At 41.2% G+C, this 137,426-nt stretch overlaps 3 protein-coding genes across 6 annotated transcripts; 2 read left to right on the forward strand and 1 right to left on the reverse strand.

Moving 5' to 3' along the window:
• The first annotated feature begins 429 nt into the window (after nt 1–429).
• On the forward strand, nt 430–45,488 carry LOC117518398 (G-protein-signaling modulator 2-like). Of its 2 annotated transcripts, none has more exons than XM_034179507.1 (15): nt 430–583; nt 17,097–17,318; nt 17,538–17,673; nt 18,148–18,287; nt 19,363–19,486; nt 20,172–20,287; nt 23,411–23,566; nt 23,986–24,094; nt 24,717–24,876; nt 28,772–28,869; nt 31,961–32,152; nt 32,801–32,963; nt 34,638–34,823; nt 34,914–35,029; nt 44,620–45,488. In XM_034179507.1, exons 2-15 carry the CDS (start codon nt 17,098–17,100, stop codon nt 44,785–44,787), a joined length of 2,085 nt encoding a protein of 694 aa, XP_034035398.1. In that variant the 5' UTR covers nt 430–583; nt 17,097; the 3' UTR covers nt 44,788–45,488. The 2 variants fall into 2 exon arrangements, with proteins under 2 accessions (XP_034035398.1, XP_034035399.1); XM_034179508.1 differs by having other exon boundaries at nt 31,964–32,152.
• Nucleotides 45,473–65,246, reverse strand: mcoln3b (mucolipin 3b). Of its 3 annotated transcripts, XM_034179511.1 has the most exons (15): nt 65,051–65,246; nt 61,640–61,757; nt 60,404–60,630; nt 60,149–60,316; nt 55,639–55,792; nt 52,454–52,529; nt 52,040–52,136; nt 49,303–49,402; nt 48,734–48,846; nt 48,136–48,282; nt 47,930–48,031; nt 47,725–47,847; nt 47,383–47,589; nt 47,077–47,207; nt 45,473–45,883 (listed from the first exon to the last, which is right to left on the reverse strand). In XM_034179511.1, the coding sequence occupies exons 3-15, from the start codon at nt 60,626–60,628 to the stop codon at nt 45,844–45,846; spliced, it is 1,683 nt and encodes a 560-aa protein (XP_034035402.1). In that variant the 5' UTR covers nt 60,629–60,630; nt 61,640–61,757; nt 65,051–65,246; the 3' UTR covers nt 45,473–45,843. The 3 variants fall into 3 exon arrangements, with proteins under 3 accessions (XP_034035402.1, XP_034035401.1, XP_034035400.1); XM_034179510.1 differs by lacking the exon at nt 61,640–61,757 and having other exon boundaries at nt 65,051–65,245; XM_034179509.1 differs by lacking the exons at nt 61,640–61,757; nt 65,051–65,246 and adding an exon at nt 64,903–65,026.
• A 1,044-nt stretch (nt 65,247–66,290) lies between these two features.
• Nucleotides 66,291–113,597, forward strand: wdr63 (WD repeat domain 63). Its single transcript, XM_034180799.1, has 21 exons — nt 66,291–66,351; nt 70,263–70,447; nt 70,670–70,774; nt 73,175–73,300; nt 74,466–74,665; nt 74,964–75,080; nt 75,999–76,192; nt 76,517–76,641; nt 77,169–77,258; nt 77,597–77,689; nt 84,310–84,429; nt 87,455–87,528; nt 91,448–91,592; nt 92,101–92,170; nt 97,636–97,760; nt 101,295–101,355; nt 101,430–101,560; nt 102,012–102,219; nt 102,899–102,990; nt 104,638–104,754; nt 113,427–113,597. The coding sequence occupies exons 1-21, from the start codon at nt 66,291–66,293 to the stop codon at nt 113,562–113,564; spliced, it is 2,577 nt and encodes an 858-aa protein (XP_034036690.1). The 3' UTR covers nt 113,565–113,597.
• The last annotated feature ends 23,829 nt before the right edge of the window (nt 113,598–137,426 follow it).

Genomic DNA, 137,426 nt, shown 5'->3' on the forward strand with positions numbered 1-137,426 from the left:
CCGTAAAAATCAACTCGATTCATTTTGGTTACTGGCACATGTTGATGGTCTAAACCTGTTTATCCATTCTTAACCAGCTGCAGGCAAAACCTGTAATCAGTCACAGCCTTATTAGTACTTCACATTTCTTCACACTGCAACATTTATGTTTATGTACATACGTTGTGCCTTGAATGTATCACGACTGACTGTACAAACCCTGAAAGGTTTGGTTTTAATTTTTCGTCCAAGTAGTTTCCTTTCAACACAGATAAACTGTAGCTTGAAGTTTTAGCACTCGTTCTTTTATCGTGGTCCACCAAGCATTTTTTGTGAATGCTACACGAGATAAGTAGTTTGTGTTGAAGTTATGATATGTTAATTTCCGATGACACGTGAATGCAGCAGTGTTGTCCTAATTGGAGTCAGATTTTTGTGAGGAGTGGCCTCTTCTTCTTCTTCTTCTTCTGCTTCTTCTGCTTCTTCAACACTCTGATGGAAAACAAGCTGCAGTTATGATCATAAAACAGCATTTAGACTTTTTAAATACATTTTTAGGACATTGAAATCGTGTTTGCGGCGTATTCAATGACTTCACGTTAAGGTAAGTTTATTAATTAATTCGCTGGGAAACGGTTAATGTCACTGTTATTCACTGCTAAATTCATCGTCTTTTAACCTAGCTTATTTTGGTAACTGGGAAATCCGTGTTTTATTATTGTTATTTCTAACTTAAAAACTTTTATTTTTCTTCAGTTTGTCTTCATGTAACCATAGCGTTAAGTGTCTTTTTATTTTCTACCTTCCAGTTCAGTAGCGAGCATGTGATGACATGTTGAGTGTAAACTGACTCATTTCCAACTTTGCGTTATTTCCCAGCAGATGAACCAGACAGACTTCTCTTTTTCACCTTAAAAGTAACTACATATTTATTACATACACACATATATGTATATATATAAAGGCCTTCCCACTATCCTCGCAAGCGAGGAAACTGCCAACAACAACAAATATATATATATATATATATATTAAGTCAAGCAATATAAATCAATAGTTGTATGAGCTTAGGCGATGCTTTCATTACAATAATATACAGTACCATGCAAAGCATTTAGGCTATTTTCATGTGTCTAAAAGTAGTCGCTAGATGTTAATTATACCTATATAAAAGCAAAATGTGTCTGTGTTTTTTTTTTCGTTTTTTTGTTTTAGTCTTACCTTTTGAAAATTACAGAATTTCTTTACGGTCATACATGCCCTAATCATAATTTATATAAGATGACTTTGGCAGACACTTATTTATCACACACACACACACACACACACACACACACACACACACACACACACACACACACACATATATATATATATATATATATATATATATATATATATATATATATATATATATATATATATCGTTTTTTTAAGTCAGGCAGTATAAATATAATATACAATAATATACAGTACCATGCAAAGCATTTAGGCTATTTTCATGTGCCTAAAAGTAGTCGCTAGATGTTAATTATACCTATATAAAAGCAAAATGTGAGGTTTTTTTTTTTTTTTTTTGTCTTACCTTTTGAAAAGTACATAATTTATTTTCGGTCAAACATCCACTAATCATAACTTATAGTAAGATGAATTTGGCAGACACTGAAACCCTAGGAAATCAAAAAATTAACAAGTGCAACACATGTACTTTTTAGATCCACTCAGAAACAACAACAAGCAGGATATGATTCCAGATCCTTCAGTTGGAAGGCAACCAGTCTAACCACTCTGCTATATCCATAACTCACAGCTAAACCACTATCAGTACTGTTTGAACAGTACAGCCAGAAAGTCTGACATGACCTTTAAATACTTTATAAATGGTATTATTGAGTGGTCAGCAGTGTTATTTGTGTTATTAAGTGTGCACCTGTGTTGTCATTTCTGGACAATGCAATTGCAAATACTTTTTTTAGTAAGTCGTCATTTTTAAGTGACTTGAAACTTGATAATTGTTTATTTTATTTTATTGAATAGGAAAAATAATTGTTTAGGGTTTTTTTATAGGAACACTTGAACTCAAATGAGCTTTTTTGTTGTATCAGTGATGAAGGAAAAAACATTAAACATAGTTCTTTGAAAAGCACCATGCTGCAGCAGTAGGTCATTTACTGACTTTTTATGTTGCAGAATCATCTTTTAGCTGTTTATGGTGGAACTCTGTTCTTACCTTGCTTGTATACACATTTATCTGTTGTTTTTAATAACTCATCTGTAAAAATGTTTTATGTAATGTCACACTTGACTATAGTGCATGTGGGGCACGTCCATTTTGTCATGACATTACAATGTTATAAAGATGAAATCAAGTTTAAACAAGACTATTTATACAGCCCTAAATCACAGCATAAGTCAACCAAAGGTGCTTCACATGAGTAAGATCTTACCTCACCAGCCTCCTTAGCAAGCAAGGAAAACCTTCCTGAAGGCATTTTTTGAGAACAGAAGAAATGTCAAGCGGACAAGACTCATTGGGGTGATCATCTGTTTTGCCCATATTCATGATGAAGTAACAAAACATGACATTGAAATGTCACACATGCAAAGACAGAATTTTTGCAGCTGAGCAACCATACATGTATCGAGTCCAGTGGCATCAACCACGATTGCTTAAAGGGCATCCAGATGATGAAGAGCAGCATCTCTGTAAGTCCCCTTTCAGACTGAGATTGGGGCTGAAATAGTTTTTGGTTTTTTGGGGGGTTTTTTTGGGGGGGGGGGGGGGGGGGGGTTTCTGAAAGTGAATGCCACAAATGAGATTTAAGTCAGACTGTTTTCGGGATTTGCCGAGGTCCGGGATCATCAAACTTCCTCACAACGTTTGTGCACCCACAGCATCCTCCACTGTGGCGGCATTCAGTGCAGCTGCAAGGGTGAGGACTGCAAACAACTTTCTTCTTTTCTGCACCTTCTTGCCAAGAAAATATGCTGGGTGTGTTCCTTTTCTATGTGTCACACACGCCAGATCTTACAAATTCCTGCACTCTCACTTCCAGACACATCTCTTTTGGCCTGAGTCCGATTGAGTTTCGCCGAGTGTCTGAACGCTATATACGGCTAGACATTTCCAGACTGAATCCAGCTCAACCCGGATTGCCAAGCCTTCTCTGAACAGGACCTAAATGACTGCATTTGGCAAGTTGATGATCAAAGGCATATCACTCATAGAAGGAACATTCTCCAGAATTAGTTCATATGATGCTTCCAGAATTCCTCAGCACGCCCCAGATTTCCAAACACACAAACAAATGACAGTCCCTGTGGTGTAAAAGCTTTTTGTTCTGGAGCCAGTTTATCAGCAGAAGCCCCCAGGATGTTTCTAGGAAAAATAAAAATTGTCAGTGGGGGAGGTTACAAGAAACGTCAACAAGTACACCAAAACAATTGACTCGGTATGTGTTGAAGAGAGATTTCAGCCAGATAAGTTACAGCGGGCGACTGACAGATTACAATGGGCTCACACTCAGTAAAATAGTAATGAATGGAATGTTGCTGGTCTGAATCACCATTTCTCAGGTGACAGCATTGCCAGAATTTGGTGTAAATAACATAGTAGTAGTGTTCAGAATAATAGTAGTGCTATGTGACTAAAAAGATTAATCCAGGTTTTGAGTATATTTCTTATTGTTACATGGGAAACAAGGTACCAGTAGATTCAGTAGATTGTCACAAATCCAACAAGACCAAACATTCATGATATGCACACTCTTAAGGCTATGAAATTTGGCTTGTTCAGTCAGTGAGTTTGTCAATTTTGTGGAACAAACAGGTGTGAATCAGGTGCCCCTATTAAGGATGAAGCCAGCACCTGTTGAACATGCCTTTCTCTTTGAAAGCCTGAGGAAAATGGGACGTTCAAGACATTGTTCAGAAGAACAGCGTAGTTTGATTAAAAAGTTCATTGGAGAGGGGAAAACCTATATGCAGGTGCAAAAAATTATAGGCTGTTCATCTACAATGATCTCCAATGCTTTAAAATGGACAAAAAACCAAAGATGTGTGGAAGAAAATGAAAACAACCATCAAAATGGATAGAAAAATAACCAGAATGGCAAAGGCTCACCCATTGATCAGCTCCAGGATGATCAAAGACAGTCTGGAGTTACCTGTAAGTGCTGTGACAGTTAGAAGACGCCTGTGTGAAGCTAATTTATTTGCAAGAATCCCCTGCAAAGTCCCTCTGTTAAATAAAAGACATGTGCAGAAGAGGTTATAATTTGCCAAATAACACATCAACTGGCCTAAAGAGAAATTGAGGAATATTTTGTGGACTGATGAGAGTAAAATTGTTCTTTTTGGGTCCAAGGGCTGCAGACAGTTTATGAGATGACCCCCAAACTCTGAATTCAAGCCACAGTTCACAGTGAAGACAGTCTTGCAAGCATCATGATATGGGCATGTTTCTCCTACTATGGTGTTGGGCCTATATATTGCATTCCAGGTATCATGGATCAGTTTGGATATGTCAAAATACGTGAAAAGGTCATGTTGCCTTATGCTGAAGAGGACATGCCCTTGAAATGGGTGTTTCAACAAGACAATGACCCCAAGCACACTAGTAAACGGGCAAAATCTTGGTTCCAAACCAACAAAATTAATGCCTCACAGATGTGAAGAAATCGTGAAAAACTGTGGTTATACAACTAAATACTAGTTTAGTGATTCACAGGATTGCTAAAAAAGCAGTTTGAACATAATAGTTTTGAGTTTGTAGCGTCAACAGCAGATGCTACTATTATTGTGAACAACCCCTTTTCTACTTTTTTTTTTTTACTAATAGCCCAATTTCATAGCCTTAAGAGTGTGCATATCATGAATGCTTGGTCTTGTTGGATTTGTGAGAATCTACTGAATCTACTGGTACCTTGTTTCCCATGTAGCAATAAGAAATATACTCAAAACCTGGATTAATCTTTTTAGTCACACAGCACTACTATTATTCTGAACACTACTGTATATTAACAGCAGACCATGCTTTAATAGAAAATAAAATAAAATATTGCTGATGAGGGCGCATTTCATTTTTTATGACCACAGTCAGCTCTCGTCAAATAGATGATTCTGTCAAATTAATGCTGGATCATATCGTAATCACAGTATCTTATTTACTGTTAAAATTCCATGATTTTATTCCCTGAATAAAGATGGACACTGACATCACATCTAGTTAAAAAGTTATAACAATGTGAGCAGCAGTGAATAAAATTAAATAGAAAAGGCTTTGTTAATTTTCTGTGTGTTCTCATCTCCTCATTACAGTTGCACTTAGATGCACTCACATGACACGGAGCATCTGCGAGCGTTTACTTCCCTGCTTCAGTTTCCAGATGAGCGCAGGGCTCGAGACCGTCTCATTGAGTACATCCTGATAATTTCCTTTTCCTTTTATTTCTTTTCAGTTGGCCTTTTTTTTTGTTTTTGTCGTCATCCTGCAGTTGTCAGGGATACACCGTGTTTTCGTCCACATTCTTTTTAGATCTACTGGATTATTTTGAGCACAGTCATGTATGACAGTATTTCTCTGCACTTTGCACTGGACAGAGAACACTTACTTCATGCCCGACACAGGTAATACCTGTATGTATTTAAAAATTTACATATTCGTGTGACCAGGTAGTATGTAGGTCTCTAATCATTTTGCTGTTTCTGTCGCAAGTAATATGAGATGTTATTGGCTGAGTGAGGACTCAGACTAGATGCAGAGTAGACTACAGGAGGTCTTCACTGACTACAACATAAATATTTCATGGGACAACTGAAGCCTTGGTGAGAATAATAATAAGGTAGTAAATCCTAGTGTGATCCAGATTTTTCTCCTGTAATACAATAGCAGAAACTCAGGGTGTTGACTGATATTGTTTGTTTAAAAAAAACAAATAGACCTGTTTTTCTGCAGCATTTGAAATGACCTCTTGCTGTTTAAGCGTGCCTTGGGCCAAACTACAGTGAGAGCTGTGTTGTTACACAACCTGCCCAGTGCTTAGATTGTCTCTTTCCTTACAGGAGACATTACTTTTTTACTTTATTAGTGGCTCCACGCATATGCAGCTATTTTTGTTAGCTGCATATGCCTGGCTAGAAGCTATGGAGAAATAATTCTAATCTTCTGTTTCTGGGTTCTACATTTGTATTTGTTGGCACATTACAGTGATGTCTCCAAGTCGGCATGAGGACTTTATTCGGACATTCCATTGTTAACGGACATTTTGTAATGAAAGAACGTGCGGGCAGAGTCGCATGTCGGGCCGGACCCGACCGCGGGGGGTCGCGACAGGAAAAACACCTCCGTTGGAAACCTTAACAGGCAAGTTGGAACATGCCCAAGCTGTTAAACAATTTCTCAGTTACTCACTTGTTGAAAGCCATCAAAAGCCGCCTGAATTTTACAAATGGTTTTCAACACGGAGGTGTTTTTCCTGTCGCGGCGCACACAGATTCGCCGAGTCGTCACGGAAACGACTTGGCGAATTTGCGCGCACGTCTTTCATTACAAAATGTCCTTAAACAGTGGAATGTCCGCATAAAGTCCTCATGCCGGCCTCTTCTGAATCTTCTCTGTTCTCTCACGACGTCCTGGGTGAATTAAGCCTTAAATTAGGATGTTTTCAGCTCGAAACAGGCCGACGACGGCGCCTGGAAGCGCTGCGCGACGTCCCGCTGCGTGGGAAGTCCTTACAGAGACAGAAACACCCCATAATCTCTCATCAGCCGTTAAACTTTTCACCGAAAACCAGCTAAATTTCTCGAATAGTGTCCACTCGGATATTCCTCACAGGTCCAGAAAAAATGTTGATAAAGCAACGCGCGCCGTCTCAAGCAGCGTGTGAAACAAAGGAATTCAGCCGAGAGGGCTGGACTACATCTCACTCAAGGCCTGCCCACAGGGAAATGACATCACCGACGCGTGAAAAAACTCACGCATGCGCATGAGGGTTCAAGCATGATTGGTGTAATCGCACGTCATTCAAAACCATATAGTTAAAAAAAATAATAAAAGTGTTGGTTTCTTATCTAATACACCTCGTATAAAAAAAAAACCCAAACCAAACCGTGGGGCTGCCTTTACTCTCTGTAGTTTCTCTACCGGTGCGGTTCTGACGGCTTGTTCACACCATGTGCGCGTCGTATACTGAATTTATAAGATCATGAGATGAAATAAACGGTCAAATATCCTTAAAAAAATGAGAATATGTAAATGAACTGAGCAAAAATTACACAAAAGCTGTGCAGTGAGGCACAGATCACAAAATAAAGTTATTTTCCAAAGGTATGTATTTGTGCAATCTTGAGCTTAATGTAGTGTTTAAGCACAAAACATGACTGATGAGGAAAAAAAGGATGACTTCATCACACTAAAATGAACTGTAGTCAGAATAAAAATACAAGCTGCTGATTTCTGTTATTTTTCAAAGTTATTAAGCTGTAGCTATATGTTTATTTATTTCAAAGTGAGTTGCCTCTTACTGTATTCTGATTTATTTATACAAAAAAAAAAAAAAAAATGGGGAGTCAAATCAGCCTGCATTGTTCTGTTAAGTTAATGTCAGTTTTCCTGCACATGTCCAGGTATTTTTTCCTTCTTTATAAGAGTTTGGTGTTTGCGTTTGCTCCACAAAGTTTTAAAACACAATAAAATGTTCACACTTTTCTTTATAGCAGTTCTGTAATTTCAGAAATGCAACAGAAACAACTACAAACCACAAAAAGTTGGGACTATATGTAAATGAAGATAAAAATAAAAATGTTACACTATTCCCGGTTTCTCCACTCAGAGAAGCCAAACGTTCTTCCAGAGTTGTGTAATCATATCGCGATAGTAGAATATGAAGAAGGTAAAAAAGAAAAAAATAGACAATATAATCGTCAATCACAATTATTTGCCTGACAATTAATCGTCTCCAGAAATTCCTAATCATGACAGCCCTACCGACAGTCTTTTCAGTCTTGCGCCTTAAATAACTGAGCCGCTGTTCACAGATTATAATAACCTGCGCTGTGCCACTCAGTCACACCACTGACATCATGAATGAAGCTCAGTCAACAAAGGAGAATTGTGTAAAAGTATGCTGTGTCCACACACTACTTTCATCTTAAATACACCTTTTAATTTAACCGTAGCAGCAGAGCAGAATGGGTTCACAGCTAGAGTTACCACAGCGACACTGCATGTCCTTATATGGCAGACATGTACGAGCTGTCTTTAAGAAACGAAACAGTCAGTATTAATCGTGTGTTTAATGTGTGTGTTGTGATGTTTTAATCATAAATCATTTGATTGGTCAAACAAAATAAAAAGTTAACTTAGATCAACTGTTTGCATTATGCTACAAAATCTGAATGGGATGTGAAACTATGACATGATTTTCTTCAAAAATCATAAAATTGTGCTTTTCCATCTGCATCAGACGCTCAGAGCGTTTTTCCAGTTGTGCCTCACATTCACCCATTCACACACACCGATGTCAGGGTGCCACCATGCAAGGTGCTTACTACACACAGGAGTAACAGGGGGATTAAGGACCTGGCCCAAGGGCCCTTAGTGGTCAGTCTGGGGTTTGAACCGAGGATCCTCTAGTCTCAAGCCCAATGTTTAACCACTAGACCATCACGTCCCCTAATAGCTACATTATAGAGCTAAAAGCTAAAGGCTATGTTTGGGCTGCATAAGACAAGCACAAAGCCAGAATTACAGAAAAGTGAAGTCACACTACATTCACATGAAAGCAGAGGATCATGTAAGAAAATGTTTTACTTTACATATATTCAATACAAAATTAAAACATTCCATCATGCTCTAGATTTACAATAAGAATGTTGATTGAATACATGTGCATGATGTGATGATTAATGCTACAATGAGGCTCACCGTCGGAGGCTCTGAGCTTCCGAAAACTTTGAGCCAAGACCTTGGACCAGGAGGATCAGTAACAAAATTGGTGTGATTGGTCCTGACCAGTGGGCTCAAAAAATATTTATCTAACCCTGCAGTCTGTCTTTGTGTTATTTCACTACTAAACAAGGTTTGTATTTCTTTTCTTTTGTTCAACAGTATGACTAAATTGGTGCATTTGCATTTATTTCTGAAGATATTCAAAATAATGACAAGGACTGTTCCACAATTCCCAATCTGTAGTCACATTACACACGATAAAATTAAATTAATAAAAGCTGAAGAAAGAAAGCTAAATATTGAGCCACTCTGATTTCAAGCTGTGACACCTACTATTACATCAACACCCTGCAGTATGAAAATAAAAGAGAGAAAGAAACCGCATTCATAGGATTGTCCATCCTAATTTCTTTTTCACTTTTAAGAAAATGGGATGTATCTAAGATTAACACAAGTCAGTACAGACTGTTTAATTTGTTTGTAGAAATTTTGTGAAATGTCATAATTGTTATCATGAGTGAAACTAACTGCCACGACTCTTTCATGGAGTGTTTAGGAAATCTTCTTAGGATTCACTGGAGCCACTTAAAGTGGCTATAATTACCACTGAGGCTTGGCCTAATTGGAAGTGACACATACCATCAGGTGGCTTGGCAATACAGGTTACCAATGCCACGGTAAAAACGCGACCATCAGCTGAAACTGGCCGACCACAGTCTCTCTGGCTATTTTTTCTCTTTGACAACAAGGTGTTAATCTTTATTCGCCTTAACAAAAGACCTCACACCCCAGCACCTGACCATTAAGGTCGATTTGTGAGTACTGAGCAGATTAAATCCTTTGTTTTGCTACTGCAACGGGTCAGCAAAGCAGTCCAAGACTGCAGTTTTTTCAGATATTTGAACTCTAGAGCTGAGTGCGTTATGTGTATGCACGCGAAGAGAGAGAAGCTAAAGGATGTTATGTTGAAAAAGCTGTACTTGCTACAAAGAGTGACAGAGAAGCTTGAAATGGCCGTCATTTCCAACTGCATTGAATGTATCCGAATGGGGAGAGGCAACAGGTATGTGACTGCATTACTGTCACATCATATCATGTGGCGAGAATGCATTGTCTTTTAATAACACTGTGCATTAAATTTTAAATATCTGGGCAGATTCAGAAATATACACAATTAGGTTTTGTTATTTACCTATGTGTATGTGTACTGACAGGGAAAAGTGAGCCAGAGAAGAGCACAACGTTGCTGGATATTTTCCACTATTATGGATAACAAACCTGGCACTTTTTTTTTTTTTTTTTTTTTTTTTTTGCCAGTTTTTTGTTTTGTAATGATGTTTGAAGCAGAAGACGTGCATTGTTGGGTTTTAAACCTGTTCATCTATTCATCCAGTTATCTGTACCCGCTTGTCTTTTTGTGGATCACAGATGTCTAGAGCCTATGCCTGCACACTTTGGGTGAGAGATGGTGTTCAGCATAGACAGAACCCAATTTTTAACCTCTAAAGAACATAGTTTGTTGGGTGGAGAAGCCAGAACATTGAATTATGTGACCTTCATGCATGTGAGATATGCACTGGGGTTATTACTCAGTATATCTTGATTTAAATTCATTGGTTGCATTCTTTGAATTCTTATTTGGTCCCATGTCCAGTTGACTTGTGTGGAAGTGGCAGGGTCATTGACCTGTACAGTAACCAGGTAGCGAGGTGGCGACTGATGTTTTGCATTCATTTTTAAAAGGTTGTAGAGCGGGTAGCTCAATGGGATATGAAGTTTGGCTACCAATATGTGGGCATAGGTTCAATTTTCAGTCATGCAAGACAGGCAGCATTTGCTCTGTGTCAGTCCACCCAGAGCTCTATAAATGCGTACCGGCCTTACAGAACCCAAAGATAAGTGCGGGAACAATGGGCCTTCATAGGAGTTGCCCATACAGAGTCTGTGTCATTAATGCTGCCATGTTGAGCTACAAATGCAGAAAATATGCCCAGCTTTTCAAGTTGGCATTATGATTTCATGTGGAATTTTCTTACTTTGAACCCATGAATGCATGATTAAAGCCTTGTTAGACTTTGTTGGTTTGGAAAGAGACTGTCTTTCTACCCAGTCTTGAAACAAACGGGTCGAAAACATAACCTCCACCCAGCTTTGTTGGCAGAGGTAATAATAATGACATTATAATAATGTCTTGGTATATTATGATGTGGCAGCTTTTCTAAAAAGTGGTCATGCAAGTTGAGATGGTTTTAAGTTGTTTTGTTTGTTTGTGCACTGAAATTGTAGGAGCAAGTGAAAACGGCAAAAACTGTTGCAGTCATTATTATCAATGCTTTTTGCTATTATTGGTGGAATATTCGATGCCACGCAAAGGTTTAAGAGCACCATTTCCGCAGGGAAAGTTCACAAACACCTTCAGCTGACTCTCTGTTCGTGTGAATCGTAAGGAAGCACATGAGGGGAAACAAAGCCTACGGATCAGAGGACTATTTTGTTTTTTGTGCCATCGCTGGCGGTACCTATCATCCGTTAAACGGAGATCCGTTAGAACGTCCAGGATGCTGCACTCAGCGACCGCAGTGGGTGCTAGAACCTCTCCTCTGTTGGAATTAAAAATGATAATATCCTCTGGTGACCCCTGCACCCAAGCGCCACATGCTCTAAATTTCTGGGGAGACCCCTGTATAGTGAAATTCATTCTTAGCACCTGAAGCTATATGCAGACATGCATGCATTCTTTTCTTTTTTTTTTCCTCCAGAAAAAAATCACCTTTCTTTCCAGAATGAAACCACTAATGATGTCCCCCGCACCCCCAGTCCTAAATGGATTTTGTGCAGTTCAGTCAAGATGTCACTCATGCATGATTGGATTTGTTTGACATTCATGTTGTATAATCTCGCTGATTTGCTTTGAACATTTAAAAAAAAAAGCTCTTGGGTTCTTCATTACGGAGTGTAGGAAGCTGGCAAACATGACTTTGTAAGATGGGTGTGGACGTCATAAGTCACTCATCCTTACCACAAACACATGAGTTTACTCTGTTTTGTGGGTTTATGTAAGGCACACATTTTCATTCCAGGGTACTTTTTAGATTCCATGACTAACAGGAAATGGTTCATCCTATTTTTGTAGTTCTTGTTTTTGTGTTGTCTGACCTTTTCTGCATTTTGCATTTGCTGTCTGTGTCTAAATGAACAGAGTGAGAACAAACCCCCACAGTGAGGCAAAAGAGCAAAACATATATTACATACCATATTACAGTGTAGGCAGCAAGCAACATTTTGTTAATAATCGCCTGCCTCGTTTAGGTGCAGGGTCTGAGCACAGTTTGACAAAAATAAATGCCCAGACTTTTAATCAGGGAAATACGGTATCAGCCAGTGTCAGTGCTGAACTTCATTTCATACCCCTGTTTTGACTAAGCATATTCAGACTGCTTTGTCCGGTACTTGCGAGGGGTTTTAACATCCACACAGATGCTGAGAATGACAGCCTCAACACTGCATTTAATCTATTATTAGACTCTATTGACTTTGCTCAAAAAGTAAATGAGTCCACCCACCACTTTAATCATATCTTAGATCTTGTTCTGACTTATGGTATGGAAATAGAAGACTTAACAATATTCCCTGAAAACTCCCTTCTGTCTGATCATTTCTTAATAACATTTACATTTACTCTGATGGACTACCCAGCAGTGGGGAATAAGTTTCATTACACTAGAAGTCTTTCAGAAAGCGCTGTAACTAGGTTTAAGGATATGATTCCTTCTTTATGTTCTCTAATGCCATATACCAACACAGTGCAGAGTAGCTACCTAAACTCTGTAAGTGAGATAGAGTATCTCGTCAATAGTTTTACATCCTCATTGAAGACAACTTTGGATGCTGTAGCTCCTCTAAAAAAGAGAGCTTTAAATCAGAAGTGCCTGACTCTGTGGTATAACTCACAAACTCGTAGCTTAAAGCAGATAACCCGTAGGTTGGAGAGGAAATGGCGTCTCACTAATTTAGAAGATCTTCACTTAGCCTGGAAAAAGAGTCTGTTGCTCTATAAAAAAGCCCTCCGTAAAGCTAGGACATCTTTCTACTCATCACTAATTGAAGAAAATAAGAACAACCCCAGGTTTCTTTTCAGCACTGTAGCCAGGCTGACAAAGAGTCAGAGCTCTATTGAGCTGAGTATTCCATTAACTTTAACTAGTAATGACTTCATGACTTTCTTTGCTAACAAAATTTTAACTATTAGAGAAAAAATACTCATAACCATCCCAAAGACGTATCGTTATCTTTGGCTGCTTTCAGTGATGCCGGTATTTGGTTAGACTCTTTCTCTCCGATTGTTCTGTCTGAGTTATTTTCATTAGTTACTTCATCCAAACCATCAACATGTTTATTAGACCCCATTCCTACCAGGCTGCTCAAGGAAGCCCTACCATTATTTAATGCTTCGATCTTAAATATGATCAATCTATCTTTGTTAGTTGGCTATGTACCACAGGCTTTTAAGGTGGCAGTAATTAAACCATTACTTAAAAAGCCATCACTTGACCCAGCTATCTTAGCTAATTATAGGCCAATCTGAGGAATGGTCTATTTGAAGAGTTTCAGTCATGTTTTAGAATTCATCATAGTACAGAAACAGCATTAGTGAAGGTTACAAATGATCTTCTTATGGCCTCGGACAGTGGACTCATCTCTGTGCTTGTTCTGTTAGACCTCAGTGCTGCTTTTGATACTGTTGACCATAAAATTTTATTACAGAGATTAGAGCATGCCATAGGTATTAAAGGCACTGCGCTGCGGTGGTTTGAATCATATTTGTCTAATAGATTACAATTTGTTCATGTAAATGGGGAATCTTCTTCACAGACTAAAGTTAATTATGGAGTTCCACAAGGTTCTGTGCTAGGACCAATTTTATTCACTTTATACATGCTTCCCTTAGGCAGTATTATAAGACGGTATTGCTTAAATTTTCATTGTTACGCAGATGATACCCAGCTTTATCTATCCATGAAGCCAGAGGACACACACCAATTAGCTAAACTGCAGGATTGTCTTACAGACATAAAGACATGGATGACCTCTAATTTCCTGCTTTTAAACTCAGATAAAACTGAAGTTATTGTACTTGGCCCCACAAATCTTAGAAACATGGTGTCTAACCAGATCCTTACTCTGGATGGCATTACCCTGACCTCTAGTAATACTGTGAGAAATCTTGGAGTCATTTTTGATCAGGATATGTCATTCAAAGCGCATATTAAACAAATATGTAGGACTGCTTTTTTGCATTTACGCAATATCTCTAAAATCAGAAAGGTCTTGTCTCAGAGTGATGCTGAAAAACTAATTCATGCATTTATTTCCTCTAGGCTGGACTATTGTAATTCATTATTATCAGGTTGTCCTAAAAGTTCCCTAAAAAGCCTTCAGTTAATTCAAAATGCTGCAGCTAGAGTACTGACGGGGACTAGAAGGAGAGAGCATATCTCACCCATATTGGCCTCTCTTCATTGGCTTCCTGTTAATTCTAGAATAGAATTTAAAATTCTTCTTCTTACTTATAAGGTTTTGAATAATCAGGTCCCATCTTATCTTAGGGACCTCGTAGTACCATATCACCCCAATAGAGCGCTTTGCTCTCAGACTGCAGGCTTACTTGTAGTTCCTAGGGTTTGTAAGAGTAGAATGGGAGGCAGAGCCTTCAGCTTTCAGGCTCCTCTCCTGTGGAACCAGCTCCCAATTCAGATCAGGGAGACAGACACCCTCTCTACTTTTAAGATTAGGCTTAAAACTTTCCTTTTTGCTAAAGCTTATAGTTGGGGCTGGATCAGGTGACCCTGAACCATCCCTTAGTTATGCTGCTATAGACGTAGACTGCTGGGGGGTTCCCATGATGCACTGTTTCTTTCTCTTTTTGCTCTGTATGCACCACTCTGCATTTAATCATTAGTGATCGATCTCTGCTCCCCTCCACAGCATGTCTTTTTCCTGGTTCTCTCCCTCAGCCCCAACCAGTCCCAGCAGAAGACTGCCCCTCCCTGAGCCTGGTTCTGCTGGAGGTTTCTTCCTGTTAAAAGGGAGTTTTTCCTTCCCACTGTAGCCAAGTTCTTGCTCACAGGGGGTCGTTTTGACCGTTGGGGTTTTACATAATTATTGTATGGCCTTGCCTTACAATATAAAGCGCCTTGGGGCAACTGTTTGTTGTGATTTGGCGCTATATAAAAAAAATTGATTGGATTGGGTTTTTAATGAAAATGCATTGCGATCGGACAGGACATTCTGTCCGATGTGAGCGAAAATCCGTTTTTTGACTTTTGCTTTTGTCCGGTGAATGCGACTATCCGGTTTATACAACAAGTGTCTAGGTGAGTTTTACTGTATTTATATTTATTTATAAATGTTATTTTCATAAAGTAATCTTGTTGCCACAGATTTTGACAGAAAATAGCAAAGGTTTGTATCATGTCCACTTTATTCTGTTAAAATGTTTAAATTATAGAGCTTAGAGGACAAAATAAGTTGACAAATGCAAAATGTTCCTACATGCCTGAAGTAAAATAAGTCAAGCATCAAGTCAAAACAGTTGAGTCTGTGCTGAGAGTAAAAGGCCTATTGTTGACCTGCATTTATTTAAAAGCCTTGCTTTGTGGACCAATTAGACCTGAGCCATTGAAGATTTGCTGAGGCAGGTGAGCAAGTCATTAAAGTGGTCTAGACATGATCTAATGAAACACAGGAATGGCTTCTTTTTTCTTCTTCTTCTTTCCCAAGTCTTCAGACTAAGCAAACAGGTTTTTGCAATATAACCCCCCTGCCCCTCCCCCAGCCCATCGTGGTATTCAAGTAGTTTTGGCTCGCGTATTGTTTTCATGTGTGGCTGTAAGTACCACACTTTTCACCACAATTTTCACCCAGCTGTATTACTTCGTATCAAATAAACAAATCATAGATATGATATTTTTGTTAAATAGCTGAATATTGTGGCTTCACAAAACATCACGCATCTCGCAATATTTACTTGAATTAATCCTGTGTGGTTTTCCAGATCAAAGAGTGTGGGAATTGGAATCACTCAATGTTGAGGAAAAAATTATGAAATCAGAAAAATCACTTTCTTGCTCCTGTTTGATTTTTTTTTTCCCCCCCCTTATTGAGGGACTTAAATAATTGTTTCCATTATTTCAGTTCACAACTCACTTGTTGGGACTATATTTCTTTTCAGTTTGCCATGTTCAGCAGACATAAGGTCTTCAAGCATGCTTTCATTTTGGAATTGGGGTTTTTGTTTTTGAAATTCAAACTACAAGGTAATTGGGCACCACAGTCTCCTTTAAGGGGGGAGGGGGGGGGGTCGCTAAAGGGTGAAAATAGGATTCATATGATGCGATATTCCTGCATCCTGGGACAGCCCTCGTCTGTCCCCATCAGAAACACGGCACTTTCTCTGAGTTTTTGGGCAAATTACACGGCAAACAAAGTGAAAATGCAAATAAAAAGTGACAATGCGATGGAAAGTGGACATGTGTTGTGGTTTGTTTATGACGCGGAGCTCAAACGTGTCAAAGCAGCTGTGCAAGCAAGAGACCACAGCTACTCTGGCTAGGTGTGTGCATTAAAACATACCAACACATTTGCCTTGTCTTCCCTTCTCCACTGGGAACTGAAAAAAAACTGCACTTTTCGCGACTGCTTTGATGATTGCAGCCAAAAATAAAACACTACACCATCTTTCTATGTGAAGTGATGCTGTGTTTGTGTTGCGCAATGGCAGGTTGTCCCTGGAAGTGATCAAATCCCGCAATATCACACGGGTTCAAATAAGACTGCGCTGCCCAATTCCATCTCTTTTTTTTTTTGGCCTGTACTTGATCTAGAAAACAATATCCCATCAGTTCAAATAAAGAGATTCTGACTGTGGTGATGCAAACCGAAGTAGCCAAAAAATTCACAATTTCTGTGAGGTATATCTCACAAAACCACAATGCTCATCTATTGAACAACTTTTATGTTGTGTCAAATCTGCAACTGGTTATTTGCAATGACATAAGGTGACTCCTCTGCATGTGATTCCATCATTTTTGCCAGGGGTTGTACTTTCAGGATGTTGAACATGTACTTGTTTACGTTGACTTTTCGCATTCAACTCGCTTTCCTGCAGGATGGAGTCGTCGTGTCTGGATCTGGCTTTGGAAGGGGAGCGGCTCTGCAAGACTGGGGACTATCGTGCCGGTGTGTCCTTCTTTGAATCTGCTATTCAGGTTGGAACAGAGGACCTTCAAATACTGAGCGCCATCTACAGCCAACTGGGCAATGCCTACTTTCACCTACAAGAGTACCACAAAGCTCTGGAGTACCATCGGCATGACCTCACTCTTACTCGGTAAAACTCGTGTACCTGGTCATATTAAGTCATACGTACCTCATTCACCATATTTCTGCTGTTATATTTTATATTTGCATCTTGAATTCTTAAACAATTTCTTAATGCGCTAATATTCCAAACTTTTTTGCTTCCTTTGGAAGCTATTTTACTGTCTGAGTGATATTCATTATTATTATTACTATTATTAATATTCATTATTTGGGGCTTGTCTTCCAGAACCATTGGTGATGAACTTGGTGAGGCCAAAGCCAGTGGTAATCTTGGGAACACATTAAAGCTTTTAGGACGTTACGATGAAGCAGCTGTTTGTTGTCAAAGGCATTTGGAGATTACCAGAGCCATGTATGACAAGGTAGGTCATATAATGAACAAAAAGTCATTGACACCTAAGTGTTGGTGTGTAAGTGAAACAGTCCATCAGTTATGTGTAATCATGAGCTGTGAATCCACACCTGCAGAAAAAGTCATTGACCTAAAGCACAATTTGCTTCAGTTAAAATAAAAGGATTTGTATTATTTTAGAACATGCTGCAAGACAAAATCAGCCACCACAGAATACTTTTGGTGTGCACCATGTCTGCTGAGCATGAATGTACAAACATCCAGAATAGATTACCAGCCCACATACCAACACGATGGTGTGGAGGCAGTGTATTTTAAGTGTATAATTACAGCACTGGCCACTCTCCTTTCCGTCTGTGAAAATGTGGTGTGTGTGTGTGTGTGTGTGTGTGTGTGTGTGTGTGTGTGTGTGTGTGTGTGTGTGTGTGTGTGTGTGTGTGTGTGTGTGTGTGTGTGCGTGTGTGTGTGCATGTATGTGCTGTAGGTTGGGCAAGCTCGGGCGCTGTATAATTTCGGGAATGTATACCATGCCAAGGGCAAGAGTATCTGCTGGACTGGGGCAGAGCCAGGAGAGTTCCCAGAGGAAGCTAGGATAGCCCTTAAGAAGGCTACCCAGTATTACGAGTAAGTTTGAATCACTGTTTGTGTTGACGTGTTCACCAGAGTCGCATTAAAACTTGTGTTTAGGGAATCATGCATGTGACCTGACACGTTTGTGTTGCAACATCTTGACATGATTGCCATGTAAGAGGACTAGCTGCTTATTACTGCTGCCTTTAACAAGTGCATCAGAGTTCTATTAAAACTGTCAATTCCTGAACTTGTACCATTTGGTGTGGCCTTTAGCCAACAAGCCTAAACTTACTCAGTTGTAGAACAGTTTTAATAATAAAGTAATGTACACACACTCCTGATGTCACTTCAGGTCCTTCTCCTTTGTACTGTAAATGTTGTACCTTTTTTTTTTTATTTTGTTTTTGGTTTTTCTGTATTATGAACCAGATCAGTATCTGGTCTGTGCCTGTGTAATAGTTAGTTGCTTGATTATTCCATAAGGGTTTTATTAAAATTGCTGAGTTCCAATTGTCCAAAAATATTCCACAGACAATTTGCCAGACAATTTGTTTTTATGACTTAAATCTAAGGAAACAGCTGAGATTGTCTGAACACCGATATGTGGCAGTGGTACATATACAGTATTTGATGTGTCATAACCAAGATGTAAACAAGGTATCCAGGTGATTGCAGTGACTCGCAGCCAGTTAATGACTTTGTTTGACATCATCACATTATGTCATTGACACAAGACGTCTGATACATTTATTAGCCAGAGCAGAGTTCAACACGGAAAGAATCTTATCTATTTCTGAGATGTGGTCGTTAGGTATTTCAGACAGATCTCTGAGTTGACATTACATTTGGGTTGCAAGACAACTGTCCACTGAGTTTATCCACCAAATGTGATTGAAATTGCTCTTTGCATTTTGAAGGTATTGACGCAGACAGACAGACCGACCGACCAACATACATATAGTCTCTTTGCCCTTAACAGCAAGGGTAACCAAACAAAAAAGACAAATAATGTTCCTTAACTTTAGACTGGATTTTCTATTATAGGATGAATAAAATGCCTCAGCATACATGCATATAGATACACAAGTATAAATGTTTCCTTTTGTTTTCCTTTGTGGGGAAAAAGGGCCAACCTGTGCCTGGTGAAGGAGTTAGGTGATCGTGCAGCGCAGGGTCGTACCTACGGTAACCTTGGCAACACATACTATCTGCTGGGTGACTTTGAAGCAGCAGTGGGTGCACATGAAAAGGTAAGTGACAAACTACCAGTGCACTGCAAAAACTATCCCTCTCAGAATAAGACAAATAATCCGAAATCTAGCCAAATTGTCTTGTATTATGCAAAAAAAAAAACATTTACTTGGTTCGAGTTCTCAAAACTATCAAAATGTCTCGGCACTGAATAATCAAAATGTGCCTTAAATCTAGACAGAATTCTTATTTTAAGATTAGCCTCTGTCTTAAAATAAGGAAAACAATCCTGTTCCTTTGCTTGGATTATTTGGATTTGAAACCCATTGCCTTTCCTTGTTACTGGTTAAATACTGCTTGATATGAGCTGGAAAAAAAACTTTAGAAAAAGTGAGATACATTTTCCCAAAATAAGACATTTTTTCTTATATCAAAAATGCTTGACAAGATATTTTTTCTATTTAGACAAAAAGTAAGTCAAATTTTCTTTAAACAAGTCTCTTTTTTTACTTTATTGGATATCAGTTTTTGCAGTGAGAAAGTTGGACTCTTTTAGTGTTCATGTTTAATGATCTGTTTAATAACTTTAGACTTTTTGGACAATTTTGAGTGATAAGTATTTTTATCAAGTGATGAATCTGATTTCAATCTTATTTTACTTTAAAGGTCATGTTTCTTGGTTTGAAAGGACCTAAAACAAAAGTGATGTTAATATACAACTTGGTCTTTGGCATGTTTTCACAGCGGCTTCTCATTGCTAAAGAGTTTGGGGATAAGTCAGCTGAGAGGAGGGCCCATTGTAATCTTGGCAACGCTCACATATTTCTCAGCCAGTTTGAAGTGGCTGCTGGTCATTACAAGTAAGTAAAGCTCAGACCCTCTCTCGCCTCCTGCTGGGTGTTGGCTCTGTATGTGCTCATCTTGTTTGGAATAAGAAACACAGTAATGTGTAATGTTGATCGTAAAATTGTTTTCCTTTCTATTACATGGTTTTAATTGTATTTATGAATGCACAGTTATAGATTTAAAATAGGTAGGGATAATAGTTTGTATTTGCATAAAGTCTCCCCACACTGAAAGCATTTATTTACAAGCGCAAAGAATAAGGTTTGCAGTTTAATTAGAGGAGTCCAAGGACTAAACATGATTTCAGTTATTTGTTTTTGAATGTCCTTCACGGTGTTAATTTAATTCATAAATAAAAATATCAATACAGGTGCAGTACATATGTGTGAGGGGTGTGTATTTCTCCCTTATCTTGAAACGTGGGCTATGATATGGTTCAGGAGCGATACTTGCCAATTCTTTTTCATCAGTCTCTTCCTCCTCCACTTTCCCGGACAGCTTTAATCCACTTTCAAGTCTCTTTGTCTTCCTTCCTCTTTCCAGATGTCACACCCAGTACATTCCTAGCTGTCTCCTTCACCACATCTGTGATACTTTTCCAGTTGTCCAAATTCACTTCAACTTCATTCAGTGCATATTTCACTTCCTCCCTGAATTTCATGCAACAGTCTTTCTCAGTTAGTTTCCACCCTTTGGTCCTTGCTTCAGGTTTCACACTCTTCCTCTTCTTAATCTCTAAAGTCATCCTACAAACCACTACCTGATGCTGTCTAGCTACGCTCACTTCATAGAATGTAGTCCACCTGTGTGCACCTTCATCCATCACCCTTGATGATCCATCCATCATACATCACCCTGCGCCCCTCCTCCGCCTTCTTTAAGTATTCAAGGCAGCCATTTCCATCCTTTCTTCAAACTGCCGCCATCTGTCCTTCCACATTCCTCCCTTTGATATCATATTAATACAATAACATGCTTTTGGAGGGCGGTATCCATTTTCAGAAGGCCTACGTCCATGCCCAGTTGCCCAAAATGACAGATATTCGCCCAAGTTAGTCGAGGGCGAAAATGCATACTGCACGACAACTGCATGTTATTTGCATTATTATCACTTACTGAGATACACAACACGTGGAATCACATTAACAATATTTAATGTCATTTCAAAACACACGACACCCAGCAAACGCATACATAAAAAGTTGGCTAGTACAGCGCTGCTCTCTAAATTCGCCAGTGCGTCCTCAGCTTTGGCTGCTGTTCATTGTCGTACTGTCCATGAGAAAATCATCTGTAATATCCATATTGGGACCAACACACACTTCTCGCCTTTTCATCTTTTCCTCTGCAGACAGTTCTTGTAACTGCACTATTCCACTGGGCTCCCTCTCATTCACACACATGTACTCAGTCTTGCTTCTACTGACTTTCATTGCCCTTCTCTCCAAAGCATACCTCCACCTCTCCAGACTAGACTCAACTTGCTCTTTACTCTCACTACAGATCACAATGTCATCTGCAAACATCATAGTCCATGGGGACTCCTGTCTGATCTCATCTGTCAACCTGTCCATTACCACTGCAAACAAGAAAGGACTCAGAGCTGATCCTTGGTGTAATCCCACCTCCACCGTGAATGAGTCTGTCATTCCGACTGCGCACCTCACCGCTGTCACACTATTCTTGTACATGTCCTGCACTACCCTAACATACTTCTCTGCCACTCCAGACTTCCTCATACAATACCACAGCTCTTCTCTTGGCACCCTATCGTAAGCTTTTTCTAAGTCCACAAACACACAATGTAACTCTTTCTGGCCTTCTCTGTACTTCTCCAACAGTATTCTCAGAGCAAACATTGCATCTGTAGTGCTGTTTCTTGGCATGAAACCATATTGCTGCTCACAAATCTTCACCCGTTTTCAAAGCCTAGCTTCTACTACTCTTTCCCATAACTTCATGCTGTGGCTGATCAACTTTATGCCTCTGTAGTTACTGCAGCTCTGCACATCACCCTTGTTCTTGAAAATAGGAACCAGCACACTTCGTCTCCACTCCTCAGGCATCCTCTCACTTTCTAAGATTTTATTAAACAATCTGGTTAGAAACTCTACTCCCATCTCTTCTAGACATTTCCATGCCTCCACTGGAATGTCATCTGGACCAACTGCCAAACAATAACAATGTCTATAAACCTAGAGAATATATTCACGAGAGTTTTAGGCACAGTATACAAGAGTTTAATGCTGTTGTCCGTGTGCAGCGGTTAACGTACAGCCTCATCAGAGTGTCTCAATGCATTTGTCCTGTCGTGAAATGTTACCCATAATGCACTGCAGCATGTGGTCCAAACACTAAAACCTTCAAAAATTAGTGCATTACTTTAAAACTGAAACATATAGCTGATATTTTCACTTCATAAAACCCAGATGTGACGCTAATTTAAATAACTTGTCTGGAGTTAGTTTGGTAAAAAATTTAACCATAAGTTAAAGTTGTATGCCTGTTGATGACTTGCATGATATGCCAGCAATTCATTATGGTGTAAAGAGAAATTGCCTTTATTTTTCCTTCTCTGTCTTGGTCACTTGGTCTCTTTTGCTGAGAGAAAGCTGATTTGGAATAGAATGTGCAGCATTAACAGTGCATTTGTGTGAATGGAAATAAAAGCTATTTTAAGGATTTTGAGCTATATACATTTTTTTTAAACACACTGCTATTATTTTGAGCACAACTATAGGCTGTGGGGCATACGCAATGATGACATTAATCATCACCAATTCAGTTTCTGTAAAAAAAAAAGCCCACAGTTAATATGGCTAAATAATTTTTTTGTTGTTGTTGTTGTTATTATACTTTTTATATCAGCAGGTTTAATGTTGATATGTTTGTGTATTGTTTTTGTGAGAGCTGTTGGATATCTGAATTTCTCGAAGGGGATGTATAAAGTATTCTCCGTCCATCCATCCACAGACCTATTTTGTCTGTAGTTAAGAGAATCAGGAAGTAAATAAATCTTTAATAATCTTCCATTTACTGGAAATGGAAAGCATTAGAAAATAACAAAGAGATGATTCTTCAGCACCCACCCACAGCATTGTTTGACTTTCTTCCTCCTCTTCTGCGTTTGCTCACAGGAGGACTTTGCAGCTGGCCAGGACACAGAAGGACAAAGCAGTGGAGGCCCAGGCCTGTTACAGTTTGGGAAACACTTACACACTTCTGCAGGACTATGAAAGAGCTATTGATTACCACCTCAAACATCTGCTCATTGCTCAGGACCTCAATGACCGGTATCAGCCTTTAAGTGGCATCTGATATCACCTTACTGCTTCTGTGAACCTTTTTCATTTTGGGTGGCTTCAGAATCAGGCATCATATCTTTGCCTTATTGCTGGAACCCATCAAGCTAAGAACTAACAAGTCAAAGTACTGTATGCGGTTACAGTACTTAGACTTTAAGACCTGATTTCAAAATGTCTCGGCACATGAATAATCCCGACTGCCTGCATCATGAGCTTCTGCTGAGAAGTGAGATTAAATTTTTGGTTAACAACGTAGATGGAACTGATGAGCTGCAGCTTTTTGTTGTGAAATCAGCCCTGGCTGACGTTTTGACTGTCGTCTCAGATAGCTTTGAGGAATGCCCCACCCATTTCTACACACTTCCAACGAAGTTGCTCAGCTTGTTTCCCTCTGCTTTTCGTTGCAGCGTTGGAGAAGGAAGAGCGTATTGGAGTCTAGGAAATGCCCACACTGCCCTGGGGAATCACGTGCAAGCCATGTTCTTTGCAGAGAAACATCTGGAAATTGCCAAAGAGGTGAAGTGTTTGTCTCTGCCTCTATCTACTGTGTCCCGTTACCACCCTCTACTGGTTGTCTGCAGATCATTTAAACAACATTGATCACAGAAGATTGTCACTTGTAGCATTCCTCCTGTTGCACTTAAAATAAATAAATAAATCACATAAGTGCATAATGTGACAGTTATTTATATAATCCTAGAGTACCAGAATTAGAAAAATAATTTTCTAACTGCGCATGTCAGTATCACAGCAGATAGGTTCATTTTATTCTGTCGAGGTTTTGAAATCATCCACAATTTCTTGTGCTCAACATAAAAATAGTCTTTTGAAAAATTACATTCAAGCCATTTGTACTGTAAACAGCTCTCATACAGTACATAAAAATATGAGATCAGATTAACCAAAATAACTGAGCCTGTGCTTCTGGAAATGCACCGTACGACTGAGATTTATGTTATTTTCACTGAGCTTCCAAGGAATGAATTTCATTGAATTGTGTTATTGTTTACTTCACCTGTATATAGTACAGCTTTTGTAATCCATTTTTAATGGATAAAAACAAATCAGTTGCAGAAATGTTCTCATACACTCACATTGATCTTTGTCCTAATGATCTCTGATGTCGTCTGTGTTGCAGACTGGAGATAAAAGTGGCGAGGTGACTGCCAGAATGAACTTGTCAGACCTGCGGCTGGTTGTAAGTCTGAAGTCCAGTTCTAACATCAACTCCAGCTTTTACCAAAACACCAACAGCTCTGCTCTGCCTGCCAGCTGTCAGAGTTACCACAACTTTCCAGGTAAATCTGAGTAAAATCTGCTATTTTACTGCAGAACCCAGCAGATCTGTCACAAATGTGCACGTCCGTCTGGTAAATTTGTCATTGAGCTTTTTGTTGTGAAAAGCACTGTACCTTTTTTCTTCTTCTTCTTCTTCTGTCATCTCTTAAAAGACATTTTTACATACAACCCCTGGCAAAAATTATGGAATCACCGGCCTCGGAGGATGTTCATTCAGTTGTTTAATTTTGTAGAAAAAAAGCAGATCACAGACATGACACAAAACTAAAGTCATTTCAAATGGCAACTTTCTGGCTTTAAGAAACACTATAAGAAATCAAGAAAAAAAGATTGTGGCAGTCAGTAACGGTTACTTTTTTAGACCAAGCAGAGGAAAAAAATATGGAATCACTCAATTCTGAGGAAAAAATTATGGAATCACCCTGTAAATTTTCATCCCCAAAACTAACACCTGCATCATATCAGATCTGCTCGTTAGTCTGCATATAAAAACGAGTGAACACACCTTGGAGAGCTGTTGCACCAAGTGGACTAACATGAATCATGGCTCCAGCACGAGAGATGTCAATTGAAACAAAGGAGAGGATTATCAAACTCTTAAAAGAGAGTAAATCATCACGCAATGTTGCAAAAGATGTTGGTTGTTCACAGTCAGCTGTGTCTAAACTCTGGACCAAATACAAACAACATGGGAAGGTTGTTAAAGGCAAACATACTGGTAGACCAAGGAAGACATCAAAGCGTCAAGACAGAAAACTTAAAGCAATATGTCTCAAAAATCGAAAAATGTACAACAAAACAAATGAGGAACGAATGGGAGGAAACTGGAGTCAACGTCTGTGACCGAACTGTAAGAAACCGCCTAAAGGAAATGGGATTTACATACAGAAAAGCTAAACGAAAGGCATCATTAACACCTAAACAGAAAAAACAAGGTTACAGTGGGCTAAGGAAAAGCAATTGTGGACTGTGGATGACTGGATGAAAGTCATATTCAGTGATGAATCTTGAATCTGCATTGGGCAAGGTGATGATGCTGGAACTTTTGTTTGGTGCCTTTCCAATGAGATTTATAAAGATGACTGCCTGAAGAGAACATGTAAATTTCCACAGTCATTGATGATATGGGGCTGCATGTCAGGTGAAGGCACTGGGGAGATGGCTGTCATTACATCATCAATAAATGCACAAGTTTATGTTGATATTCTGGACAATTGAAAGGATGTTTGGGGATGATGAAATCATTTTTCAAGATGATAATGCATCTTGCCATAAAGCAAAAACTGCAAAAACATTCCTTGCAAAAAGACACATAGGGTCAGTGTCATGGCATAGGGTCAATGTCAATGAGCAGATCTGATTTGATGCAGGTGTTAATTTGGGGGATGAAAATTTACAGGGTGATTCCATAATTTTTTCCTCAGAATTAAGTGATTCCATATTTTTTTCCTCTGCTTGGTCTAAAAAAGTAACCGTTACTGACTGCCACAATCTTTTTTTCTTGATTTCTTACAGTGTTTCTTAAAGCCAGAAAGTTGCCATTTGAAATGACTTTAGTTTTGTGTCATGTCTGTGATCTGCTTTTTTTCTACAAAATTAAACAACTGAATGAACATCCTCCGAGGCCGGTGATTCCATAATTTTTGGCAGGGGTTGTAGTAGGACATGCATTTTAGGAACAAAAATGATGACTAACTAGAAGCACTTGGAGAGCGTAAACCTCCACCAAGGCCATAGGGTCACTGACGTCACATGGAATACCCTTTGGCAAAGAGACTTATTACATGTCGTTTCACACATCTACCAACATGTTTCAGATTCAGTGGTTAACCCTCTGGGATCCGAGGGCATTTTTTGGACAGTTCACGCACCTGGCATACGAGGTCTGTCCATAAAGTATCGTACCTTTTTATTTATTTATTTTTTTAACTATATGGATTTGATTCATATGTTTTCACGTCAGACAAGCTTGAACCCTCGTGCGCATGCGTGAGTTTTTCCACGCCTGTCAGTGACGTCATTCGCCTATGAGCATGCTTGTGGAAGGAGTGGTCCTGCCCCGTCGTCGGATTTTTGTTGTCTGGAAATGGCGGAATGATTTGGGGTTTTTTTCCATCAGAATTTTTTCAGAAGCTGTTAGAAACTGGCACCTGGAAACCATTCGAAAATGGCTGGCTTTTGGTGAAAATTTTACGGGCTTCACAGAGAATAAGGACTATTACTACAGCTTTAAGGACAGGCACGAACCACCGGATTATTTCTAAACAGATGGCTGTGTGGAGCTGGGACCGTCGTGTGCACTTTCTCTGGTTATCACAAGAGCTGGACATCAACCATTTTCCGGCAGATTTCACTTTTAACAAGAGATTTTGTCGTGGAAAGCCGCGCGGAGGCTTTGTGCGTCACGACCGATTCGCTGTTCGAGCGAGACAAAGAACGCCTCCGTTTCGGCATGTCAGAGGACAAGTTGCGACATGCCTATCTTGGCTTTCAATGCTTACCAGTCGAGTGAGTTATAAGAGAAATTGTGGAGAGCTGGGCATGTCCGAACTTGTCCTCACGCATGCGCACGAGGGTTCAAGCTTGTCTGACGTGAAAACACATGAATCAAATCCATATATTTAAAAAAATAAATAAAAAGGTACGATACTTTATGGACAGACCTTGTAAATGTTTTATTATTGCTGTTAACAGCTCTCCCTACATCCCACAATCAAGTTTTATGTCTCTTTTTTTTTCAGGACAACCTGTACTTTCAAAATATATATATGCTATAGTTGTGTTTTATAAGTGTAATAAAGGTTTACAATCAGAAATAAGAAAGGAAAAAGTAAAGCGGAAATAATTTTCCACACACATTTATTCAGAACACAGCAAACTACAATAAACTAGTAACACATCACTCCTAAAAACAATCTGGTGTGTCACGTGAGGTGAATCTGCCCTACGATTGGATTTTGGAAAACCATGCGACGGTGAATCAATTCCGATTGGACACTCACATTGCTCACGTCATCACACAGCTTCTATGAGGAGTACAAAGGTGGTGGACGGTGGCTCGAAAGTCCGCGGAGTTAATTTTTCAGCAAAAAAAAGTAAGTTTCTATCTCATATCATTAAAAATGTATTTATAATTTAGTAAAGCTTGGTCTCAGCTGTCATATACGACGGCGTCGGCCCCAGAGGGTTAAATCCTTAGATCTTCAGCAAATGTATTTATGAAGAGAAACTGCATGAACTACACAAGTTTTTTTTTTTTTTCTAATAACAAGTTTATTCAATGAGGAGAAAGAAATGCTAAATTAATGTTGTGTTGTAACTTAATTTTTGTTCAGCCTTTGTGACCCTTCTTCATGAAGTTAGATGCAAAAATGTTGAAATTGGCCCCATCCTGCAATGATAAAGAATCCGTAAAAAAATGTCTGGATCTGGATCGTGTTCCAGATCATTACCAAAATTTAATGACTTCTAAGTTAGGCCAAGATACACCCCTGGTAAAAATGTTGAGGATTTTTTGAGTAATCCTGCTAACAAACTAACCAACCAACCAACGCGACCAAAAACATAACCTCCTTGGCGGAGGTAACTTGGAAGCATTAATGTGCAGATTTATGTTTTGTTCCAAAACTTTCATAAACTGCAAAAGAAAATAACAGAACACCTTCCAGTCACTCATTTTATAGTCTATCACTGTGTTTTAATCTAAAGTTGTGATTGAAAAATAAATTCCTTCTATTTATGTATATTCTTAGGGACATAAAATTTAGAGCTGTGGACTCTGTGCATAATTTAATCTGTAGAAATCTTGATTGATTTTATAACTGCAAAGGAAATTTATAAAATGTGGGTACGATATAAGATTTATCCACAATTTATTATGCGTCTCAATTTCAGGGGTTAAGTCTCCTTCAAGGACCAAAGGCAGTGCAGAAAACCTGGAACTGACTCCAAGTCCTGACAAAAGTCCCACAAGAGATTCATCTGCACATCCGGTATGCATAAAAGAAAAATATTTCATATGGCAAAAACATGATTAATTCAGACTTTGGTCTTTTAATAATTTCAACATTTCCAAAGCATGTGAACCAAATCTAATGCTTTTTTAATTTATAGCTGGTGTGTGTGTGTGTGTGTGTGTGTGTGTGTGTGTGTGTGTGTGTGTGTGTGTGTGTGTGTGTGTGTGTGTGTACACACTTAACTGATCAGATGTTTAATTTGTCAGCAATTAAATACACTGTCAATACTTTTTCAAACATCTGTATTGTTTGTATATAAAACTGACAAAGAATAGAATAGAATTTATTATTATCATTGTACATGACACCAGAAAAAAATACTGTGCATGACAATGAAATTAAAAATTGGAGAATTTTGGTAAGGTGCTATTAAAAAAAATAATAATAATAAAAAAGTTTATCATCCCCACCTGCATGCCAAAATCGGCAAAATCAATTTTTTATTTTTTATTTTATTTTTTTACGTTTTGTGAATTTCATTGACGGCAGTACAGCTGGTGCAAGAACCGGCATGCCCACTAAGTGGCAAGTATGCTTTGGCCGAAGACAGCCGAAGTTTACTGAACTGGGCCCGGAACTTCTGGCTCGTTGTCATTTACAACCACGCAGTCTGTGTCACACACCCAGCACGCATGTTTGTCACACTACTAGTGTGAATACTGCACACTAGTAGTGTGATAAACATGGACTGTATTCAACATGGAAACAGGAATTATTTTAAAAATATCTGATCTTTTCAGTTCATTCACTTGGTATTCGGGTGCTGTATGCGTTGTTTTTCAGGTTTGAAATGACATTGAATATACCGGTTTCTAAGGGGAAAACATACCTGCCCTCCCTCACCACTTTTTTCTGATGTCAAGGATGATAAACTGTTTTTTTATTTATGGGGTCTAAGTTAAAACTTTTCAATAGAATATTCCTTGGGGGGGTATTGCTCCAACTTCCTTGAAGCTAATCTTATTGAAGAAAACTTACATCTCATCACATCACAGTGTGTCACTTCTGACACATTGTAGCTGCAATTATTTTTAAGAAAATCCTTCTCTGTTCCACTCTATTGTGAAGCTGTGACTGGTTGTGAAACAGACATTTACAAGATAATCACAACAAAAGAGACCAGTAACTCCTCAGAGCTGACATGTGTCTTGGTGGCTTCCCTCACTAGTCTCCATCACTCTGTTTTGAGAACTGCTTACTCCAGACAGATTTACCACAGATTGTATTTCTTTGATGTAAAATCCAAGAGGTGTTCATTGAGTTGAAAAATGTTCATGCATCTATAGTAGTGTTCAGAATAATAGTAGTGCTATGTGACTAAAAAGATTAATCCAGGTTTTGAGTATATTTCTTATTGTTACATGGGAAACAAGGTACCAGTAGATTCAGTAGATTCTCACAGATCCAACAAGACCAAGCATTCATGATATGCACACTCTTAAGGCTATGAAATTGGGCTATTAGTAAAAAAAAAGTAGAAAAGGGGGTGTTCACAATAATAGTAGCATCTGCTGTTGATGCTACAAACTCAAAACTATTATGTTCAAACTGCTTTTTAGCAATGCTGTGAATCACTAAACTAGTATTTAGTTGTATAACCACAGTTTTTCATGATTTCTTCACATCGGCGAGGCATTAATTTTGTTGGTTTGGAACCAAGATTTTGCTCATTTACTAGTGTGCTTGGGGTCATTGTCTTGTTGAAACACCCATTTCAAGGGCATGTCCTCTTCAGCATAAGGCAACATGACCTCAAGTATTTTGACATATCCAAACTGATCCATGATACCTGGTATGCGATATATAGGCCCAACACCATAGTAGGAGAAACATGCCCATATCATGATGCTTGCATCACCATGCTTCACTGTCTTCACTGTGAACTGTGGCTTGAATTCAGAGTTTGGGGGTCGTCTCATAAACTGTCTGCGGCTCTTGGACCCAAAAAGAACAATTTTACTCTCATCAGTCCACAAAATATTCCTCCATTTCTCTTCAGGCCAGTTGATGTGTTCTTTGGCAAATTGTAATCTCTTCTGCACATCTTATTTAACAGAGGGACTTTGCGGGGGATTCTTGCAAATAAATTAGCTTCACACAGGCATCTTCTAACTGTCACAGCACTTACAGGTAACTCCAGACTATCCTTGATCATCCTGGAGCTGATCAGTGGGTGAGCCTTTGCCATTCTGGTTATTCTTCTATCCATTTTGATTGTTGTTTTCCGTTTTCTTCCACGCACCTCTGTTTTTTTTTGTCCATTTTAAAGCATTGGAGATCATTGTAGATGAACAGCCTATAATTTTTTGCACCTGCGTATAAGTTTTCCCCTCTCCAATCAACTTTTTAATCAAACTACGCTGTTCTTCTGAACAATGTCTTGAACGTCCTATTTTCCTCAGGCTTTCAAAGAGAAAAGCATGTTCAACAGGTGCTGGCTTCATCCTTAAATAGGGGACACCTGATTCACACCTGTTTGTTCCACAAAATTGACGAACTCACTGACTGAATTCCACACTACTATTATTGTGAACACCACCTTTTCTACTTTTTTTTTTTACTAATAACCCAATTTCATAGCCTTAAGAGTGTGCATATCATGAATGCTTGGTCTTGCTGGATTTGTGAGAATCTACTGAATCTACTGGTACCTTGTTTCCCATGTAACAATAAGAAATATACTCAAAACCTGGATTAATCTTTTTAGTTACATAGCACTACTATTATTCTGAACACTACTGTACATCCTGGTGTAACAAAACCTGGCTGTCAAGGTGATCACTTGTATGAGTAATAACTTGGTCTGTCCAGTTACTTTTGACCTCTGAAAGAACTGTACAAAAATGGTTAATGGAATATTTTTTGTTAACCCCCTTGGCTGAAAACAGTCTACATGACAAGCACATCTGGTCTGTTTTGTCTCCGCTATTTGTGGTGTACACAGGCAAAATTACAAACTGACTGTTTATACTGGACAGTTCAGTGTTACTATTTGCCTCAAACATTGCAGTTTCATCTTGATTGTATCGCACTTTTTTGAACGTCTGTGCTTCTGTTTTGGCTGCAGCAGGGCTGGGAGGAGGAGGATCCATTCCCCAGGTCTTCAAAAAACAACACAATCATGGCTTCCACCAAAATTTTCCTCTTCCACCGTCTGAAAAGCAGGAAGCAAAAGAACCACAAATCACCACCTAAAAACCAATCTGAGGACAGCATGGAGCAGCCGGATTCTGAGCCGGAACCACCAGCGTTGGTGAAGGTAAATCCAGTAGATGGTGCTGCCTGTGTCACTAAAGTGAACTGTAGGCAAATTAAATGTTGAAAAGCCATTTTTACCTGAGGCCCAAAATATAGCCACCGGGGATTGCGAAGGCCCTGCATCCATCAGGCCGTCTGTCTGTGCTCAGCATAATGCCAGTCCTGTTTACTACCAGGGTATTCAAATTTACAGGGAACATTCTTGGGACACAGAACTTGGACAAGTTCAAAGATGGCTGAACTTGACCCATTTTAAGAGGTCAAAGGGTCACATTTTAGCTTTGTGTTATATTTAACCATGTCTACATTTATGCTTTCCAAATTATACACTTTGATGTTTGGCCTCCTCATGATCTCACACAGCAACACTCACATGGTTTCATTACTTTGAAATATTTTCCATTTTTGTTCTTTTGTTAGGACTTTACACAATAAAAACTACAAATTTACTTTTGTGTATGTATGTGGCCAAACTCTCCCAAATTTAAAGAATAAAAATATGTATAGATAAAAAAACTCAAATTCCTCTACTGTTTGAAGTAGATATTTTGTCATGAAAATATTTAGTTGTTCTGCCTTGTTGATTATTAATCAAGATGACTTGTTTTCTGACCATTCTACCCCTGTCTTTCATTTCTTAACACGCTAGCCTAGATCAGAGGACACAGTTGGGGAGGATGGGTTTTTTGACCTCCTCTCTCGTTTCCAAGGCAGCAGAATGGACGACCAAAGGTGCTCCTTAATAGATGGCCAGAGCCATCTCACTGCCAATTCATCTCCCTCATCCACCCCACCTGTAGCTGAAAAGAAATGTGAGTTAGCTCCTCTGTGTGTGCTAAGCTGTTTTTACACCATATGCAAGGCAAAAAAAAAAAAAAAACAAGTCTTACCCTTGGAGAAACAACATCAATGTTTTTATGGTGTGAAAGCAGCTCGTCTGTAAATGTGAACTTTCTCTAACAGGTGTTTATCATTAATCCTGTGTGTGACATTTCACCCAGCCAGAAGATTATCAACATGTTTAATTCAAAGCTGGCTGTTTTTTTGTTGTTTTGTTTTTTTTTAAGTTTTCAGTGTCTAATCCAACAGAAATCTTATTCAGCAGAGTCGAAGCAGCATTTCATTGTATCATAAGATCTCAGATTGGTTTGATTTCTACTTCCAATAAAAAAAAAACAGCTCTACAATTACCAAATTTCACTTTAAAAAAATATGAAAAGGATCAGCATTAGAACTCTGAGTATATGTGTTCAGTTGTGTTTCACACCATTCACTGACAGACCCTGGGCCAAACAGGTTTTCTGTAGCACTTCAGGGGACTCAACAACATGAAGGCTCAGTACTCTCTGCTCACCCTACCACTTCACCCTTTCCCTTGAAGGGAAGTACTGGGATTGGGCCTTAAAGCCCGGCCTTAGTAGATCATGGCCTACATGCAAGTGTTCGACTGCCATCCCGGGCTGGCAGCTATAGCCAGGAAGGGGTCAGTGGAGGATTATGCAGGACACCAGTCATATTGAAAGGTATGTCACATTATTTGATCATAAAGGTTTCAAAAAGTTATGTTGAAATATACCTGCATGTTATGGGGTAAAATCTGCAAACTTGTGTGACAAATTGGTTGAGCTAACAGTTATAAAAATGAGTAGTTTGTGCCATCTGTTATGTATAGTTGTCACATTACATGGTAATGTGTCATAGACCTTGTTTGACCATTGATTCATTCTATTGCAGGGGTGGCCAAGTTCGGTCCTCAAGAGGCACATTCCTGACACTCTTAGTTGTCTCCCTGCTCTAACACACCTGAATCCAATGAAAGGCTCATTAAAGGTCTGCTAAAGAGTCGTTCATTGGATTCAGGTGTGTTGAAACAGGGAGACAACTAAGAGTGTCTGGAATGTGGCTCTCGAGGACCGAACTTGGCCACCCCTGTTCTATTGGCACAAGCAATTTGCATCACTCAGTTATTACATCTGTCAAGGATGTAATAAAATCATTGGAGTTTATTTGCCTGTCTGTTAGCAGCATTACGTCAAAACTACCGCACAACTCTTGACGAAATTTGCACCACAGATAGATATTAGCCCATGGAAGCCTCCACTGAATTTGGAAGTGATCCGGATCCAAATCTTGGATTGTTTTTTTTGGGGGGGGGGGGGGGGGGGGGGGGGGTTAGGCCATGGTATACTAAGGCTGGATTGCAAGTGTTTAGTCCTTTTAATTGGTACTGATTAGGTCAAAATTTGGTTTCAGACTAATGGACCATGAAGCAAAGCGTGATTTAAAATGCAATAGAACCGTTCTCCCCCAACATCTGTAAATCATTACCTTAAAATTGTAGACTTAAATACATTGTCCCCACTTAATCCTGAATCTATGATGCCTCCATACTTCATTAAATGTTAAAATCCACCACATGGCATTTCTCGCCCACAGTCCTCCCTTTCTTACATAAGTGCCGACTAATGCATTCTCGCTTCTCTTAGCCACACAGAAATGCGAAACGCCATTGCAGGATCCTGGTCATTTCCTGGAGCTGCTGGCCAGCTCCCAGGCCCGCCGTCTGGACGACCAACGAGTCAGCCTGAGCCATTTTCCTGGCTTGCGACTCAGCACCTCCAACCCGCCTTGTACACCCTCCATCTCCAGCACAGATCAAGCCCCCTCACAAGGTGATGATGGACAAACGTACCACACGTTCCTCTCCTATTCACCAATAAATGCTTTTCACAGCTTGACTTGTGCTGGTTTTGTGTCCACAGTCCCCATCTCCAGTACAGATCCACCTCACACACCCTCCCTGTACAGTCGACTCGAAGCCAGCGCTGAGCAGCCCGAGGGGGACGAAGTCTTCTTCGACATGCTCGTCAAGTGCCAGGTTAAAAAAAAAAAAAAAATCTGCATTGTCTCTTATTACACATCATAAATGTTAAGTCCGTCCACTTGCATAAAAAAAAAGTTTCATGCAAGTACAGCACAGGATGTTTTAACTGCCCACGTTATACCAGAATCACTGCCACCTGCTGGTGCAGACATCAAATGATGACATCTAATTATTTTGCAGTGGTGGAAGCAGTTAGCGTATTTGCCTCCCAACAAGAAGGTGACCAGTTCAAAGCCAGTTGTGCTGCTTTCTCCTTGTAGAGTACATCTGGAGGATGTGACAGGAATAACACCTCATGTAAGAGTTGTGTCATGTTAACGTGGATCTATAATGGATCTGCTGTGATGAACTGGAGAAGCTAAAACAAATGAGTTAGCCAGACACACTTCAGATTAATTGAAAGAAATGCTTTTCGGATCCGTCCGACGCGCGGACGGATCCGCGCGTCGGGACGCAGCCGACGCGGTGCGGCGGCACAGGAAATACACCTCCGTGTTGATAACCATTTGTAAAATCCAGGCGGCTTTTGATGGCTTTCAGTGGAGTGAGTATATGAGAAATTGTTTAACAGGCAGGACATGTTCCAACTTGTCCTTAAGGCTTTCAACAGAGGTGTTTTTCCTGTGGCGGAGCGTCGCGGCGGCTGCGTCCCGACGCGCGGACCCGTCCGCACGTCTTTCATTAAAAAAATCTCCTTTAACAGTGGAATATCCGGATAAAATGCTGAAACCGACTTCTTCTGAAACTTCTCTGTTCTCTCACGACGTCCTGGATCAATAGAGCCTGAAATGTGGAGGTTTTCAGCTTGAACAGGCTGACGACGGCGGCTGAGAGCGCTGAGCGACGTCTCGCACCGTGGGAAGTCCTTAAAGCGACAGAATCACCTCAAAATCTCTCATCAGCCGTTAAAATTTTCACTGAAAACCAACTTAATTTTTCGAACCGTGTCCACTTCGATGTGTCTCACAGGTTTAGAAAAAATTTTGATCAAACAACGCGCCAGTCTCTCAGCAACTTCTCAGACAAAGGAATTCCGACGAGGGGCTGGACGACTCCTCCCACAAGGAGTGCTCACAGGCGAATGACGTCACCGACAGGCGTGGAAAAACTCACGCATGCGCACGAGGGTTCAAGCATGTCTGACGTAAAAACATATGAATGAAATCCATATAGTTTTTGAAAAAAATAAAAAGGACCGTTACTTTGACAGCCCTCATATGTCAAAACAGCTGATTGGATCATTTTGAACAACAGATGTATAATCTACAGTGGTGGGCACAGTTCCGCTAATCCGCTAATTATCAAAGAATGTTTTCATTATCGGATTAGCTTGTTAGATAACTTTGAAAACCATCATCAGACTAATTATCTTCCGATAAGTTTTAGTCAGATCATTTTTAGACCGCCAACGTATTTTTGCAGACGTGGTAAACAAAGCTGAATAGTTACAAACATTTATGAAACCTAAAATCAGTTGAGTAACTTACCTGCTAAATGCTTTGTAGCAGATGTGCAGTTCTATCCTCTGTAAACAAAGGAGAGCTGGTTCTAGAAGAAACCACTGTACAGTATTCGCTGCAGGCAAAGGAGAACTGGTCACAAAATGGGGAAAAAAAAAAAAAAATTCTTTTGACCCCATACTGATACGCTGGCAATATCACCCAAGTCATCCAGAGGCATACAGTTTTAACTTATGGTTAAAATTTTAACTAAACTAATTTTGGACAGGTTATTTAAATTAACGTCACGCCTGAAGTTTTATAAAGTGAAAATATCAGATATATGTTTTAGTTTTAAAGTAATGCACAAGGTTTTAATGTGGAGATGCTGTGGCCAGCAGTGCATTATGGGTAATGTCAGTACATTCACGACAGAAGAAATGCATTTGAGACGCTTTGATCAGGCTCCACATGGACAACAGCATTAAAATCTTTGTATATTGTGCCTAAAACTCTCTTGAATGTATTCTCTCTGTTTATAGATGTTATTGTGTTTGAAATATCTGAAATTCAGTTTGCGTTTATTAAATTCCATACATCTTAAACGTAGCAGACACGGATTATCTGGAATTTTGTTTTGGCAAGTTTTCAGAATCACTTTGTCATTACATAATTATTGTATGGCCTTGCCTTACAATATAAAGCGCCTTGGGGCAACTGTTTGTTGTGATTTGGCGCTATATAAAAAAATTGATTGATTGATTGCACAGCAATCAGCACAACGAAATTTGCTTGTGCATCCCCAAAAACAATGACCACCCTCACCCATACTTCAATAAAAATTAAAAAAAAAAAAAAAAAAAAAAAATCAGGACATTTTGGGGAGGCAAGCTCGGAGACAAACATAACTCGTATTGCACTGATCCCACATTGTCTCATATTACACTTATCCCATGCTGCACGTCCCATATTGCACGTATCCCTCTAAAACATCAACTAACATTAAAAATACCCAACTTAATAAAACCCCTTAAATAGCTTAAAAACAGTATTAAATATACCTAAAAATTAAAAATAGTTAAAAACAAATATTGCACATGTCCGCCCTTGTTCTAATTAGAATAATGCAATTGTTACAACTGGAGCTTGGGCGTGTCTTTTCAGTTCTGTAACAGCTCTAGGAAAGAAGCCGTTTTTTGGCCTTGTGGTGTGGGCTTTAAAAGCCTGATAACACCTGCCGGATGGAACCAGAGAAAAAAAGGTGGTGTGAGGGGTGTGTTCCGTCCTGCAGAATACTGCTTGCTCAGCGAAGGCAGCAAGTCCTAAAAACATCATCCAGTGAGGGCAGAGAGACACCAATGATCTTTTCTGCCGTTCTTATGACTCGTCTGATGGATTTCTTGTTTTCAGAGCAGTTTGCAAACCATGCTGTAATGCAATAGGTTAAAACACTCTCGATGGAGCAGTGATAAAAGGCCTTGAGCAGCTGAGCCGACAGATTCTTCTTCAATGCTTGTAGAAAATAAAGCCTCTGATGCGCCTTTTTGACCACAGCAGATGTGTTATCTTCCCATTTAAGATCCTCAGTGATCCAGGTGCCCAGAAATTTAAAACAAGAGACCCTCTCTACTACCTTACCTTTGATGGTTAAGGGAGAGGGGTCATCCTTACGCTTCCTGAAGTCAACTATAATCTCTTTGGTGTTCTTGACATTCTGGGTCAAATTATTTTCTGTGCACCATTCAACTAGCCTTTCAACTTCATCTCTGTAGGCTGCCTCGTTGCCGTTGAAGATCTGTCCCACCACTGTAGTGTCATCAGCAAATTTTATCATATTTGAGGGATGGGTGGGAATGCAGTCATATGTATAGATGGAATAAAGCAACGGACTTAGCACACAGCCTTGTGGTGTGCCAGGTGCTAAGAGAGACTGGAGGATAGATTTGGGCCCAGTCTGACCGCCTGTGGGTGGTCAGACAGGAAATCCTTAATCCATGCACATAAAATATTGCTAAGGCCTAGGTTGAGGAGCTTTGTGGCCAAGTTACTGGGTACAATTGTGTTGAAAGCAGAGCTGTAATCTGTAAAAAGCATTCTTACACTTGCCCCTTTATTGTTGAGGTGCATTAAAGCTGTATGGAGAACTGTGATGATAGCATCGTCTGTGGATCTATTTGCCCTATAGGCATATTGATGCTGGTTCAGATTGAGGGGAAGGACAGATTTTAAATGCTTCAACACCAGCCTCTCAAAGCACTTAGCCACACTAGGAGTAAGGGCCACCGCTCTGTAGTCATTCATGGTTCTGATGTTACTTTGCATGGGCACTGGAATGATGGTGGCTGTTTTGAAGCAAGTTGGTACAGTACCTTTGAAGAGAGATCTGTTGAAAATATCCACACAGACATCTGCCAACTGGCGGGCGCAGTCTTTGACCACCCTTCCTGGAATTCCATCAGGCCCCTCTGCCTTTCTATGTTAGCAGACTTAAAGATGTGCCTCACCTCCTCTGCCGAAACAGTGAGTAGATCGTCTGTGTCGGCAGAGGGGTGGGGAATAGCTCCGTTGTTAAGCCCTTTTGTTTCAAAACGGGCATAAAAGTGATTGAGCTCCTCAGCCAGGGAGACAATGTCTAATGATCTCTGTTGATAAAATGGTCTTCAGTCTTTGCCTTGTATGCAGCTTTAGCCTGCCTAATGCATTTTTTTCAAATTGTACCTTGCTGAGCTGTACCATGCTGTATCACCTGATTTAAAAGCTGCATCTCGGTCTCGCAGTAGAGCGTGAACCTCCATACTCATCCAGGGTTTCCTGTTAGGGAATGTCCAGATGCGTGTATTGATGGCAACATTTTCAACACAGATTCTGATATAGCAGAGCACAGTAGAGACATATTCATTTATATCATCATTAAAAAAACAGAGACCCATCCGTTCAAAACAGTCCTGTAGCTGCATAGATTCGTCCACAGGACACCTCTTAACAGTTCTGATGGTAGGTTTCTGCATTTTAACAAGAAGTCGATATGCGGGAATCAGAAGTAATGACAGATGATCAGACTGGCCCAGATGTGTGAGAACAGAGGCTCTGTATCCCTTTGTGATGTTAGAGTAGACACAGTGCAATGTACAACTATTGGCAATAATTATGGAATCACCGACCTCGGAGGATGTTCTTTCAGTTGTTTAATTTTGTAAAAAAAAAAAAAAAAAAAAGGCAGATCACAGACATGACAAAACTAAAGTCATTTCAAATGGCAACTTTCTGGATTTAAGAAACACTAGAAGAAATCAGGAAAAATTGTGGCAGTCAGTAACGGTTACTTTTTTAGACCAAGCAGAGGGAAAAAAATATGGACTCACTCAATTCTGAGGAATAAATTATGGAATCACTCTGTAAATTTTCGTCCCCAAAACTAACACCTGCATCACATCAGATCTGCTCGTTAGTGTGCATCTAAAAAGGAGTGATCACACCTTGGAGAGCTGTTGCACCAAGTGGACTGACATGAATCATGGCTCCAACACGAGAGATGTCAATTGAAACAAAGGAGAGAATTATCAAACTCTTAAGAGGGTAAATCATCACGCAATGTTGCAAAAGATGTTGGTTGTTCACAGTCAGCTGTGTCTAAACTCTGGACCAAATACAAACATGGGAAGGTTGTTAAAGGCAAACATCCTGGTAGACCAAGGAAGACAAAGCATCAAGACAGAAAACTTAAAGCACTATGTCTCAAAAATCAAAAATGCACAACAAAACAAATGAGGAACGAATGGGAGGAAACGTCTGTGACTGAACTGTAAGAAACCGACTAAAGGAAATGGGATTTACATACAGAAAAGCTAAACGAAAGCCATCATTAACACAAACAGAAAAAAAAAACAAGGTTACAAAGGGCTAAGGAAAAGCAATCGTGGACTGTGTATGACTGGATGAAAGTCATATTCAGTGATGAATCTCGAATCTGCATTGGGCAAGGTGATGATGCTGGAACTTTTGTTTGGTGCTGTTCCAATGAGATTTATAAAGATGACTGCCTGAAGAGAACATGTAAATTTCCACAGTCATTGATGATATGGGGCTGCATGTCAGGTAAAGGCACTGGGGAGATGGCTGTCATTACATCAATAAATGCACAAGTTTACGTTGATATTTTGGACACTTTTCTTATCTCATCAATTGAAAGGATGTTTGGGGATGATGAAATCATTTTTCAAGATAATGCAGCTTGCCATAGAGCAAAAACTGTGAAAACATTCCTTGCAAAAAGACACATAGGGTCAATGTCATGGCCTGCAAATAGTCCGGATCTTAATCCAATTGAAAATCTTTGGTGGAAGTTGAAGAAAATGTCCATGACAAGGCTCCAACCTGCAAAGCTGATCTGGCAACAGCAATCAGAGAAAGTTGGAGCCAGATTGATGAAGAGTATTGTTTGTCACTCATTAAGTCCATGCCTCAGAGACTGCAAGCTGTTATAAAAGCCAGAGGTGGTGCAACACAATACTAGTGATGTGTTGGAGCGTTCTTTTGTTTTTCATGATTCCATAATTTATTCTTCAGAATTGAGTGATTCCATATTTCTTTCCCTCTGCTTGGTCTAAAAAAGTAACCGTTACTGACTGCCACAATTTTTTTCTTGATTTCTTAGTGTTTCTTAAAGCCCGAAAGTTGCCATTTGAAATGACTTTAGTTTTGTGTCATGTCTGATCTGCTTTTTTTTCTACAAAATTAAACAACTGAATGAACATCCTCCGAGGCCGGTGATTCCATAATTTTTGCCAGGGATTGTATTCTTCCCTCATGTTACACATTTGACATGCTGATGAAATCTGGGTAACAGTCTAAGTTCACATGATTAAAATCACCAGCCAGGATGAAATCCCCTCCAGATAAGCAGTCTGCTGTTTTTCTATGGCTGCTAGCATGTAGCTGAGTGCTGATTTAGCATTAGCATCCAGTGGGATATAGACCGCAGTAACCACAACAAAGAATTCCCGTGGCAGATAAAAGGGCCTGCATTTAACTGCTAACAGCAGAATTTGTGCACCAGTTCTTATTAATGTATGTATATAAAGTCTGCCTCTGCGGCTCTTACCAGAGTATTCTGTTCTGTCGCTCCAATAAAGTGAGCGGCCTGCTAGCTCAGTCGCGGCATCCGGTATCCATGGATTTAACCAACTTTCTGTGATAATCATCACAGAAATATCCAGTAAAAAGTCCAGACATCTCTAGTCCACTCATGGACGTTCGTTCACGCGCGCACATGTGAACAATTAAAAGAAAAAAAAAAAAAAAAAAAAGAGTGTGGCTCCAGGCATTAGTTCCTTGTTCTCTGCTCAAACTTTCACATCACAGTTAAAAAAGGGACAAAAAAGGACATAAGTCCTGAGACAGGACATGTTAACATCAAATAGAAATCAGACATCTCCACATTCGCTTGAAGGTTCGTTCGCGCATCTCGCGGTCAAAGGAGGAAAGAAGAAAAAAATTGTCTGCAGGCAGTTAGTTCCTTTCTCTCCTCAAACTCTCTCATCACAGTTAAAAAAGGACATAGGTCCAGGACATGTCAACATCAAGTTGAACTCCAGACATCTCCACATTTGCTTTAAAGGACGGTTCGTGCACGCGCGCATCTCGCAGTCAAAGAAGGAAAGAACAGACAGCAAAAACAGCTCACTACTTCCAAGGGCAGCGACGTGTGTACTGTGTTCAGAAAACAGACGGGATGAGAGGCAGAAAATGAGGCTATTTAAAGTTTAGAGTGAGGGGGAGCACCTGGCAGCCAAACTCGCAGCGCAACGAGACGTCATCGGGCGCAAGCCGACACAGTAATTAACCGGCAATTAACTCCAAACAGCGCGGTTTTTCGGTGTCGTCATGGCGCAGTAGGGAGCAACTGTGAGCAGCCCCAGTGTGAAAGGGGCTTTAATTGTTTCCCTGCTCCAACACACCTGAATCCAATGAAAGGCTCATTAAAAGTCTGCTAACGAGTCTCATTGGATTCAGGTGTGTTGGAGCAGGGAGACAAGTGTCAGGAATGTGGCTCTCGAGGACCGAACTTGGCCACCCCTGATGTACACAAACTGAGCTCAACCAAAAAAAACAAAAAACAATACAATCAACAGCCACACAAAACATTGTTTTTGGGAAAACTGAGCCGCAGCATCTTTGTGCACCGCCATCTTTCTCCGTATCCCCGGTCTCTACTGCCATCTACTGGCCCGTAGTGTTCATGGCAGTATTCGCCCGGCACCAGTAGATCATGGCATTGTTCTATTTATTTTGACACCGGTTATATCAGATGGTTATCTAATTACAATTTGGCTTTTTTTTAATGCCTTTTTTACAAATAAAAAAATGGCATATTTTACAAGCACACATTTGTCTGTAAACACCAACACACCTCACAATGTGTCGGGTTACATCGACTGGATGAGTCAACCAATCATTGTTAGCGGAGGCACATTTTACCCATAATCCTTTGCCATCTGTCTGTGTTTGTTACAAAACTTCAGAATTACTGCATTATTCAACATTAAAATGTTATATTTTAACTTGTACAAATGACAGAATTGACATTAATGGAGTTACTCTGTCAGTATTAAGTTTATTTATTAAACCAAACCATAAGACAGCACTGCTTTATTTTCCAAGACCTCCACCTCATGGTGACACTGTTATTAAGTAGAGAGTTGAGCTTCGCTACTCCTCTCAACTGCTTCACTGCTGCAAGCTATGTATAACAGGAGCGTCCAGCAGTGGGCAGGGTGCACAGAGACGGAAGTGCTGACTCATTGTTTGGGTCTGTAGTCGCCTTTGATGCTACCAGAAGTGATTGTGGTGTTAAAACTCAAAATCAGCTTGTTAGTAGTTGCAAGTGTACTTGAGACAATACAGGAAGTTATTGTTATCTGTAGCTTCTAATACATTTTTGGGTGGTTTATTGGTTTAGCTTTATAAAAGATAACTTTTCAGTTAGCTGATTATCTGTTATCAAAGCTAAATTTTTTTGGTTATCTGTGCCCACCAGTGATAATCTACATGTGACCATTTGTTATAGCCACGTAGTGATGTCCTGATCTGATTGCAGTGATTGGTTTCGGGACTTAAAAGCATTTTGTTATTGATTGGTGTCAGATTTATTTAAACACAAGTCATACAAATTAGTCTGTTTCATCTCGCGCAGCTTCATAAATATAGCTTGCTGAGAGCTTTCTGCTAGTTCACCAGCAGGTCGTGTTTTAAAAACCATATTTTTGCTCTCCACTTTTTTTTTTCTTTTTTTTTTTGAGGGATAAGACGTCCATCTACAGATAAATTTATGCCAAACTATGATGGCCCACTGTAGTCAGTCTTGCAGAATACATAAAGGTGTATAAATTTTAGTTTGAAAATTCGGGTGTTGTCCCTTATTGTATCCCACACGGCCAGCGCCATTTCATTTTCTGCAGGCAAGAGACAGCTGCTTTGTGATTGGGCAAATGTGAACATATATATTAGGTGGCAATAGTTTTACATGCTAGATGCTCCATACATGGATTTTCCCACTTCTATGCTGTTGAGAACTTCAGTGTGTGTTTATTCTGCCTGTAAATCACTTTTTAAACAATCAATGGTAAATCTTCCAATATAGGGAATGTTACAAGAATCAATGCTTTAGTACCAAGTTCTTATTAAAATTATGAAGACATACTGGTTTTTCTACTTTGTTTGTACCGAGAACTCAGGTTTTCAACAACTGCTGTTAAATTTCAAGCATGGAAAAACTGCAGCAGAAACTGCCACAATTCAACTCGTTAACAAGAAAGGAGTTTGACGCCATATTTTCCATTTGAAGCATAACAAGAGTAGTTTACTGTTTCACAAAAGCACTCAGCAAACATGCTATTGTGCATTTCAGACTGTAAGCACCTAAAAGATGGATCTATATCTAAAGAGGAGTTTCAGTTCATGTTAATGTGTTTTGTTAGCCATATACGCTAACCTAATGAAACCACAGCTTTCCGTACCATCCTGACAAACTAAGGACTACATTTCACACACACACACACACACTACAAAATAACCCTATAATTTGATACCAAACAGTTTTTTAGCCGTACTTCGTCAGAAGTATAAACATCAGTTATTTGTCTTTAGGGCTCCAGACTGAATGACCAGAGGTGTGCTGCTCCACCTTCTGAATCTAAAGGACCAACTGTACCAGATGAGGATTTTTTCAGTCTCATCCTTCGCTCCCAGGCCAACAGGATGGAGGAACAGAGAGTGCCATTGCCCCCTGGTGTCACTCAGTCCAAACCAGACTGACACCGCAAAGATGGTCTCCCTGTCTGCTAACACCACAGGAGATGCGCATCTGGTTAGTTATTCCGGAATCACGTCACATAAGACTTCTGGACTTGGTTTTTCCATTATTCTCTCCTCTGAGTAAGTGCCATTGTCTTTGTGGTGCCCCCTAGACTGCTTTTATTGAAGGCCTCGACACCAGTAAAGTTTTTTTCTGCTCTGCAAGCTTGCATCAAGCTTCTTGTGCAAGTGTGGGTTATGGGATTCCCCACCCCACCGAACAGGACTGATGCGATTCAGGGATTATGAAAGACCAGAGACTTTTGATTTGTGGTGGAGAGGTTATGAACTTTGCACACTTCATTTTATAATCGTAAGTGAAGAGGTGCTATTAAAAAAGACATTAGCTCATCTGTGTCTACTTACAAATTCAATAAATCTTTAAGATGGTATGCATTAATGACCAGCAGAATCAAATGATTACTCTCTGGGGAAGCATGACTTGGATGTGCACATTTCAGTCAACTGGTGGAGCCATTTCTCTGTGCTGACATTGTTTTTAGATTTTATTTTATTTTAAGCCTGGAATATACATTTGCAAACTAAATTTTTACTTTTGTAAAAGATTTGAGGGATTGTGTGGGTTTAAAAAAACTCTTTACAGTTTTTAATGTAACTTCTTCCAATGGAGAAATAAAAACCTCAATTTATTTTCCATCCAACTTTATTTAGCCTCAATTCTGTATGTTCACTGTACAACATGAAGATTAGCTCAAGTGCTATGACTTGGAAAGTACATTTTCAAGTGTTTAGCTTTTTTTGTACACTGTTCCTTCACAGTGCATCATTCAGATCAAACCTGCTCTCACCATTAAACAAGTTTGACAAACACAAGCAGGTGTGTTTTTTTTTCCAGCACAAATAAGAAAGCAGAATCACAAAATTTCTTGACAAATATTTGCAAACAAACCAAAAGGACATTTGTGTGTAAGATTACAAATATTCCCCAAAGTGCAGCAGCATAAAGTGCATAAAGCGTCAGAACTCATTTACTGTAGTACCTCTGCAACAAAGGTGCTAGGCCTCAGACACCAGCCTCTCTCGTGTCTTCTTGAACCTAAAGGGAGGGAGAGATAAAAACAGATTTATGAGAAGCAGTCTTGTGACAGCCTCATATTGTCATTCTGTTTACAAGGGTAATTCGTGCCAGTGACCTGATCAGATGAGTGTTGCTAAGTGCTTTCATGCGGCAGCACAGCCAAGTCAGACGGCCTATAATCACAACACGTCTGCTCTTACTTTAGGTCCAGTGTACTAGTGTCCAAATAGATTTGTTTTTGTGCATTTTCCAGAGATAAGTCAGGCTTTATTTTTTTAATAAAGTACTTTGGGACATCCCATGACTTATACTCCAGTGTGACTTGTCCACACAGTCGTGTTCATTTATTTATTTATTTTTATTTGAGGATTTATTTCATTCATTTAAAAGAAAAACAAAAGCAAAATTAACAAAACATTACAAACCACTGAACGAAAAGGAGCAGTTTGGAAGAACAAGTCTTGCATTATTATTGTCATCAACAACGTCAGACTTTCCAGGAATCAAAAACGCTAAACTCCCAAGTGATAGAGCCAATAATAAAGGGGGGAAAAAGACTTACTCTGGCATGACTTGCATATACCCCCCCCCCCCCCAACATGCAAAAGTCCAGAAAATGCAGTATTGCCTTGAAACATTTCACTCTTCTTCAGTAAAGTTAGCTTTTCTTGATGCAATGAAGAGTGAAATGTCTTCAGCCTACTTGGATACCAAGACCTGGATGACTAAGAATCACTGATACCCATACTTATCCCCAGAATCTACAGTGTCGAGCCAGTGAGACTCGACAACAACTCTTGGATAGGATTACAATCTATATGACAGGTTACTTTCCCAGCCAAATCTGGTAGCCACTTACAGCTGGCTGAAGTGAGACGATGCAGATGAAGTGACCGTCTTGTCCAAGGGAAGACAAGACATGACTAGGAATCAAACCTTGGTCTACATCAGGAGTCACCAACCCTGTTCCTGGAGGGGCACCCATCCTGCATGTTCTCCACGTCTACCTACTCAAGTCACACCTAATTTTTTAAAAGTGCTGTTTTTCAGCTCTTGATTGGCTAAGAACACCTGATAAGAGTTAACTGCCTTGGAGTGGAACAGGGAGAGTTAGATAACATGCAGGACAGGTGCCCTCCAGGAACAGGGAAGGTGACCCCTGGTCGGTCCTACCAGTGACATTCTGTCTGGTACACACATTAAAAACTCACCTGTCAAAGCAGCACTTCCAGAAGCAACTTTTGTTCTCCTGGAGTCTGAACACCCCTGAGTTTGGAAGGTCTTTACACTGTGACAGGAAGCGTTGCAGCTCTGTCGTTGTGTTTCCACTCTCCTGCTGATGCTAAATAAAGTCAGAAGGTTAGTATAATGTGGAGAACATTCCAATGTGCTGTGTTGCATGTGTGTGTGTAGACAGAGGAGCAATTGCTAATCATGGTCAAATTACTGAAAATAACTTGCACAGTTGAAACCAGATAGTAGAATTGATAATCTAGAGTAATGTGCAGTGACGTCACCTTGATGGTGTCGTAGGTGTCGGTGATGATGGTGATGAAAAGGCTGAGGATCATGTAGATGAAGAGCGAGACGAAAGTGTAAAGGTAGACTCTGCTGAAGAGCCACACCAGCATGTTCTTCTTCTTCATGTTCTTGAAGGTGGGGAACATGTCGTCTCCATTGATCAGGGAGAACAGGCACTCTGACACAGTGTTCAACGTCCGGAACTAACGAGAGCAGAGCCAGTGCATTTTAAAACACGTGGGATCAGAATAGCCTATGTTACTAATCGCTCAGCTGTCATGCATTAAAATTAAAACCTGGAGTTAAAAATTCTGGCTGGGCTACACAGCGTTCCTTGCCTTCTCGTGGTACGGGCCGAGAACGATCCAGCCACAAAAACAGTAGCTTAGGTAGATTATTCCAGCACAGCAGATGAAACGGATTACATTGGGTAATGCCGCCCTGAGTGTCAGAATGAGAATCTGCAAGTATACACAAAATAAACAAAGCTTAAAAATACACAAATAATGCAATCAAAATAACATCATATGGGGGGGAACTTGCATTATACTTCCTGAAGTAGCCCATGTAGCGAATGACACCAATCCAGACCAGCATGGTGCCTGTTCCAAGGAAAATACTACACACATCATAGCTCGTGAGGACCTTAAAAGAAAGGCAGATTTTTACAAATTTAAATCACAAAGGGGGAAAAAAAAAATATTGAAGTGCACAACAGCAAACAAACTGGAATGTGTGTCAGTGATTACCTTAGTTTGAATCTCTATTTTGAGAATAGAACCAATGATGGTCAAAGTGTCACTGATAATGATCACGATGTACCAGCCGTTGACAAATTCCAGCTTGTCCGACCACGGCACTTCCTTACCGTCATTTCTGCAGTGGAGTGTGTACTCCTGTTGTGGGGAGGTAATGCAAATCTGTCACTGATTTGTTTTTTGATGAGCTCACTTCAGTTTGAGAAGGCTGCAGACACACATCATTTAAGTCTGGGCCAACCAAATAATTACATTTTAATTTATTTTCATTTATATAGCATCAAATCACAAAGTTGCCTCAAGGCGCTTCACACAAGTAAGGTTTAACTTTACCAACCACACCAACAAAATGGCCAATAAGTCGTGGGCCGTTAAAAAAAAAAAAAAAAAAAAAAAAAAAATCACATTAAAGCACAAGTGCTCAATATTAACAACACAGGTATCAGAATTTTCAGGATTTTTCCTGAATTCTGGGTTGTTGGTTTTTTTTAGGACTTTCTGGACAGAGTATTCCTGACTTCCTTCAAACCACAAATACTGAGCAGGTCAGCAAAATGAAGCAGTTCAAGGTTTACTCAAGTTTACTTACAAACTGCAGTTGGATCCCGGTGAACACAGAGCGCGTGCACAATGTGAACGAGGCGATGCACGTTACAATGATCAGGCAGTCGAACAGCACCGTCAGATATATGCTTCTAGCAGCTGGAAGGACATTTTAAGGTACACGGCTCAGTAAATGTATGAAGCAGTTTATACAGCTGTGTGAGAACTTCATCTTTAAAACAATAGAAATTAATTTGCACACACACACACTGAACTTCCAACAACATCATGATGTGATTTTATGGGCATGAAATTCTTGCATATTTAGTGCAGTGTGGTATAGTTTACTGTCAAAGGTGAAAAACAGTTTTCAGATTTGTTTAAAAGGTTCAACTTTACCATCGCTTTCCACAGACAGATTCAGTTTTTGTGTCCTCTAGATTGCGCAGACTAGTACTGAATGAAGACGAAACAATGGGTACTTATTTGAAATTTTAAAAGGATTCACCAATCAAAATCTAACAATGTTTAAAAGCTCTTGTTCTCCACACAAAGAAATCACAATCGCCTACCTGTTCAGTGTGTGTGTGTGTGTTCAGTTTCCAAAACACTTACATGCTCCTGTTACTTTCCAGTCTCTGCATTCATTGATCTCCACATCATTTTCCAGGTCAATCTTCATCCTGCCGCTGTGTGCCTCATTGTTGAAGGTGATCTATTAGCCAGTTAGTTAATAATAAAGTTTGCATTATTACAGGCCAACAGTCACTTAACATAACCTAAAGTCAGTAATCCTAAAGCCCCCACATATAGGTCAGGTTCATAAGTATTTGGTTAGTGACAATTTTATTATCAGTGTGGCTCTGAACAATGGAACTGAAATAAAATAAGATGTGCTTGTGTGGTGGAGATTTTCAACTGTTGTAGCATCATAGTACAGAAACAGCATTAGTGAAGGTTACAAATGATCTTCTTATGGCCTCAGACAGTGGACTCATCTCTGTGCTTGTTCTGTTAGACCTCAGTGCTGCTTCTGATACTGTTGACCATAAAATTTTATTACAGAGATTAGAGCATGCCATAGGTATTAAAGGCACTGCGCCGCGGTGGTTTGAATCATATTTATCTAATAGATTACAATTTTTTCATGTAAATGGGGAATCTTCTTCACAGACTAAGGTTAATTATGGAGTTCCACAAGGTTCTGTGCTAGGACCAATTTTATTCACTTTATACATGCTTCCCTTAGGCAGTATTATTAGACGGCATTGCTTAAATTTTCATTGTTACGCAGATGATACCCAGCTTTATCTATCCATGAAGCCAGAGGACACACACCAATTAGCTAAACTGCAGGATTGTCTTACAAAGACATGGATGACCTCTAATTTCCTGCTTTTAAATTCAGATAAAACTGAAGTTATTGTACTTGGCCCCACAAATCTTAGAAACATGGTGTCTAACCAGATCCTTACTCTGGATGGCATTACCCTGACCTCTAGTAATACTGTGAGAAATCTTGGAGTCATTTTTGATCAGGATATGTCATTCAATGCGCATATTAAACAAATATGTAGGACTGCTTTTTTGCATTTATGCAATATCTCTAAAATTAGAAAGGTCTTGTCTCAGAGTGATACTGAAAAACTAATTCATGCATTTATTTCCTCTAGGCTGGACTACTGTAATTCATTATTATCAGGTTGTCCTAAAAGTTCCCTGAAAAGCCTTCAGTTAATTCAAAATGCTGCAGCTAGAGTACTAACGGGGACTAGAAGGAGAGAGCATATCTCACCCATATTGGCCTCTCTTCATTGGCTTCCTGTTAATTATAGAAAATAATTTAAAATTCTTCTTCTTACTTATAAGGTTTTGAATAATCAGGTCCCATCTTATCTTAGGGACCTCATAGTACCATATCACCCCAATAGAGCACTTCGCTCTCAGACTGCAGGCTTACTTTTAGTTCCTAGGGTTTGTAAGAGTAGAATGGGAGGCAGAGCCTTCAGCTTTCAGGCTCCTCTCCTGTGGAACCAGCTCCCAATTCAGATCAGGGAGACAGACACCCTCTCTACTTTTAAGATTAGGCTTAAAACTTTCCTTTTTGCTAAAGCTTATAGTTAGGGCTGGATCAGGTGACCCTGAACCATCCCTTAGTTATGCTGCTATAGACTTAGACTGCTGGGGGGTTCCCATGATGCACTGTGTTTTTCTCTCTTTTTGCTCTGTATGCACCACTCTGCATTTAATCATTAGTGATTGATCTCTGCTGTCTTCCACAGCATGTCTTTTTCCCGATTCTCTCCCCTCAGCCCCAACCAGTCCCAGCAGAAGACTGCCCCTCCCTGAGCCTGGTTCTGCTGGAGGTTTCTTCCTGTTAAAAGGGAGTTTTTCCTTCCCACTGTAGCCAAGTGCTTGCTCACAGGGGGTCGTTTTGACCGTTGGGGTTTTACATAATTATTGTATGGCCTTGCCTTACAATATAAAGCGCCTTGGGGCAACTGTTTGTTGTGATTTGGCGCTATATAAATAAAATTGATTGATTGAATTGATTGAGGAATTAAACAGCTATTTTGTTATACACCATTTTCAGAGGCTATAAGTATTTGTTCAAACTAAATATAAGGATTATTGTTAACACAAAAGGCACCTTTTACAGCCAGGTATTTTGTTTGTTTTATGGAGAGGTCAGGATGGATGCAAGTCACTGAATGTGTCTTGGACAGTAGGAGAGGAAGTTGTCAAAAATTGCGTGCAGAAGGAGGAAACTAGTGAGGAAAGCCACCACGACACCCATGACAACTCTAAAGGAGTTCTAGGCTTTTCTGTCTGGATGGAGAAGCATTTTCTTTTTGACAATATGAAATTTGAACTACAGATAGTCTCTCCTCACTAGTCTCTTCCTTGTATGCGATTTGTTATCAGTAACACTGAGTTCATCCAAGTACTTATGAACTCTGAAAATGGAGGGTTTTCATAAAGTGGCTATAATTCCAAAATAGTTAATGTCATGTTTTTGTCCAACCCACTGAAATACAGCTGACAGTCTACACCACAAACATCTCATCGTTTCAACTTCACCGTGGCGGTGTTACTGTCCAAATACTTGTGGGCCTGATTGTGAATACATTCTTTTATTCAAGTTTTTTTTACTTTCATGCACTGAGATTTGTTTCCCATCTCTGACAAGCACAAACTGCACATGATCTCATGAGCTCCGCTGTGTTTTGACCTCTAAGGCATGCTGTATGTGGGCGTGGCAGCAGGGACTTGATCACATGTCATATGACTACTGGGACAACATGAGTTATGATGCGAGCCGCCGCTGTTCAAAAAGAATCAGGTGACATACGATGACATTGAAGTCGTAGCAGTCCGGTAACTCTCGATGCCGGACAGTCTGCAAATTTATGGCTTTGAGGACAAATGTGATGGTGACAGAAAGTAGTCTGAAAGAAACAGCAGGTACAAGAACTAATAGAGTTACGACATTACACACAGCACAAAAACTAGCTTTAAGAAATAAATTTGCCATCATGAGACACTGTCACAGGAGTTTCTATTCTACTACTTTAAGCTGCAGCCTTTTGCTTCAAGTTGTAAATGCATTTAATATCTTGCTTCAAATCCATATTTCCATACGTCCAGTTATTCTCATTTGGGGTGTAATTATCAACATATATAGCTGGCTCTTATTGCACAGAAGTTTCTCTCAATTCAGGTTACCTTATGAATGTTGACATGCATTCAACAATTCTTTACAAACCTTTGAAAGGGCAGCTCCAAATGAGGGAGTACGTCTCTCAAAGGCTGCCGATCTGTCGGATACATTGTAAAGCATTCTGTAAACCAGAACGGGAAAAAGTTATCACAAATTTTTGCTGCATAAACTTTGACCTTGATGACTCATCACTACTTACACTCAACAAAAATATAAACGCAACACTTTTGGTTTTGCTCCCATTTTGTATGAGATGAACTCAAAGATCTAAAACTTTTTCCACATACACAATACCATTTCCCTCAAATATTGTTCACAAACCAGTCTAAATCTGTGATAGTGAGCACTTCTTTGCTGAGATAATCCATCCCACCTCACAGGTGTGCCATACCAAGATGCTGATTAGACACCATGATTAGTGCTCAGGTGTGCCTTAGACTGTCCACAATAAAAGGCCACTCTGGAAGGTGCAATTTTGTTTTATTGGGGGGGATACCAGTCAGTATCTGGTGTGACCACCATTTGCCTCATGCAGTGCAACACATCTCCTTTGCATAGAGTTGATCAGGTTGTCAATTGTGGCCTGTGGAATGTTGGTCCACTCTTCTTCAATGGCTGTGCGAAGTTGCTGGACATTGGCAGGAACTGGTACACACTGTCGTATACGCCGGTCCAGAGCATCCCAAACATACTCAATGGGTGACATGTCAAATCAAATCAATTTTATTTATATAGCGCCAAATCACAACAAACAGTTGCCCCAAGGCACTTTATATTGTAAGGCAAGGCCACACAATAATTACGGAAAAACCCCAACGGTCAAAACGACCCCCTGTGAGCAAGCACTTGGCGACAGTGGGAAGGAAAAACTCCCTTTTAACAGGAAGAAACCTCCAGCAGAACCAGGCTCAGGGAGGGGCAGTCTTCTGCAGGGACTGGTTGGGGCTGAGGAAGAGAACCAGGAAAAAGACATGCTGTGGAGGGCAGCAGAGATCAATCACTAATGATTAAATGCAGAGTGGTGAATACAGAGCAAAAAGAGAAAGAAACACTCAGTGCATCATGGGAACCCCCCAGCAGTCTAAGTCTATACCAGCATAACTAAGGGACGGTTCAGGGTCACCTGATCCAGCCCTAACTATAAGCTTTAGCAAAAAGGAAAGTTTTAAGCCTAATCTTAGAAGTAGAGAGGGTGTCTGTCTCCCTGATCTGAATTGGGAGCTGGTTCCACTGGAGAGGAGCCTGAAAGCTGAAGGCTCTGCCTCCCATACTACTCTTACAAACCCTAGGAACTACAAGTAAGCCTGCAGTCTGAGAGCGAAGTGCTCTATTGGGGTGATATGGTACTATGAGGTCCCTAAGATAAGACGGGACCTGATTATTCAAAACCTTATAAGTAAGAAGAAGAATTTTAAATTCTATTCTAGATTTAACAGGAAGCCAATGAAGAGAGGCCAATATGCTCTCTCCTTCTAGTCCCTGTCAGTACTCTAGCTGCAGCATTTTGAATTAACTGAAGGCTTTTCAGGGAACTTTTAGGACAACCTGATAATAATGAATTACAATAGTCCAGCCTAGAGGAAATAAATGCATGAATTAGTTTTTCAGCATCACTCTGAGACAAGACCTTTCTAATTTTAGAGATACTGCGCAAATGCAAAAAAGCAGTCCTACATATTTGTTTAATATGCCCATTGAATGACATATCCTGATCAAAAATGACTCCAAGATTTCTCACAGTATTACTAGAGGTCAGGGTAATGCCATCCAGAGTAAGGATCTGGTTAGACACCAAGTTTCTAAGATTTGTGGGGCCAAGTACAATAACTTCACTTTTATCTGAGTTTAAAAGCAGGAAATTAGAGGTCATCCATGTCTTTATGTCTGTAAGACAATCCTGCAGTTTAGCTAATCGGTGTGTGTCCTCTGGCTTCATGGATAGATAAAGCTGGGTATCATCTGTGTAACAATGAAAATTTAAGCAATGCTGTCTAATAATACTGCCTAAGGGAAACATGTATAAAGTGAATAAAATTGGTCCTAGCACAATGTCCAGTGAGTATGCCGGCCATGCAAGAACTGGGACATTTTCAGCTTTCAAGAATTGTGTACAGATCCTTGCAACATGGGGCCGTGCATTATCCTGCTGCAACATGAGGTGATGTTCTTGGATGTATGGCACAACAATGGGCCTCAGGATCTCGTCACGGTATCTCTGTGCATTCAAAATGCCATCAATAAAATGCACCTGTGTTCTTCGTCCATAACAGACGCCTGCCCATACCATAACCCCACCACCACCATGGGCCACTCGATCCACAACATTGACATCAGAAAACCGCTCACCCACACGACGCCACACACGCTGTCTGCCATCTGCCCTGGACAGTGTGAACCGGGATTCATCCGTGAAGAGAACACCTCTTCAACGTGCCAAACGCCAGCGAATATGAGCATTTGCCCACTCAAGTCGGTTACAACGACGAACTGGAGTCAGGTCGAGACCCCGATGAGGACGACGAGCATGCAGATGAGCTTCCCTGAGACAGTTTCTGACAGTTTGTGCAGAAATTCTTTGGTTATGCAAATCGATTGTTTCAGCAGCTGTCCGAGTGGCTGGTCTCAGACGATCTTGGAGGTGAACATGCTGGATGTGGAGGTCCTGGGCTGGTGTGGTTACACGTGGTCTGCGGTTGTGAGGCTGGTTGGATGTACTGCCAAATTCTCTGAAATGCCTTTGGAGATGGCTTATGGTAGAGAAATGTACATTCAATACACGAGCAACAGCTCTGGTTGACATTCCTGCTGTCAGCATGCCAATTGCACGCTCCCTCAAATCTTGCGATATCTGTGGCATTGTGCTGTGTGATAAAACTGCACCTTTCAAAGTGGCCTTTTATTGTGGGCAGTCTAAGGCACATCTGTGCACTAATCATGGTGTCTAATCAGCATCTTGATATGGCACACCTGTGAGGTGGGATGGATTATCTCAGCAAAGGAGAAGTGCTCACTATCACAGATTTAGACTGGTTTATGAACAATATTTGAGGGAAATGGTGATATTGTGTATGTGGAAAAAGTTTTAGATCTTTGAGTTCATCCCATACAAAATGGGAGCAAAACCAAAAGTGTTGCGTTTATATTTTTGTTGAGTGTATATCTGAGCAAAAACTGAATTCAAATTAGAATTTCTAAATTTCTAAATTGGAGCAAACAAATGTCACATGTACCCCTTTCCACCTGGGCATCAATTTCAAAGGTGTCATTTCCGGGATAGATGGTACCGCTCCTGAAGTACTCTTGACACATCAACAGCGGGGTGTACAGGCCATCGTCTTTATCATATGCGTGATTCCCTATTGTGATGTTACGCAGAAGTCCGTACTGGAGAGAAACAGATAACCTGACATTATGTTTGTACAAGACAATTTACAGCTGACGTATGCACTCAGTCTACAAGACGAAATGGATTCAAACAACATGGGCAGAGTCCAAGTAAGTTTATAAGCTTTTCCGTTAACATCAGCTAAATACACAAACTCCAGCAATGATTTACACTGATGCATGAACAAGGAATAGGGAAGTTAGTCACATCACCAAAACTATAGAGGGCTGAGAAAAAGTGCATCTCTACCCAAGTGACAATAACCCTTGAACAGTATTAACCCATACATCCCCACCCCCAACTAGTTACAAAATAAATGCAACTGTACGCATTAGTTGCTGGGCTGGAAGGGGTGCGGGGGTTGTAATTAAATTACAGTTACTACTTAAATATTGGTGATTACATTTGGAAATAAAAAAAAAAATGAATGTGGAAAATACTCAGGCATGTGTTGCTTTGCATCTTTGTTGTGCATTAATGGCATGTTTCTGTGAAATGGTGCACCAAAAGCCACAGATGAAATTGATTAGCCTTTATTTTGAATTTGCACCACCACATCCTGTCTCAGAATCACCAATTTAACAACTGTCTCTAGATTTAAGGACTTTTTGATCTTTACTAGAGGCTAAAAATCTGATCTAGCAACAGTTCTAGTGACTTTTGTTCCATCCAAAAAGTCAGTTGTGTTGTCGTCTTCTTTGTCTTTCGGCTGTTCCCGTTAGGGGTCGCCACAGCAGATCAATCGTTTCTCACCCTGTCCTCTGTATCTTCCTTTGTCACACCAACCACCTGCATGTCCTCCCTCAGCACATCCATAAACCTCCTCTTTGGCCTCCCTCTTCTCCTCCTGCCTGGTGGCTCCATCCTCAGCATCCTTCTCCCTATATACCCTGGGTCCCTCCTCTGCACATGTCCAAACCATCTCAATCTCGCCTCTCTGACTGTCTCCAAACCGTCCCACCTGAGCTGTCCCTCTGATATGTTCATTCCTAATCTTGTCCATTCTCGTCACTCCCAAAGAGAATCTCAACATCTTCAGCTCTGCCACCTCCAGCTGTGCCTCCTGTCTTTTTGTTAGTGCCACTGTCTAAGCCGTACAACATAGCTGGTCTCACTACTGTCTTGTAAACTTTCCCCTTCACTCTTGCTGATATTGTTCGGTCACAAATCACTCCTGCCACCCTTCTCCATCCACTCCACCCTGCCTGCACTCTCTTCTTCACCTCTTTACCACACTCTCCATTACTTTGAACAGTTGACCCCAAATATTTAAACTCATCTACTTTCACCACTTCTACTCCTTGTAACTGCACTATTCCACTGGGCTCCCTGTCATTCACACACATGTACTCAGTCTTGCTTCTACTGACTTTCATTCCCCTTCTCTCCGAAGCATATCTCCACCTCTCCAGGCTAGACTCAACTTGCTCTCTACTCACTACAGATCACAATGTCATCTGCAAACATCATAGTCCATGGGGACTCCTGTCTGATCTCATCTGTCAACCTGTCCATCACCACTGCAAACAAGAAAGGACTCAGAGCTGATCCTTGGTGTAATCCCACCTCCAACTTGAATGAGTCTCATTCCAACTGCGCATCTCACCGCTGTCACACTATTCTTGTACATGTCCTGCACTACCCTAACATACTTCTCTGCCACTCCAGACTTCCTCATACAATACCACAGCTCTTCTCTTGGCACCCTATCATAAGCTTTTTCTAAGTCCACAAACACACAGTGTAACTCTTTCTGGCCTTCTCTGTACTTCAACAGTATTCTCAGAGCAAACATTGCATCTGTAGTGCTCTTTCTCGGCATGAAACCATATTGCTGCTCACAAATCTTCACCTGTTTTCAAAGCCTAGCTTCTACTACTCTTTCCCATAACTTCATGCTGTGGCTGATCAACTTTATGCCTCTGTCGTTACTGCAGCTCTGCACATCACCCTTGTTCTTGAAAACAGGAACCACCACACTTTGTCTCCACTCCTCAGGCATCCTCTCACTTTCCAAGATTTTATTAAACAATCTGGTTAGAAACTCTACTGCCATCTCTCCTAGACATTTCCATGCCTCCATTGGAATGTCATCTGGACCAACTGCCTTTCCATTCTTCATCCTCTTCATAGCAGCCCTCACTTCTTCCTTACTAATCTCTTGTACTTCCTAATTTACACTCACCACATGATCCAACCTTTTCTCTCGCACTCATTTTCTTTATTCATCAGCTCTTCAAAATATTCCCTCCACCTTCTCAGCACACACTCATTTATCGGCACATTACCATGTGCATCTTTTACCACCCTAACCTGCTGCACATCCTTTCCAGCTCTGTCCCTTTGTCTGGCCAATCGGTACAAGTCCTTTTTGTCCTTCCTTACTATTCAACTGCTTGTACAGCTCGCAATATGCCTTTTCCTTCGCTTTTGCCACTTCTCTTTTCGCCTTACGCCACATCTCCTTGTACTCCTGTCTACATTCTTCATCTCTCCAACTATCCCAGGACTTTTTCGCCAACCTCTTTCTCCTTATGCTTTCCTGGACCTCTTCATTCCACCACCAAGTCTCCTTGTCTTCCTTCCACTGTCCAGATGCCATACCCAGTACTGTCCTAGCTGTCTCCCTCACCACATCTGCAGTGCAAAATGTCAGTTGTGTAACAGTGTTATTGTTTGGGGGAATCTTTTTTTCTTGGGGGACAGAAAAGAGGAAGACACTGGGAGATAAAGGGAGTAGCAGACATTTTCTCCATGTGACTAAGAGTAAATCATTGTTGTGATGAGTCATAAGCCTCACTCTAATAGCTAATAGGACTCTCTGGACACAGAGCCAGAGCCCGTGTTTTGACCTTCGTCCACCTCCCATGCCGGAGATCGTGAGTTTGCGTCCCGAGGGGAGTGAGTGGGAGGACTCAACACAACAACACAGAAGAGAGAGAATAAAGCTGCTATGTACAGTGCATCTGGAAAGTATTCACAACACTTCATTTTTTTTCCCACATTTTATGTTACACCCTTATTCCAAAATGCATGAAATTCATTTTTTTCCTGAAACCTACACACAATACTCCATAATGACAATGTGAAAAAAAGTTGAGATTTTTGCAAATTTAAAATCACATGTACATAAGCATACAGCCTTTGCCATGAAGCTCAAAATTTAGCTCAGGTACATCCTGTTTCCACTGATCATCCTAGAGATGTTTCTACAGCTTAATTGGAGTCCACCTGGGGTAAATTCAGTTGATTGGACATGATCTGGAAAGGCACACACCTGTCTACATATAAGGTCCCACAGTTGACAGTGCATGTCAGGGCACAAGCCAAGCATGAAGTCAAAGGAATTGTCTGTAGACCTCCAAGACAGGATTGTCTCGAGGCACAAATCTGGGGAAGGGTACAGAAACATTTCTGCTGCTTTGAAGGTCCCAATGAGCACAGTGGCCTCCATCATCCATAAATAGAAGAAGTTCAGATCCACCAGGACTCTTCCTAGAGCTGACCGCCCATCTAAACTGAGTAATCAGGAGAGAAGGGCCTTAGTCAGGGAGGTTACCAAGAACCTGATGGTCACTCTGTCAGAGCTCCAGCATTCCTGTGGAGAGGGGAGAACCTTCTGGAACAGAGTTCTCAAACTGATTCCAGAAAGAGCCAAGAAGGTGCAGGTTCTCTCTGTAACCACCCACTCCATCAGGTGATTTCACCAATTAACTGATCCATCTGCTCAAAAAGGATGCTAACCAGTGAAATCACCTGGTATGTGATTTCTTAGTTTTTTTTTTATGAGTTTGCAAACACTTAAAAAAAAATTAATGTCATTATGGGGTGTTGTGAGTAGAATTTTGAGGGAAAAATTAATTCACTCCATTTTGGAATAAGACTGCAACAAAATATGGAAGAAGTGAAGCGCTGTGAATACTTTTCACACACGCACACACAAAATGGGGGAAACGGTACTTGTCCAAGGGATTTCTTGGAAAATTGAACAGCCTCTGACCACAAACCTGTTTCTTTAACATCCAGAGGAGGGGTGGCCATTACGGTCCTACTAAGGGCCAAGGCGGTGCAGATGATCAGAACTTCAAAATGAGGGGGCAACCTCATCAGTACAACCACTTGCTGTGGTCATCAGTCACAAGAAAAACCTGCATCAGCTAGTTGCCTGCCCCTGATCCAAACCATCACCTCTCCCGAAGAGAGCCGAGAAATCACAAGATGATCTCCATCAAGCCATCAAGAAGGGCATGTGGCCAAAGACGACATGAACTGTGGCCCAATTATTCAGAATATACCACTGACCACTTATGCAATAATAAACACTAGCGGAACATAAGAAGCTGACATGCGTTTACCTCTTTAATAATGTAGTCGATGTGATCGTAAACATCTGCCTGTCTGTACACGGCATACGTGTCCATACTCCCATCAATGTAATTCTTCAGAAAGAGATGCTTAAACGTCAGCAGATTTTCTTCCTTGAAAGTGACAACCCTCTGGTTGCTCAGCCCAAAACTCACCAACTGTGGATTTACAGAAATAAAATATTTAATTATCAGATGGCAACACAGCACAGTCAGAATGGTTCAGCTCACATCTGGGATCACTACCTGAACGGTGATGATGGCAATTTTGATGATCTGCAGCATGAGCTTCCAGGGTTTACGGCCACGTGCGTGGTACTTTTCACAGGGGTTCATGAAGTAATATTTGATCTTCCTTCTGAGACACTCCACATTATCCACATCGTCCAGACCCTGCTGTTGGTGATCCACCCAGGAGTAGCTGTTTGACTCATACACGGAGTACAGGTCATGGTCACTGGACTCCTCCATATCTGTCAGAGATTTTATTAAACTAATAGAGCAGCTTTAACCTGTTGTATGAAAGTGATTCAATATGCAGTTAACGTGTGAGACAGCAATGTTCATTTTTTTAAATGCTTATCTGCAGAAACTTCAAACATTAATGCATACAACATAAACAGTTAAATATACTTCTGTATTTTCATGGCTATTTTAACACTTCAGACACCTAATTTACAAGCATAAAGGACAAAAACAGCGGTTTATTAACCAATTACTCAGTTATTCAAATGTCACCGTATTCAATAATAAATAAATTGCATCTTGACAACCAACTGTAGAACTAGTACAGTTAGTTTTGAGTATAGTTTAATCTTTAAAAAAAAAAAAAACATTTCTCAAAGTCTAAAAATAATTCATTTTGACCAAACAGAATACCAAAATCGAAAGCTATAAAATGATTTTTAATATCCAGTTCATAACTGGTTAAAAACTATTAAAATTGCTCATAACATTCCTTAAAAGATATTATCATTAGCTTATCAGTGTAAAACCATTTTAATATAGTTATAACCATGCCAACACAAATTAAGAGACACTACAAACAATCTTTCATTTGGATTAGAAAGATTTGAAGCCATTGCAAAAAAAAATTTAGATCACATTTAAAACATGAAATATCCTTCATGTTTAACCATTTAAAACCAGATATTACATTTATCCTGGTATAATTTTAGAACATCTTATAACTGGTTTAGAACCATTTAAAAATGGCAAATATTCCTGACTAAAACCCTATCATGAGACTCATTTATGCAGTTAAGACCATCCAACTATTAATTGCCATTTTCTGCTGCTTATCTGGGTGGTGGCAGCAGACCAAGCAGCCCATCCCACACTCCCCTATCCTCTGCCAATTACTGTAACTCTTCCCAGGAGATTCCCAATCCCTCAGCGTGTCCTGGGTCTTCCCCGGGGCCTCCTCCCAGTTGATCGTGCCTGGAATTGCTCCCTAGGGAAACGATCAGGGAGCATCCTCACCAGATGCCCGAACCACAGCAGCTGGCTCCTTTCGATTTGAAGAAGCAGCCACTCTACTCAGAGTTCCTCCCCAATAGCCGAGCTTCTCGCCGAGTGCAGGAGTGTAACCCACAGATACCTGAAGGAGAAATCTCATTTCCACCGCTTGTATTCACAATCTTATTCTTTCAGTATATTACCCAAAGTCTGATTATAGGTGAGGATATTTAAAGCAAATTTGCAAAATGTATCTTGCAATTAACCTGCAAACATCAATTAATTTAGAGCAGTTTGAAAACCAGTTTAAGAACATTGGGCCTCATAAAGGCTTTTCTTATCTTATCTCATTCAGCGATATCTTAAGAGTATTCTTAGATTCCTTCTTAAGATGTCCCTAAGAAGTTCTTACGAAAACTCTACGTCAGATTTATCAACATGTTGTTAAACTGCAAAAATTATTTATTTAAATTATATATTCATTTTGTGAATTGTTCTGTAATTTGTGTCTGTAGCATGGCCCAAGCAGAGGGTCACCCCTTTGAGTCTGGTCTGCTTGAGGTTTCTCCCTCAGAGGGAGTTTTTCCCTTAACTGTCACCTGTGTGCTTGCTCTGGGGGTTAGTAAGGTTAGACCTTACTTGCATGAAGCAACTTGAGGCAACTCTGTTGTGTTTTGGCGCTATATAAATGAAAATAAATTAAAATTGAAAATTATTTGCAGCTGTGTTCTTAAGTTGTTGAATCCCATCTCCTTGTAAACTGAAAGTAAATGACTGCATTTATATAGTGCCTTTGCATCTGCATCTGAAGCTCAAAGCGCTTTACAAATAATGCCTCACATTCACCCCAATGCGAGGGTGCTGCCATACAAGGCGCTCACTACACACGGGAGCAATAGGGGATTAAAGACCTTGCCAAAGAGCCCTTAGTGATTTTCCAGTCTGGCTGGGATTTGAACAGAGGATCTTCTGGTCTCAAGCCCAATGCCTTAACCACTAGACCATCACCTCATTACCATGTGCATCTTTTACCACAACTAGTGAAGACAGTGGATAGCTTTAAGTTCAGATTTAGAAAAATATTAACTTGAGTCCAATATTCTAAACTTGATATTACAAGTGGAATAAATAAGAAATAACTTCACTTAACTGAATGGGGCTATTACTGATTATAGCGTACATTTAATTTTTTAATATAAAACATACTCTGTACATTACCTAAAAGTAACATAATAATGAACATAGATATCACAGACATATCACTGTAATATAGTATTTTAATGACCTTCACATAAGTGGACAATGCATCCAGTGTGACAACATGTCAGCACTGAGATGTGTGTAAGAGTACTCTTAAGTGTTCATAGGATTTGTTCTTACCTAAGAACAAATCCTGGATAGGAAAACATTCATGAATGCCACAATCATCGTTAAAAATGTCATAAGCAGGACTTAACAGATTTGTTCATGAAGATGCAGCTTTCAATCAATCTATGGGCAGCATTAATGGACTTATTTCAACTTATGAGTAAATTAAAAGAAATGTGTGTCAACAATCACATAACTTACCTCAACTTATGTCCCACATGTATGTATGAGTCACATGGTAGCATGTGTTGAAAATATTCAGCATGCCCAATTTTTTTTTTTTTTTTTTTTTGAGGTACTTGGCATATTACAATGTATAACAGCCTGCTTTCAACTTACAAAAAACATAACATGTTGGATGTACGCCAGCGTTTAATACGGTCGGCATACACTGGCTAAATCGTCAAGGTGTGACAGGTCCTTTAAGAACGGTTCGTGAATGAGGCCCAGTTATCTCACACTGGATTCCACCCATTTAAATCCATTTCAACCCATTTTGTAATTGTTTAGAACTGTTCAAAGCAAGGGAGCAATTTAGAACTAGAAATTGGGGGGGGACAAAGAACAGTAATTTTAATGTTTTGAGAAGACCATAAAGTGGACACCATTTGACTTATGCAATTTGAAACTGTGGATATAAGTACTTTATTCTGAGAATAGCCAGCATTGATTTTATTAACATTCTGGTGTAAATAAGGTATCACCACATGTGTAGAACTCAAAAAGAATGATAGGTTGAGTTTTCATTTATTAACTATTGCATACTGTATTTTTTTTTCTTAAGATTTGTTTTTGTATAAGTTTGAAAAAAACAACAGATCATAGGTTTAGGATAAATTACTTATCATGAATTTAATTTTTGAAGTGGCACTGATGACAACACTCATACTGAACATAATTTTGCTTGCATAGACTGTTTTTGGAGATCAAGCAATAATTGCAGATGGGCTTTCTGAGGTCCCAGATAGCTTTTCTGATTTCCTTTTCTAACTTTCAGAATTTAGTAAATTAGCATATGGTCCATTGATACTTATGTGTAGACACTAGTCCCTAGAGGCAACTACTTTTGGTTTCAAATCTGGGCAAATGCAGTCCCAGAAAATTCCGAATGTGACAAACAAGAAACACGTGTTGTAAACAAGTCAATGCTGCTAAAAATACAATGTTGCAGAAACAGATATACTATTCTGACATGGTATTGCAGATAAGACTGACATGGTTTGCACATAAGACTGGCATAGCATGTTTCAAGTACACACATATAAGTAAGAAGGTGGGGGGGGACATACCATATTCTGCCCCCCCCCCCCGGTTGAAAAGGTGGGGGGGATATGCCCCCCATCCCCCACCAAATTGCACCCATGGTTCAAAGCCACAAAAACATTCAATATTACATAATAAGCACTTTAAACTAGTCTCAGTGTACAACATTGAGTCCAGTTAAAATATTAGTAACAATTAAGTCAGTTATAAGAAGTTAAACTCAGTTACAAATGTTTACCAACCTATTTCAAGCAGATTTGAAGCAGCAGGTATTCAAACAGCAATAAATCAAGCAGCAAATGCAGATATTTAAGAAACTGGTAACAAAACTAAATCTATTTTTTTCCCTTTTGTTTTGGAATTACTTAAGTGATTTCATATGATTTCTGTTGATTGGCTCATAGATTATTTTCCACTTTTAATGTTTAAATAGACTATAAAATACAGAGAAAGTCAACAGGAAAACCTTGACAAAGCTGTTAATTGCACTGTACGAGTGTGCCTAATATTAAGGCACATATTGGTTCTTGCGCTCTACAGGTTTATTTCGTCTAAAAAAACAAATAAAATAATCGTTTGGGAAAATGACATACTGATTTTCTAACAACTCCAGCAGGACATATGGGACAATGAGGAAATTCTGTTTAACAAAATACCTGAGCTTTGTGGAATAATACGCAGCATCTCACGGTGTGACACATGATCCACCATAGCTTCAAATACCCTTCAGTTCTTAACAAGTACATTTATATCAAGTCGCTCCGAGATCAATTTAGGAATAAAAACTGCGCTCCACACACTTACCGAAATCCGGAAGCAGCTTAATTAACGTCTAATTAAATCCACCTGCCACCTTCGGCAGGCGCTCGGAATTAAAAATATATAAGTAGACAAACAGAAAAATACCGTTCAAAAAATTATTCCAACTGTTTTTATGGAAAGGCTGAAAACTAAATAAAACATTTAAACTTCCCAAGTTTGTTCAGCGAGTTCAACGTTGTAAAAGATGTCGGGTAACCTGCTGTAACAGGATACGTCATTTTATTACTGGATACGATTGGCTGTTGAATCTGTCAGTCAGTTGTATTTATTTTCATCACCGTGGCAACAGCAGACGCAAAGGGGCAGGATAGAAGTCGGACGAAACTTATCGTGTAAAGTAAGACGCCAGTGGAAAAAAAATGAATAAATAAGTACTGTATGTGTGTTTGTATGTATGTGTGTTTTTGTTGTTATTCTCACAGTCTATTAATAAATGTTTTCGCCGTTGACTTGTAAAAGTCTGTGAGTACGTGAGTGGAACAATGGTGTAATTTTTAAATTGAGCATATTCAGTATCATTGAGTGTTGTTTAGGTTCTGCTTGGTAGTTTTACTGTCCGAAATTTCGTTTAAATAATGGCCAGTTTGGAAATGTAATGTAAATTCATTCATGTAAATGCCTTTATGACAAATGTCTTTTGGGTTGTATGCAACAAATAAGGACAGACTTAAATTGCCTTTGCCAAAATTTAGATATATACCAATACTTTGTGGACAGCTAGTGTTACTTGGACCCAAAATGTAATATCTTTATCGTTTATCAGCAGCAATTTGAGTTTTATTCGTTTAATCTCGCTAGGTGGCGGTAATACATCGATAAATTAGTTTGCAAACTGCAATGAATGCAAGAATGTGCTGATTTGTTTTTTAATAATAGTTAACAAAAATTGTAGCATTGAGGCAAACGAGAAAATCAACATACGAGATACTGGCAATTCAGGATGTAATTACTGCTGTTTATGCAGGTAAAATAAAGCGAGAAATGAGAGTGATGCCACTTGTTAGCCACAAGGTGGCGATAAGTGCATTGATAATCTGATTTGTGCAACACTGCCTCTAAACATAAAAAAATCCACACATGCAACTCAAACACGTGTGGATACAGAAGAATGTGTGGTGTTTTGGTTTGAGTCATGTGTCATGTTCTGTTTTCATCCCAAGAAGAAGAAATAAAATCTCGTTCCTGATTATCATTGGTGAAACTTTCCTCAGAGCAATACAGGATGGCCAGTAAAAGACCAAAGAGTGCATTAAGCAGTGCAGACAGTACAAAGAAAAAGAAAGGTAAAGGTGTCTAAAAAGTGTCAGTAATTATTGCATATCTAATGGATGACTGTCAAACTGAATTTATGTCACTTCAAATTCAGGAAAAAAGCTCCAGTCACCTCCACGTCCAGAAGTACCTGGTAAGAGGAGATTATTTTATTCTATTGGTCTTACACATACAAGGAACTTTAGTTTATCTGTCAGTATGGTTTCACTTGCATACATGTAGTGACTCAACTTCTTCCATCAGGGAGCTTATGTTTTGTCATGAACACATTTCATTAATATTTGGTGACGAGGTAGGCCTTTGGTCAAGGATAGAACAGATAGAACCTATTCAATTTTAGTGAGGATCCTTAGATCTGTGATCATTAAGCTTTTATTTTTGACCCTGATTCCTTTAACCTTGATCTTGAATCTGATCTTTGATCTCTGATCTCTGATCTCTGATCGTAACTCCTTTAATCCCAGGAACTAAGAAAATTATCAGGCTCTAAATTCAGCAGTCAGGTCAGGATACACACCTTAATCCTAATTACTGCTTGCAAATTAAAAAAAAATTAGGAAAACATACTTATAGAACAGGAGAAAAACAACACAGCTAGCAACAATTGATAATTGTTCTTTTTTTACTGTTTGTGAATGTTAGAATGTAGTCCTCACATCTGTAGATCCCCACTGGTTCTAATTTAATTGTTTGACAGGGAAACAATCCTTTTTAAAAGACATTCATTCATTTATTCATTCATTCTTTTTTTTTCTTTTCTTTTTTTTGCCACTTATCCAGATTTGTATCATGGTGGCATTAGACCAAACAGCTCATCTCACCCTTCTCTATCCTTAGCCAACTCTTTCCCAATCCACCTGGGGGATATAATCCCTCCAGTGTGTCATTGTCTACTCCAAGGTTTCCTCCCAATTGGACATGATAAATGAATTCCTACTGACACAAATTTTTAACTTCACTGTTGCACATGGTTCTCAAGGACACTTATAAAGTCAGTGATTTGTAATATAAGGCTGGTTCACTAGAATTCTTCACTAATATGAAAACAAGCAGCCAAACTGCTGATACCGCTGAGGAAAATGTCTGGCTACTGCAGCCAGTTTGGCTGTTTGTGATCACGCTATGTTACTGTTGAGCAAGGAGACCATCCCTGCAGATTTCAAATCTTTTGCAATGCAATGTCAAATTACATTCTTCGAAGTACTGCACCTCAAAATTACACCTCACACAGTATGTGTGTCAAGCAAATATTTCCCATGAATGCAAGTATCACTTGCAACATAAATGTGAGGTTGAACTAGAATGACTTTTTGGAAAGCCTAAATGGTGTGAGCAGAAAAGCCTGACACACCCAGGGGGAAGTGGTTACTTCAGTGGTACTTGGGCATTCAACACAGTGTCCCCTCAGCAAAGCTCGCTTGGACACTTTGAAGCGACAAACCTCGAGCAATACGAAAACTATCATTATGGAAAGCCCTGTTTGCTATAGTGTCCACGGGTCTTCGCCTGTCTTTAGATTATGGTGCCGTTCACATTATTGATCTGCCGCTCACACCAGAGAAAACAAAACATGTACATGTCCTGTAAAATATTCACAAAGATTGCATTTCATCCTGTGATATTTCAGGGCAGCACAGCATGCAGGACTCAGCTGTCTACTGTCCCATCTTATGCATTGTGTTAATATCACAGAAGTGAGAGCCAGACTATTCCTACTTTTTCTTATCTTCAGTGTGTCTTTTATTTCTACGAGCATCTATGCTTTCTCTCTACACCAAGGGGAAGGTTCAAGACAGATGATTATAAATACAGGTCATAGCCTCTTTATAGATTCACCATTGCGTGATCAGGGTATTACAGGCATGTGTGCGTGTGTGTGGAAATAAAAATTTAAAAAGCAGCTAGATGGATTTTTTAGCACAATTAGTGTCTCTAGGTCCAGCGAGTAGCCTGTCTCACGCCCTATGACTGCCAGGATAGGCTCCAACCCCCGTGACCCTTCATTGGAATAAGCTGGTACAGAAAATGCATGGATGGATGGTGTCTCTCCATGGTTAACTATGGGAACAGATTGATCAAAGGTCAGGTTCATGCAAAAAATAGCCCAAAAAACACTTTTATCATAACATCTCTGCTACCAATGTGGCTATAGATTTTATCCAAAACTTACATTTATCATTAAAATATTTGAGATTGTTTGATATACAGATGACGGCAAAATTTTCATCCCCTTTAAGAACTGACCTTTTTGTTGAACCACAGCACAAACCACTGTTGTGCAATGATGATGTACTTTAATTTTGTAATTCTCAAAGCTTGTAAAATCAAGTTAAAACTGAGGGTTATTGTCCAATGTACACACAGTATAAATCTTAAGTCAGGGTTTGAGCTGTCACTTGAGAAAGCGTCATGCCAAAAATAAAAGAAATCAGTTTAGATTTGAGAAAAAGAATGGTTGATGCTCACAAAGCAGGAGAAGGAGTTATCAGAGTGTTTCCAAGTGTCAAGAACTGGAGTGAGAAGTATCCACACAATAAAGAACAAGCTTGGCAGATGCAGGAAGTGAAAAATTTTAAAGACTCTGGAAAGAAAATTAGTAAGAAAATGTGTCTAAAGACTTAAGCAAGTCAGGAATTGTAGTCTCAAAAAAGACAATCACTGGAACCCTGGACAAGAATTGACTGCCAGGTTGCAGACGTCTGCAGAAGAGACACCTTCAAAGAAAGAAAACATTAAATATCATAGGGGTCTAATAATTTTGCCCTCATGTGTAAGTTACTTTATGATGTCACAAAGAAGTAGTAATGTGAAGTCATATAGAGAGCACCTCGCTAGAAGAGCGCAAACCTCAGCCAACACTAGTTTGCAATTCCACAAATTTTTTACCTTGGAAACAAATTTTCAAAGTCAAAGTCCTGTTAGAAGTGACATTTCATAAGATAAAATACAGTACAAAATATAGATCCAAAGGGCTTTTCAATGTTAAAATCAAATATCTACTAAATCCGCAATATGGATCAGATGCAGATCAAAGTTAGTCTATTCATTGATAGTGCCAGTTTGCACCTCATTGTCACAAATGAGAGTGATTGAGGCACTTTTGATTGAGATATAATGCAAAATCTATACTAAATGGGCTTTTCGATATTAAATTCAAATGTCCACAAAATCCACAATCCAGATCAGATCCGGATCAAATTTTGCTAGGTGATAGTGAGTGCCAGTCTGTACCTCACTTTCAAATATGAGAGTGATGTGTGGTCCCTCAAATCTCACTGCACGTATTACTGACACTAAGTACTGAAAAATCATAATATTAACATATCTCAGTGCGCAGAGTATGCAGGATATGAATCACTACTCTGATGTATTTCATTTAATTGTCTGTCAGAACATTCAGCATTAAAGTTTGATATCTCATGTTGAACTGAAAGACTGTGTTGAGGAAGAAGAGATTCTGGTCTGCTTGGCCGGTTGTCCCACAGCCAGGACGGTGGTGTAGGGTGATCAGAGAGAGTCTGGGAACTGTGACCATGTCAGCTGGGGTGTTGCGTAGAGGGGAATATGGGATGTCAGGTGTTACAGTATATAGATTGGGGTTTGATTCCAGGTGCATTCTTCAGGCTTCCTGTCTGTGTCTTTGGACAAGACATTTCATCTGCATCATCCCATTCCTCCCAGCTGTAAATGGCTATTAGGCTTGGCTTAGCAAGTAAGTAATACACTCTCATCCGCTCACGCTGCAAGATCCGGGGATAAGCACCACCGCGATCGGCCATAAGGCCAACACAGGAATGCTTAATTTTTCTAGTTCTTTTTCTAGACTTTGTTTTGGTAGTTTCTCTCCGGTTTATCAAGCAGCAGTGCAGTCAAACAAACAAATGAATTAACCAATGAAGCATATTCTCTCTCCTTTGTCCAGATCACCCTGCAGATATCTTCCCCATCGTGTTGACATCGGCCACTCAAGAGCATTTTGGTTGTCGTGCTGATGAGGACGTTACGGGGGAGAACCCTTACAAGCTGCTGAGAAAAGAAGACATCATGGAGGACATTAAGAAAAAAGCAGCACTGTCAGATTTCAGTTCTGTCAAGCAATTTGTAGAGGTGAGATTTTGTTATAAAGACGAAACACTCAGTTGTTCAACACACCAAGAGGGTGCACAGACGTCAAGTTAACAGTAATCAAACTTACTAAATTCCTCTTTCACTACAGCTTTCGGACATATAACAGTGAATATAAAGTTCAGATACAAATCATTTGTATTTGAATATGTATAATTCACAAACTTCACTATAGATCTGATCGCGTTGTCTTGTTGTGGACAGGACTACCCACAGGATGAGCTCCTGCTGGTTTTTGACAGAGACTTCACCTGTGGACAGAGTTTTTATCTGGTGTTGACACTGGACGCCAAGGAAAGAATCTTAAGTGTAAGACAAAATGCAGCTGTGGATAATTTTGATTTTCTGTTTTAGTTTAATGATTCCAAATCTAGTTTGTATTTTTTTATGTATGCTGCTGAAAGAGATACAAAAAATTTGTTCTAAACATATGGCTGTCATACACTGTGGTCTAATGTGTTTGTGATGTAGTGTGAACATATTACTGCTTCTGCTTCACCTCAGGGAGATCTGGTGGCTGCTTATGTACTGGTGTACTGTGAGAGGTTGGCCCAGGTCTGGTGACTCAGCAGAAACTTAAACACCATAGCCCTAGATTCATGTGGGATGTGTGACTACTATGGGGATTTTAAAAATGTATAACCTTTGTTCTGCATTCTTAAAGAATCTTGAAAGCTGAATGTTGACTATTTAGCATAGGCTGTATATATAATGGACAGAGCCTGCGTGACATCACCCATTGGTTTTCTATAGAGACCCTGAACAGCCGAAATGACTCCCTTTCCTGGGCGTTGCCATATTGAGAGCACTGATTAACGATGAACTCATTCATGCATAAAGGGGTGGAGCGTAGGTGGATGAAAGAAGTCTCAACATGCCCCCCTCTCTTAGACTGAAGCTCAAGATAAAAGCTAATCTGGGTTTGGGTGTTTATTAATTCATATTTTTGGGGACTGCGCATTTTACTTTGATGTGGACAGTAAAAGGTATCCGCTGCATATTTTCTCAGTAATTGCATTATGTGGACATACCTACAGCTGCTAAAACTGCTAACAGTGTTAGCATACAGCATTAAATAAGACCAGAGGTTCACGCAGCGTGATTATGGGACATCTTAGATTATTTGTAGATGTTATCCGTAGATGTTTGTAATAAAATACTCAGATAGATTTTAAGGTTTTGCTACTAGTCTATAAAATTGTTCACAGACTGGCACCTCCCTACCTAGCTGACCTAATTAAACCTTGCTTACCGGCCCGGGCTTTGCGTTCTCAGAGTGCAGGACTACTTTGTGTCCCTAGAGTGAATAAGAAGTCTGCGAGTCATAGAGCTTTCTCTTATCGTGCCCCTGTTCTGTGGAATGATCTCTCTGCGTCAATAAAACAGTCAGATTCTGTGAAGACTTTCAAGTCCAGACTTAAGATGCACTTATTTTCCCTTTCGTATGGCTAGCATACTGGCATAGTATAGTTTTACTCTTTTAATTAATTTTATTAGGAAACGGAGCGTGCCGTGGCCTCAACTTTACCTAAATTCTGGGTCTTTTAGTGAAGCTTAGGGCTAGTGGCCAGCGATCACCTTAGTATTTCTCTGTTTTTCTTGTTGTTTAATGCTGGCAAATTATACTGTAGTTCTTGTCTTTCTGATGCCTGATTCTGTTTTTTTTTTTTCTCTCTCTCTCTCTGTTTAAGGTGCGGCTCCATCCAGAGATGGGTGTAGTATTTGTGCTGGAGGCCCTCCTGTCCTGTGCACCAACCGCATTTCTTGTATATTCATTTTGTGAATTGTTCTGTAATTTATGTTTGTAGCAAGCAGAGGGTCACCCCTTTGAGTCTGGTCTGCTTGAGGTTTCTTCCTCAGAGGGAGTTTTTCCTTACCACTGCTGCTCTGGGGGTTAGTAAGGTTCGACCTTACTTGTGTGAAGCGCCTTGAGGCAACTCTGTTGTGATTTGGCGCTATATAAATGAAAATAAATTGAAATTGAAATGGAGGAGGAAATATTTAGAGACCAAAACCGTTTTCTGTACCAGGCTATAAACATGTAAGGAACTGCACTTCCTGGTTGGGGTCAAAATGCGAGCTTGGGTGTGCCGCTTCCAATTTAGTCATTGTTTTTGATGTACGATTTTGATGTTAAACACTGAAAATTTGAGAACAGTGGCTTCTGTCAGCTAAGCTGAGCACCGCAGTAACTAATTGAGCATGCAGCAGCGCTCATCAGTCAACATTTGGTAATGCAAGGCCTTCACCATAATTTATCACACCTTTGATGAGCGACTCAAGGGTGGGGGTGGGGGTGTGTGCAACCCCCCAGATCCACCACTGAAAAAACTCTCACTTGAGTTCTCTTTCTTGATGACAGTGTGGTGTGCACCTGCTGCACTCAGGCTCCTAAAGGGTTAGGGTTAGGCCAAAACACACCCATGACTAATAAACAGGTTACATCCAGCTCCTTTGTGGCCAACCCCTCAACTGTGTGATTATCCACACAGTGTAAATGTAAAAAGTTGGACATGTGCCAAATGGTACAGCGCTATGCATCATGGATTATCAAAATGCTCTCAGGCCCTTCACCTTTATTTGAAATGGTTTATTGATCTCTTGTCACTGTAACACAGCATCAGTCAGTTTTGCTTCCAGGATTAAAAAATTCAATAATTCACTCAAGTGTGTATTTTCTATTTTTAATTGTGTTAATTTGATCTATAGGCCCAAAAGCACAAGGCATCTGAAACGTCTTCAGTTACTTCAGAAGCACCAGAGTCGAAACACTGGGTGTCACATGGCAGTGATGTGGAGATAGAAAAGGAGTCAGTCAAAGAGTCTCGGGAAAAGGTGTTGCAGTATATAAAATACATCTGTGTGAAACACGTATTACAGTACATACATCTGAAGTGTATCTGGTCCTCACTTTCCATCATCTCATCCTCACTGTCCTTCATCTAGTCTTCACTGTTCTTCAACTGTTCCTCACTGTCGTTCATCTGATCCTCACTGTCCTTCATATTTTCCTCACTGTCTTTCATCTGGTCTTCAGTTTCTGTCATCCAGTCCTTATTCTCCTCGATCTGGTCCTCACTGTCCTTCATCTGGTCCTCACTCTTCTTGATCTGGTCCTCACTTTCCTTCATCTAGTTCTCACTGTCTTTCATCTGGTCCTCACTGTCCTTCATCTGGTTCTCAGTTTCTTTCATCCCACCCTCACTTTCCTTGATCTGGTCCTCACTGTCCTTCATCTGGTCCTCGCTGTTTTTCATTTGGTCCTCACTCCATCTGGTTCTCACTCTTCTTGCTCTGGTCCTCCTGTTCTTCATCTGGTCCTTACTTTCATTCATCTGGTTTTCAGTGTCTTTCATCTGGTCCTCATTGTCCTTCATTTGGTCCTCACTATCTATCATCTGATCCTCACCTTTCATCTGGTCAGCACTGTCTTTCATCTGGTCCTTACTATCCTTCATCTGATCCTTCCTGCTCTTCATCTGATCCTCTCTGCCCTTCATCTGCGCTTCGTTGTCCTTCATCTGGTCCTCACTGTCCTTCATCTGATCCTCGCTGTCCTTCATCTGGTCCTCACTCTCCATCATCTGATCCTCGCTGTCCTTCATCTAATCCTCACTGTCCTTCATCTGTTCCTCACTGTCCATCATCTGATCCTCGTTGTCCTTCATCTGATCCTCACTGTCCATCATCTGATCCTCGCTGTCCTTCATCTGATCCTCACTGTCCATCGTCTGATCCTCATTGTCCTTCATCTGATCCTCACTGTCCATCATCTGATCCTCGTTGTCCTTCATCTGATCCTCACTGTCCATCATCTGATCCTCACTGTCCTTCATCTGTTCCCCACTGTCCATCATCTGATCCTCACTGTCCTTCATCTGTTCCCCACTGTCCATCATCTGATCCTCGTTGTCCTTCATCTGATCCTCACTGTCCTTCATCTGATCCTCACTGTCCATCATCTGATCCTCAATATCCTGCATTTTCACTGTTTCATCAGGTGAGATTCAGGTTCTCCAGAGTGCGGAGGGAGTTTGGGAGACCAGTGTGTTTTTCTGATAGTAATGCTGCAGATAATAAAGATCGACACATTAACATTCCTTCATATGAAGACAGCAGATTCAACATCAAGAAGATGCAGAGAGAATGCAGTTTGCAGGGGGTTCCAAACTTCCAGAGCTCCAGTACACAGACAGAACGGTACACTGGCAAACACACATTAAATGTTTGAGGGAAAAAAAAAAGACACGATGGACATCAAGCAGGCTTTAGTAATAACATCATACCAAATATGGAGATAGTTTTTTTGAGATCTAGCTCTGGACAGACAACTATTGTGATACCAATAAATAGCAGCAGTCAGCAGATATGCTTTCTCGTTTACTGTGACCTTAAATTGCGCCAAATGTGTAACTGTCGTTGTCCACATTTATTTCGTTTATTCACTGTTTTTGTAGTTGTTCCACATCATATTAAATACCTTCTGCACCCTCTACAGGAAGTCTTACAACAACATGTGCACACAGTATGAGGCAAGAGAGTTAAACGATGAAGAAAGAGAAAAGATTCTTCAATATGACAGTCTGAAGAATTTCTGTAAATCAGTGACCCCAAGGTAAATGGAAGATTTGAGCGAACAATGGATCATAAATATATTTAAAACATCCACCAAGGAGGTTATTTCATGTGGGTTTTTTCTGTTACCAGACTGTTTTCACACGTCTGTTTGTTTGTAGTTAGGAATACTCATAAACTTATGACTTAGTTCCATGACGCTTGGTGGAGTATGAGTATGGACCACGTAAGAGCTTATTAAATTTTGGTGAAGGTTCAAAAGTGGATCTAGATGAATGTTTTCACCTTTCAACATTGCATGATAGGCCATCATTACACTTACACACACACACACACAGTATACAATATACATATCATCAACAATGTTGTAATATTAATACGGGGGCCAATACACTTCCAAATTAAGATAGAACTAGCATATGCAGAAAACCTTTACAAATCCAAACACACCTGCATCAATTCAACAACAGGCTGCTGCATCAAACCATTTTGTAAATTTGAAAAAAAAACACATTTGCAAACATAGAGAATACAAATATGACTGACAGCACATATAACAATTTAATTTAATAACGTGTCTGATCCAAATTTAGACAACACACCCAAAAATAGAAAGCTCCACAACACAATGGAAGTACTAACAATGCAAAAAGAAGTTTATTTCCTCACAACTTTAAGTGACTTCTGCTGGTCAGTGCATTATAAATAAAGTAATAAAACATAGAAATATACATAGGCATACATAGCTTATTTTACAGTTAAGTGTGGGCCGCTATATGAGCTCTAATGAGCGCCCCTCAAGTACCTGACTGTAATGTTCCTTTTCGATTTCAGCCTATATTGCTGATCTAATGAGTAACAGCTAACTGGAGAGAATGTGATGAGAAGTCCTTTAAAAAAATAAATAAATAAAATTTGGCCTTTTAATGTTTTACTGAAGGTATTGATTGTTTTGCAGGTTTTTGTACCACCTTCAGCAGAATGAGATTATGGACGTGTTTGTGGATGACTGGAAGGCTCTGCAGCCTGAAGATGATGCTGATTGGTCTGGGAAGGTTTCTGAAGGCTTAAAGTTGTACTGGACATTTACAGACCCAAAGTACTCCAAGAACAAGATAATCAGCTGCATTAACTGGCACCCCACCATCTATGGTAAAGTGCAGCACCTGCACAGAAAAATAATCTCACTCTGAAAGTATTTGTGAAAAGACTTCATAAAACACTTTCCACAATTTATTTAAGAAATTTGGGGGTTGGGATATGAGATACCATTTAATTTGGAAAAATAGGCAACAAAAAATTAAATTACACTTATCTGCTATTACAAAGTCACAGGCGTATCAAAAACTCCAATCTTTTATCCACCTGAATATACCGTTTGTGAAATCACATGGTGGGACATTTGTCAGCATGTTTAACAGCTGCTTTAGTGCATCGGTGCAGATGAGCTGTTATACATTTTCTCTTCTGCTGCAGGTGTGATTGCTGTAGCTTTGACAGACAAATCACATGTAGAGGATCATTTAAACGAGTCCATGTCGCGTGATGTCGCACCTTTTTTCATTGTCTTCTACAGTTTCTTGGACCCATCTAATTGCCAGGTGAGGACATGAAGAATGTATGAGCTTGAAAAGGACATTTCGCTCAGGTTCTGCTTCTGTACAGCTTAATTTTTGTTTGTCATCTGCATTAGCAAAATTTGAGAACAGTTATTGATTTGATGTACTGTCAGCACTCAATCAATAAAACCGATCTGCTGAATTAGGAATGTTAGTTGTGCATGATGTATACATTTGCTGGTGCATGCATAGAACTTTATTTGGGTTTTTCTGATGACTGGTAGTGATGAAAACAAGCACGGGATACTCTGCAGATGAAATCAGAGATGACAAATTGATTTTTTTTTTTTTTCTGTTTTTCCAAATGGCAGCTCTGGCTACTTCTCATTTTCCATCAAAAGTGTGAAATGGAATCTAGTTGTTCACTTGGTTTTGTGGATTACAACATGAACATTGTTTGAAGAGGCTAAAACAAATAAATATTGGAGTTGGAAAGTACCTATTGTGTGGAAGTTTCCACTTTGAAATGTAATATTTTCTGCCCTGTGGGTCTTCTGTGTTGTTTGCAGTTGCTGCTGAAGGGCCCAGATGACATTTTTGCATTTGAATTTTGCCCCTCAGATCCAAATATTATTGTTGGCGGCTGTAAAAATGGCCAGGTGAATTTTGACTTTTTTTTTTAACTACCTTTATTGTAAATCTTTCTTTTCCAACTGGAAGATTTTCAAACCAAATTCAATATAAATCTCAGCGATACAGTAGGAGTTAGGATGTGTCATTATTTTGCACCTGCAAAAATATATAATTTCATGTTACTGATAAAACAGCAAACTTCATTTTAGGTGATCTGCAATTTCTAAGAAAATCAGCTTGCATTTAATGTGGATTTTTTTTATTATTATTTTTATGACAGTCATTTCATTATTGTGTAATCATTGGCAGCTGTCTTTGTTGTCTTGTACCTGTTGCTTCAGAGTAACTGATTTTTGTGTCTCAGGTTGTGTTATGGGACATTTCAACTCACGTCACACATTTAGAGGGAACACAGCCCAAGAGTCAAAAGACCACATCTGTCAACACTGACACAGTTGTAAGTACTTGTACCATGTCCCCTGACATTCAGAGTATTTGTACATACTATATGTGGTATCAGTTAGCATCATTCTTTGGATTGTGAAGATGTGGATTTGATTTACACAAATATGGGTGCTCAGTGTTTCAAAGAGTTTTCTTTCTTTGTCTCATAATGTTGTAAAAATATTGTGAACCGTACGGTACGATGCACAGATACTGATGTGTTGATTTCATTGTTCTCTCCTTGTCCTCACCCTTTCATTAGATGGATATGCAGCAACCTAAAGGTCCTTTTCAAGCAGGCTTGAGTAAAAACATACTAACACCAGAAATGAAGCTTTAAGAAATTTAAATCATCACACAATCCACTGGCAACAAAAGGAGCCTGATATGCACGATCCAAAATTTGGTAATTTTGCCTGTGTCTACCACTACAATGGAGTTGAAAAGAAACAGTCGAGAAGTGCTTGCACTGTCGAACAGGTTTAATAAATAAATACCACTTTAACTATTTAGGAATTACAGCCATTTGTATCTATACTTCCTCCATTTTCAGAGCCCATAAGTAATTAAACAAACTAAATACAGCTAGGTGCTTAAGTAACGGGACAGTGACACTGTTTTTCTATTTTTGTCTCCTTTCAATTTACAATTAAAAATAGTGTCACTGTCTTGCTACTTGTGTTCTTAAGGATGCATTGAATTCAACCCAGCCTGTTGGACCTGTTGACACTACGGGTCCCTCGAGGCTCCCGCTCACATTGTCCTCTCAGCTGCTGCATTTAAACAGACACATGCGTGGACGTCCGGCCCTCATTTGCTTTGTGTGTTTTATTATCGCTACAGTGGAACAGCTGTCTCCATCCCTGGATTCACCAACCTCCCTCTTTCCTTGTTGTTTGCTCTTCATTTCCCAGTCAACAGCATCGGATCACGTACGCCAGCTGGTCCCTAAATCTTCCGTATACTGCTGTAGTTTGTCCACAAACAAGATAATGCACAGGCGATTCAGATCACCGGCCTCCTTTGTGTTTGCACTGTAAAGAAAGACAGTTGTATCTACTGAAAATCTTTTTTCCATTTCTAAGTGATGTGAAGGGGACACTACACTAGCACCTGTTCCTATAGTATCAGATAAGTGCAGAATTAAAAACCTGTGATCCAAACATTAATAAAACAAACAGCTTTGGTTAAAGTACAAAAAGGACAGCTGGTTTGGCATCATTTGGATTAGACTTTTGTTCATATTTCCATTTCTTTACCTCACAGAAACGGGTGTGTGGCTGTCTTCTACTTAAACAAAACTGTTAATCAGTCAAACAAAAGGTGTGATTTTTGAGCGGTTAACGTGTAAATCACAAATAAACATGGACACATAGTAAGAAAAGCATTTGTCTTCTTTCTGTAGCTCCCCTAGGTGTGTAGAGCTGCCCACTATGTGGCCCACCTTTCCTTTGTTTTGTCCAGCCTTGGCAATTTCCAAACATTCTGGAATTAATAAATTACTGTTCACGTTATTACCCGAGGCCAAAATATGGTCATCGGGTATTGCGAAGACTTTGCCTCCGTTCGTCCGTCCATTCCTCTGTCTGTCCATCTTACTGTGATCAGCATGACTCCATTCCTATTACTGCCTGGGTCTTCAAATTCACATGGAGCATTCTTGGGACACAGACCTTGGACAAGTTCAAAGATGGCTAAGCTTGACCTACTTTAAGTGGTCAAAAGGTCAACTTCTTTCTACACACACTTTCATTAATTACATGCTCATACGGCCAAGGGTACTTTACCATTATGTATTAAATTTTTGTTATGCTGAAACTACAACCCCAATTCCAATGAAGTCGGGACATTGTGTAAAATGTAAATAAAAACAGAATACAATGATTTGAAAATCCTCTTCAACCTATATTCAATTGAATATACCACAAAGACAAGATATTTATTGTTCAGACTGATAGACTTTGTTGTTTTTGTGCAAATATTTGCTCATTTTGGAATGGATGCCTGCAACACATTTCAAAAAAGTTGGGACGGGGCAACAAAAGACTGGGAAAGTTGATGAATGCTCAAAGAACACCTAATTGGAAACAGGTGGGTGTCATGATTGGGTATAAAAGGAACATCCCCAAAAGGCTCAGCCATTCAGAAGCAAAGATGGGGTGAGGATCACCACTTTGTGAACAACTGCATGAAAAAATAGTCCAACAGTCTATGCCAGGTTCACACCGGGCACGACGGCAGCGACAGGTTGCCATGTAATCCCTATGGAACGACGCGTTTTGGCACCAAGTCACGCAGCGCGACACGATGGACGCGAATGAAGCGACGTGAGTGAAGCAATTTTGAGCGATTGGCGTTTGTGGCGCGATATTGTGTCGCATCACGTCGCGTTGCCCTCCTCCCCAAGTTGAAAAATCGGAACTTTTTCGTCTCATCGTGCTGCGATGACCATTCAGGGACTGAATATATAGTGACGTGGAGATGTCTGGAGTTTGACTGAAGATGTGAACATGTCCTGTATCTGGTAGCAGCCTGTGAGCAGGACTTATGTCTCTTTTGTCATTTATTTCACAATTATGACAGAGTTTTTAGAGCGAGCAGCAGCACCACAGCAGTGGGAGCGGAGTTTATTTTTATTTTTATTTTACATGTGCATGCGAGCGAATCGTCCATGGAGATTATTTTACTTATTAACTACACAGATGTATAATAAAACAAATGGTGACTGGTTTCTAAACACAATTCTGACAGTTTTTGGAGCGGAGTTTCTTTCTCTTTTTATTTTACGTGCACGCGCGAGCGAATTGTCTGTGGAGAATATTTTATTAATTAACTACACAGATGTATAATAAAGCAAATGGTGACTGGTTTCTAAACACAATTATGACAGAGTTTTACATGTGCGCACGTGAACGGTCACGCCCGGTGAATGCCGCATTCACACCGGGCACGATGTGAGCGACAGCAGCGACATGTTGCCATGTAATCCCTATGTAAGGATGCGTTTTGGCGCCAAGTCACACAGCGCGACACGATGGACGCGAATGAAGTGACGTGAGTGAAGCGATTTTGAGCGATTGGCGCGTTTGTGGCACGATATTGCGTCGCATCACGTCGCATTGCCATCCTTCCCAAGTTGAAAAATCTGAACTTTTTACGTCTCGTCGCGCCGCGATGACCAATCAGGGACTGAATATGTAGTGACATGGAGATGTCTGGAGTTTGACTGAAGATGTGAACATGTCCTGTATCTGGTAGCAGCCTGTGAGCAGGACTTATGTCTCTTTTGTCCTTTATTTCACAATTATGACAGAATTTTTGGAGCAAGCAGCAGCACCACAGCAGGGGAGCAGAGTTTCTTTCTCTTTTTATTTTACATGCAAGCAGGAGCGAATCGTCCGTGGAGATTATTTTACTTATTAACTACACAGATGTATAATAAAACAAATGGTGACTGGTTTCTAAACACAATTATGACAGAGTTTTTTGGGGGGAAGAGCGAGGTGCAGCCCAGCAGCAAGCAGCGGAGTTTCTTTTTTTTTAAATTGTTTACATGTGTGCGCGTGAACGGGACAGGAGGTCCTCAAACTGGGTCCCGCAGAGGTGGAAGGACCACTGAAAGCAGCCGTCATCCAGACGCAGCTCCTGCAGCAAATGATGATACTCCCTGTATTTGAGCTTTCCACAACAACTCGCTCCGTGTGATCAAGGTCCGTCATGTTAACTTGACTGACAACCGGAGCCGGCGAGCGGAATGGAAGCTCCTCCTATTTGATGACGCACCGGGGCGAATTTTCGCAGCAAAAGCAGAGCGACACACCGGGCGAAGGAGGTGCATACGTTGCCACGCGACCCCCCGCGAATTTGTATTGTCTGGTTGCGCCCGGTGAATGCCGCATTCACACCGGGCATGATGCGAGCGACAGCAGCGACATGTTGCCATGTAATCCCTATGTAAGGACACATTTTGGCGCCAAGTCACACAACGCGACACGATGGACGCGACTGAAGTGACGCGAGTGAAGCAATTTTGAGCGATTGGCGCGTTTGTGGCGCGATATTGCGTCACATCACACTGCATTGCCCTCCTCCCCAAGTTGAAAAATCTGAACTTTTTCGTCTCGTAGCGCCGCGATGACCAATCAGGGACTGAATATGTAGTGATGTGGAGATGTCTGGAGTTTGACTGAAGATGTGAACATGTCCTGTCTCTGGTAGCAGCCTGTGAGCAGGACTTATGTCTCTTTTGTCCTTTATTTCACAATTATGACAGAATTTTTGGAGCGAGCAGCAGCACCACAGCAGCAGAGCAGAGTTTCTTTCTCTTTTTATTTTACATGCGCGCGGGAGCGAATCGTCCGTGGAGATTATTTTACTTATTAACTACACAGATGTATAATAAAACAAATGGTGACTGGTTTCTAAACACAATTATGACAGAGTTTTTGGAGCGAGTAGCAGCCCTGCAGCAGGGGGAGCGGAGTTTTTTCCTTTTCTTTTTTTTACGTGTGCACGAGCGAATCGTCTGTGGAGAATATTTTATTAATTAACTACACAGATATATAATAAAACAAATGATGACTGGTTTCTAAACACAATTATGATAGAGTTTTTTGGGGGAATAGCGAGCTGCAGCAAGCAGCGGAGTTTCTTTTTTTTTATTGTTTATATGTCCGCGTGTGAACGGGACAAGAGGTCTTCAAACTGGGTCCCGCAGAGGTGGAAGGACCGCTGAAAGCGGCCGTCATCCAGATGCAGCTCCTGCAGCAAATAATGATACTCCCTGTATTGAGAGCTTTCCACAACAGCTCGCTCCGTGTGATCAAGGTCCGTCATGTTAACTTGACTGACAACCGGAGCCGGCGAGCAGAATGGAAGCTCCTCCTATTTGATGACGCACCGGGGCGAATTTTCGCAGCAGAAACCGGGCGAAGGAGGCACGTCCGTCGCCACGCGTCCCCCGCAAATTTGTAGCGTCTGATCGCGCCCGGTGTGAACGCTGCATAAGAACAATGTTTCTCAACGTTCAGTTGTGCAAGGAATTTAGGGATTCCATCATCTACAGTCCATAATATAATGAGAAGATTCAGAAAATCTAGAGAACTTTCTACACGTAAGCGGCAAGGCCGAAAACCAACATTGAATGCCCGTGACCTTCGATCCCTCAAGCGGCACTGCATTAAAAACCAACATCATTGTGTAAAGGATCTTACCGCGTAGGCTCAGTAACACTTCAGAAAACCATTGTCAGTTAACACAGTTTGTCGCTACATCTACAAGTGCAAGTTAAAACTCTACCATGCAAAGCAAAAGCCATATATCAACAACATCCAGAAACGCTGCCGCCTTCTCTGGGCCCAAGCTCATTTGAAATGGACAGACGCAAAGTGGAAAAGTGTGCTGTGGTCTGATGAGTCCACATTTCAAATTGTTTTTGGAAATCATGGACATTGTGTCCTCCGGACAAGAGAGGAAAAAGACCATCCAGATTGTTACCGGCACAAAGTTCAAAAGCCAGCATCTGTGATGGTATGGGGGTGTGTTAGTGCCCATGGTAACTTACACATCTGTGATGGCACCATCAATGCTGAAAGGTACATCCAGGTTTTGGAGCAACACATGCTGCCATCCAAGCAACGTCTTTTTCAGGGACGTCCCTGCTTATTTCAGCAAGACAATGCCAAGCCACATTCTGCACATGTTACAACAATGTGGCTTCGTAGTAAAAGAGTGTGCGTACTAGACTGGCCTGCCTGCAGTCCAGACCTGTCGCCCATTGAAAATGTGAGGCGCATTATGAAGCGCAAAATACAACAACGGAGACCCCAGACTGTTGAACAACTGAAGTCGTACATCAAGCAAGAATGGGAAAGAACTCCACCTACAAAGGTTCAACAATTAGTGTCCTCAGTTCCCAAACGCTTATTGAGTGTTGTTAGAAGGAAAGGTGATGTAACACAGTGGTAAACATACTGTCCCAGCTTTTTTGAAACGTGTTGCAGGCATCCATTTCAAAATGAGCAAATATTTGCACAAAAACAATAAAGTTTATCAGTTTGAACATTAAATATCTTGTCTTTGTGTTGTATTCAATTGAATATAGGTTGAAGAGGATTTGCAAATCATTGTATTCTGTTTTTATTTACATTTTACACAATGTCCCAACTTCATTGGAATTGGGGTTGTACATCATAGATTTTTGAATGTTAATTTTCGATCAGATATAATGCATTGAATTGAAATTGCATGTACTTCACACAAGATAAATAATTTTGGAAACTATTGTAATTTATAGCCAAAGGCAAGAAGCACAACAGAACCTTTTTTTTCTCCTTTTTTAATGTTCTGGGGTATCCCAATTTGCTCAGTCACACCACATTCCTTTTTTATGTTCTATGTAACACATTAGCTTACTGCTGTCCAAAAAACATGACAGGCTCAAAAATGGAAAGTTGGTTAGTTTGTCATCATCTTGTCCTGCCCCAGTTGACATAATCATTTGAGACTCATTGTGCTTGTGACACAGAATGTACATACTATGAAGTACCAAACTATGATCCATGTTATTATCATGTGAAGTTTTTCCATTTGAATTATCAGAGTTGATTTTTGATTCATGTGACGTCCCATCAGAGCCTCTGTGACGACAGAGAGGACCAAATCCCTGCTGTGCGTTACTGTGCAGTGTCAGCTTTGGCCAGCAGCCACAAAGCACCGATCACTGATGTCCAATGGATACCGCACACATTTGAGGTAATCAGCTCTGAGGCCTGCATGTCTCACATTATGTAGACACAACATCGATACTGAGTTATTCCTTGAAGGTCTGTGCTGTGGACACACTCAACAGTTTTTCCATTAGCAGTACATAATAGGTACTGAAACATGCCACAGTGTTTACATTTACGTCCAATCTGAACTGAACAAAGTGGGCTTTGTGTGTGAGTTTGTAATGTCAGTGAAACATTCTTTCATGATCTGAAGCCTCCATATCTAATGCAAACATTGGTGCAAAGTTCCCAGCATACCAGAGGAAAGTAAATGTTTTAAAACCCTCACACTAATTTTGTATGACTAATTCAAAGACCAGGCCACTCACTGCTCAAGTTATTTCTTTATCTAAGTTTGATCTGGATCTTATCCGGATTGTGGATTTTGTGGACATTTGAATTTAATATTGAAAAGCCCATTTGGCGTTCCTTTTTGCGTTATATGTCAATCAAAAGTGCCTCAATCACTCATTTTTCTGTTATGGATTTACCTACACCACCCAAATTTTATGGAGGTTCCAATTTTATGCCTGTTTATCTTCCAGTTATCAGTCAGAAACCAAGTGCCAAAAAGCAATGACAAATTGTGCACAGCAGAAATAACCAACGTTGTGTGAAAATTATCTGAAAAAGAATTCAGAAACCAAAAAATTTGGGAAAAAAATGACAACACCACAGAAACCTTCCATTCCAGTGTCTGAATTAAATATGTAGTCCTGACATTTGATCACATCTAATTTAGCTTATAAAAAGCCACTTCTAACAGGATTTTGACCTTGAACATTTTTTCCAAGGTAAAAATTTGTGCAATGGGAAACTAGTGTTGACAGAGATTTGTGTTGAAAGAGCGCGTGGCTCTAGTATAATAATATTTCACCTGTTCTCTTTTGTAATGCTTTAAAAATCAGCAAAAAGGTTATACATTGACGCTTAGTACCATAGTTAGTAGTAGCATATCTTAAAAACTAGAGCCAGTCAACAGTTTCATTCTCAGTGTCTCAAATTTAGTAAAGTTTGATTCTATTTATTTCTGAATCATTTTGGCTGTAGACCAAATGCTTGGTCTACAGCCAAGCATTTGGCTGTAAAATAAAAATTCTATATATAATTTTTATTAAAATTAAAGCATTTTATCTATCTATCTATCTATCTATCTATCTATCTATCTATCTATCTATCTATCTATCTATCTATCTATCTATATATATATATATATATATATATATATATATATATATATATATATGAGGTCTGTGAGAAAAGTATCCGACCTTTATTATTTTCAAAAACCATTGGATTTGAATCACGTGTGATTGCATCAGCCAAGCTTGAACCTTCGTGCGCATGCGTAAGTTTTTTCACGCCTGTCGGTTGCGTCATTCGCCTGTGAGCAGGCTTTGTGTGAGCACTGGTCCACCCCTCTCATCGTTTTTTTTATTGTGAATAAATGTCTGAACGATTTGGAGCTTTGCTGCATCAATTTTTTTCCAGAAACTGTGAGAGACCTCCAGGTGGACACCGGTCGGAAAATTAATATGGCTTTCAGGGACGATTTTGTGGGGATTACACAGATTAAGGAGTGTTACTGCCGCTTTAAAGACCGCCCACAGCGTCTTAGAGCGCGCCGCGGTCCGAGCACCGATCGACAAGCTCACACCCCGCTGAAACAACCAGATCATTTCCAACGTGAAGGCTTTGTTGATCCGGGACGTCGTCTGACTTTCACAAAAAAGCAGAAGGCATGGACATCAGCAATTTTTCGGCACATTCAAATCAGATCAAATCAAATCAATTTTATTTATATAGCGCCAAATCACAACAAACAGTTGCCCCAAAGCACTTCATTCCACTGTTACAGGAGTTTTTTTCATGGAAAGAAAAGCAGAGGGACGCGCCACGGAGCCGTTCATTACGCGGCACAAAACCACCTCCGTGTTGGTCTCACAGGGCGGCTTTCAGACGGCTGTCGGTTGCTTTTCAGTCGTGTGATTATCCGAGAAATTGAGCATGAGCTGGACATGCCCCAACATGTCCTGTGAGGCTTCATCACGGCGTTGCTTTGCGCCATGCAGCTCCACCGCGATGCGCGGAACTCCGCTCCTCTTTCCATGACAAAAACTCCTGTAACGGTGGAATGTGCCGTTCATTTCTAAACTGGACGCTGTCTTGATCCGGTATGTCGTCTGACTAGCACAGGAATTGTGAAAAGACGTGGACATCAGCACTTTTTTGGCACATTGAGACAGACGTGCGGAGGAGTTCCGCGCGTCCCTGAAAGCCATATTAATTTTCCGAACGGTGTCCACCTGGAGGTCTCTCACAGTTTCTGGAAAAAAAATTTATGCAGCAAAGCTCCAAATGGTTCAGACATTTATTCGCAATAAAAAAACAATGAGAGGGGTGGACCACTGCTCACTCAAAGACTGCTCACAGGCGAATGACGCAACCGACAGGCGTGAAAAAACTCACGCACGCAAGGTTCAAGCTTGGCTGATGCAATCACACGTGATTCAAATCCATATGGTTTTTGAAAAAATAAAAAGGTCGGATACTTTTCTCACAGACCTCGTATATGTATATATATATATATGTGTGTATATGTATATATATATATGTGTGTATATGTATATATATATATATATATATATATATATATATATATATATATATATATATATATATATATATATACATATTTTTTTTTTTTTTTTTTTTTTTTTTGTGTTTCATTGATGATGTCATCTGTGTCTCTATGTCCAGTTGTGCAAGGAAAGGTCACAGCCATTATCTGGATCAGTTCAGTGAGGCAACAGAAACACTTCAGCATATCAACTATTATCAGCTCTTTATTACCAAATAATAAATCTGACACATTGTTATTTTATTTCATCTTAAGTCATAAGGAAAAGCTTCCCTGAGATTAAAAAGCTCTTTTTTAGCATCTGCTGGCAAGAAAAATTGCTCCACATTACTTCTAAAATCTGTGTTGATTTTGTGTTTATCATTAGGTGACCAGGATGGGCGTGCCCGTGAAGAATATAAATGACATATCCATTCAATTTATCACCTGCTCCTCAGACTGGTAGGATTTCTACACATAATGTTTTATATGAAAGATTGTGATTTACCAAGAAGTCTTTGTTTTCTTCTATATTCACTTCAATAGTCAAATTTGGCAGTTTTATAAACTGTCAAGTCCACAGACTGTCGTCACTCTTTTTTTTCCTCACACTGGCAAGAACTTGGTAAAGCTCATAAATGTCCACCAGCGTCCACATCAGCCAGGAATTACACCAGGTCCTGCTATTTCAAATGTGAACATAAAAAATGTTTTCCACCACTGTGAACGAAGGTCATCAAAGAAATTTTGTGTGTTTGTTCATAAAAGGCACAAAGACTCCCAAACTAAACATATTTGAAAAGGGAAACAGAGGGGAAAGGTATTTTGCTGGAATGAAAAGAAAATTCCATGTAGCATAACTGTTCTTGACGTTTGACTTTGAATTCCTGTGTAGGCTACAGTGCCAAAACAAAAGCACAACTTGCAGCAAGCTTACCTTTTCTCCTCAACTATTTTCTCTAAGGTCTCGGTTTAAAAACTGCTGAGCATGTTGATACTCATTAGGATTAGGTTTGAGTCTTTTTTTTAATTTGTCATGCTTGTTTGGAGAAGAAGAGCAGATTGGGGTGGTGGCCAAGTTGTTAGTGCACTTGGTTTCAGTGTAGATGGTTGCTGGTTCAAACCCCACCCCTGCCACATTTCTCCATGTAATGTGAAGTTGCATCAGGAAGGGCATCCGGTATAAAACGTGTACCTATTCAACATGCAGATCCACCTCGGATTTGCTGTGGTGATTCTGAATGCAAAACAAGGGAGCAGCTGAAGGGACTTACTGTTGGAGAGAATGGTGAAATTCTTTGGACCTTCTCTTGACCTTCTTCAACCTGTTTCCTTTGACATTCAACTGGAATTTACCAGCTTTCATTGAGAACAGTTTTGGGGCTTTGTGATGTGTAATTGCCCAGAAAAACAGGTGCCATAGAAAAAAGATTTTCTTTTATTCATCCAACATGGGGACATTAGCAGTGTCACAGCAGCAGTGATAACAGAATAGTGCAACAGTAGGGCAGAGTAATGTGCAAATAGAAGGCAAACACAAATACCTAGGCATAGCAAATCAAGAGACTAAAAAATAAAGAAATACTATTTGCATTGTAAGCGGGTCACAAACACAGAAAATGCAGTGGGTAGTATAAGTCCAGTGTGAGTAAAATAGATTTAAGAAAAATAATGCACAGTTTGTTAACCAGGGATATACATACTATAATATACACACTTCCTGGGAGCAGTGCAGTCTGACAGCAGCAGGAAGGAAGGACCAGGAACAGGCTTCACATAATTATATACAGTAGATAAACACAATGCAACCACATCATAGATCAATTGTGAATAATGAAAATCTGAATTTGTCCTTGATGTTTAAAAATTGCTATATGTGCTTTTATGCTCATACATTTTCCCCTGTTAAAGCTGGCAAAACAAAATATCAAAGCAGTGTGTCCCCTGCAATGTCTTATGGTTATTTGAGAAGAATTTGTGAAGTCATGAAGTCCCTGGACAGAAGTGCTTGATACCTCTGCAAGAGAATGAAGTCTTTAGGCTGCTGCTGTTTCCAGTGTTAGGGTAGTATCTCACTGGGCTGCGACAGCCTGAGAATGGCATCCATGAAGAAATTTGTGCAGTTCGGCGGGGCAGCCCACGGTTTACTTGATTTTTGAACAGATCAGAAAATATGCTCGATAAACTCTCTTGCCAAATTGTCAGGCAGGCACCTCGTTCCCCTCACCACGTAGTCTCTGTAGCTCAACGTGCGCAAAATGTGAGATAACTTGTGATGAGTTGAAACAAAGTTTTCCTTTTATATGATCAGAGAGGAAAAGTGATTCTGAAAGTGACTGAAAAATCCAGCATATGACCTTAACCGCACCAGTACCGCTCGACTTTTGCCTGTGTGCTGTTCGCCATGTCAGTGAGTCTCGCCCAGTATGTGTGTGGACTGTCTGAATATTGACCTTAACCCGAATATTAACGGCATGTAAGCTAACTGTCCTACGTTTACATGCAGCCAATAACCCTTTCATAACCGGAATATTAGCAATAACCCGGTTGCGCACGGCCATGTAAACACCCGCAAAAACCTGAATATGCTCATATTCCAGTTTTTAAAAACTCGAATAAGACCCCTGGGTTACTCCTTTTCTAACCCGAATATCAGGTCATATAAACGCGCATCGGAATATCCCCATAGAAAGGAACATTATTTTGTGTTCTGCGCATGTCCTATCCGCGAGGAATCTTGGTCTTTTGAGTACGGCAACTACTTGTATGCGGCACGCGCAGCCCACCGGACACCACAGAAGCGGAGATAAACAGCGCATTGTGTTCTGCGTCCTTATCAGGCGGGCCGCTTGCGGCACCGGCACCGGCATCACCGCCATTGTTCTACCTCCGATGCGCTTACTGAGTCTGCGGGCTCAGTAACTGCCGTAGCGGGCCACTCACACCGCCCCCCTCCTCTCTGCTGTGCGGAGCTGTGCCAAATATGGCAACAGGTCCAGAGACTACGCTCGCTGTTTTGATGCAGAGGCAGCCCGCAGGAGAGAAAAGTAAGAAAATGTTCATGCCTGTTTGAGAAAAGTGTGTAGTGAGGGGTTTTACACAAAGCAGGATTACATGAAGCAGGATTTGCACGAATGCCAGACCAAATCAAGCAGCGGACCATGTATACAGGAGTAACTCTGTCTGCTTAAGCATGTAAACGGGTTATTCCTAATGATTCAGAAACCAGAATATTGACCTTAACCTTAATATTAACAGCATGTAAACGTAGTCACAACTACGTTTACATGCAGCCAATAACCCTTTCATAACAGGAATATTAGCAATAACCCGGTTGCGCACAGTCATGTAAACACCCGCAAAAACCCGAATATGCTCATATTCCGGTTTTTAAAAACCCGAATAAGACCCCTGGGTTACTCCTTTTCTAACCCGAATATCAGGTCATATAAATGCTCATCAGGATGTCCCCATAGAAAGGAACATTATTCTGTGTTCTGCGCATGTCCTGTCCGCAAGGAATCTTGGTCTTTTGAGTACTGCAACAACTTGTATGCGGCGCGCCCAACCCACCGGACACCACAGAAGCAGAGAAAAACAGCGCATTGTGTTCTGCGTGTGTCTGTTATAATCTTCTCGCCCAGAAGAAAAAAGAGAGTGTTTACACGGGAGAGAAAAGTGAGAAAATGTTAATGCCTGTTTGAGAAAAGTGTATAAAGTGTGTAGTGGGTTTTACACGAAGCAGGATTTGCACGAACGCCAGACCAAATCAAGCACCGGTGGAAGACGTGCGTCGCTGTTTAGATGGGGATATTCCAAATGATACCAATGACCATGTATACAGGAGTAACGAAACCATGATTTGTACTGAACCGTGAAGGAGGTGTATGCTACTGCATGATCCGGAATGCAGGTGCCTCAGTGCTGAGGACCCCAGGAGCTGGAAAAGGCCAAAGGGACGCCCATGGGTCACCTGGCTGTTGGAGATAAATGACTGCTTGTGGGAGGTGGGGGTGGAAGGTTGCCTGGGCTGTTGCCAAGCAGGACACCTGACAGTTCCACTGTGTGATGGATGCAGTGATACGCGGTATTGGTGCATGCTCCCAGACCTGACCTGAAGGGCAAAGGTCAAATTCCACTTAAACATCTCAGAAACCTTTTAGTTTTGTTATAATGTGTGTCCTGGTTGAAGAGCATCCTCCAAAGAGGCTGACATCAAGTCTGTAGGGGAATTACAGTTTTCTGGCTTGTTTTTGGAAGCCTTAACATTCAGGTTGCTTTGCTGCTGGTCAGCTCCAATGTTTTGATTTGGCTGCCCCCAACCACCACCACCAAAAAAAGATTCGTCTTTCTCTTTCTCTCTCTCTTTCTTCTTCTGCAGCTCTTTCATGTTCTGGGACATCCGACTTCCAGCGGGGTTGGCCACAACCACGAGTATAAATCGGGAGCAGAAGCCTGCAGATTCTTCCTTTGGAGAGCCTGATACTTTCAAACACCTCAGCCAGACCTGGAAGCCTCTATTCAGGGTGCAGCAGACATTTATCAAACTAATTAAATATATTTTTCTGATTTATTTATTTTTTCTACACTAATTTCAAAGTGTAACAAAGTATCACAAATTAAGCTTTGCCATACTGATGACTAGCAGAATTTCTGCCACAACAAATTTAAATCATGGGTAAAATGTCACAGAATAGTTATACATCCTTACATGAGTGAATATGAGCGTTTCTAACTGAGCAGCATGTAGGAAAACAACACTGTACTTTCAAAGCAATATACTGCTCACCTGTTTGATTTTATTCACTAATTAAAATGAAGAACTGAATCCAATGGGATTTTTAAAAAGATTTTGTAAATATCTGCACTCTGACATGACATATATGACAAAACCACAATGTATAGTAAATGAAACTTGTGTGTGTGTATATGTGTGCATGTCTGTGTAGTTTTGTTTTTTCTTAAACTGTACTTACACTTTGCGCAGTTGATTGAACATAAATAGGATTGTGGTTCTTCTGTGTTTTGTGTCAGGTTTCCCTGAGGAAAATTGACACTCGTGGAGAATATATTCCTTACAAGTTCAGCCTGGACCGGGACACTGGTGAGGGATTTTAGCCTTGATACTGGTTTTATTTGTTTTTTTGTTTTTTGTTTGCACCTTCTTATCCTCCCTTTTACTTCAACTAAACATTCTTCAACTACACGATAATATGAGCAGCCAGAGTTTGAAGTTGAAAGTGCCATAAATGCTCCTTTAAAAAGAAAACGTGCTAACGTTTGGCTATTTTTTCAGATGGGGAGGGGGTCCATTTATTTACATTTACACCATATGGTGACCATTAGGGTGTGTGTGTTGTGCGGGGGGGCTGCCCTCCTGATAGAATTGTCATTTATTTTGTATATTTAGAAATATTTTTTGAGTTAATATAATACAACGGGAAGAGTTATAGGACTTAGCTGAGGATAGGGAAGTGTGGATTGAGCTGCTTGGTCTGCTGCCACTGTGACCCTGACCCAGATATGTGGCAGAAAATGAAATAATGAATGAATGAATGCATAGTACAATATATAGTGCACAGCTAACTATCCAGAGAATGTCATATTTTTATCCAGGGCATTTATGCTTGTCTTCTTTCTCGACACAGATGTCCCTTAAAGTGATTAAAATATATTATTCAGCTTTATTACTCACTAAATGTTTGAGTTCACTAAACTTCGGAATGGTTTCTTATCTACATTAGTGCCCTATGTGTGTAGAACGCTTGTGGCATCTGCTTTCCTTTATCATGCTTTGTCACACGTATTGCAGATGTGCAGTGTTGTTAAACTACTTCCCGACAAAATATGCTCAGAATCTTGAAGTGTTTTTCAGAAAATCTGTTATCTTAGCCCCGTTAGCATGTGAACATTATACAGAGTGCTACAATTGTGTTACCCTTTCACAATAAAGGTGCTGACTGTGGTCTTTTAATGCATGTCACTGCTTCAGTGTTGAATTGCTTTTATTGTGAAGCACATTCTATTGACAGTAGCCTCTTTACACATTTTACCTACACATACGTAACAGTTGTCTGATTTGATGTCCTGATCTGGTTACAGATGTGCACATACAGCTGTGGTTGTGAGGCGTTTCGGGTAGTTTTTGTTGACCTGTGCCTGAGCTTCTCAGATTCTGCATTGGATCACAGCACCCACTGATCAGTGGGACATGGTTCAGTCTGCCCTTTTCTGTCTTGCTGTCTTCTCTCCGATTTCACGGCACTTTATTAAGCAATACTTCCTAAACAAGGCCTTCATAGTTGCACAGCATTAGCTTTACTGACTGTCAGCTCTTTGCAATATGCTGCTTGGGCTCCTTCAAGGCCAGAAGATGATGGTTTGTGTGTTGGCTGGTCAAGGAGAAACCTGGCTTTGTCTGGCTCAAAGTCTGTTTTCATAAACACAGCGCTGGTGGTTTGCCGTTATGGAATTAGTGCGCTCACTAATCGAAGCAATAAATCAAATCTGTTTTTCAGCAGCCCTCAGGCACTCTGTTATTAGGTTTTAATGAATCCCTGTGTGATTAATACTTTGGTGCTGCTGAAGTTTGAGTCACATTGATTGAGAATGTTGGAGGAGCTCCACCCTGCAGCCAACCACATGATTTTCTACATCAACATTCTGCAGGATTTCAGCAGCAGTGAAATAGTATTAAACTGTTGGTGGGTTCTAGTGTCTGTTTTGTATCTTTACTCACAAGAAAAAAAAAGTGATTTAATGTGTGATTGTGTAATCTGATCTGGCTGTTTCACATCAGTCACAGTCTGATTTGGTTGTGAACGTGTGATGATAAGTTGGCATGACAGATGTGCCTGCCGTCACCACCAGCTCTGTCCGCCTCACCCCTCCAACTCCTCTCTTTTACAATCCCCGATCAACCCTCCAACCTTATACTCAGCACCACCGCTTCTCCATGAGGTTGCTGCAACCCTCACATACCCTGGAACAGCTGTCATCTCGTCTTTAGCTTTCGTCACAACACTGTCTGATTTATGCCCTATTTTCCTGCTGAGTAAATTCTGTCCACATCACATCAGCTCAAACGCCCACTCCAAATAGTAAGAAAAAAGATTACAATAATCACATTTCTTTTTGACTCTAATCCTTGTATGTTGGACTCCATGAGCCAGGGATGGATGTAGTACTTTTGCTTTCGGTCACAGTCAGTCAGTGATGATGTCAGATTTAGTTGTAATCTTCTCATTTTTCTGTAGTGCTGGAAAGACCATAATTAATAAATCCCTTCGGCTTTGTTTCACCCGGGGTCACCACAGCAGATCTGAGGTGGATCTGCATCTTGATTTGGCACAAGTCTTACACTGGATGCCCTTCTTGACGCAGCTCCACATTACATAACATTTACATTTACCCTGATGGACTACCCTGCAGTGGGGAATAAGTTTCATTACACTAGAAGTCTTTCAGAAAGCGCTGTAACTAGGTTTAAGGATATGATTCCTTCTTTATGTTCTCTAATGTCATATACCAACACAGAGCAGAGTAGCTACCTAAACTCTGTAAGGGAGTTAGAGTATCTCGTCAATAGTTTTACATCCTCATTGAAGACAACTTTGGATGCTGTAGCTCCTCTGAAAAAGAGAGCTTTAAATCAGAAGTGTCTGACTCCGTGGTATAACTCACAAACTCGTAGCTTAAAGCAGATAACCCGTAAGTTGGAGAGGAAATGGCGTCTCACTAATTTAGAAGATCTTCACTTAGCCTGGAAAAAGAGTTTGTTGCTCTATAAAAAAGCCCTCCGTAAAGCTAGGACATCTTTCTACTCATCACTAATTGAAGAAAATAAGAACAACCCTAGGTTTCTTTTCAGCACTGTAGCCAGGCTGACAAAGAGTCAGAGCTCTATTGAGCTGAGTATTCCATTAACTTTAACTAGTAATGACTTCATGACTTTCTTTGCTAACAAAATTTTGACTATTAGAGAAAAAATTACTCATAACCATCCCAAAGATGTATCGTTATCTTTGGCTGCTTTCAGTGATGCCGGTATTTGGTTAGACTCTTTCTCTCCGATTGTTCTGTCTGAGTTATTTTCATTAGTTACTTCATCCAAACCATCAACATGTTTATTAGACCCCATTCCTGCCAGGCTCCTCAAGGAAGTCCTACCATTATTTAATGCTTCAATCTTAAATATGATCAATCTATCTTTGTTAGTTGGTTATGTACCACAGGCCTTTAAGGTGGCAGTAATTAAACCATTACTTAAAAAGCCATCACTTGACCCAGCTAGCTTAGCTAATTATAGGCCAATCTCCAACCTTCCTTTTCTCTCAAAGATTCTTGAGAGGGTAGTTGTAAAACAGCTAACTGATCACCTGCAGAGGAATGGTCTATTTGAAGAGTTTCAGTCAGGTTTTAGAATTCATCATAGTACAGAAACAGCATTAGTGAAGGTTACAAATTATCTTCTTATGGCTTCGGACAGTGGACTTATCTCTGTGCTTGTTCTGTTGGACCTCAGTGCTGCTTTTGATACTGTTGACCATAAAATTTTATTACAGAGATTAGAGCATGTCATAGGTATTAAAGGCACTGCGCTGCGGTGGTTTGAATCATATTTGTCTAATAGATTACAGTTTGTGCATGTAAATGGGGAATCTTCTTCACAGACTAAAGTTAATTATGGAGTTCCACAAGGTTCTGTGCTAGGACCAATTTTATTCACTTTATACATGCTTCCCTTAGGCAGTATTATTAGACGGTATTGCTTAAATTTTCATTGTTACGCAGATGATACCCAGCTTTATCTATCCATGAAGCCAGAGGATACACACCAATTAGCTAAACTGCAGGATTGTCTTACAGACATAAAGACATGGATGACCTCTAATTTCCTGCTTTTAAACTCAGATAAAACTGAAGTTATTGTACTTGGCCCCACAAATCTTAGAAGCATGGTGTCTAACCAGATCGTTACTCTGGATGGCATTTCCCTGATCTCTAGTAATACTGTGAGAAATCTTGGAGTCATTTTTGATCAGGATATGTCATTCAAAGCGCATATTAAACAAATATGTAGGACTGCCTTTTTGCATTTACGCAATATCTCTAAAATCAGAAAGGTCTTGTCTCAGAGTGATGCTGAAAAACTAATTCATGCATTTATTTCCTCTAGGCTGGACTATTGTAATTCATTATTATCAGGTTGTCCTAAAAGTTCCCTAAAAAGCCTTCAGTTGGTTCAGAATGCTGCAGCTAGAGTACTGACGGGGACTAGCAGGAGAGAGCATATCTCACCCGTGTTGGCCTCTCTTCATTGGCTTCCTGTTAATTCTAGAATAGAATTTAAAATTCTTATTCTTACTTATAAGGTTTTGAATAATCAGGTCCCATCTTATCTTAGGGACCTTGTAGTACCATATTACCCCATTAGAGCGCTTCGCTCTCAGACTGCGGGCTTACTTGTAGTTCCTAGGGTTTGTAAGAGTAGAATGGGAGGCAGAGCCTTCAGCTTTCAGGCTCCTCTCCTGTGGAACCAGCTCCCAATTCAGATCAGGGAGACAGATACCCTCTCTACTTTTAAGATTAGGCTTAAAACTTTCCTTTTCGCTAAGGCTTATAGTTAGGGCTGGATCGGGTGACCCTGGACCATCCCTTGGTTATGTTGCTTTAGACGTAGACTGTGGGGGGGTTCCCATGATGCACTGTTTCTTTCTCTTTTTGCTCCGTATGCATCACTCTGCATTTAATCATTAGTGATCGATCTCTGCCCCCCTTCTCGGCATGTCTTTTTCCTGGTTCTTTCCCTCAGCCCCAACCAGTCTCAGCAGAAGACTGCCCCTCCCTGAGCCTGGTTCTGCTGGAGGTTTCTTCCTGTTAAAAGGGAGTTTTTCCTTCCCACTGTGGCCAAGCGCTTGCTCATAGGGGGTCGTTTTGACCGTTGGGGTTTTTCATAATTATTGTATGGCCTTGCCTTACAATATGGAGCGCCTTGGGGCAACTGTTTGTTGTGATTTGGCGCTATATAAGAAAAAAGTTGAAAGTTGAAGTTGATTACACATAGAGCAGGCAGGGGTGGTCTTGAACCAGGAACCTTATGCACTGGAAACAAGCATGCTTAACCACATGGCCACCACTCCTCTTTGGAAAAGCCATAATTAGTCCATAAAAATCCACAGTGGGGCAGTGACTGCAGCCAAGAAGAAATTGCTTTGGTGCTGGTGGATGCTTTGGGAAACTTCGAGCTCTATGACCTTTGTTCCTCTCAGACCAACGTCTCTGACGCAGCTGATGTCAACTGTAGTTACACCAAGGGCTGCTGATTGGCTCCACAGCATTTAAAATGGTCTTCATGTTGTATGACTTCTGGTAATGTTTAAAAGTTGATTTTTGGTTTAAAAGGGACATCTACAAGCACTAAACTGCCAATATCTTCATTTCTAATGAGGACCACTCTACTTCACTGATCATCTGAAAAGGGCCCCTTTGTCCTCAATAATGAAAGCATTTGTTAAACTGTTACTATGTAATCCTGTCTTCTATTCCACCTTGTTGTTTTCCTGACAGGTCAAGACCAGCTACCTAGCAAGGGTTTAGAGGTCACCACAGCCTACAAAAATCTCAGACTGGTCTCTGCTAAAGAACAGAAAATGTTGCAAGATGTTAATACAAAGCTTTACATTGGAACAGTGGTAGGCTTGCCATGTAAACAAACACAGTTTAACAAGTCAGGTCTGGGAGCATACTTTGCCGCATCCACAACACTACGGGGTCCACTACCTTGGGTCCTGGATGGCAACCAAATGGGCAGACAACTGGTCCATTCCCACATCTTTAAAATAACCATCTATTTGCTGCAGCCAGGTGAAATGTTGGTGTACTCTTGGCCTTCTCCAGCTACTGGCCAGCTACAGTTCAAGGACTTCAGCAAATTAGTCTTAACACTGAAAAACAAAATCACTTATATTAAAGGTGATATTAATAGCATTTTAAACATTAATATAGCAGTTAACAAATATTTTCTATGTAAAGATTTAATTGGTTAAAATTGGTTTCTCACGTTTAGTGCATGAGATTTCTGCATGTCATGTTTAGTGCAAGTGAGTCCCGCCCTGTGAATCTGTTGTGCCTCCCCAGTTTATAGAGAAAGCATTGCTTACTTTTTCCCATTTTTTTCTCCAAGATGGAAGGAAGCTTTATTTATGCCCTGAATTGTAGGTCAAATGTGACATCCAGTGGCAGAAATGTCAAAAGAACCAAAATATATGTAGCTTTTCTTTTTCCTGCGTTCTTTCATTGCCATCTTTCAGAATGGAGACTTTCAAAGTATACATGTTGAATTTAGTCAGGAACAACAAATGCTGCACAAAAATTATACAGTTATTTGATATTGCCCCAAAAGGGACATAATATGTATATGTCACAGACATGAATGAGCGAAGCTCTTCAACATCTCATCATGTCATTTAGGTCCTTCAGACTTTTTTCAGTAAATGCTTCTGGAGAGCATTAGCATGGCTAAACATTTCCAGCTTCAGGGTCCCCAGACCAACCAGCTACAGCCTTCTTAACCCCCTTTTCTTTATTTGCATCTCACATGCCTGGAAAAAGAGTCCTCACCATCTCATTTAGGTCCTTCACACTTTATTTTCAGTAAATCCTTCTGGGGAGCATAAGCATGGCTAAAAAACTTCAGCTTTTGGGGTACCCCCCAGACCCCCCAGCTACGGCCCTCTTAACCACCTTTGATTTGATTTATTTGTGTCTCACATGCCTGGAAAAAAGTCCTCACCATGTCATTTAGGTTCTGCAGAATTTTTTCAGTAAATACTTCTAGAGAGGATTAGCATGGCTAAAAGACTTCAGCTTCTGCCAACTCCGCCCCTCTTAACCCCCTGTCACTTTAAACATTTTTCTAATGTAGATCTATATTCATATTCAAACCTTTTAGCTAGTTTACAGTAAGGCTGCACAATATGGCGGAATTAGCTGAACTTTCAGGTCTTCTTTTTAAGAAAATCCTCCTCTACACCACTCTATCAGGAAGTTGTATTTTATATTTTTCATTAAATTTATACCAAGTTGTAGAGATTTGTAGAGATTTCAGTTTAAGTTTAAGGACAATAATTTTAGAATTTTTTTTTTGTATTTGAAATGGCATCAGCAAGTTAAAATGTGTGAAATACTAAGTGTTCCAGTATTTTTTAGGGCAATTGAGAAACTAGCAGAATCTTACATCTCAAATAACCAAGCAGAGCATGAATCAGCTGCTGCCTGCTCATGTTATTAATCTGAAATCACTGGAGAACTCAACAAAAATATAAACGCAACACTTTTGGTTTTGCTCCCATTTTGTATGAGATGAACTCAAAGATCTAAAACTTTTTCCACATACACAATATCACCATTTCCCTCAAATATTGTTCACAAACCAGTCTAAATCTGTGATAGTGAGCACTTCTCCTTTGCTAAGATAATCCATCCCACCTCACAGGTGTGCCATATCAAGATGCTGATTAGACACCATGATTAGTGCACAGGTGTGCCTTAGACTGCCCACAATAAAAGGCCACTCTGAAAGGTGCAGTTTTATCACACAGCACAATGCCACAGATGTCGCAAGATTTGAGGGAGCGTGCAATTGGCATGCTGACAGCAGGAATGTCAACCAGAGCTGTTGCTCGTGTATTGAATGTTCATTTCTCTACCATAAGCCATCTCCAAAGGCGTTTCAGAGAATTTGGCAGTACATCCAACCAGCCTCACAACCGCAGACCACGTGTAACCACACCAGCCCAGGACCTCCACATCCAGCATGTTCACCTCCAAGATCGTCTGAGACCAGCCACTCGGACAGCTGCTGAAACAATCGGTTTGCATAACCAAAGAATTTCTGCACAAACTGTCAGAAACCTTCTCAGGGAAGCTCATCTGCATGCTCGTGGTCCTCATCGGGGTCTCGACCTGACTCCAGTTCGTCGTCGTAACCGACTTGAGTGGGCAAATGCTCACATTCGCTGGTGTTTGGCACGTTGGAAAGGTGTTCTCTTCACGGATGATGCGAAGGAGATGTGTTGCACTGCATGAGGCATATGGTGGTCACACCAGATACTGACTGGTATCCCTCCCCAATAAAACAAAACTGCACCTTTCAGAGTGGCCTTTTATTGTGGGCAGTCTAAGGCACACCTGTGCACTAATCATGGTGTCTAATCAGCATCTTCGTATGGCACACCTGTGAGGTGGGATGGATTATCTCAGCAAAGGAGAAGTGCTCACTATCACAGATTTCGACTGGTTTATGAACAATATTTGAGGGAAATGGTGATATTGTGTATGTGGAAAAAGTTTTAGATCTTTGAGTTCATCACATACAAAATGGGAGCAAAACCAAAAGTGTTGCGTTTATATTTTTGTTGAGTATATATGAATTAAAGGAATCCCATGAGATCTCATATACTGTCAGTTCAGGCAGTGTTCAACATTTGACATTGCCTCTTTCACTGTGGGCTCAAAATTTGGAACTTCCTGTTTCATTGTGAACTTGCCACTGAATTCCTGTGAGATCCCACGAAATCTCCTGTCTTGTCACTCCAGGAAGTGTTCAACATTTGACATTTCCTGCTTCATTGTGGAGTAAAAGTTTGGCATTTCCTGTTTGGGACTCAGTGTACCATGAGCGAGCTTCGCGCCACTGTGCGGCGCTTTGCTCGTATCGTGCACGTTTTCAAATGTAGATCACCAGATGTGTTCGACAGAAAGTAACGTTTGAATCCAAAAATATCCCATAGGCACTACTGTGATACTTTCTAAAATGTTTGGGTGCCTGTTGCTTTAAATAGAAAAGAGCTGCTGCTTGCCAGACCAAGTGGGTGTGGCACACAGTCAATTGGCTGAGTGGGCAGGTCTCACAAAAGCAAGCAGGTGTCCAGATGTATCTGGACACGTGCTTTTGTTTCCATATATGGAACTCATTTGCGACTCTTTGCACATAGGAAAATAAAATGTATGCATTAATCACCTGGGTGGTTGCCATCCAGGACCCAAGGCAGCTCCTTGGTCTGGTGGATGTGGAGAATCGCAGCACCGACACATACTCAAAGATTTGACTTGAACAAACAGCAATGAAGCTACATTTGCATTGTGTATTTAAAACAGCACAGCTATAAAAGTGAAGGATAAATATACATTTTACTCAGTGTTGTTTTCTTTCTTTTAACTTCTAGAATGGAGAGATCATTTACACTGATTGGAAGTTGGAAAAGGACGACAGTGGGCAGCTGCTCAGTTAGTGCTCTTAGTGTCATAGCCACCTTTAAAGAGAATAAACAGTGGTGACAGGTGTACCATCTCTCTCGCAGGTCCAAAACCCTTACAGTGCTCTCCCATCCACCATTGGCTGGTGAATTCTGTGCAGCGTTCGCCCTTCTTCAAAGACATTATTTTGACTGCGGGAGGCTGGAACTTTGCCATCTGGAAGGAAGGAGTCATGGTAACAACATACATTAATCAGAAAATATGACAATTTGTTCTTCATGGAGTTTACAAATGTATCATCATGATTGTTTAAGTCACTGGCTCTGTTTGTTTCTTGTACTATTGAAAATAAAATCTGATTGTGCTTGATTTACTATATATAATATTTCACAAGGCATGCAAATAACAAAGACATTATCTTATTCGTACTGGACAAACCCTCTGTGACATCACCCATAGGTTTTCTGAAGGATTTGAATCCCAAATAGGGCGGATCCAAATGTCACCATGTTAGCAGTGCCTGACTCTGCCTCACTCCCTCCAACCTCTAAATGGATAAAAAGGCAGCGCATGAGCCAGACCGGCATGACCTGATTGGATCGACTGGAATAAATCCATTTCATCATGCAGTCATATAATCTGTCAAGTGAAAACATGATAGATTTTGTTCTATTGATTCTACACAGAATGGGCCCATCATGCAGTCGATGAACTCTGAACAGTTGAGCACTGTGGGATGCTGGTCCCTGTCCCGACCAGCCGTCTTCTTCATTGGGAAAAAAGACGGCAGTATTGAGATGTGGAACCTGCTGGAAAGCATGAGTGATCCCTCACATATTCATCCACATGTCACCAATGGAACTATTACCTCCATCAAACCTTGGGCTGTCTCTGGTGAGCTGAATATCTCATTAAAAAAGTTCTAATTTTTATATTCTAACATAAGCCAAATGTGAGATCACATTTGATCACATGTGATCTGCTGATCACACAATAATAAAATGAGCATTAAAACTGAATTAAACCTAACTATATGTCCTTATCAATTTCAGAAAACCATCTAAAAGCAGTTACGAAATTTTTAACTAAAAAGAAAATGTATTTTTAAAGTGGCCACACATTGTATATCTGTAATATTTTGCAGTTTTTATTATTTTTTAATGAGCAACAAAACCTTTTCAAGTGTATGTTGCTATAAAGCCATTACTTCTTTTAATATCCTAGGTTATATACACACACATTCACAAATTTGAATTAAAATAGAAGAGCACTCAGTAGAACACTCACACAGGTATGTATAACATCCTGTGGTGCTTAAAATGAGGTGCATTGCACAGTTTTAAAAGCTTTGTTTGTTTTTGGTGTGTTTTTTTTTATTCTATTTTTTTTCTATTTTTTTTTCTTTCTTTATTTTTAATTTTTTTTATTCTTCAGATATAATGTGTGTGATTTTATGTGGAGTATTGTGTGTATGCTTTTTATGTCTCTTGTTTATGAGCACACAAACAAATCCCTAGCAACTTGCATTGATTGCATGGCAATAAAGTATTGAATCTTGTTTTTTGTCTTGTAGTGAAGCAGCACTTACTGGCTGTGACAGATGACCTCGGGGTCGTCCGGATTCTGGAAATCCCAAGATCACTGTACAGACCCTTCAAGAAAGAGGTGCAGTCAATCAGATCTCCTCTGGTACACTTTGAAGAAGAGGTCTTTTGTTTGTTTGCCTGCACATTGCCGAAACGGCGAGCAGGTTATTGGTTACACTGGTGTGTGTGTGTGTGTGTGTGTGTGTGTGTGTGTGTGTGTGTGTGTGTGTGTGTGTGTGTGTGTGTGTGTGTGTGTGTGTGTGTGTGTGTGTGTGTGTGTGTGTGTGTGTGTGTGAGTGTGTGTGTGTGTGTGTGTGTGTGCGTCTCTGGACAAGATAAATCAAAAGTGGCTGGACGAATTTGCTTCAAATGTGGTGGGAATATTAGATTTCTAGAATATGGAGTAGCTTGGTCAAAGGTCAAGTTCAAACATGGTCCCCAAAACACCTTTTCTTTCGTATACCTCAACAACCAAGAAGCCTAGATGGATGATCTAAAGCATATGTTGATCAGCAAAATACTTGTGATTGATTGGTATGAATGGCTTCTCAATGACATCTCAGAGAAATTATATGATGAAGTCATACATAGTCAAAAACACCATTCCAGACAGATGTACACTGCAACAAAGGGTGACTAAAAACAAGATAAAAATCCTAAATCTGGGGGGGAAAGGTACTCAAAACAAGTGAAATGATCTATCTATGCAGCAAGATAATTTCACTTGACAAGATTCTTGAATGAAGATAAATAAGATTAAATAAGCATATTGAACACTTAAAGTAAGAAACGAAATTGACTGCATTTATATAGCGCTTTTCCATCTGCATCAGACGCTCAAAGCACTTTACAATAATGCCTCACATTCACCCGATGTCAGGTTGCTGCCATACAAGGTACTCACTACACACCAGGAGCAACTAGGGGGTTAAGGACCTTGCCCAAGGGCCCATAGTGATTTTCCGTTCAGGCTGGGATTTGAACTGATGATCCTCTTAACCAAACCTGGTCTCACGGAATGTCGTGATTCTGCAGCACGAAATATACATTTATCTATTGTTTTGTCATATTGTCACGATAAGCGCCACATTTTCATCACGGCAGCACAAATTCATTCGAAAACATCCTGTGATGGCTGCACGAAATTAAAAGTGAAGTGGGGGATCGGGGTGGTTATGGCTAGGATTGGGGGTAGGAGTAGGGTTAGTAATAGTGAGTTAAAAAAAAAAAAACCGTCACAAAAATGTGAATCATTTCGTGACGGGAGCATGAAAAAAACCCGTGAGACTGGGCTGCTTAACCACTTAAACACTAGACCAGGGGTGGCCAAGTTCGGTCCTCGAGAGCCACATACCTGACACTCTTAGTTGTCTCCCTGCTCCAACACACCTGAATCCAATGAAAGACTCGTTAGCAGACTTTTAATGAGCCTTTCATTGGATTCAGGTGTGTTGGAGCAGGGAGACAACTAAGAGTGTCAGGTATGTGGCTCTCGAGGACCGAACTTGGCCACCCCTGCACTAGACCATCACCTCCCCTAATTAACTCTTAAAACAAGATAAATTATCTAACACTTCTAAAGCTAAGTTTTTTTCTGGGTAAGAACCAAATAATTTGCAGTGTATATTTACTTGTAGATTTATATTGTTGCATATTGAGTGAGCAGGGTGTGCATCAGCCCTCTGACACCTTTTTTGTTCATCGTTTTTGGGTTTTCTGTCTGCAGAATGTGAATATGAGGAAATACTTTGACCTTAAAGTAGCTAAGCTGATGGATTTTCTGAAGAAAAGGAAAGAATGGGGAGGACAGACAACAGAGTCTAAACAACACCAGAAGGAAATGGTGAGCTGCAGCACACAAACACCAACGGTATTTATAGCAGAGGACAGAAATCCAGAAAAGTGGATTTGGCCGTGGTGGCTTGTTGGTTTTGATTCTTAACCAGCTCGACAGGGGAAGGTCATGAAGGTCACCTTCTAGTGCTGCAGAATCCTTGAATTCAAACATCTTTCAAATGTGTGGAAGCTGAAAACTGATGAGGTCATTTTTCTCAGCCTCTCTCCTGATGTTTGGGAAGATGAAGAAGTTATTTGATCCTGGGCATTGATGGGTTTTGTTATTGACAGCCATTTCCTGACAGTGTGTCACTTGACTCAGGAAATAAAATCTTTTAGAGGTTGAATCTTATACTCCTCAGAGGATGTGATGCTGCTTATGAACACAGCAACATTTTTTGTTGCTAAAGTAATTTTGCGTTTGTCTGTGTGGCTATTTCCTCTGTAGCTCAGTGTGTAGAACCCTGATTACTACAAATCACTCAGCCCTGAGTTTGATGGCAGATCTGTAGGTGGTCCGCAGCCTGTATAAATCTGAGATGAGCAATCGACCTTCTGTAAAATCATTCACACCATTTGAAACCACATGAGGTTCGTGGTGGAGCAGCAGTACGGTGTCATCCCACAGCAACTACACACAACTACAGACAAACGTTCTGCATGAACCAGACCTCACAAAAGGAAAAGCAACACCAAAAATCTAGTAGAAGTGATTGTATCTGTGCACCTGTGAGTAAGGAGGTCTCTCAAAATTTAACAAGTTTGTTTGGTTTCCAGCTCCAGAAAACACAGAATGACAGGCTGTTTGTATTTGTTATGTCCAGTGGTGGGCACAGTTCCGATAACCCGATAACAGATAATTATCGAAGATAATGTTTTCATTATCGGATTATCTTTTTAGATAACTTTAAAAACCATTATCGGATTAATTATCTTCCAATGAATGTAGTAAACAAAGCTGAACAGCAGCAAACGTTTCTAAAATTGAAAATCAGTTGAGCACCTAAAAAAAGTTTCTTAAAAGATGTATGGTTTCACCATCTGCAAACACAAGACAGCTGTTTCTATGAACAACTACACTATCCTCTGCAGGCAAAGGAAAAACTGGTTTAAAAAAAAATAATTTCCTTTACCACCATACTAATATACTGGCAATATCACCCAAGTCATCCAGAGGCATACATTTTAACTTATGGTTCAAATTTTAACCAAACTAATTTTGGACAAGTTATTTAAAATTACTGTCATGTCTGAAGTTTTATAAAGTGAAAATAACAGATATATATTTTAGTTTTAAAGTAATGTGCTAATTTTTAAGGTTTTAGTATGGACATGCTGTGCCGAGCAGTGCATTATGGGTAGGATTACGTAATCTCAGTAAGTTCACGACAGGACAAATGCATTTCAGACACTCTGTTCAGGCTCCACGGACAACAGCATTAAACTCTAGTGTCTAAAACTCTCGTGAATATATTCTCTGGGTTTATAGACGTTATTGTATTTGCGTTTGTTAAATTCCACGCATCTTAAATGTCGCAGCAGACATGGATTATCTGGAATTTTGTTTTGGAAAGATTTCAAAGCCTCTACTGCCATCTACTGGCCAGTAGTGTTCATGGCAGTTCATGGCAATATTCGTCCTGAAGATGAGCAGACACTGTATGATATTTTTAATCACAAGTTAAGTTTTTTCAAACTTAATTTACAAAAACCTTTGATGGGAGAGATCAAAGTTTAGAAACAAAATGACAAAAAAAAAAAAAAAACATTACAAGACAGCTCTGCGGTGTTTGCACATGCACAGTGCGAGCAGTAGGACGCTTGTTGCCCCTCACTCAGCAGCGGGAAACCCTCACAACGGCCGACCAGAATAATATCAAACAGGTTTGATTTTGAAGTGGACGCAAAGGTGACGTGTGGGCAGGATAGAGGATAGAAGACGAGGATAGAAGACGTCTGTCCTGAGAAGAGCCGGAACCATACGATTTCCGCCGCCACCGAACCTGGTGAATACTGGAGCCGCCAAGTACCGAATTCCCAGGTGATCACCGTCCCCGACTGTCGGATCTGGTACTGCTGGCGAAGAACAAAGACAGTCAAGTGTGGGTGTGTGTACACCCAGTAACAACAACGGTGGGAATGCCACCTCCACCTCTCACTCAATATGCTGATGAGTACCGCAGTGATTCCTCAGGGGAGAAGAGTGCCGTCCTGCACTCACTCAGCCCCCACAAACTAAGGACCGGTACTCCTGCAAACACTCACAATAAACAGATTATTAGTTACCACAAATGTCTGAGGATATTACCTCCATTGAAGTATGATATCTCGGCGATGAGGTGGAGATGACGTCTGGGTTTTATGGAGTGGGATGATGAAGAATGAGTGACAGCTGTCTGGACATAATGAGTAACAGCTGTCACTCCCGGCTGTGTCCGTGGCGGCAGTGCCCTCTCGTGCCTGAAGCCCGCACTTCAGGCAGGGCGCCCTCTGGTGGTGGGCCAGCAGTACCTCCTCTTCTGGCGGCCCACACAACAGGACCCCCCCCTCAACGGGCGCCTCCTGGCGCCCGACCAGGTTTATCGGGGTGTCGGCGGTAGAAATCGGCCAGGAGGGCCGGATCCAGGATGAAGCACCTCTTCACCCAGGAGCGTTCTTCGGGTCCATACTCCTCCCAGTCCACCAGATATTGGAACCCCCGGCCCATTCGACGGACGTCCAGGAGCCGGCGCACTGTCCAAGCCGGCTCCCCGTCAATGATCCGGGCAGGAGGCGGCGCCGGACCGGGAGCACAGAGGGGTGAGGTGTGGTACGGTTTGAGTTTGGAGACGTGGAACACCGGGTGGATCCGCAGTGAAGCTCCAGCTGAGGACCTTGAGGATGCGAAATGGGCCGATGAACCTGTCCATCAGTTTCGGTGACTGTACTTGTAGTGGGATGTCCTTCGTCGACAACCACACCTCCTGCCCGGGCTGGTATGCAGGGGCCGGGGACCGCCGGCGGTCTGCATGGGTCTTGGCCCTCGTCCGGGCCTTCAACAAGGCAGAACGGGCGGTGCGCCACTTCCGACAGCACCTCCGAAGGTGGGCCCGGACCGAGGGCACACCGACCTCTCCCTCCACCACGGGAAATAATGGGGGCTGGTACCCCAAACACACCTCAAATGGGGAGAGGCCGGTGGCAGAAGACACCTGGCTGTTATGCACATACTCAATCCAGGCCAGATGGTTACTCCAGGCCGTCGGGTGCGCGGATGTTACACAGCGGAGGGTCTGTTCCAGCTCCTGGTTGGCCCGCTCTGCCTGTCCGTTCGTCTGTGGATGGTACCCAGACGAGAGGCTCACGGTGGCCCCCAGTTCCCTGCAGAAACTCCTCCAGACGTGAGAGGAAAACTGGGGACCACGATCCGAGACTACGTCAGTGGGTATCCCATGCAGACGGACGACATGGTGGACCAGGAGGTCCGCTGTCTCCTGGGCCGTAGGGAGCTTCGGGAGGGCCACGAAGTGGGCCGCCTTGGAGAATCGGTCCACTATCGTGAGGATGGTGGTGTTGCCCTGGGACGGTGGGAGACCCGTGACAAAATCCAGGCCGATGTGGGACCAGGGGCGATGAGGCACAGGAAGCGGTTGGAGCTGACCTTGGGACTTCCTGTGGTCAGCCTTGCCCCTGGCACAGGTGGTACAGGCCTGGATGTACTCCCGGACGTCGGCCTCCATAGACACCCACCAGAAGCGCTGCCGGACAACTGCCACGGTCCTTCGCACTCCTGGATGACAGGAGAGCTTGGAACCGTGACAGAAGTCCAAGACTGCAGCCCTGGGCTCTGGTGGGATGTATAGCTTGTCTTTTGGTCCAGTTCCCGGGTCCGGGCTTCGTGCCAGGGCCTCCTGGACGATCTTCTCCACGTCCCAGGTGAGGGTGGCCACGATAGTGGACTCAGGCAGGATGGGCTCCGGTGGATCCGACAGTGCAGTTTTGACCTCCTCTTCGTGTACCCGGGACAAGGCATCCGACCTCTGGTTCTTGGTCCCGGGGCGATAGGTGATCCGGAAGTCAAAACGCCCGAAGAACAGTGACCAGCGGGCTTGCCTGGGGTTCAGCCACTTGGCGGTCCTGATATACTCCAGGTTCCGATGGTCAGTGAAAACCGTGAACAGCACAGACGCTCCCTCCAACAGGTGTCTCCACTCCTCAAGAGCCTCTTTCACCGCAAGGAGTTCTCGATTGCCGACGTCATAGTTCCGTTCAGCCGGGGTCATCCTGCGTGAAAAGTAGGCACACGGGTGAAGAACCTTATCAGTCTCTCCGCTCTGGGATAGCACGGCTCCTATCCCTGAGTCAGAGGCGTCCACTTCAACCACGAACTGGCGGCTAGGGTCGGGCTGCACCAAAACTGGCGCAGTAGAGAACCGTTGTTTCAACTCCTTGAACGCGGCTTCGCACCGATCCGACCAGGTGAAGGGGACTTTTGGAGAGGTCAGGGCTGTCAGGGGGCTAACTACCTGACTGTAGCCCTTAATGAACCTCCTATAGAAATTAGCGAAGCCGAGGAACTGTTGCAGCTTCCTACGGCTTGTTGGTTGGGGCCAATGTCTCACCGCCGCAACCTTGGCCGGATCAGGGGCGACGGAGTTAGAGGAGATGATAAACCCCAGGAAGGACAAAGACGTGCGGTGAAACTCGCACTTCTCGCCCTTCACAAACAGTCGGTTTTCTAACAACCGCTGCAGGACCTGACGTACATGCTGGACATGGGTCTCAGGATCCGGAGAAAAGATGAGAATATCGTCCAGATATACGAAGACGAATCGGTGCAGGAAGTCCCGCAAGACGTCGTTAACCAAGGCTTGGAACGTCGCGGGGGCGTTGGTGAGGCCGAACGGCATGACCAGGTACTCAAAGTGACCTAACGGGGTGTTAAATGCCGTCTTCCATTCGTCTCCCTTCCGGATCCGAACCAGGTGATACGCATTTCTAAGATCCAGCTTAGTAAAGATTTTGGCTCCATGCAGGGGGGTGAACACGGAATCCAACAATGGCAACGGGTATCGGTTGCGAACCGTAATCTCATTCAGCCCCCTGTAATCAATGCATGGACGGAGTCCGCCATCTTTCTTGCCCACAAAAAAGAAACCTGCCCCCATCGGGGAGGTGGAGTTCCGGATCAGCCCGGCAGCTAATGAGTCCCGGATGTAGGTCTCCATTGATTCGCGCTCAGGTCGTGAGAGGTTGTACAGCCTGCTGGACGGGAACTCAACGCCTGGAACCAAAGCAATGGCACAATCGTACGGACGGTGCGGGGGAAGGGTGAGTGCCAGATCCTTGCTGAAGACGTCAGCAAGATCGTGGTACTCACCCGGCACTGCCGTCAGATTGGGAGGGACTTTGACCTCCTCCTTAGCCTGTAAACCGGGAGGAACCGAGGATCCTAAACACACCCGATGGCAGGTTTCGCTCCACTGAACCACCACCCCAGACGGCCAATCAATTCGGGGATTGTGCTTCAACATCCATGGGAAGCCCAAAATCACGCGGGAGGTAGAAGGAGTTACAAAAAACTCAATCTCCTCCCGATGGTTTCCAGACACCACCAGAGTTACTGGTTGTGTCTTGTGTGTGATTAAAGGGAGGAGGGTGCCATCTAGTGCCCGCACCTGCAATGGCGAAGGAAGTGCCACCAGAGGGAGCCCTACCTCCCTTGCCCATCTGCTGTCTAGCAAATTCCCTTCTGACCCCGTGTCCACCAGTGCTGGGGCTTGAAGGGTTAAATCCCTGCTCAGGATTGTAACTGGGAGTCGTGTGGCAATCTGTGTGTGTCCCACGTGAATGTTTTGACCCCCCCTTAGCCCAGTCTCTGAGGGGGGTTGTTGTTGTGGCCGTTTGGGGCAGTTTTTCTGTATGTGCTCCTTTGAGCTGCAGAGAAAACACTCCCCGCGGACCAGCCTCCTCATTTTGGCCCTGTGCGTTTCCCTAACAACGTCAACAGGGGGAGCTGTTGCCCCACGGAGCGCTGCGGCTGTGGAGCGTGGGGAGGGCGGCCCCTTTTCGAACCCGGAAGGGAGAGGGACGGCGCGTATCCGGCCACGTCCTTCGCCTCGCTCCCGACGGCATTCCTCCAACCGATTGTCTAACCGTATAACGAGATCGATAAGCCCATCTAAATCCCGCGGTTCCTCCTTAGCTACCAGATGCTCCTTCAGGACCAATGACAGTCCGTTTATGAAGGCGGCGCGGAGCGCAACGTTATTCCAGCCGGACCTCGCAGCCGCGATGTGGAAGTCGACTGCATATTCAGCTGCGCACCGGCGCCCCTGTCGCACTGACAGCAGCATTGTTGAAGCGGTCTCTCCTCTGTTAGGGTGATCAAACACTGTTCTGAACTCCCCCACAAACCCAGTGTATGCTGATAACAACCGTGAGTTCTGTTCCCAGAGTGCCGTAGCCCAGGCGCGTGCCTTACCCCGAAGCAAAGCAATAACATAAGCCACCTTGCTGGCGTCAGACGCGTACATCACGGGTCGTTGTGCAAAGACGAGCGAACACTGCATCAGAAAGTCCGCGCACGTCTCCACACAACCCCCGTACGGCTCAGGGGGACTTATGTATGCTTCAGGGGATGGAGGGGGGGTTTGTTGAACGACCAGTGGAATGTTAATAACTGGCACCGGGTCGGCAGGAGGAGGAGCCGCAGCAGCGCTCTGATCGCGCGCTTCCACCTGTGCGGTGAGAGCCTCCATCCTGCGATTAAGGATGATGTTTTGCTCGGACATCAAATGGTGAGGATGCAACTCACCGAGCACGCCACCTACAGACGCCTGTGCACCCTGCTCTTCCATTGGCTGTCCAACAGATGGATGACGCCCCTCGGGATCCATGACGCTGGCCGAGATATCCTGTTGTGAAAGTGTAGTGACACGGACCCACAACAGGGGGCGCAAATGAACGGTCAATAGATGAGCCAAAAAATGACAATTTAATGTTGTGAAGGTGCACAACGAATACACAGACAATCTCAGAATATGATTACAGTCAATCCACAAAGGTGACGTGTGGGCAGGCTCGAGGATAGAAGACGTCTGTCCTGAGAAGAGCCGGAACCACACGATTTCCGCCGCCACCGAACCTGGTGAATACTGGAGCCACCAAGTCCCGAATTCCCAGGTGATCAGCGTCCCCGACTGTCGGATCTGGTACTGCTGGCGAAGAACAAAGACAGTCAAGTGTGGGTGTGTGTACACCCAGTAACAACAACGGTGGGAATGCCACCTCCACCTCTCACTCAATATGCTGATGAGTACCGCAGTGATTCCTCAGGGGAGAAGAGTGCCGTCCTGCACTCACTCAGCCCCCACAAACTAAGGACCGGTACTCCTGCAAACACTCACAATAAACAGATTATTAGTTACCACAAATGGCTGAGGATATTACCTCCATTGAAGTACGATATCTCGGCGATGAGGTGGAGATGACGTCTGGGTTTTATGGAGTGGGATGATGAAGAATGAGTGACAGCTGTCAGGACATAATGAGTAACAGCTGTCACTCCCGGCTGTGTCCGTGGCAGCAGCGCCCTCTCGTGCCTGAAGCCCGCACTTCAGGCAGGGCGCCCTCTGGTGGTGGGCCAGCAGTACCTCCTCTTCTGGCGGCCCACACAACACGCCACGTGTTACTCCATGTACACTACACGATGCAGGATGCATGATTAACCTGAAACTTGGTCCAAAAAAATCTCACATGAATGAAAAATCATCTGAACATTCTCTCCACATGCAAAACATGTTGTGATGACACTTCCAGGGCTCCGTAAAAATGCGTGCTTTTACAAATAAAAAATGGAATATTTTACAAAAGTACATCTGTAAACACCAACACACGACACACGTCAGATTAACGTGTTGGTTTACATAGTGAATGACTGAACCAATCAGTGTTTAGCAGAGGTACATTTTACTCAGAATCCTTTGCGATCTGTCTGTTTGTTACAAAACCTCAGAATTAGTGCATTATTCAACATTAAAAGATATATGTTATATTTTAACTTTGTACAAATGACGGAATTGAGATTAATGGAGTTATTCTATCAGTATTCATTTTATTTATACACCAAACCATAAGTCAGTATGACTTTATTTTCCAAGACCTCTCGGAGCGTTGTGATTTGTAGAGAGTTGGGCTTGGTGACGGCTCTCAGCTTGCCTTTGCACTGTAAGCCGTGTAGTAAATAAGAACTTCCAGCAGGAGACAGGATGATCAAACATAGAAGTGTGGGCTCATTGTTTGGGTCTGCTGTTGCTTTGATGTTTCCAGAAGCGATCGTGGTGTTAAAACTTAAATTCAGTTTATTAGTAGTTGCAAATATACTAGAAACAATACTGGAATTTATCGGTTATCTGTAACTTCCGATACATTTTTGGGTGGTTTATCGGTTTATCTTTATCAAAGATAACTTTTCAGTTATCTAATTATCTGTTATCGAAGTTAATTTTTTGGTTATCTGTGCCCACCACTGGTTATTTCCCATAATGCAGTGCACACTTGGAAGCCAAGCGGCTTATTGATTAGAACTGCTTGACAAACATGATCGAGAAACTTTAACAACCTCCGGTGTGCTGTGGAATTAGAAAATTGCCACTTAATGTGTAATCGAGCTGTGACCTTCTTGTTTCTGCTTCACAGAGGGAAAACAAGCAAAGTTCAACAAGGCTATCATGTGATTCTGAAAACATGCTGGAGTTGGAGTACCAGGAATACCTGAAGTTGGAGGAGACCATCCTGAAGAACATGGGTCTGCTGCAAATCAACACTGACACATAAGCTCTATTATGTCACACAGACACAATCGCAAATTGCATTTTACACACTCTAACTTTGTTTCTGAACTGAGCAAGTTAAAAAAGAAAACCTGTTTAAGAATGTAACCGTTAACCAAAAGAGTAATGAATGTAGACAGTAGATCAAATTACAGACCTGAACAGTTAGTGAGTAATGCAATTTTGTTTGTGTGTTGCTGAATTCTTATCAAAGATTTAAAAAACCCAGAAACATTAACCTGTTGTGTGCACAGACATGTATTCATACTGCACTTTTTTTTTAAATGGCTAGTTTAGATGAAGACACTGTGGCCAGATGTAAACTCAGTTGGTTTCCTTGTGGACTGTGTGTTCAGTGCACATCACCTTGTCATCACTGTTGGTGTTGCAGGAGACAGACATTTTCTGGAACTTTTCAGCCAGTACAGAAACAACTTGATGGATTATTTTATTAATATGTTTTCTTGTAGCATGCTTTAATTACACTGGTCAAATAAATAAATAAATAAAAATCTTGCATGGACTTTGCATGAACTGATTTCAGCCTCGCACCATGATACTGCCCACTAATTTGCTCAGCAGCAAAAGCTACAGGTCCTCACATAACCATAATAGGGCTGCACTACGTATGAATGTTATTAATATGGCTACATACAAATAGCCACTTCCTAAACCATTCACACACACAGTAAATAGAAAGTCTTAATCTGACCTGTCATTTCAGTCGGATTCATCATCACAGCTTGACAATAAGACATTCTTGTTTTGGAAGATGACATCTGGAAAATACTAAAGAAATGCACCATTTTTAAAAGAAGTCCCTCAATGTTTGTCTGCTCCGGGTGAGTTTCTCAGCCTGAACCAGACAACACCAGCACTTTTTCCATCAACAAGAAGAAAAATAAGTTATTTTAAAAGTTGAAATATATTGCCACCAGCGTTTAGCCAACTGACGTATCTTCAGCATTCTGATCGCGACTAAAGTAAATCCTATTTGATCCACCAAGACAAAAAAATGATATTAATAATAATGACCCAAATAAATGCAGTGTTTTTAAAGAAGTCTGTTAATGTTTGTCTGCTCCAGGTGCGTTTCTCAGCATGAAACATGGGACAACAGCACTTTGTCTCATTAATAACAACCAAAATAAACAACAGCCGGAAGTGAACCTCACCCGGTCTGCTTCTTCTGTCAGGTTTATTGGTAATTTGCAAACCAACACGGTGCATTACTGCCACCAACTGTTGCGAAACATTAATGGAGTCTGACATCTTCACCGGGTTATTGTTAACAAAAATCTTTCAAGAATGAAAAAAATAAGGGTGTTAACCAGTTATTATTTTAAATAAACAGTTTTGTTCCGGAACATTAAAAAAAGCCTTGATTTAAATCCCTTCAATTGTGATCAACTCTGAGAGTTTCAGGTCCTTCTGTAAATTATTCCAGGAGAAAGGAACAGTGTAGTTAAAAGCTTTTTTGCCAGATTCAGTTCTGACTCTGGGGACTAACATTTGAACAATATTGCGTGAGCGCGGGCCATGAGGATTTAAGTTCCAAACCATGTATGAAAATAGATATGAAGGCATCAAACTAAGGAGATATTTATAGACAAAAGTCATCCAATGAGTACATCTGCAAGCATACAGAGCAGACAAAGTAGCGGCAGCATGCAAAGCACAGTGATGTACACGATTTCCAAGACCAGTACTGAAATGCAGCATACAATGGTACACAGTGTCCATCAGATGCATTCATAAGAAACAAGTCACCATCGTGTTTCCATGCCTTCAGGGAAAAACAGGATTTGTTTCTAAAGAAGTTTCAACTTTGAGACAAGATTTTCAATTATGCAACTGTAATGACAAGTTCTGCTTGAGTAAGATTTCTAAATACTTATAAGATGTGACCAATTCAATATCAAGCCCCTGAATTTGAACTTGGGCAAATTTGTTCTCTAATATACAGAGCAGTTTCTTAATACCTCTTAAAAACTATAGTAACAAGAGTATAACACACGAAAATGAACAAAACGATAACCCCAGTCAAAAACGTCATGTGTAATGCTTTAAAATGAAACAAAAAAGGATATATGGACAAGTTATTAATCAGTAGGGGCAATTTTTGATGACTTTTTTTTTCCACACTGTTATTTGTCTTTACTGCTTATTATAACCGTTTTAACTGTGTGGTCTGTGTGGAAAAAGATGTTCAACCTTCCTGTGAATATCACTGATTGATTCTGCCGTCAGCTTTCAAACAGTCCTTGAGTTAGTGTTTCAACATCATGAATAGATTTTGATATCCACTTACTGCCTAATGCCATCCGTTAGCCTCTGCACTGCTCCCTCAGGATGGTTTGAAATAGCTCAAGGATCTGACCTTGAATCCATGATGGATAACCAGGCAAATGTTTTCCCGCTATGTCACAAGCTGCTCCCGAGCAGGGTTTTGGTTAAACTGTCTTTATTTTGGTGTCTAATCTCTCCCCCAGCATATGAAACCATTTTCTTTCTGCATTATAACACCACCATCAAAAACAACTGGAACCATTTTATTTGGGAATGAAAGGCATCCGAGGGCTGATGAATTCATTCTGTGCGCTACATGTCATTCGCCCTATTGAGGCTTCAAATCCCGCAAAACTTCGGAGAGTTCGCCGCTCTGCAAGATGTCAGTAACATTGAGAAATGCATTGAGACGCTCTGATCAGGCTGCAATTTAACCGCTGCACACGGACAACAGCATTAACATCGCAACATAAAACTGTATATTGTATTTGTATATTGCGCCTAAAACTCTCATGAATATATTATCTGGGTTTTTAAATGTTGTTATTGTGTTTCTTTTATTTAAACATGTGAGAAGCTCAGGTTGTTTCTCCATTATTTTCAATGGGAATCGCTGTGAGCCCTGATCGCTTCCTGTTCATGTTGTTCGGGGGGAAAGTGAAGTTTGCTCTTTAACACCCTGATTATTGTCCTTTACAACACTGTCCAGTTTGTTCCAGAGTAATATATATATATAATGTCTGAAATATGTTTTATGTTTATTATATTCCACATAGGTTAAAGGTTGCAGACACAGATTATCTGGAATATTTAGCAAGTTTTCAGGGTCTCATACATGCAGTCTCTTATTAATGTGATGAAAGCATAAAACATTTGGTAGTATAATGTTCAATTACAATTGTCATCATGTGGATTCTCTATGCTGTTTTGACTGCAGTGACTCTCTGGCGTGCAAGAGATTATGGGATACGTCAATAGGAGAATGATATGAATGTTCAAGTAAATATACATGTCTGCAGTGGTGTATTTTTGAGGATGTAGAACTTCATCATATCACTTCTTTGTAACTTCATTATGAAGTCATTCATACCAAACAATCACAATTATTTTGCTAATCAATATACGCTGTACATCATCCATCTAGGCTTCTTGGTTGTTGAGATATACAAAAACATGGGAAAAAAGGTGTTTTCAGACCATGTTTCCTTGACCTTTTACCTTTGATCAAACTACTCCAAAATCTAATCACCTCTAGATATCCAGCCAAGTCATACTTCCACCAAGTTTGATACATCTAAAATTCTTGGTTGTTGAGATATCACCCCAAAAATGTGTTACTGTTGACTAAGTTTTCTTTAGTCAACAATAATATCTAATCTCCACTAAATAGCCACACAAGTAATATTCTCACAATGTTTGAAGGAAATCTTTTGAGCCTCACACGCCAGTGAAACCAATACCCTGCTACCATGCTTCAATGACCTGCAGGTTAACAAGATCAAAACAGTAATTTTTAGGAAAAATTATGAACACATCAAAGTTCAAAGGGATGCCCACATATCACTTGGTTGTGGCAGTTACCTGAGTAAATTATGGACATGTAGATAGACTGGTTCGCTGTCTAGATTGTGTCCAAGGCACCAGCATACTCCAAGATGTGTCCTGATTTTGCACTTGGCTAGCTCAGCATGCAGGGCTGCAACTACCTCAACATATCTGTCCAGAAAGATAAAACTTTGGATGAAGAGAGCTTAAAAATCTAAGCTCTAGCTTGTTTTCTTGTTTTTTAATGCATGTTGTTTGCAGCATTTATTAAAGTGCTGCTTTCCTTGCAGTGTGTAACAGGGTATATTGCTGCAGCTCTACAGACTAGTTAATGGGGATATAATACAGAGGCGTCAGAGAGTTGGGTGGAACTCAGGTCAAGAACAGTGCGGTTAAGCCACAGTCACGACTGACTGCTGGTATCTCCCCATAAAAGAGGCTGCTGGAAGAACAGAAGTTGGTCACATTAACTATAAGAGACAGAGGCAAAGTGACCAGCTGCCTTCCATTTTTAATCAGAGATAGCGTTTTTCAGCGATAAACAAGTGGCTGTTATGCCACACTAGACTTAAAGTCTGTTTCATGCAAATGCTGGGTAACGCCACAGTCTGAGTGAAAGCAGTGAGACAGCAGCATGATGTATGTTGGTTGCTCGTGTAGCGGCTGTACTCTCTTTCATCTCCGTTGTATTGTTGACTCCTCCCACCCGCTCCCCTCAGGACACAAACTCACGATCTCTGCCATGGGAGGCAGATGCTCTGGCCAGTCGACTAAAACAAGACTACAACCCGGGCTCTGGTCTGAGTGGCCAGGATATCCATTGGCTGTTGAGGAAGTGAGGCCTATTGACTACCACTTGCACAGCGAACCCTGCTGGCCTCTGTTACAGAAGATGGCAGAATACACTCCTAGATAGTTGTGTTTCTATATGAATCTAGTATGTTTAGTGTTTTTGTTCTTACATTTGGTAAAAGTAAACAAGATAAATCTAAAAACCCAGTTTTTAATTCCCTGCTGGCAGAAGGCCTGAAGGAGGATGATGTTGTGGCAATTTCCATCTGTCTGTCCATCCATTACAAAAAAAATTATAAGCATTCTGAAATCATCTCCTCTCACAGTTTTAGGAGAAATTTCATGAAGCTTGGTACAAGTCCTTATAGGTTGGTAATACGCATATTGTAATATTGTACAAGATTGACACATTTTGGCAGTGTTATGGCCCTTGATTAACAAACCTAGACACTGACAGTTTCATGAGTGGGTGCCTGCATTCTGAAATCAGCTTCTTTCACATTTTTGGGGGGAATTTTGTACAAGTCCTTGAAATGTTATCAGAATCTTACAAGGACTTGTACCAAAGTGGCAGCGGGGGTATTGTGCTCTCAGAGCACTGTTGTGACTAGATAACACCTCTGAAGTAATTTGCAAGACATTTTACTGAGACATCAGCATGCTAACTGGTGTTCAAGGAGTGTCACTGTGGCACACGTTGACCGGAAACAAATCATTCAAGCTTTGGTTCTGTGAAGCACTGAGGAAAAGCTCACAGTGAGTATCAGGTTTCCGTGTGCTTTATAATCTATCCTTAAACACTGTGCACAGGAACGCCACGTAACCATGAGACGGCTATGCCCCGAGGACATCCAACAAGCGACATTGCACTCAGTTGCCGCTAATCTGGCCGTAGGGTGAGATGGAGAAGCCTCGAAACAGTGAAGCAAGAAGTTTGTGTCTACCCATAGAGTCAGGGCAGGGGACGTCAGATAGTCTCAGCTTCACTCTGTCCATTACTCATTCATGTGGATGTTCGTGTCACGGTTTAGAGATGGTGAAGAATGAGTTGATACCAGGTTCCACAGACGCAGGCGTCCATATGGTCCCTGCAGCAACAAGCCCCTCTGAGTGACACAAAGGGGCCTCTGCCCTCGTCACATCGCTCTGGGCATTCAGTTTAGCAGGCCCCGCCTCTGCAGAGCCTCAGACCAGCTCAGGAATGTGCCGCTGCCTTCTGCACACCAACGTGCACACAGCGGCGGTGGAGGAGGAGCGGGGGTAGAGGTTGGCTGCTTAGTTATTTGATGGTGTGCAGCTGAGTAAGACGAGGTGCAGCGTAAACACTCGTGGCATGTGACACTACACACAGACGGGTGCAGGTTCAGCTCCACCGCTCAGCGCTCAGGCTTCTTTCATGTTTTTGGACAAAAGCTGGCGACGCAAGGCCGTAAATTCAGAAAGACCATACTCAAGGTGTCCGACTTTGGTTGATTTCTTCATCTGAGTCTGATACCTTATGGGAGGGAGGTGGAGGGCTGCAGTTTCTGGAGGTTTTCCAGTGAAACAATATGAGCAGGTGCTGAGCAGGAGGAGCTGTAAATCTGATCTGGTGAATTAAGCAGTTGCTTTTGCATTGTTCCAATTCTCCTGCTGGGGTGGGACAACAGAAGCTCACATCTCCTGGAATAGGGGCACCCTGCACATTTGTGCACGGTCCTGACGACTCTAGACTCCAGAAAAATTCAAAAGTCGAGCATTTGTTTCTGACAAATGCACTGCATGTGTTACTATTTTTCTATTCAGACTTTTTTGTGTGACTTTCTCCAGCAGAGCAGCACACTGACGCCTCATAAAAACATACAGATTTGACTTTTAGGTGCTAAAAAAATTCCTTCACCTGAAATAGATTTTCAGTTTTCAGTATCCAAGCTGACTTGCTAAGAATATCACATGAGAAGTGATCGGGCCGAGTTTTATTTTTAAAGAGAAACCACAGAGCTGTTTGTGTTTAAAAGCATCCAGGGCAGTGGTGGCTCCAGAGGTTTGTTTTATTGGTGGGAGTAACTATTTTGGTGGAGAATACGCAGTAAATACACACTGTAAAGTCAGTTTCAAGTGCCTGTTATATATGTACATGTTGTTAATTCACAAAAACTGGGCAAGAGATAGAACTAAAGAAATGTCAGTTGTTTAAAACTTAAAAAAAATCAGAACTGATGGCCAGCAATTTGGATCAAAGATCAGAATCAGAATCAAGGATGAATGATCTGGATCAAATATGAGTGATGAATAATTGGGATCAAAGCTTGGGGATCAGTATTCAAGATCAGCATTCTTTCAGTCATTCATTTTCTATACCCACTGTTTCACAAGGGAGGTGGAGCCTATCTCAGCGGTCAGTGGGCAAGAGGTGGGGTACGCTCTGGACAGGCCATCAGTCCATGACTGGGCTCAAGGTCAGCAGGTGGGATCAAATGTTTAAAAAAATCAAAGGTCACTAATCAGGATCAAAGCCCAGGATCAAAGCTGAGATGTCAAGATCAGATATCATCAAGCAGGAAGTGCCAGGATCAAAGACAAGTGCACAATAACAAAGCTTTGGAATCAGGAATCACCAAGATGAAAGCTCAGGATTGGGGGAAAAAGCGTTATCAGGATCAGTGGCCACCAAGCAAGATAAAAAGGTCAGGATCATAGATGAGTTATCAGGATAAACGTTTGGTGGTCCAATACAAGGTCATAATTAAGGATCAAAGCCACAGTTCAAAAATGAATAAATAGGATCAAAGACCACCAAGATGACAAAGAGAGAGACTGACAAAGAAGAAACTGTTGGAATGAGGCAGGGGAATGCTGCCTTTGAGTTCCCTCCTAGTGTTATATCAGCGTGATGCTAAAGGACAAACAGAGGATGACTCACTGATAAAAGCGCCACCGGCAAGTCCAAAACTACAGTCACACCTGTTGCCGAGGTGACTTTTCAGTCTCACCTTACAGGTTTCTGTCTCCTGTCAGGCAGAGCAAACCCTTGCTCATGCTGAAAGGAGATTGCTGTGTTGTGGAGGCACAGGAGGGAGAGAGGTGATGAGCAGCTTACCTCTGAGAGGGATTAGCCTTATTAAAATAAAACACTCGAGTCCTGAGTGACAGAGCAATGAAGGTGGAGAAGGAAAGAGGTTGGGAGGCCCAGGCTGAGGATCTGAAGTGCCGCTCCTCCTGCTCCCCCATCCTGATTCCTCACTTTAACCTTTCGCTCGCTCCTCGTCTTCTCCCTTTCCAGGCCCCTTTTCCTCTGGTTGGCTCTCTCATCATTGCTGTGGTCCACAACAGACAGATCTGTCAGCAGTGCTTCAAGAGCTCTGCCCCGAGGCCCTCAGATGAGCTGCCAAGTACAGGGCCTGGACCGCGGGGAACAAAGGAGCCCCCCAAAAAATCACATCACAGAGGCCCGAGCTTTGGTAAAATGTGTTTAATAGGCCTCCTATTGAAGTCTGCCGCATGTATGGAATTTTTGTCCGGGGTCACTGTAAAGGTTCCCAGTTATGACCGAATCTTAGTTCTCCCGTGTTTACAAGAACGAAATGGTTTGTATCCACATTTCTGTAACTTCCTTGAGCCACTGTGAACGCACCAGAAGATGTCATTTTGCAGTGGTTTGAACTTGTTGAATATTTATTTTTAATTTAATCTATCTGTTCAGTTGGTGCAGGAAACCTCTTCATGGTATCTCCAGGACTCATTGGCCTTGAACCCTTTTGGACATTGATTTCCTGGACTTTCATTCATCTGCACTGATATTGTCATTGACATCAGCAAGAGTAAATGATGCAAACCAAATATAATATAAAAACTAACTAGAGCACCGCGCTTGGAGAGCGCAAACCTCCACCAACACTAGTTTACAATTCCACAAATTTTTACCTTGGAAAACATTTTCAAGGACGAAGTTCTGCTAGAAGTGACTTTTTCATAAGCTAAAATATAATACAAAATATAAATCAAAAAGGCTTTTCAATGTTAAAATCAAATATCCCCTAAATCCACAATACAGATCAGATCCGGATCAAACTTTGTCAGGCGATAGTGAGTGTCAGTCTACAACCCACTTTCAAATATGAGAGTGATTGGTGCACTGTGATTAATATACAACAAAAATATAAACGCAACACTTTTGGTTTTGCTCCCATTTTGTATGAGATGAACTCAAAGATCTAAAACTTTTTCCACATACACAATATCACCATTTCCCTCAAATATTGCTCACAAACCAGTCTAAATCTGTGATAGTGAGCACTTCTCCTTTGCTGAGATAATCCATCCCACCTCACAGGTGGGCCATATCAAGATGCTGATTAGACACCATGATTAGTGCACAGGTGTGCCTTAGACTGCCCACAATAAAAGGCCACTCTGAAAGGTGCAGTTTTATCACACAGCACAATGCCACAGATGACGCAAGATTTGAGGGAGCGTGCAATTGGCATGCTGACAGCAGGAATGTCAACCAGAGCTGTTGCTCGTGTATTGAATGTTCATTTCTCTACCATAAGCCGTCTCCAAAGGCGTTTCAGACAATACATCCAACCAGCCTCACAACCGCAGACCACGTGTAACCACACCATCCCAGGACCTCCACATCCAGCATGTTTACCTCCAAGATCGTCTGAGACCAGCCACTAGGACAGCTGCTGAAACAATCGATTTGCATAACCAAAGAATTTCTGCACAAACTGTCAGAAACTGTCTCAGGGAAGCTCATCTGCATGCTCGTCGTCCTCATCGGGGTCTCAACCTGACTCCAGTTCGTCGTCGTAACCGGCTTGAGTGGGCAAATGCTCACATTCGCTGGCGTTTGGCACGTTGGAGAGGTGTTCTCTTCACGGATGAATCCCGGTTCACACTGTTCAGGGCAGATGGCAGACAGCGTGTGTGGCGTCGTGTGGGTGAGCGGTTTTCTGATGTTAATGTTGTGGATCGAGTGGCTCGTGGTGGTGTATAATGTAAAATATACATTAAATGTCAAAATTAAATGGCCAAAAAAATTGTAATCTGGATCAGAGCCAGATCAAACTTTGTCAGTTGATAAAGGATATGATCCTACAAAATGCTCCCAAATATGAAAGAAATTTTATCTTTTTTGACAGTTGTGAATTTTTGAAAATTTGTTCAATGTTAAAAATAGGGATTTTTCCAATTTTACAAGATTTTTCCTGACTTTGCCTTTTGACCCATGACCTTGAAAATTGAACCACTACTTCTCCATCAAGATATGACTCTTCAGAAAAAAAAAAATCATAACAATATAGGAAAAATTAGGGGTTCCAGGCTGTTCAAAAATAGACAAACAAACAGGAGCGAAAACATAACCTGAAATGTTGTTAAAGGTCAGCAGTAAGCTTGGGAAGCTTACCTGTTGCGTAACGCCATGTATGCAAGCTAACCAAATTTCCAGAAGATCAGTTTATCTTCTGTATGTATAACAATATACAGAAAAAAAAAAAAACATGGGGTGGGGGGGCAACCTCAAACAAAGACTTGATATGCAGCCATGATACTGAATCAAAGGTCAGCAAGGGGAAGTTGGGGGGGTGGAGGGGGTGGTGGTTAAAGGTCTGGTTTCATCTGCAGGTGGTTGTAGAGGATATTTACCTACTGAGACTGATATATCTTCTTTCTGTTCCAAGTTGGAAATGAACAAAAGTTCAGCTGAGTTCTCTCCAACAGATGTCCTGCTATCAAACTGTGACCCTGGCAATCCAAACGGTCTCTGTTATTATGTCTACGTCTGCCTTCAGATAGGATTTCACTTTATTTATTTTTATGTTTTTTTTATTGTAACTAAGAGAACCATTTACCAGTAACACTTTTTATAAGTGTTACACAGTTTAAATTTTATAGCTGGGTTCTGAATTCTAAATATAAATCTCCATTCCAGATGTTCAGAGAAGGAATTCAGAAAGCCACGATTAAAGATTGCAGGTTGAGTACATTCTTTTCTGCTGGCAGCTGCCAAAACGCTGTGAAAAATCTGTGTGTGTGTGTGTGTGTGTTGGGGGGGACTACTTCACACAAACTGTCAAGCATGTTCAAAATTATATACATTTCAAAACTCTCAATGAAACTCTTGACTCCATAAATTACTAAGGGAACTTTGTGGGTGAAGGAAGGCAAGTTTGTTCTTGAGGTCTTCTTTGGGGCTGCAGGAACATTATTACGTTACATTATTTACCCCAAAGCCTTCTCATAACTCGTCTATAAAAAAAGATGATATGATTCAACAGTAAGAACATCAAACAAGCATGAAAACCATTTAGCGCTGAAAGGCCTCACGCTACTCTGACACCCAGAGATGCGTATCGCCTCGGAGCCTCTCAGGAACATTTTGTCTGCAGCCCACTTTGAAGCTCAGTCTGGAAAAAGAGACAAACCTGCTGCTTTGTGACAAAGCATGGGCCTGAAACCTTTGTGTTTATCTTGACATTGTTTTACATTTTCATTGCTAAGATCACCAAAGCTACAACTATCAATCACCCCGTTCATCCATATATATATATATATATATATATATATATATATATATATATATATATATATATATATATATATATATATACTCAACAAAAATATAAACGCAACACTTTTGGTTTTGCTCCCATTTTGTATGAGATGAACTCAAAGATGTAAAACTTTTTCCACATACACAATATCACCATTTCCCTCAAATATTGTTCACAAACCAGTCTAAATCTGTGATAGTGAGCACTTCTCCTTTGCTGAGATAATCCATCCCACCTCACAGTTGTGCCATATCAAGATGCTGATTAGACACCATGATTAGTGCACAGGTGTGCCTTAGACTGTCCACAATAAAAGGCCACTCTGAAAGGTGCAGTTTTGTTTTATTGGGGGGGATACCAGTCAGTATCTGGTGTGACCACCATTTGCCTCATGCAGTGCAACACATCTCCTTCTCATAGAGTTGATCAGGTTGTCAATTGTGGCCTGTGGAATGTTGGTCCACTCCTCTTCAATGGCTGTGCGAAGTTGCTGGATATTGGCAGGAACTGGTACACGCTGTCGTATACGCCGGTCCAGAGCATCCCAAACATGCTCAATGGGTGACATGTCCGGTGAGTATGCCGGCCATGCAAGAACTGGGACATTTTCAGCTTCCAAGAATTGTGTACAGATCCTTGCAACATGGGGCCGTGCATTATCCTGCTGCAACATGAGGTGATGTTCTTGGATGTATGGCACAACAATGGGCCTCAGGATCTCGTCACGGTATCTCTGTGCATTCAAAATGCCATCAATAAAATGCACCTGTGTTCTTCGTCCATAACAGACGCCTGCCCATACCATAACCCCACCGCCACCATGGGCCACTCGATTCACAATATTGACATCAGAAAACCGCTCACCCACACGACGCCACACACGCTGTCTGCCATCTGCCCTGGACAGTGTGAACCGGGATTCATCCGTGAAGAGAACACCTCTCCAACGTGCCAAACACCAGCAAATGTGAGCATTTGCCCACTCAAGTCAGTTACGATGACGAACTGGAGTCAGGTCGAGACCCCGATGAGGAGGACAAGCATGCAGATGAGCTAATGAAGCGAGACAAAGGAACACCTCCGTTTCGGAGTGTTAGAGGACAAGTTGGGACATGTCCTGCTTTCCACAAGTTCTTTTATACTCACTCGACTGGTAAGCACTGAAAGCTGAGATAGACATGTCCCAACTTGTCCTCTAACACTCCGAAACGGCGGTGTTCCTTTGTCTCGCTTCATCAGTGAATCGGTCGTGACGCGCAAAGCCTTCGCGCGGCTTTCCATGACAAAATCTCTGGTTAAAAGTGAAATCTGCCGGAAAATGGCTGATGTCCAGGTCTTGTGATAACCAGAGAAAGAGCACACGACGGTCTCATATCCACAGAGCCATCAGCTTAGAAATGATCCAGTGGTTTGTGCCGCGACGTCGCAGCTCGCAGCGCGGCGCACCGACCGTCTTTAAAGGGGTCCTTAAACCTGTAGTTAAAGTCCTTATTCTCTGTGAAGCCCGTAAAATTTTCACTGAAAGCCAGATAAATTTTTTGAATGGTTTCCAGGTGCCAGTCTCTAACAGCTTCTGAAAAAATTCTGATGGAAAAAAAGTCCTTTTCATTCCGCCATTTCCAGACAATGAAAATCCGACGAGGGGGCGGGACCACTCCTTCCACAAGGCGTGCTCACAAGCGAATGACGTCACTGACAGGCGTGGAAAAACTCACGCATGCGCACGAGGGTTCAAGCATGTCTGACGTAAAAACATATGAATGAAATCCATATAGTTTTTGAAAAAAATAAAAAGGTACAATACTTTATGGACAGACCTCGTATGTGCAACAAAAGAACCCGAAGGTGAAACAGTTGTTTGTTGTATGCGGCCAAATGGAATTAAATTTACTGTACATACGTATGTATGATAAGAGCTAACACAGTGTCTTGAACTGAAGTTTTACTTTAAATATCTAATAGATAACAGATCACGCGGTCTGTGACACTGTATCTGATAACAGCTGAAAGTATGTAGCTAACTGAAATTTAACAGGACCATATCTTTGTTCCGCAGTGTAATTTCTCTGATGATGGTTTTTCTTTTTTTTTTTTTCTTTTTAAAAAAAAATCCCAACAAGGCTTGTGGCTTTTTCTGCTTCTTTGTGGGGGAGGTGATGGTCTAGTGGTTAAGCACTGGGCTTGAAACCAGAGGATCCTTGGTTTAAACCCCAGACTGACCAGAAACTCACTAAGGGCCCTTGGGCCAGGTCCTTAATCCCCAAGTTGCAAGTGTAGTGAGCGCCTTGTGTGTGTGTGTGTGTGTGTGTGCCCTTCTCAAACTATTTGCTACATTCCCTGAAGTGTCACGTCAACCTAGTCTCACAGCAGTTCGTGATGGCATTACGAAAAGTCAATTAATCTATGAGTTTGTGATATTGTCACAAAAATGGGGGGCTTTTCGTGATGGGGCACAAAATGCGGGGTGACGGGGGTTAGGGTTAGAGTTATAATATCTGAGCTAATTCCTTATTTTATGTTAGTGATCAAGTATTTGTAGTTTTGTAATTTATTTAGAAATGCTTGAAATCTGGTTAAAAGTTTCACTTCCACCAGGGGGAGCTCCCCCTGTCTGTGAGAGCCAGTAACATTAGAATAAACGAAGTGCGAAACGCATCTGCGCATGCGTGGGTCAAACGGGGGCAAAAATACCAACTACCAAACTCGCACCGCTCCCATTGAATTTCATATACAGTAGCATTAGCGGACTGTAAAAGTTAAGGCTTACAGGGATTGATTCAAAGGCTTTAAGCCTTAAGCGACGGACGCACACAATAATGACAGGTGCGCATTGTGCTGTTTTCAAATGCTCGAATGGAATTTATAGGCTTGAAAGTTGGCTGAAAACATACGATTGCAAAGCTCCACCGAGTCCACTCAAAGATGGAAAGAAGAAATGTGGTTGTAAACCTCTGTTCATTCTACACAATTTCCCCACAGAAAAGAAATATCCAGACGGACGTAAAAGACGGACTTTGCACCCATTTATTTTGTCAATATCCTGAAACTGTGTCGAATTATAATGTGGCTGATGACGCCGTTTTTGTGCATCGGCTCATGACTGTAATGTTGCGTCATGAATGACGTGGCGCGTAATATTGTAATATGTATTGACATGTATAAACAAACTGCATGCATGCACACATCATTGTATGTCTGTCAATTTATCAAAACAAACGTGGCACCAAAGAGGTTATATGTGAGACCGACCTTCACTGTAGTCATTATGAAGCCGGCGGAGTCGTGAATTCTCATCCCTGCTTAGCAAATATTCTGCAATATCCACAGTTTAAGACTCTGGACTTCGTCTAACCATCCGTCAGTTGCCTTCAAGGGGTCAGAAATTTGTTTGTCTCCAACTATCAACAAGGACTGGTCATTTTCGACAGTGGCTCTCTCTTCCTCCTTTGTCGGCACCAACAGTAGTTTCTGTACCGATGCAGCATACGCAAAGGCAGCCAGCTCTTCTTTCCGTTTCTGTCCACTGCCGTACGTAGTCCTGGTTGTAACAGGCAATCCGTGGAGCTTACAAAAACGCTTTAAATTGTCAACTTTCCCAGCGGTTGAAATGATCCAAATCATAACACTCCTTGCTGCTTTCCACTGTCATAGCTTGTGGATTGGTAGTCAAAAAATTTTGTGTACCCATAATGCACCACGCCGCCCGAGATGTGCACTTCGCTTATTGTGTGACTAAGCCACGGCCACTGTAACACCCACATTGTACAAAAGTGTTGTGCAAGCCACGTTTGTGGTCTTCCACAAGATGGAGACCTGATTTTCAACGTGACGTTCATTAAATTCAAAATAAGGAATACATAGATTTGGTTCCTGGTAAGGGGCAGTATATTACATAAAGAACTGGGATAAATTACAGGGGAGGATTATAAATAGTAAAATAAACAAAACTGTGACACAAAAAGTGCCCCATTGTCATGACGGGGACCTTACTGTGTCTTTTTATGTAGAAACATGACATTCACAGGCTGTGTCCCATTTCAGGGTCTCCACCGGTCTAGGGGCCTTGCCGCTTGAAACTCTTCAGGCTTCAGCACTTCAGACACAGCTGAAGCAGAACAAACTGTTCTGAAGAGACAGTCTAGCCTCCGAGCATTTAGCTGTTGCATCATTTCTCTGCCCCTTCCTCCGCCTTGACAGCTGCACACACCAAGCTAGCATAGGGAGTGTAACCTGCAGTTAAATTTTTTTAAGGACTGATTTCTTTACTTTTAAATATTACTTATTTACAGCTCTACATACGGAGCCCAAAAGTGTTGTTTTGTCTTTATAAAAAAATTTACCAGCCGCTTTTTTCTTGGGGGCAAAAATGATGGTGCACTGACTCATGGGTTTGGCCTGTGAAGGATACACTGTGTCCTTCAGTTTTGGGGGCCAGCTGTATGCATCAGTCGCTTCAAGAGGCAGCCTTTGAAATGGGACAGACTGCATCCTCATCATGATCATCCTTGAGATGTTTCTACAACTCAGTTGGAGTCCACCTGGTGTAAATTCAGTTGATTGGAGATGATTTGGAAAGGCACACGTCAACCTATAAGATCCTGTAGTTGTCAGAGCACAGACCAAGCATGAAGTCAAAGGAACTTCAACAGGATAATGACCCTAAACACACAGCCAAGATATCAAAGGAATGGCTTCAGGACAACTCTGTGAATGTCCTTGAGTGGCCCAGCCAGAGACCGGACCTGAATCTGACTGAACATCTCTGGAGAGAACTGAAAATGTCTGTGCACCGACACTCCCCATCCAACCTGATGGAGCTTGAAAGGTGCAGCAAAGAGGAATGAGCAAAACTGCCCAAAGATAGGTGCACCAAGCTTGTGGCATCATATTAAGACTTGAGGCTGTAATTGCTGCCAAAGGTGCATCAACAAAATATTGAGCAAAGGGTGTGAATACTTATGTACATGTGAGTTCTTGAGTTTTTTTTTTAAATTGTTAATAAATTTGCAAATAAATAAATAAAAATAACCTTTTTTCATGTTGTCATTATGGGGTTTTGTGAGTAGAATTTTGAGTGATAATTGAATTTACTCCATTTTGGAATAAGGCTGTAACAACAAAATGTCGAAAAGTGAAGCGCTATGAATACTTTCTGGATGAGCTGTAAGCCACCATTGGTGGTCATCTTAAAAATGGATTGCATTCTTGGATTTTTATGTGGCTAATCCCCCCCCCCCCCCCGCAATCTGACCTCTAATCATCGTTTGTGCAACATTTTTTGCTTGTATCACTACTTGAAGGGTTCTGCCCAAATGTATGCTGCACTACTGTGACTACAGTTTTCACTGTGCTACATCGTTTCAGCGACCAACAGGGCTAGCCTAGCCCAACTGGGCGCTAACAGAGGCATCATGTAAATTCCATCTCATATCAGAAAAACAGTTTTCATTGGCCTGACCGATTAGAGTCTACGAGAGTATATCAAATACGAGCAGTTTCTGTCTGGTTCCCAGGCCAGTTTGATCATTCTTGTTTTCAAGATAATTTATGGTCTTTTAATGACACAAAGAGCATTTTACACACTCCTAGTGTTTACCCACAAATAACATGCCAGAACAATCTTATTGCAAATTCAAAGTTAAAAAAAATAATAATTTGGGTTTCAGAGCCTTTGGGCTGTAAATTTTACTGGATGTGTGAATGCAGGTGTATGCTGGGAATGTCCCTGAAGCTGCCAGCTATTCTGGGAGAGTCCCGTATATTGGGAAAATCCCCCATTTGCTTATCAATACTTTTGCTTCTACTTCTTTTATATAAAATACTTTAAACTGCATCACAAATTGGAACTCCAAAACATCAAGTCATTTGAATAATTGATACAGATAGTCGGCCACAAATGTTAGAAATGAGCTAAAATCATTTATTCGTTGATGCTTGTCACATGCTACTTTGGGTCTTCTGAAGGTAATATGGTGTATGAATCAAGCTAGATAGGCAAGTAGTTACATTAATCCACTAAGGCACCATATCCTTTGGCTTGTTCTACATTAGACTTCAGTTAAGTTGCTTTATTCTGGGAGCAGGTACTGGTGCTGCACGTCCCCACATCCAATACCCCATACCTGCCACTGCCAGGGGAAATGGGGGCATCCCCTTGGCCTTCTCCAGCCAAAGAGGTCCTCAACACTGAGGCACCTACAGTAGTGTTCAGAATAATAGTAGTGCTATGTGACTAAAAAGATTAATCCAGGTTTTGAGTATATTTCTTATTGTTACATGGGAAACAAGGTACCAGTAGATTCAGTAGATTCTCACAAATCCAACAAGACCAAGCATTCATGATATGCACACTCTTAAGGCTATGAAATTGGGCTATTAGTAAATAAAAAACGTATGAAAAGGGGGTGTTCACAATAATAGTAGCATCTGCTGTTGATGCTACAAACTCAAAACTATTATGTTCAAACTGCTTTTTTAGCAATCCTGTGAATCACTAAACTAGTATTTAGTTGTATATCCACAGTTTTTGATGATTTCTTCACATCTGCGAGGCATTAATTTTGTTGGTTTGGAACCAAGACTGCTCATTTACTAGTGTGCTTGGGGTCATTGTCTTGTTGAAACACCCATTTCAAGAGCATGTCCTCTCAAAGAGAAAAGCATGTCCAACAGGTGCTGGCTTCATCCTTAAATAGGGGACACATGATTCACACCTGTTTGTTCCACAAAATTCAAATCAAATCAATTTTATTTATATAGCGCCAAATCACAACAAACAGTTGCCCCAAGGCGCTTTATATTGTAAGGCAAAGCCATACAATAATTACGGAAAAACCCCAACGGTCAAAACGACCAACGGTCAAAACGACCCCCTGTGAGCAAGCACTTGGCAACAGTGGGAAGGAAAAACTCCCTTTTAACATGAAGAAACCTCCAGCAGAACCAGGCTCAGGGAGGGGCAGTCTTCTGCTGGGACTGGTTGGGGCTGAGGGAGAGAACCAGGAAAAAGACATGCTGTGGAAGAGAGCAGAGATCAATCACTAATGATTAAATGCAGAGTGGTGCATACAGAGCAAAAACAGGTGAATAAAAAGAAACACTCAGTGCATCATGGGAAACCCCACAGCAGTCTAAGTCTATAGCAGCATAACTAAGAGTTGGTTCAGGGTCACCTGATCCAGCCCTAACTATAAGCTTTAGCAAAAAGGAAAGTTTTAAGCTTAATCTTAAAAGTAGAGAGGGTGTCTGTCTCCCTGATCCGAATTGGGAGCTGGTTCCACAGGAGAGGAGCCTGAAAGCTGAAGGCTCTGCCTCCCATTCTACTCTTAAAAACCCTAGGAACTACAAGTAAGCCTGCAGTCTGAGAGCGAAGCGCTCTATTGGGGTGATATGATTGATGAACACAAAATTGACGAACTCACTGACTGAATACCACACTACTATTATTGAACACCCCCTTTTCTTTTCTTTTTTACTAATAGCCCAATTTCATAGCCTTAAGAGTGTGCATATCATGAATGCTTGGTCTTGTTGGATTTGTGAGAATCTACTGAATCTACTGGTACCTTGTTTCCCATGTAACAATAAGAAATATACAACCCCTGGCAAAAATTATGGAATCACCGGCCTCGGAGGATGTTCATTCAGTTGTTTAATTTTGTAGAAAAAAAGCAGATCACAGACATGACACAAAACTAAAGTCATTTCAAATGGCAACTTTCTGGCTTTAAGAAACACTATAAGAAATCAGGAAAAAAAAATTGTGGCAGTCAGTAACGGTTACTTTTTTAGACCCAGCAGAGGGAAAAAAAAATATGGAATCACTCAATTCTGAGGAAAAAATTATGGAATCATGAAAAACAAAAGAACGCTCCAACACATCACTAGTATTTTGTTGCACCACCTCTGGCTTTTATAACAGCTTGCAGTCTCTGAGGCATGGACTTAATGAGTGACAAACAGTACTCTTCATCAATCTGGCTCCAACTTTCTCTGATTGCTGTTGCCAGATCAGCTTTGCAGGTTGGAGCCTTGTCATGGACCATTTTCTTCAACTTCCACCAAAGATTTTCAATTGGATTAAGATCCGGACTATTTGCAGGCCATGACATTGACTCTATGTGTCTTTTTGCAAGGAATGTTTTCACAGTTTTTGCTCTATGACAAGATGCATTATCATCTTGAAAAATGATTTCATCATCCCCAAACATCCTTTCAATTGATGGGATAAGAAAAGTGTCCAAAATATCAACGTAAACTTGTGCCTTTATTAATGATGTAATGACAGCCATCTCCCCAGTGCCTTTACCTGACACGCAGCCCCATATCATCAATGACTGTGGAAATTTACATTTTCTCTTCAGGCAGTCATCTTTATAAATCTCATTGGAATGGCACCAAACAAAAGTTCCAGCATCATCACCTTGCCCAATGCAGATTTGCGATTCATCACTGAATATGACTTTCATCCAGTCATCCACAGTCCACGATTGCTTTTCCTTAGCCCATTGTAACCTTGTTTTTTTCTGTTTAGGTGTTAATGATGGCTTTCGTTTATCTTTTCTGTATGTAAATCCCATTTCCTTTAGGCAGTTTCTTACAGTTCGGTCACAGACGTTGACTCCAGTTTCCTCCCATTCGTTCCTCATTTGTTTTGTTGTGCATTTTCAATTTTTGAGACATATTGCTTTAAGTTTTCTGTCTTGACGCTTTGATGTCTTCCTTGGTCTACCAGTATGTTTGCCTTTAACAACCTTCCCATGTTGTTTGTATTTGGTCCAGAGTTTAGACACAGCTGACTGTGAACAACCAACATCTTTTGCAACATTGCGTGATGATTTACCCTCTTTTAAGAGTTTGATAATACTTTCCTTTGTTTCAATTGACATCTCTCATGTTGGAGCCATGATTCATGTCAGTCCACTTGGTGCAACAGCTCTCCAAGGTGTGATCACTTCTTTTTAGATGCAGACTAATGAGCAGATCTGATTTGATGCAGGTGTTAGTTTTGGGGATGAAAATTTAAAGGGTGATTCCATAATTTTTTCCTCAGAATTGAGTGAGTCCATATTTTTTTCCCTCTGCTTGGTCTAAAAAAGTAACCGTTACTGACTACCACAATTTTTTTTCTTGATTTCTTATAGTGTTTCTTAAAGCCAGAAAGCTGCCATTTGAAATGACTTTAGTTTTGTGTCATGTCTGTGATCTGCTTTTTTTCTACAAAATTAAACAACTGAATGAACATCCTCCGAGGCCGGTGATTCCATAATTATTGCCAGGGGTTGTACTCAAAACCTGGATTAATCTTTTTAGTCACATAGCACGACTATTATTCTGAACACTACTGTATGTGCTAGATCATGCACAAAGCAATTTGTTGTTTCGCAGTTGTGAAAATAATGCTGTTTCATGCTCGGTCGGTTTTCAGGAGAGTTCTGGTTTAGGGCACAATGAAGTACCGACAACAGCATCGGAGCATAACCGAAGTCCATCACAGGTGCTACATCTCCTATAGATAACCCTCTCAACTGGAGAGAATGTGTCATCACCATAATCGCTCGTGAACTTGCTGAATCGACGCCATCCACATCCTGGCTAGCCATCGTTTACATGGCTTTGAAATGCCATAACTCGCGCTGCAGTGGATTCTGGGAAGTGCAGGGGGATTGTTACGTACTGAATCTGCCCAATGTCAAAAATGTTGGACATGGGGCTGACGAGAATGCAAATGATGCTCCTCATCAGTCTAACTGCTTGTTTTGACACAAAAATCATTACAGCGGTACACAAGGCCACAGGGTCTTTCAGGCCCTAAAGTCTTGAACCTTTGTTCTCTTGCAAACATATCAGTGTTACCAAACACCTCTGTCCAGTGAACTCATAAGCTCTTGCCATCTCAAAGGCAGAGGACCCAGAGGCATGAACATCACTGCTCAGATAAGTGAATGTCTCGACAAGTTCAGCAGTTTCACAACTTAATGATACATCTCTGATGACTGACTCCAGGAACGTCATTGAAATCCTGGATCTTCACTGACCCAGAAGGACAATCGTAATCCCAGACTCTGTGTTGTGGGCTGGGGTGTTTGGCTGGCTTTGTTTTCTGTTTCTCCCACCAAGTGGTATGCATTCAGGACTGAGTGGCTGACGTGGGGCTGAGTTTGAGGACCTCACCCTGATCACCTGGAGGCTTGTTATCACGTGCAGTTCATCAGGACTCACAGCTGTTGTGCATCTGTCTTGATCAGGGCATGTTGCATTTAAACCTGGAATACACAGTGTGTATTTGCCAGAGACTCGACTTTGTGACCAGACGTGTGAGATCGACGTTGGGAGAACAATCTCACTACTACGGATGCCGAGACCACTCCAGGTTTGACGCCACGGTCTGTGAAAGAGGATTGGGTGAGGTCTCACGCTCTTCAGCACACTTCCTGAGGTATTTTGGTTTTTGTGACTTTCATGAAGTAAAGTCAGTAAATTTGGTGTCCCTCACACCTTGTTATATTGAGCTGTTATGCTATGCTAATTGCCTAAATCGGCTTCTACTGCAGTGGAGTTTTGAACTGAGTTGTTCCGTGCCTGCGGGGAGAGAAGCTGATTTTACATTTAGGCCAGGAAGTGTTTTGCTGATTGTGTGCACCTTTGAGTTGTCTCTCTGTGTGGAGAGTGTTGGACTCACCTTACGGTTTCTTCTTTCACAGACTCGGTTTGTCGCGGCCACCTGGGGGGTGTCGGCGGGGTGCTTGGGTCCAGAATTGCTGTGGCTTCGGTTCTTTTGCACTGCTGGAAGCGCGCCGTTTTTTTCACTTCGCCAGACCGTTGACTTTTGGGTTATTATCACTTAATACACTATGTTAATTAAAATTTGTTTTCCTTTGAACCGTGCTCTGCTTCTTTTATGCCGGGTCCTGTCAAACGCTGGGTCGGTTCTCCGCCCGCGTCCGACACATAACACTCTGATTCCACAAACATCACAATAGCCTCCGTGCCTTCAAGGTCTTAAATGAAATATGGCCATGATGGGAGCGAGGCAAGCAAATGAAATGTTCACCTCAGGTTAAAAGGTGATATGGTCCACTTTAGGAGTGTCTAAAATTTATTACAACGTTCTTCTGGGTATGACTATGTGAAATAGCTACTAATATGAGCAACAGGTTGGTGGTTGTTGTTTGTTCCCCTATAAGCCTATAAGTTCTTGAAATGGAGCAATATCTTCACCTGGTGGACATTTGTGATAAATGCAGGTACAATAGTTTTATAGAGGCAATAAGGATATATACACTCAACAAAAATATAAATGCAACACTTTTGGTTTTGCTCCAATTTTGTATGTGATGAACTCAAAGATCTAAAACGTTTTCCACATACACAATATCACCATTTCCCTCAAATATTGTTCACAAACCAGTCTAAATCTGTGATAGTGAGCACTTCTCCTTTGCTGAGATAATCCATCCCACCTCACAGGTGTGCCATACCAAGATGCTGATTAGACACCATGATTAGTGCACAGGTGTGCCTTAGACTGCCCACAATAAAAGGCCACTCTGAAAGGTGCAGTTTTGTTTTATTGGGGGGGGGAAACCAGTCAGTATCTGGTGTGACCACCATTTGCCTCATGCAGTGCAACACATCTCCTTTGCATAGAGTTGATCAGGTTGTCAATTGTGGCCTGTGGAATGTTGGTCCACTCCTCTTCAATGGCTGTGTGAAGTTGCTGGATATTGGCAGGAACTGGTACACGCTGTCGTATACGCCGGTCCAGAGCATCCCAAACATGCTCAATGGGTGACATGTCCGGTGAGTATGCATATACATTTTCAGCTTCCAAGAATTGTGCACAGATCCTTGCAACATGGGGCCGTGCATTATCCTGAACTGATGATGTTCTTGGATGTATGGCACAACAATGGGCCTCAGGATCTCGTTACAGTATCTCTGTGCATTCAAAATGCCATCAATAAAATGCACCTGTGTTCTTCATCCATAACAGGCGCCTGCCCATACCATAACCCCACCGCCACCATGGGCCACTCGATCCACAACATTGACATCAGAAAACCTCTCACCCACACGACGCCACACACGCTGTCTGCCATCTGCCCTGAACAGTGTGAACTGGGATTCATCCGTGAAGAGAACACCTCTCCAACGTGCCAAACGCCAGCAAATGTGAGCATTTGCCCACTCAAGTCGGTTACGACGACGAACTGGAGTCAGGTCGAGACCCCGATGAGGACGACGAGCATGCAGATGAGCTTCCCTGAGACGGTTTCTGACAGTTTGTGCAGAAATTCTTTGGTTATGCAAACCGATTGTTTCAGCAGCTGTCCGAGTGGCTGGTCTCAGACGATCTTGGAGGTGAACATGCTGGATGTGGAGGTCCTGGGCTGGTGTGGTTACACGTGGTCTGCGGTTGTGAGGCTGGTTGGATGTACTGCCAAATTCTCTGAAACGCCTTTGGAGACGGCTTATGGTAGAGAAATGAACATTCAATACACGAGCAAGAGCTCTGGTTGACATTCCTGCTGTCAGCATGCCAACTGCACGCTCCCTCAAATCTTGCGACATCTGTGACATTGTGCTGTGTGATAAAACTGCACCTTTCAGAGTGGCCTTTTATTGTGGACAGTCTAAGGCACACCTGTGCACTAATCATGGTGTCTAATCAGCATCTTGATATGGCACACCTGTGAGGT

The sequence above is a fragment of the Thalassophryne amazonica genome, chromosome 10, assembly GCF_902500255.1.
Source record: "Thalassophryne amazonica chromosome 10, fThaAma1.1, whole genome shotgun sequence".
Taxonomy (NCBI): Eukaryota; Metazoa; Chordata; class Actinopteri; order Batrachoidiformes; family Batrachoididae; genus Thalassophryne; species Thalassophryne amazonica.

What these genes read in the sequence shown, in the direction of transcription:
- LOC117518398 (XM_034179507.1), top strand. Translation starts at nt 17,098, where the DNA reads ATGGAGTCGTCGTGTCTGGATCTGGCTTTGGAAGGGGAGCGGCTCTGC. An exon ending in CATGACCTCACTCTTACTCG is followed by an intron (nt 17,319 to 17,537) that starts GTAAAACTCGTG and finishes CTTGTCTTCCAG; the next exon opens with AACCATTGGTGATGAACTTG. An exon ending in ACCTGTAGCTGAAAAGAAAT is followed by an intron (nt 32,964 to 34,637) that starts GTGAGTTAGCTC and finishes CGCTTCTCTTAG; the next exon opens with CCACACAGAAATGCGAAACG.
- mcoln3b (XM_034179509.1), bottom strand. Translation starts at nt 64,957, where the DNA reads ATGGTGGATCATGTGTCACACCGTGAGATGCTGCGTATTATTCCACAA. An exon ending in TGATGCCCAGGTGGAAAGGG is followed by an intron (nt 52,530 to 55,638) that starts GTACATGTGACA and finishes TCTGGTTTACAG; the next exon opens with AATGCTTTACAATGTATCCG. An exon ending in AAATAGAGATTCAAACTAAG is followed by an intron (nt 48,032 to 48,135) that starts GTAATCACTGAC and finishes CTTTCTTTTAAG; the next exon opens with GTCCTCACGAGCTATGATGT.
- wdr63 (XM_034180799.1), top strand. Translation starts at nt 66,291, where the DNA reads ATGGCCAGTAAAAGACCAAAGAGTGCATTAAGCAGTGCAGACAGTACA. An exon ending in TCCAGTACACAGACAGAACG is followed by an intron (nt 74,666 to 74,963) that starts GTACACTGGCAA and finishes CACCCTCTACAG; the next exon opens with GAAGTCTTACAACAACATGT. An exon ending in ACAGACCCTTCAAGAAAGAG is followed by an intron (nt 102,991 to 104,637) that starts GTGCAGTCAATC and finishes TTCTGTCTGCAG; the next exon opens with AATGTGAATATGAGGAAATA.